Source organism: Carassius auratus, unplaced genomic scaffold, assembly GCF_003368295.1.
Source record: "Carassius auratus strain Wakin unplaced genomic scaffold, ASM336829v1 scaf_tig00216461, whole genome shotgun sequence".
NCBI lineage: Eukaryota > Metazoa > Chordata > Actinopteri > Cypriniformes > Cyprinidae > Carassius > Carassius auratus.
Genome location: NW_020528584.1, coordinates 131,442 through 256,419, shown reverse-complemented (window position 1 = coordinate 256,419; position 124,978 = coordinate 131,442). Strand labels below are relative to the sequence as shown.

At 38.6% G+C, this 124,978-nt stretch overlaps 3 protein-coding genes across 3 annotated transcripts; 2 read left to right on the top strand and 1 right to left on the bottom strand.

Moving 5' to 3' along the window:
* The first annotated feature begins 3,774 nt into the window (after window positions 1-3,774).
* Window positions 3,775-42,605, top strand: LOC113098262 (microtubule-associated tumor suppressor candidate 2 homolog). The gene is made up of 13 exons (XM_026263279.1): window positions 3,775-5,867; window positions 6,039-6,249; window positions 18,277-18,417; window positions 19,703-19,801; window positions 20,901-21,100; window positions 33,925-33,991; window positions 34,481-34,695; window positions 35,544-35,649; window positions 37,720-37,793; window positions 37,908-38,006; window positions 38,342-38,461; window positions 41,237-41,334; window positions 41,679-42,605. Exons 1-13 carry the CDS (start codon window positions 3,993-3,995, stop codon window positions 41,884-41,886), a joined length of 3,513 nt encoding a protein of 1,170 aa, XP_026119064.1. The 5' UTR covers window positions 3,775-3,992; the 3' UTR covers window positions 41,887-42,605.
* Window positions 42,606-46,756: 4,151 nt separating this feature from the next.
* On the bottom strand, window positions 46,757-52,506 carry stoml3a (stomatin (EPB72)-like 3a). Its single transcript, XM_026263285.1, has 7 exons — window positions 52,446-52,506; window positions 51,485-51,588; window positions 51,309-51,381; window positions 49,529-49,611; window positions 48,823-49,026; window positions 48,149-48,283; window positions 46,757-47,403 (listed from the first exon to the last, which is right to left on the bottom strand). Exons 1-7 carry the CDS (start codon window positions 52,504-52,506, stop codon window positions 47,206-47,208), a joined length of 858 nt encoding a protein of 285 aa, XP_026119070.1. The 3' UTR covers window positions 46,757-47,205.
* Window positions 52,507-59,068: 6,562 nt separating this feature from the next.
* On the top strand, window positions 59,069-107,222 carry LOC113098257 (forkhead box protein O1-A-like). Its single transcript, XM_026263271.1, has 3 exons — window positions 59,069-59,944; window positions 104,417-104,608; window positions 104,715-107,222. Exons 1-3 carry the CDS (start codon window positions 59,402-59,404, stop codon window positions 105,930-105,932), a joined length of 1,953 nt encoding a protein of 650 aa, XP_026119056.1. The 5' UTR covers window positions 59,069-59,401; the 3' UTR covers window positions 105,933-107,222.
* Window positions 107,223-124,978: the final 17,756 nt, after the last annotated feature.

The following is a 124,978-nucleotide window of genomic DNA, read 5'->3' as shown; positions in this document are numbered from 1 at the left end:
GACCATCTGCTCTGGATATGGACTGGATTTGGGTGGATACAGTGACCACAGAATTAGAATAAAACAAACTAATGTGAGCACATACCATTCTTGTTACGATGTAACAAGTACATTGGGTGTTTTTATGGGCAGTGTTCCCGGTTCTGGTTGACCTAATTAATGCAGCTTAACAATCTTAAATCTTAAATGGTTCTGCATTATAGTGTAAAGTAAAAGTAAAAGTAATAGTGTGTTATGTGTATGCCAGGTTGAAGAGATGGGTCTATAATCTAGATTTAAATTGACAGAGTGTGTCTGCCTCCCGAACAATGCTAGGTAGATTTTTCCAGAGTTTGGGTGCTGAATAGGAAAAGGATCTGCTGCCTGCAGATATTCTAGGTATTATCAAATTCCCAGAATTTTGAGAATGCAGCGGACATGTAGAACTATAATGCCATAAGATCTTGCTCAGTTACTGAGGAGCTAAACCATTCAGGGCTTTATGAGTAATTAGCAAGATTTTAAAATATATACAGTTTTTAATGGGGAGCCAGTGTTGACACAACTCGGCTAATAGGGGCATACTTCCTGTTTCTAGTAAGAAATCTATCTGCTGAATTTTGGGCCAGCTGCAGTTTGTTTATTAAGCGCACAGAGCAACCACCTGTCGCATATCTTTTCCTCCCGCTCTCCACCAGAGATCACCTTTTCACCCTGTACTCCATTTCAAATAACCCTCTGCCCTAGAAATTATTATGAACACACATTCATTCCCATTAGGAGGATTAAGTTGCACACACACACACACACACACACACTTGGCTGAATATTGTTGTTCTGTAGCTACATTCCTAGCCTTTCTGTGTCTCTGTTTTTTTTTTTTGGTTCCTTAGTTTTGCCTTGCCTGTGTTTTACTCTGGACCGTTTCCCTGGTTTGCGATCATTTGATGCCTGAGATCCCAGATCATCGCTTGTTGTTTGGATTACTCTTTTGTATGCCCTAGCCTAGGACATAGTTGTTAGCTGGTGTTTTGGCCCTGCCTGTCTTGACTACGCTCTCTAATAAAGCTTGCATTTGGATCCCCTACTCCATTTTCATGCTGTCACGCAATAAAGCATTACAATTATCTTAGGGTGCTTATATGAGCCACGCGTCCTTGCCAAGATTTCTATATTGCCTAAAACATCCAAAGTAGTTTGACCAATAACATGCAGGTATGGTACATAATCAACCAGTCGTGGTGTGTGAGAAGGTGAGATCTACAGAGAACGATCAAAGCAATGCAAATACATGTACATGTTAGGTGTTTGTTTGTTCACTCAACTTGAAGCTTCGCAGCACACCGATCATTGTATGACACCAAGAGAGTGATTTTAATGCATAAGGAGCCATCTGCTCTGCTCTCTATAGCTCTTATGAATGTCATACAATGATAGATCTGCACAGCAAAAACAGCCAAAATCTGGGTTATTTTAGGCAATATAACATATGACAATAAGAGCATAGGTTGCAATTTAAATATACTTTTAAGATGGAAAAATGCAGTTTTAAAAAGGCTAGAAACATTGACATTCAAAGGAAGGGTTGCTATGAAATAGAACACCTAGGTTCCTTAATTTAAATTAAATTTATGCATTTAGCAGACGCTTTTATCCACAGTGCTAGGACAGTACAGTATCATCAGCTGAGTTGCGCTGAGTATCATCAGCATAACAGTGAAAGATAATACCATGTTTCCTGATGATATCTCCAAAGGGATTCATATAAAGCTTGAAAAGCAATGGTCCAAGTACTGAGAATTGTGGTATTATGTGCAGAACCTGATTTTACCAAGTGAGACATTTTCCTGGGACAACATCTTTGTCGACCCTCGAACAACATTGTGATTAACCAATCAGATTTGAAGAACAAGTTTATAGATTTTGTGAAGTTTACGCTTACAATCACTGTTAGGTGCTTGTACATCAGTGTCACTCATCCATAATTTCCTCTGATTTTAAAGATCACACATGGTTAAGGTTAGGTTTAGGTGTAGGGATATGGTCAAGACAAAATTTTTTGAGTAAAATGTTGTTCCAGGGTCAACAAAATATATTGACCTAGGAACACATCTAACTCCGCAATGTCAGGACATGCAGTATCACATACTGCACTTGTGAACGATATGATACTATTTCATTCATTGATGCAAATTGATTACTATCAGATATGTATGATTTGAGCTATGCCAATGCAACTCCACTAATGTCAACTTAATTTTTTAGTCCAGTGGTTCCCATCCTTTTTTAACTCGCGGCCCACACAACCACACACATATGTTTACATGGCCCACTGCAAAAAAATGAACTGACCCTGCTATTGTTGGGTTAATAAACTAGATTGTTAATAAGCTTATTGTTAACTGTATTTACTAGGGCGGTAAAAAAAAACAAAAAAAACTATCGCGATTTCTTTGACCAATTTTTCGATTTCAGTTTTAATCACAATTTTGACACAGATATGCTTTACAGTCATAAATGCATTCAGGATGAATGTGAAACATATTTCCCAATTAGAGCTTTATCAAAAAGTTGTAATGTCTCTAGAACAGATATAAGTCAAAATAATCACTATTTTAAAAGTTTAACAAAATTTCTAGACTTTTGGCAAAAAAATAAAATATAAATTTGTTATATATTATCTAGGTTCACAAGTAGGCCTACTCCGTTTGCAGTGCATATATAGTATATGTACGCAGTGCAGAAGCAGATAATTGTATATATTGTATATATAGATTTAGATAATGGATTGTTTTTTGTTAACAGCATTTATTCTGTTTCAAGTTTTTGGTAAAGTGTATAATGTGTATTAGTGTCAAATTTTTAATTGTATAATAACATCATGTTAATTAGCCTTCTTGTTGAATAATAGTCTTTCTTCAGCATTAGGATAATTGAATAATTTAGGTACTTCATAAGCTCATCTATTATTTATCTATAACAAAATTAATTATTGCACCTTTTCCTGGAAAATATGTTCCTATTGAGAACATTTGTCTGCCGTTACCTCAGGGAATGACCTCCTACAGTTGACGTTCTGGATGTAGGTGCTGTTCTTGTTGCTAGTGTACTTTCTCACTGAACGGAGAACTGTCAGTGTGTTTACAATTGTGTATGAAAGAATGTCATGATCTGGATAAAATATTACACTAAATCCCATTTTAATTAAGCATTAAAATATGTATTATGCCATGGAGTCTTTTTATCCGTGAAATCATTTTAAGACATCCTGTTGTCATTTATGTGAAGAAAATGTCAGTGTTTGCACTTATCCATTGGAATTATCTGATAAGCAATGTTTATGTAGATTTTTCACGGAATTGTGCAATTCAAGTGCAAAAGGAATGCATACTTAAACATTAAACATGAAAGTTCTTAATGTTTTAGGATTTTTTATTTTATTTTACATTTTTCACAATTAGCACCACAACCATTTTCAAGTGAGCTAATAATTAGAAAGTTTTTCTGAGAACCAAATTTGAAGCTTATACTGCATTCTTCAGGATTATGTAAATTAAAATAGCTTAATTAACAGTCAATTACATCAACCAAATTATCACACACTATTCACTGACCATCAGACTATAAACTGCCCCTAATTTCCCCTTTAAGGGAAACATAAATAGATTCAGCACAAACGAGAGGCTTTGTGTATATCAAAACTTACTATCACCAAATATTTTTATGGGTATAAAATAAGAATATTGAATATTGAACACATCTGATTATATCTAGATTATTTCTTATTTGTATTTCTGTTACAGGTTTTATGTCAAGACTTTTCTAAATGTGTTGTTGTTTACCCACCTCGAAGACAACCCCTGATGTAATCTACTTAAAATCAGTATCTCAACTTATAGTGTGAAAGATGCCAATACTTAATTTAGCTTTAAATTTGAAATGGGATAGGGCTCCAGATCTCAAGGGAGGATCAACAAGACTCTACATGAAAGCTTGAGACCACATCAGGAAACATGAGTGTGAATGATAAATACAACAGACCCTTCGGGACCAGCATTGACGATGGCTTTAAGGAAATCAGGAACAACAACCACTATGCTGAAGATTCCCTGGATGGTGATGGCAATGCTAATGAAATCCAAAGAGGACATGGAGGAACAAGTTTCGAGGTAATTGAAACGCTGTCCTCTGTGGTATCTCGCACTGAAGAACGGGTGATTATCCAGGGCACAGATTCCCTATGTGATAACCCAGAGTTGGCTGAGTTTGAGATGCTGGAAAGTAAGGAACTAAAGAATGACGAAGAGAACAGTATTCTTGAAGGTGACATGAAGAGGGCTATATCCACTAATATGATACAGACTGAGGCAAAGTCTCTGAAGAATAGCAAAATGTTCTTCCAATTTATTTCAAATAAGCAAGAGTCTACTGTTTGTCCTCAGTCCACTAACAAAGTAATGGTGACCAGCATAGCCAGGACTGAGTTTAGCTCTGAAAATGATGTTTTTGTCTCTTGCCTTTCCACAATGTCTAGTCTTGGAGGAAGTCTTGCTAGTGCCCTGGACCACGCCGGTCGAACCCAAAGCCCTGATTCATGGCATGCTCTCTCAGGGGCATACCAAACTCTCTCTGAGGACCTTACCCTTGCCTCAGAGTCCGGTTTAACTATTTTGGATAAAAGCCAGAAGTCTGTACATACTGAGGGCATGCATCATCAGCAAGGAAAAAGTACAAGACACATCAGTGTTGATCTCAATCTTAACCCCACCCCCTTGCCTGAGGCACCCCTTTTAGAAGCACAAGATAACCAACCAGCTACATACTTTGTACCATATGACAGCTCAGGTCAACTGACAAATTGCATGAGTGAATGTAAAATTGCAAGGATCAAGAAAGTCCCTAATGAATCAGGAATTACCAGTCAGTACAATCTAGGAGAACCTGGAATTAATGTAAAAGAGTACCGTGGAACAGAAGTCAAGGCTTCAAATTTGAAAACAATATCAACTGAGAACAAACCTTGTCAACCTCTTGTCTCAGACATCACACACTCTGCTGCACATAACAGATGGTTCTCACATGATTCCACTGGTGATATAATTAATAAACTCAAATCCCAAAATGATGAATCTCCTAAAATTGCTCTTAAAACCTCAAAAATAACCTTAAAGGATACACCTGTGCACTCTGGTGTTTGTGAACACCAACCTTACAAGAAGCAAGCTTCTTTTGAAAAGACCCGAAGTTCTAGTGCATCGAGTTTGGAAAGGCGAAGACCTTGGGGTAGCCCGTCTCGCCCTGAGACCCCTCCATCCCCTAAAACCATCCGTTTACCTTGGAAACAGCCACCTTCATCACCAGCCAAGCCTATTAGCACAAGAGAAGCAAGTCAGGAACGTAATGAAACCTTACAGAGGGGAACCACTGGTTTGAGTCTACCAAGTAAAAGTTTTCTAAGTAGTAGTAGCAGTCTCCCAAAACCTGCCACTCCTCAGCAACCCACTAAAGCAGAATGTGAATCTAAGAAGTCTTCTTCACCTCAAAAGCCCAAAAATGTTCGACCAAAAATCATAACATATGTCCGCAAAAGCCCTCAAGTGAAACCAATGTCTGAAGTTTCCTATGAAGTATCGACGCTACCGCCAAGACTTTACAGTAGCTCACCAACCTCAAAAGATTCCAAGGCTGAGGGGTCAAGAGGTTCACCTGTGCTGAGCTCCTCTAATATCCTTTATGAAAAGTATAGTCAGGAAGTACAGAGGTCAGGGTACTACTCCCCTCCAGGACTGAAAGCATCTGGGATCAGGCCACTGAGCCACACTGTTCCTCATAAACTGGTGGGCAAATCAGAAAGTTTCCACGGGGAACTGCCGGATCAATATGTACAGGTGGGACTTGTGTAGTAGACATTCTCAGTTGCTAACATAGCACTACTGAACTCTATATGAATGTGTTGTTCTTGTGACAGCATGAGCAGTAAGCATAATTCATTAATTATCTCAACTGCTTTTTAAATTTGTGGTAGTAAAGACATCAATCGATGCTGCTTATGGTTTCAGGGTGGTAGAGTGGTTCGGCTAAATACCCATGATGCTGCTGCTGCTGTTTTTCGCTTTACCAGAGCCTTAAAGCCTCAGCTGGGCCTTAGAGCTGTTACCAGACACCCTGCTACTAAGAACAGGATAGTGTTAGCAGGTCAAAGGTCAGCGTCACCCTTCAGTTATATGGGTCCAGCTGTTCAGGAACCAAGTAGTCACCAGGAACTTGCAGGTCAGTAGGTGCTAAAATTCTCAAAGTCAAGTCCACAGTTATTTGAGCTTCTTCAGAACGTGCAATATTTAATTAAACAAACGAGACTAACCGAGACTTGTCACAGCACTTACATATTATTGCTCTTTTGTTGGTTTGATTTCTTCTATTTTTCTTATTTATAAGTCACTTTGGATAAAAGTGTCTGCTAAACGACTAAATGTAAGTAAAGCTAGACAAGAATTTAAATGATTATCTACACGGCTTTATACTACCAGTACCCAGAATCAGACTAATTTCATATGAAAATGGCCACTCACAGACATTACATCAGCTGATGTTATGCCCTCATTTTGGTTGTATGGAACTGTATTGATTCTTCCAGGTTTTCTGGGAGACTGCGGAGATACCTTGTCACATACTTATTGCCAGGGCTTGAATTGAGGGTGGATACAAGGGGATGGCAACCCACTCGTTGAAAAAAAAAAAAGACAAAAAGCATCCCCTCTGTAAACCAAAACTTTGATTATCGCTGTTGCCACCGCCACCATGTTGTAGAGAAATTGTTTTATTGTGAAAGCAAAAATATTTAGTTTGGCCTTCTAAAAGAGGACACAACTACAAACCCGATTCCAAAAAAGTTGGGACACTGTACAAATTGTGAGTAAAAAAGGAATGGAATAATTTTCAAATTTTACACATTTTATTCACAATAGAATATAGAAAAACAAATAAAATGTTGAAAGTGAGACATTTTGAAATGCCTTGCCAAATATGGATTTCATGAGAGCTACACATTCCAAAAAAGTTGGGACAGGTAGCAATAAGAGGCTGGAAAAGTTAAATGTACATATAAGGAACAGATGGAGGACCAATTTGCAACTTATAAGGTGAATTAGCAACATGATTGGGTATAAAAAGTGCCTTTCAGAGTGGCAGTGTCTCTCAGAAGTCAAGATGGGCAGAAGATCACCAATTCCCCCAATTGCTATGGCGAAAAATAGTGGATCAATATCAGAAAGTTTATAAGAGAAAAAATCACAAAGAGTTTGAAGTTATCATCATCTACAGTGCATAATATCATCCAAAGTCTCAGCGAATCTGGAAAAATCTCTGTGCGTATCAGACTCACTGATAGTGGTTTACCGATTTCTAGCACATACCACCTTACATGGTATATTAACAATGCCCTATTCCCGTAAACATTTGTAATTGCTGATGTATGCTCATGACAGAATTGACAGATGCATTTCCACTTACGATTTACTTGAGCTATTTTATTTATTTTTAATTACAATTTATTTACTTTAAATAAATTATAAAATAAAATTATAGGATTAAAATTAATTGTAGTTGCTCAACACCACAGGAACAGTTAAAAAAAAAAGAGTCTAAACTCACAACTCCAGAGGTTCATGGAACGAGAAGGGGGAGAAAGGATGGTGAACTTGTATGTTAGTAAAGGCAAGCGCATAAAAAAAAAAAAACAGTTTGAAACAGGACACACCTTCTCTTTTTTAATTGATGATGGCGGTGCCTCACTTTCTCAATTTTTCTAATTGGAAGGCATGCATCTAAAAGTTCCTTCCCAGTGTGTCTGGTATGCACGTGCGTGCACTGTAAAGACAACAACGAAAAAGTTGACAACAACCTAGTCACCAGTTCAACTGAGGGGTGGGTGTGGCAACAGTAGCATGCTGAACTGTCAAGTAATGTTCGTTTGGCTGTCTGGGGCTCGAGGATATAGACTAGAGCGACCAACTTTTTTTGGGCAAGCATTGATTATGTGTGATTCAGCACTTAGTTCCGAAGCTTGCATCTCTGATGGTATGGGGTTGCATGAGTGCTTGTGGCATGGGCAGCTTACACATCTGGAAAGGCACCATCAATGCTGAAAGGTATATCCAAGTTCTATAACAACATATGCTCCCATCCAGATGTTATCTCTTTCAGGGAAGACCTTGCATTTTCCAACATGACAATGCCAGACCTAATACTGCATCAGTTACAACATCATGGCTGTGTAGAAGAAGGATTTGGCACATCATTAAGAGGAATATGCATCAAAGAAGACCTAAGACAGTTGAGCAACTAGAAGCCTGTGTTAGACAAGAATGGGACAAGATTCCTATTCCTAAACTTGAGCAACTTGTCTTCTCAGTCCCCAGACGTTAACATGACCTTGTCCCAACTTTTTTGAGATGTGTTGATGCCATGAAATTTAAAATCAACTTATTTTCCCCTTAAAACGATACATTTTCTCAGTTTAAACATTTGATATGTCATCTATGTTGTATTCACAATAAAATATTTATATTTGAAATTTGAGGAAAGAGGAAGGAGAAACATATCGCCAATGAATGCAGTTTGAATTTGGATCTGTTCCTCACACCAGTTATCAAATGGATACAGGATTTAAATAAAAATAAAATACTGTAATGATCATTTTATTTAATGCTTGTTCATGACAGCATACTAATAAAAATGACTGTGGGTGTGGTGTTGATGCAGTGGATAAGACACATGCCTTTGGTGTGAGAGACCTGGGTTCGAATCCACTGTGAGACAGACACCAATTTGTCCCTGAGCAAGACACTTTACCCCTAGTTGCTCCAGAGGTGTGTGACCTCTGTGTGTGACGTGTATATATATAAATTCTAAGTTGCTTAGGATAAAAGCATGCGCTACTGTAAATGAATAAAATGATGTGCCCCCACTCTCTATTATAGATCAGTGTGTGTCCCATAGTAAACCTAATAAATTAAAACAATTTTGCACATACCGTACATTATGTACTATGCTCCTGTATGCCACACTTTTCTGAAATATGTCAGTTTTTACAAAGCTGAAGATGTTCTGAAAAGCATGTGAAGAAACTGTTATTCCCCTTACCAGGTTCAGGAAACTTTCCTCCATAAAATTTGCTGCAAACACTCAAATATTTGGGTTGTACTGTTCTGGAACAGTGTTGTAAATAAAACTTAACCACTTTTCTAGTGACATAGATAAGTGGGGGCATGTTTGAACAAGGCATTTTAGGAAGGCGTGGATGAGCATTCACTTTTTTGAGACTTTAATCTTTGCGACTTTATGGATCTTCTTTATGCACAAACAGCTTATAACACTCCAAAGACAAAGGAAAACATGAAATCACATCATATGACCCCTTTAAATTTTGAGGACCATTTAACATTTTACATTTTTTTAAATGTGTGTACAATTTATTTTTCTCCTCCTTATATGGTAGTGATTCCATTGTAATACTGTCATGATTTGAAAGGCAGATTAGGTCAAGATTGTTTAATTTATATATTTATTATGGATTGTAGAAAGTAATCCCAAGCCATTGCTATCTGTAAATTATTTTATGAGATTTGTTTGAGGGAATACTAAGATTTGTTTCCTGCTTTACAGTGGATCAGAAGAGACTAGGGGTGTAACGATACGCGTATTCGTATTGAACCGTTCGGTACGACGCTTTCGGTTCGGTACGCGGTACGCATTATGTATACCGAACGGTTCGTTGGAGTATTTAATTATATTTGAAAAAAAAAAAAAAAAGAGAGAGAGAAATATAATGATATGCGTTCAACAAGGTAGCCCAATAACCCAAACAACGTAACAGGCAACGCCCCTGACACTCCCGAAGAAGAAAAAAACACCATCTTATATGTTTATGTTAGGCTACTCAGCAGGCGCTCGCTCACTCAGTACGCGCTGAAGGCTCGTTGCAAAATAGCCAATGCGTTTAACAGACTAGAAATGAGAAGATCCTCCAATAACCAACAGGTCTGGTGTTTGGGTGCACTTTGGATTCCCTTTAAGCTATAATGGTGATGGCAAGAGAGTGGTGGATAAAAAAACAACGGTATGTCGCATCTGCAACATGACAGGGTACACCAGCGGGAATACAAAAAAAAAAAAAAAAACACCAGCGGGAATATCTGGGATATATGCGTCAGTACTATCTGGGAAAAGACGAAAAAAAAGGAGAAACATGCACGCAGCAAACTATCCCTGCAGCATTTAGACACTATAGCTTACAGGGAATCCAACCCAAACACCAGACCTGTTGGTTATTTTAGGATCTTATATTTCTGGTCTGTTAAACGCATTCGACATTTTGCAACGAGCCTTCAGCGCGTGCTGAGTGAGCGAGCGCCTTAGGGGCCGTTCACATATCGTGCCTAAAAACGCATGGAAAACGCTAAGCGAGTCTTTCTCCTCCTTTCCAAAGCGCTCGGGCAGAAGCGCTCATGAGGCGTCTGTCTTTGCTAAGCAACAATGACGTGCTCTCTCCATGAGACGCGGAAATTTCAGCGAAGGATAAATGGATTTTTACAGCTCTAAAAATCGCTTGCAGTAGCTCTGCTACTAAATTTATTTCAAAATTGCAATCCATATACAACTATGATCAGCTGATCCTTCATCTTGGCTGAGCTCTCAACGTTGTTACGGGAAAGGATGAAGCTGATTGGTTGGTTCTTGTCACATGACCCGCGGTGCGCTTGCGGCATTCTGAAAAGTTGAGATGTTTTTACATTTTGCTGTATCTAAAACGTATCGAACCGAACCGAACCGAACCGTGACATCAGTGTATCGTATCGAACCGAACCGTGAATTTTGTGAACCGTTACACCCCTAGAAGAGACTATCATTGGGTGTGGCCCCCAAATTTATGCTTCCCAAACCGGGTCATTCTGGACTGCGTCCTCCCGGCTTCTGCCATCTGCCTCCTGCTCGACTTGCCACCTTTGGCTTTGTCCGCAGTGCTAGTGTGTCTTCTGTGTCTAGCATCCAGTCGAATGACAGCATACACAGTGACCCCTGCCAATCCAGCCGTGAGTGTTACAATTCATCATAAAACTTTTGTCAGCCACATGCAAAACACCCTTTGCATGCTGAGGTACACAAATGTCTGACTGGGACACCTGAGTTTAACAGCTCTGGGTTCCACAGATTTCTTAGCTTCTGCTAGTTGTGATGTTTATTGTACTGTTTATTCATTTAAGCTCTTATATGAATGATGTTCTATTTGCAAATGCTTTGCGTGTCAATCTAAATTTTTAGAAAAGTGTAAGGAATTACCAAAGCAACCAATTCTCAGACCACATGCTCTAGTACTGGAATTGTGTCAGGATTTGTTTAGGCCTTGTGGATTATCCAACTCTTCCTGTCATAAGCCTTCTGCCTAGTAGAAAATACATTAGTGTTGTATTGTAAGTATTGGCTGCCCACTGTTTCCGGGTGTGTGTTCACGGTGTGTGTGCATGCAAGTTTGTTCACAACTTACTACTGTGTGTGTGTGCACTTGGTTTAATGCAGAGCACAAATTTCAAGAATGGGACATGTCATGGTGTCATGTCACAACCTTTCCTTTCTTTTCCTTTACTCCCTCCTCCCCAAAAGTGCAACCTTGCACCAAAGTAAGTCAAACTGGGGAGTGGAAGGAATAGGAAGAAGCCAGGACAAAATGAGCCAAAACAGAATCTATAGCAGTCAGTCCATGATGCAGGGCAGAGTAGAAAACTACGAAGGTTGAGCTGACAGAGCAGGAGATCCTCACGGTGGAGCTGAAGACCACCACAGCAGAGCAGAAGAAACTAACCCCAAGTTGATTGGTTGGCTTGAGACTATTGGGATGATCAGCTGGCTTGATAGCTTTTGGGGGGCTGGCTGAGCAGGAGATCTCCACAGTAGAGCTGGAGACCACCACAGCAGAGGGCTGAGTGTTGGCTGAGAGACAGATGTTTGGCATTTCAGCTGACCAACAGATGTCTGGCATGTCTACTGACCTGTAGACTGAAGGGCTGAATTAATATTACAATCAGCTAATCTGTTCATCAAGCAAAGATTCAGTGTAACTTCATATCAACTCGAAGAAAGGGCATTTTCTTGGCCACAGAAAATAACTTTCTTATAGTATCAATGCATTAAAACATGTAGCCATAGATCAGGTCGTAAAATGGACATTATTCACAAGTGATGATAGAGCAAGTATCTCATGTTTACATGGATGAATGAAAGCCGTTAGAGAAACCATAGAATACAGTTATGGAAAATGAGTCAGTTAACCACCTGAGTGAAACAATCAGCACCGTTTTAGAATGGGATCTACAGCTTATACTAAACTCTTGTTTCGTTTAGTTAAATGTATGATACTTGCATTGCCTTGGCCTTAAACAAGTCTCTGGATGCAGTCTCGGATGAAAGTCTTGATGGTTTGGAGGTTTGGTAGTGTTGAAATCATGATCACTTTCTACTGGTTTTGAAGGGTGAACTCCAAAGAGATGTTTTTAAAAGTGACGAGAGAAGAGTGCAGGGCTAGAGAGACATCAGCTGAGATCTGAGGATCTTTTGTGAATGGAAAAACAAGGCCACAGCCTCGCACTAACTTAGGGGTCATTCGAAGATGTCTAACTCATCATCATCTTCTCAGAATCTAAAAGAACCTAGACTAGAGGGGGGTCACTGATGTTAGGCCTTATAAATTCGATAGGCCATACCTCTGGATTGCATATGTAATAGGATTGGGTGGTGATATACAAACTATTTAAGATTGTTAGAACACTAATATGTTGCATAAGTATCAACATATAATATACACTCCCATTTAGGTCATCAGAATAAGAATTCATAGAGACCAAACATGGTATAAGTGAGGTGATATTAAAGGGTTAGTTCGCCCAAAAATGAAATCAGTGAACTGAATGATTAGTTCGCGAAACTGATATCCTGCTTTGATTTGAACTCTCTCTCACAACAGACACGGAAGAGAAGACAATGCTGAATAAAGTCGTCGTTTTTGCTATTTTTTGACCAAAGTGAATTTTCGATGCTTCAAAAAATTCTAAATGACCCTCTGATGTCACATGGACTACTTTGATGATGTTTTTCTTACCTTTCTGGACATGGACAGTATACCGTACACACAGTTTCAATGGAGGGACTGAGAGCTCTCGGACTGAATCTAAAATATCTTAAACTATGTTCTGAAGATAAAAGGAGGTCTTACATGTTTGGAACAGCATAAGGGTGAGTTATTAATGACATAATTTTCATTTTTGGGTGAACTTACCCTTTAACTAGTGATCTATCATAAGTATGCATAAAACAGTATTTAATACACAAGACCATATACAAGAATGTAATAATCATACACAATGACTTGGGGACATGCATGATAGGAAGGTCATAGAAAAACTGTCTATGAATTAATGAAAAAAGTAATTTCTTACAGCAGTCTGTGTCTGTTTTAGAGAGAATTAAGTGTTTTTCCATTTTGAGGTGTTAGTTGTATTTCGGGGGGAAGGGTACAAAGTCCCTCATAGTTGGCTTGTTGGTTGGGTGAGAGTTGGTTATGGATCATTTGTTGAATATTACAAATAATTGGGTGTCTGAATGGTCCACATGCTACACTTCCATTATAGCGAGAAACTCTAAAATGGACTCTGGTCTGAGCTCTGGGGCTGTAGCCTTCACTAGACTGAGCTCAGGAGCTTGAGCCATTACTGGACTCTGGTCAGGGGCTGGAGCATCACTGGACTGTGGTCAGGTGCTTGAGCCAACACTCCACTGGGCTCAGGGGCTGGAGAAAATTTATGAAAGTTTGATTTATTTTTCTTTAGCCTCTTCCTTTGTGCTGGTAATATGGTGCTGTTCAACCAGGAAGAAGATTCAGGAAGATGCTCAACCATATATATATATATATATGTGTGTGTGTGTGTGTGTGTGTGTAATATATTAAATATATATATCGTGTCATATGACATAATTTAAAGGGGACATTGGATGTTAAATTCTCTTACATGGTGTTTGCATGTAAATGTACCTAAGCAGTGTGTGGACACAACCACCCTCCAACCACCCACCAACCATCCTCCTAGTTAAACAGGACATTGAGGCGGGAAATATTTAAGGGCTTGTACTTACATTCAAGGCTTGAGTGTCCTTCATATATTTATAGAATCACATCACTGCAGTCATTCCCCTTAAGACTGCAGATAAATGCTGAGTCTAGCAAACAGTGTCACTAAACTGCTGAGTGTAATATATGTTTTCTCACAGTTCATAGACTGTGATACTCTCTCTCTCTCTCTCTCTCTCTCTCTCTCTCTCTCTCTCTCTCTCTCAAGTATTAATACTCTCTCTTTATTTCTGTACTTTAAGTGCAGTGTGTTTGGAAACTTTTCCCTTGTTTAGCATCCCGTTATGACATCAGCAGATGTCCTGATATGTCTGATGCTATAGTGGGGACACATTTGTCTCTTGGCTTGGACAGCTGAGGGGTCAACAGTGGCGCCTTCCTGTCCCAATTTTATGTCCCCTCTTAAAAACCCAAATATTCCTGGCTTGTTATTTAAATCCAGAGATGTGCATGTGGCATTTTTGTTCGATGCTGTCCTCTGTAAATAAAACAGCTGTTGACCCTACCCAAGTTTGTCCACAACTAGGCCTGTTTCACCACTTTCACTCTTATTTCCTCTATGGAAAAGTGGAGGTATTCAAGAGCAGTTGGGCTTCTACTATTTGTAGCACGGGTTTTAAGTTAAAGTTTAGTGATCTTTAAGATTCGTTGTTTGTCTGGAGCTTTTTTGACGACTCAGTGGAGTTTTAATATCAGATTAACTTTATGAAAGCAGATGATGTTTATTGTCATCTCAAGTCTGGATCCTGGATGTGTATCCTCTACTAACAGACAAATTGGCAACACAAATGGTTTCATTACTGGGGTATTTTGTACCTCTTTTCACTTTTGTTTTAAAAAGGGGAAATTGGAAAGCAAGACCTGGACCCATGTAAGTGTTGTTTGTGATTTATTTGTGTCACATAGATTTTTAGGAGTTCAAGCACAAAGTGCCAACTAGTTTTCTAGGTGTGTGAAAAAAAGTTCCATTTGCAGTTTAAGGATAAGTCTGCTATCTTCAACCAGATTTGTATTGTTGTCAGAAGTATATGTAAATGAACATTGTATACTCTTTCTCCATGTTGCCTGCACTGAGACCTACTTGTTCAGTGAGATACATTTCATTGTTTTCAGTCACATGACTGGCTTGAAGACCTAGCGGGCAAAACATCCATAAAGCTGCAACACAAGCCCGTCAATTTCTATCCGTTCCAATCCAAATATTTTTAGATCACCTCTTAAAAGAATAAAACAAAGATGTGTGAACAAAATGCAAGTTTTGGACATTAGCAATCCATATAAAGCACCCACTGCAATATTTAAATCACATTCTAAAACGTTTAATGAGAAAGCACAAAGTGAACAGTGCAACAGATCAAATTCAGTACACACCTTGTTGATGATGCATGCTTTACACAGGCAAGCAAATGAGTTTGGAATATAAATGCTATGAACTAAATGGTTAAGTTTTTTCTTTATAATTGTTTTCTATGAGAAAACATTTAGTGTGAAACTTTGCGCATTGCATTTATATTCTGGGTTCATCTCCTTGCCTCTACAAAGTATGCATCATCAATAAGGTGTTTACTTAAAAAGTCTTCATATATTACTACTTTAAAAAAGTATCATCAAAATAAATGGCCATCAGTGGAGGAAAGCCTTGTTTTGCCCTCCATGTGTGCATTCCTGTAAGGGTGTGACATCACAGGAGAGCTATGAAATGTATTGTTCACAGAGTGGCTTGTGCCAAAATCAAAAGTAGATCATGAGTATTAATTATTATTATTATTTTTATTTTTATTTTTTTCAAGAGTGTATGCCACAGCCCATTTCTCTGTTTTCTCTGGTCATGTTGCACAAATAATTTTTTCCCTACATTTCTACTGACTAGGCGGTCATATATATATATATATATATATATATATATATATATATATATATATATATATATATATATATATATATATATATATATATATATATAAATTATTCCTGTAAAAACTTTATAGCACTTTGATTATGTAGGTGTCCATTTTTAATGCATGAGATGCCATTTTTCTGACACAAATTACCTTAAAGTGCAACCATACAGTGCATTTTAGTGGTCAAAAAGGATTTCCAAAAATTTACAAAATTACTTTTAGATTGATCCTTTTTTTACAACTCAGTGATACTGTTTATGTATATATATATATATATATATATATATATATATATATATATATATATATATACACAGTGGGGCTCGAAATTTTGGGCACCACTTGCAGAATCTGTGAAAATATGAGTAATTTTCAAAAAATAAGAGAGATCATACTAAATGCATGTTATTTTTTATTTAGTACTGTCCTGAGTAAGATATTGTACATAAAATATATTAACATTTAGTCCACAAGACAAAAAAATTGCTGAAATTATTAAAATAACCCCATTCAAAAGTTTGGGAACCCTTGGTTCTTAATACTGTGTGCTGTTACCTGATGATCCTCAACTGTCTTTCTGTTTTGTGATGGTTGTGCATGAGTCCCTTGTTTGTTCTGAACAGTTAAACTGAGCAGCGTTCTTCAGAAAAATCTTTAAGGTCCGGCAGATTCTTCAGTTTTCCAGCATCTTTGCATATTTGAACCCTTTCCAGCAGTGACTTTATAATTTTGAGATGCATCTTTTCACACTGAGGACATTTGAGGGACTCAAACACAACTATTTAAAAAGATTCAAACGTTCACTGATGCTCCAGAAGGAAACAAGATGCATTAAGAGCTGGGGGGTGAAAACTTTTTTAATTTGAAGTTCAAGGTAAATTGTACTTAATTTGTGTACCGGGAAACATACAAGTATCTTCTGTTGCTTACGAAGGGCAGAACTAAATGGAAAAAAAAAAAATATTTCAACAAAATAAGACAAATTTGGCCATCTTCATCGTGTTCAAAAGTTTAGACCCCCCAGCTCTTAGAACCAAGGGTTCCCAAACTTTTGAGTGGGGTTATTTTAATAACTTCAGCATTTTTTTTTTTTTCTTGTGGACTAAATGTTAATATCTTTTATGTATAATATCTTACTCAGGACAGCTCTAAATAAAAAATAACATGCATTTAGTATGATCTCTCTTATTTTTTGAAAATGACTCACATTTTCACAGATTCTGCAAGGGGTGCCCAAACTTTCGAGCCCCACTGTATATATATATATATATATATATATATATATATATATATATATATATATATATATATATATATAAAAATCTTATTATTATTATTATTTATCTTCTGCTTGGGTGTTGTAAGTTGCACTAAGTAAATACAGCTGGATAAAACAAAAACAATGTGTCCGTCTTCATCTCAGGCTACAAAGCAACAAAATGTGATTCTTTTACAGAGGGGTGATTCTTTTCTCTACCACTCTACATTTTATAAGTTGATATTACTCTTGGCTAGCTCTGATTTCTTAGAGAGGACAACGTCTCAACATTTCTGATATGCCATCATGCCGTTCTCATTTTATTCATAAGGTTTACACTCACTTGCACCCACTTCACACTCATAGTAATTTCAGATATAAATGTATAATATTGTGCTTTTTTGCTCAGTTAATTTCTGTACAACTTTACAGCTGACAGATCACAATCTGAGTTTCCCATTAATCATGTCACATTTATCTCACCTTGAATCTACTTTGCATTTACTTTTTTGGGCTGTAGGATGTGTGAACTTGAAGGAGGATGTGTAACATTTTCAAGACCTTTTGTTGAATCAGGATACCTGGCTAGAAATCCGTTATAAATCTGAAATGAACAGGCTATATGGGAAGGTGGAGACAACTCGTCTGCACCATCCGCAGAGCAATATATATATATTGCTCAATGAGCAACGCAGCTCTAACAGAGCTGTTATTGTTTTGTTTTTAAATGTTCATTTAAGATATTATTTATCCAAAGTGAGCTGTAAATGAAAATAATATGAGTATAAGTGATTAATTAAAGGGAGAAAACAATGCAAGTGCTGATAGCATAGAAATGTTTAATTGTATTGTAAGTTTAAATATAAACTAAATTGTATTTAATTGTATAATAGGATATAGGACAGCTGAGAAGGATTTTCCCCCCTAAAAGCTTTACAAGCTTCTTATTTCTCTCTGCACAGGTCCACACAGCAGCAGTGATGAAACTCTCCTCTCGCGCTCTCCTCTCCCTTCTGCCGAGAGCAGAAGGAGTCACAACCGCAGCAGCCCCCCGCCCCCAGCCCGCCGATCTCTGCACCCGTCCCCTCGTGCCTCACCCGTGGGTAAGTCACGCTACTGCCAGCTCATTTATTATATGACCAATGTTGTGTCTCGCAGAAGTCACATGACAGAAGTCACGTGAGGAAGTGTGACAGAGCATGCGGCTGTCACCATGACAACATCATTCATACTTTACACACATTTACACCTTTGTGTAAAAAAAAAGAAAAAAGAACATGAATTGTATTTTTGCAAAAATTCTGTAAATATTGTCTGTACGTATTCTCACCTTACTGATATCTGTTTATTATGGGATATCAGAATTGTAAATACAGTTATCTATAATTAGTTGCTCTAAACATATGTACATTATTCTGTAGTCTATATGGTTTAAAAATTACTAAAGTAGAAGCTTGATGATAGTTGAAGACATTAGAATGATAACAGAATAACATTCTCACTCTGTAGACTGTTCCAGAAGATTGAGCAAACCTTGCAATTACGGACAAAAACAATTCATGGCTTATCCAGAGGGAGATTGATACTTTTTTCATTTATTTTATTTTCTTCAATTTTTAAATGTCTTCTTTCTTTTTTTTGCCCCTTACGATTTTAATACCAATAAGCTAACATTTCAATGAGTGTTATATACTAATTAAGCTAAATGTTACGCTGAATTTAACTTGTTTGATAAAAATACAGTGAAAACAAAAATAATGTGAAATAATATTATAAATTTAAACGAACTGCATTCCATTTGAATATATTTTACATTTTAATTTATTTCTGTGATGCAAAGCTATATTTTCAGCAGCCATTGCTCGAAGTCTTCAGTGTTACATGATCTTTCATAAATTATTCTAAAAAGCTGATTTGTTGCTCAAGAAACATTTCTGAAAATAGTTTTAATATTTTTGTTGAAACGTAATACATTTTTTCATTACTATTTGATGAATAGAAAGTTCAGTATAAACATGTTTCCAAGTGGTGATGTAGAAAAAAAATATTTTATAAAAAATATTCTTGAAGAGTAGCTATCTTTAGTGTCTGCTATTTCATATCATATATCATATATCATATCATCATAGCTGTTCATGCTCACTTGACACTGCAGTCACAGTGTAGGAAAGAGAACATGAGTGAGCCAAGGGCTCCAGCTAGTGGACACCTTAAGTGTTTACTTTATTATTATTATTATTTTAAGCTACCATCTTTTGGATTGAAATTATTATCATGTTCAAATCAAATAATATTTTTTGAATTATAGTTATGTGTTTATAGGTATAGGAATTAAAACTAGTTCTCATTCACAATAGTGACACATATAAATATCTGTATATCGTTCAGCCTCTAGAAAGGAGTTTCAAAGGGATGGAGAAATCACCCGACCCATTGTGTCATCCCCGAAGAGGTTTGCAGTGCTCTCTCCCAAGCCTCAGTCCCCTGGTGAGTGTGTGATGTCTTTTTATTCTGCCATTGTCATTTACCATCCCTCATTAACTGGCTACTAGTGGTTGTCATAGCAACACTGTAAAGACTAAAGACTTCCATTAAGAAACAGGCTAGTAATTCCCTCGCTAATGCTTCTTGACTAATGCAAGTTAAACTGACACCCTATAGGTGTTAAAATAAGTATAATAATTTAATTGAATCTTCTATATATTTAGCTTTTTTTTTGTTGCCTCAATAATTCATTTGAAATATACAGTAAATTTAAATACCTACTGTATATATATAATGTTAGATAAACAGTTACAAATGATATATAAGCATATTTATAAAATAAAATAAAAAAGTTTCCTAAAGTCTTATTGGATGATCCACCTTTACTCTTCAAAAGTTTGGTTTCGTTAAGATTTTTTAAATGTTTTTCAAAGAAGTCTCTTATGGTCACCTAGGCTGAATTTATTTGATCAAAAACACAATAAAACAGTAATACTGAGAAATATTTGTACAATTTAAAATAACTGTTTTATATTTTTAAATACTTTCAATTGTAATTTATTTTTGGGATGCAAAGCTTATTTCAGGAACAATTGCTTTATCCTTCAGTGGAAACCATGAAACATTTTTTTAGTATTCTTTTTTTTTTTAAATGTACAGAAAAAAATAATAATAATAGCTTTGTTTAAATGAGAAAAATCTCCAAAATAAAGTATTTTCACTTGTGGGCATCACTACATATATTACATATATTTAATACATAGCCTATTAGAAGCAAGCCAGCAGTTACTGCTGAATGTTGACCTGAACACAGTTTTTATGATCACATTAATGTATGGTCCTTATACATTTTATGAAACAATATTGACTTAAGTGACACATGTATGACAACTAAAATCCAATGAATTGCAGTCACATTTTAAACATACTTATTGTTTAAAAATAAACTGAGAGAATCTCACAAATCCTGTCACAAACATAAGGACATATTTGAAGCCAAATGTAAATGATAATAATAATTTTCAGAAAATAATCTCATCCTCATATTAATACGCTTCATTATCTTTATGCACTTTTTTCATATTTTTTGTTAATCCTTCAGTGCGTCAGAAGTCATGTGTGGCCCGTCTGGGTTGGCGTGCAGAAGGTGTGGATGCTGAGTGGGAGCAGTTGATGGTACAGAAACTGAAAGAGAGATGTGAAGATCAGGCTCGTCAGCTGATCACCCTGCAGGATAAGCTCAGGAAGTCCTCACAATGCCTGGATGTGTTCACCATAACCACACAGCACTTCTGCCAGAAGGTAACACACTGTCAAAGCTGTAAATGCTACAGTGCTGGCAACTTCATAGTTAAGACCCACATGGGTTGCAACCTGGAACAATCCTGATAGGGATGACCCAGAATTTAAATTTAAAGTTGTAAATGGCATAACAATAAATTGCTGAATAATTGTTTTGAAATGAACCTGACTTCCCATAACTATTACATAAGCAGAGCTTTTGATCCCCTGCTTGATGTAATCATCAGATCATGTGATGCTGGTTGGAGGGTCCCTGTTTAATATTCACATTATTCTCACATTAGGGACAAGGTTACTTGTAATTTAAGCTCCTACATCTTATCTACAATTTGTAGAATACTTATTTAAAAGAAGGCCATTTTGGGGCAATGCAATTTTGGTTCAAGGTTATTAATTCTGCTTTGAATGCACCACCGACTGTTGCAATTGATGCTTGTGTGGAAGTGAGGCAGTGTGTGAAAACTTTCTCCATTTCTTCATTGATAAATTTTCTGCCAGAGCACTTATTTCACCCCCTGGTTTCGATCCTTCAGTGTTTGTCCCCTGCTCTGCTGTTCTAGACACTTTTGAGCCTGTGACTCTGTTAGTAACTTGCTTCACTTGCATTTGCCCATCACTACCTAACAGTAAAGCAGCATGCAATAATCAATCTGAACATTTATCATTCACACAGTAGAAAAAAACAAAGCAATCACCCAGAATAACCTAGTGCAGAGGTTCTCAACTCTGGCCAGTTGTTTCAAGTTACATGCATGAATAAAAGGCTAACAGTTTATGTTTGTTAGTTTAAGTCGAATTTCTGTATCTGATAAATTAATTTACCTGTTCAACTGTGCAATATAATACCAATTATGACTATCAATACGATGTAATAGAAGAATAACGTACACATCTGAATTGCATATGACAAATATTTAATTTTCCTGAAATAAATGTAGGCTGTACTTCATATAAAAAAAATGTAATTAAATATTTCCAAATTAAAACTTATTTGTAAAGTAAGATCTGGGGGATCAAACATTTTGACACGCAAAGTGAATCGCGCACGTGACTGGACATAAAATGTGTGTTCAGTTTGATGCAGCGAAAAACAACTCCACTGCGATCACTTCCCTTTTCCAATGTTTAGAGAAGGTTAACTTATGGCAAGCCCAAAATTTCCTCTTCTTAAACGAGGACAAGGCAGAGGTAATTGTTTTCTGTCCAAATGAGAACTCTCAGTGTACAAGCCCTAAGCTAGAAAGTTTATCCGTTTTTAGATCCTCACGGGTGCAGAACCTAGGTATTATTATTGACCAACATTTAAAATTTGATATACAAATCTCCTATGATATTGGAACCAGTTTCTATCAGCTTCGTTTACTGTTTAAAATTAAACACTTTCTCTCTCCAAAATCTCTAGAAATAGCTGTTCATGCATTTGTTACATTGAGTCTAGATTACTGCAATTCTTTATATTACGATATTTCTAAATCTCAAATTGCGCAACTTCAACTTTTCCAAAATGCTGCACCCAGACTGAATCAGAATCAGAATCAGAATGAGCTTTATTGCCATGTATGTTACACATACGAGGAATTCGTTTTCGTGATAGAAGCTCCGCAGTGCAACAGAATGACAGCGACAGAACAAAAAACACATAATAAAAGAAAAAATATATATACAAAAAATACAAATAAGTAGGACAGGAATGACAATATACAAATTGACAATTGTAAGGCAGGTATGTTACAAAAAGCAGTTATGTATGTACAGGCATATTATGTGCAAAATTTAAGTGTAAACTTCTCTAACACAGTATGTGTGTTAGATAAATAAGTATATGTGTATATAAATATAAATATAAATAGTGTAGTGTGTTCCACAGTCATTATCAATTGTTCATTAGATGGATTTCTTGAGGGAAGAAACTGTTCCTGTGTCTGGTCGTTCTGGTGTTCAGTGCTCTGTAGCGTCGACCAGATGGCAACAGTTCAAAGAGGGAGTGTGCTGGATGTGAGGGCTCCAGAATGATTTGACTGACCCTTTTGCTCAGTCTGGATAAGTACAGTCCTTGAATAGAAGGGAGGGTTGTACCAATGATTCCCTCAGCAGTTCGGACTACCCTCTGTAGTCTTCTGATGTCAGATTTAGAAGCTGAGCTGAACCAGACAGTTACTGAAGTGCAGAGGATGGATTCGATGATGGTGGAGTAGAACTGTATCAGCAGCTCCTGTGGCAGGTTAAACTTCCGCAGCTGGCGAAGGAAGTACAACCTGTACTGGGTCTTATTAACAATAGAGTCTATGTGAATGTCCCACTTCAGGTCCTGAGTGATAGTGGTGCCCAGGAACCTGAATGACTCCACTGCAGTCACAGTGCTGTTCATGATAGTGAGTGGGGGGAGAGCAGGGGAGTTTCTCCTGAAGTCCACTATCAGCTGTTTTTTGAGTTTGTTAAGCTCCAGGTCATTGAGAGTGCACCAGACAGCCAGCTCTTTACCTTCCTGTCTGTAAGCTGACTCGTCACTGTCCTGAATGAGGCAGATGAGTGTTGTGTCGTCTGCAAACTTCAGGAGCTTGACAGAGGGGTCCTTAGACGTGCAATCATTAGAGTACAGGGAGAAGAGCAGTGGGGCTAGAACGCAGCCCTGGGGAGCTCCGGGGTTGATTGTACAGGTGTGTGTTTTTCCCCATCTTCACTAGCTGCTGTCTGTCTGTCAGGAAGCTGTTGAACCACTGACCGACGGAGGTGGGCACGGAGACCTGAGTTAGTTTGGGCAGGAGGAGGTTTGGGATTGATCGTGTTAAAGGCCGAGCTGAAGTCCACAAACAGGATCCTCACATAAGTCCCTGGTCTGTCTAGGTGTTGCAGAACATAATGCAGTCCAATGTTTACTGCATCGTCCACAGACCTGTTTGCTCTGTAGGCAAACTGAAGAGGATCCAGTAAGGGGCCAGTGATGTCCTTCAGGTGGGCCAGAACCAGTTTTTCAAATGACTTAATGACTACAGATGTTAAAGCCACAGGCCTTAATCCTTTTTTGCTCAGTTAAATTCTGTACAACTTTACAGCTGACTTTACTGATCACAATCTGAGTTTCCCATTAATCATGTCACATTTATCTCACCTTGAATCTACTTTGCATTTACTTTTTTGGGCTGTAGGATGTGTTAACTTGAAGGAGGATGTGTAAACATTTTCAAGACCTTTTGTTGAATCAGGATACCTGGCTAGAAATCCGTTATAAATCCACAGTCCTGTAATTTTGGATTTCTTTGGGATGGGAATGATGGAGGAGCTTTTGAAGCATGAAGGGACATCACACAGCTCCAGTGATCTCTTGAAGATCTGTGTGAAGATGGGGCCAGCTGGTCAGCACAGAATTTAAGACAGGCTGGTGTAACACAATCTGGGCCTGGTGCTTTTTTTCCTTTTCTGCTTCCGGAAGATCTGGCGCGCAGCTTCAAAAACACTCCAAACAGTGAGGTCAAAACAAGATTGTAAATCCTGCTCTCCTTAATTAGTCCATCTTTTTACAGTCCTTAATACGGGTTTAGCTGAGTTTCTGCCTGTAGGTTGGTATAAGATGAACCAGACAGTGATCAGAACGTCCCAAAGCTGCTCGTGGAACAGAGTGATATGCTTCCTTTATTGTGGCGTAACAGTGTTCCAATATATTACTCTCTTGTGGGACATGTGATGTGCCATCCATTTTTAAATGGATGCTTTTTGAAAGTAAAATTGAAATTGAAATTAAATTTCAACAAACAACAACTAAAATGAAAACCCTAGAAGCTTGAACAGTTTTGTAGCATTTTAAAATGCTAGTTTAATGTAGTAAGCAATGTGCTAAAATATATGCAAATGAGGCCAGAATATTAATGCAACTTGTTTAATTACACCTTAAAGGGGTCATATATTTTTTTAAAGATCATTATTTTGTGTATTTAATGTAACAGAATATGTTGACATGCTTTAATTATTTTTTAAATACTCTACATTGTTGTATGGCCTCTATGCCCCGCTTTTCTCAGACATATTGTTTTTTTACAAAGGTCCTCCTTCCGACAAGGACAGTCTGCTCTGACTGGCCAACTGATTCAGTGCATTGAGACTGGCCAGACACCACAAGCACTCATCAGAAATGTAATGCCCCTTTCCATAATCATGAGCTTTTAAAATAAATGTAAAGACACTTTATAATGTCCTTAGTTTTACCATCAGTTCAAGCCCGAAAGGTGAACAGAGTGGCATGGCAGACACAGTGATGACGCTCGTATGTGTTTGCAGAACACTCGTGAAGGTGATGTTAATTGTCAAACGAAACCAAATCTAACCTTTCAACTTATCAATATGATTACTTTATTGAGTGACATGCAGTGAGTTTAATCGGTGACATTATTAATAAATTCACTATCTGCGTCTTCTAGTCATTTCCGCAACCTGCTTCCCTTGGGGTTTTTAGACATAGAAAAGGCACAAAAAAACCTCTCAGAAGGAAGATCAGATTTACTATTGCAATTCTCAATGCAGCATGAATGATAAACAATGGAGAAATTTTCCACAATCAAGACAGAAAATCTAATTACTGCCATGAATAGCGGAGAGGCAGCGTGGTCCTCTCAGTATGGTGGATAAACAAAGCAGCTTCCCAGAACTCAATGTGGTGTGACGTTTCACATTCTGTAAAAGTGCAAATGTCAAGATCATAATCAAGTCAATTAACAAGTGTTTTGTGTTACAACTGTAATATAGAACAAATTCTTAATCCTATTTCGTCTGGAATTATTTATTTCATCTGATTGGAAGCTTATTAAAATGCATGTTCATTCCTAGTAGACTTTGGTGTCAGACAATGCACACGTGTTATTTTGTTCTTTATTGATCTCATCCTCCTTGATCTCTTCATCATTTACCCCTCCTCCTCCCAACATCCTTGAGTGTGTGTGTGTGTATGTGTATGTGAGGGAGAGAGGGAGAGACGCTTGGGGGTTGTCTGAAGAACATATGTAGAATTGCAGACTCACGGTACTCGTTGTTGCACTAGTCAGGCTGTTAAACACAGGATGAGGTAAGGCTGGTTGTTGAGCAATTTTTCTTTTTCTTTTTCGCTCACATTCTCCCTCACTCTGCCTGTTCGTCTTTCCTCCACTCCCTCCCTTTCTCTTCATTTCTCTCATCTCATGTGGTGTGCGTATGGTATTCCCCAGACAGGTTTTTATGAAGCTACCCTAGCATGAACCTGAGTTGCTGTAATCTTTCTCTGTATCTCCTCCCTACATGCTGTTTGGATACTACGGTAAAACAATAGCAGGAATAGTGTGTGAATGTGTGTGATGTTGCTTTCTTGCTCTGTGACTTGTTTGCTAAAGTAGAATCAGTGATACTTTTTTTGAACAAAATGTAAGTATATATAAAAATATATACTTTGTGATGATGGTTGTGTGTGTGTGTGTGTGTGTGTGTGTGTGTGTGTGTGTGTATGTGTGTGTGTGTGTGTTTGTGTGTGACACCTGCTCGTATATTGAGGGAAACACCCCACTATGACCACTGTTACTTTGCGATCTCGTAATTCTGATATTTTATTGCACTTTTTAAATTTTTTTATTGACCTGTTAAATAAAAACATATTGTATTTGATATTAGATGACATTAATAACATTGCTAATTGGAAATAAAAACATTTGAAGGTGTTATTGTTGCTTTTGCAAAATGTGCTATGACAATGTTAGTGGCTGGATTCTATTTGGTTTCTAAGGTGTTGTGGGTTGTTTTTTGCAGGTTATTGTGTGACCTCTTATTATTTAGGGCGGTTGCTAGGGTGTTGCTAGTTTCTGTTTGAGTGGTTGTTAGTGCTAGAATTTTCTGGGTAGTTGTTTTTTTACATGTTGCTGTGTGATCACTAGACTGTTTAAGGTGGTTTACATGATGTTTCCATGCTGTTGTTAAGGTGTTGTGAGTGCTTGTTTGCATATTGCCATGTGGTTGGCAGGACGTTACTAAGGTGTTGTGAGAGGTTATTTACATTTTTCTATGCAGTCACTGAGTGTTCTGAGAGATTTCTAATGGATTGCTGTTTGATTGTTAGCATTTTGCTATGTGCTCACTAGACTGTTTTGAGTGGTTGCTAGAGAGTCCTAACCAAATACCATTGTTCTTAATGGTATTTAAAACATGTTGTTATGCAGTCTCTCTCTCTATATTTTTTTTTTATTTGATGTAAATATATTAGAACAGAATATCATAGAAATGTAGGGTTAACCTCTCCTCAACAAGATACGGTGTGAAGTGTCATGTTGTCTGTTGGCCTACAAACAGTGTTACAGAACCTCTGGGCTACTGGTTTATTTAAATCCCTCATCCTTAAGATGAACAGTAGTAATAGCAATGCTTAGTAGACAGCACTAATAAAAAAAAAGTCCATATGCGTTTTTAAAATATAATTTGTGTCTTTTGTATCTTTTTTGTTCTATTCTAACTTCTATTAAATCAATTTTAAGAGGGAGAGGACGCTGGCGCTGTGTGTTCGCCGCTTCTCCACTCTGCTCGCCCGTGATTTTTAAACTGTGTTTTTAAACTATGCTTATAACTGCAAGGAGCACCTACCTACTACTATTTTTGCTGCTGTGCTGGTGTTGTCTGCCAACTAGCGCTGTCTGGCTGACATTCTCGGTCAGAATGGCACTCCGCTATTCCAGCTCGCAACTTCGTGGACTACATCTCGCAACCACACCTGGATTTAATATCCCCATCATTAAAGAACTTGGACTCCTTCGCCGTCCGCGGTATATTCATAGAGGATCTGGTCGAAAATTCATCTTCCATAACCATCCAAACAGGATGGTTCAACAAGCATTCCTTCTCTCTGGTCATCCGTCGCATGCTTGACGCGTCATCAGAATGCCGCCGCTCCAGTCACTATCAACAATTGAAATATCGCCTGCAAATATTCCAGCCTGCGAGGAGTGGATTTTAATGTTTTGTGTCCAGTTCAGAGATTCACCCCTCAGTCATTGGTTAAATTCGAACTCTTTAACACTCAATCCATCAATAATAAATCTGTACTGATTGAAGAACACATTAGGGAGAAAAGACTTGACTTCATGTGTTTAACAGAAACATGGCATCAGCCAGAGGTGTTCTCTGCCCTAAATGAAGCCTGTTCCCCTGGATACAGTTACTTGGAGGCAGCTCGCAGCACCGGCCGTGGTGGTGGCCTAGCTGTCATTCACCGACAGGACCTGGAGTTGTCCCGCATTACGCTGCCTGCGACATCTTCATGCGAGTGTCTAGCATTTAAATGCAAGCCTCCTTTTCCAATGACTGTTCTCCTTATTTATCGGCCCCCTAAGCAAAATTCTGTGTTTATCCCGGAAATATCTGATCTCCTCACTACTCTTTGTACTACCTCGGCCAATACTATTATCATGGGAGATATAAATATTCATGTTGACACCCCCTCATGTCATCTTGCTGCTGATTTTGTTCAGCTGCTAGACTCCCTCAACCTACAACAACATGTTGATGTCCCCACACATTCCAAGGGACACATACTTGATTTAATCATTACAAACTCAGCTCTCATCAGTAACCTACAGGTTTATGATCTTGGAGTTTCAGATCACAAGGTTGTGGCAATGGAGTTGCCCCTTCCTTTCTCTCACATCAAACCAAAGAGACAGATCTACTACAGAAAGTTGAAAAACATCAATGCGGATGTCCTGGTCCAGGACCTTCAACATATCTCCTCTCTCTCCATTGGCCTTTCTGACTTGGTTTCCGTTGCTGACTCGGTGGATTTTTATAACCAGTCCCTGAGCAGTCTCCTGGACCTCCATGCCCCTCTGATATCGAGGACCATCTCATTCACACGATCAGCACCTTGGTACACCTGCGAGCTGCGAAAGATGAAAGTGGCTGGGCGTGTCCTTGAGCGGCGGTTCAAGGCCTCTGGACTGACTGTTCACAAACAGGCATATAGGGAACAAAAGAGGGCTTATGCAGAAGCTCTGAGAGACGCGCGGTCACGGTATTATTCCACTATCATCAATAACAATCCTGGAAACTCAAAACAACTTTTTTCAACAATAAACCACCTTCTCAAACCCCCCGTACTCTCCCACTCTGAGACCACTGAGGAGAGGTGTAATATGTTTATTACCTTTTTCAAACAAAAAGTAAATAATATCCCGTCTAAACTCACTACCACTGCTGCTCTGCCTTCTCCAACGTTAGATCCAGCATTGAAGATTGTCCAGCCCTTCAGCTCTTTCACTGATGTCACACAGGAAGAAGTGGAGGATGTTATCAGAAAGATGAAGCCGGCCACCTGTGCCCTGGATCCCTTCCCTTCCACTCTGCTGAAGGCCAACCTCTCTGTTGTCTCTCCATTCATCACCAAGATAATAAACAACTCCCTTCTGGTTGGTCATATCCCATCCACATTAAAAACCGCTGTCATCAACCCTCTACTTAAAAAACCAACTATGGACCCTGAAGTTCTCTGCAACTATAGGCCCATTTCAAACCTACCATTTCTATCAAAGGTTTTGGAAAAAACAGTTGCAGTACAACTTCATACTCACCTTAAAAAAAAATAACCTGTTTGAAAAATTTCAGTCGGGTTTCCGCCCTGGTCATAGCACTGAAACAGCCTTGGTCAGGATCACCAATGACCTTCTGATGGCAGCAGATTCTGGTTCCCCATCACTACTTATCCTGCTAGATCTAACAGCTGCTTTTGACACAGTAGACCACAACATTCTCTTACACCACCTGAAATACACCATTGGACTTTCAGAAAATGTTTATGACTGGTTCATTTCATATCTGACTGGCAGAACTGAGTACGTTGCCCTGGGCAAAGCCAAATCACTCACTCATAATGTCACCTGTGGGGTTCCTCAGGGGCCTGTGCTGGGTCCCACACTTTTCTCCATTTACATGCTCCCCCTCGGTAAAATCATTAGTAGACATGGTATATCATTCCATTGTTATGCTGATGATACACAGCTGTATTTAAGTACAACCTCCACTTTCTCTGCTCCCCTACCAACATCCACACTGACCACCTGCCTGGAGGAGATAGAGATGTGGATGAAGCTCAATTTCCTTCAGTTAAATTGCTCTAAAACTGATGCCATCTTAATTGGTACACCACATCAACTTCGCACTTCAACCATCACCAGCATCACTTTTTCCGGCCAAAATATCTCCCTTTCCACATCGGTCAGTAATTTAGGTGTCAAAATGGATCCTCATCTCACCTTTGACACCCACATTAAACACCTATGCAAGACCTCATTCTTCCATCTCAAGAACATTGCCAAACTCCGTCCAACACTCAGCATGGAGGATGCAGAGAAGCTCGTCCATGCCTTTGTTTCTTCCAGGCTGGACTACTGTAATGCACTCCTCATCGGGATCTCTGGCAAAAGCATCCAGAGACTTCAATACATCCAAAATAGCGCTGCCAGAATCCTGATGAGGGTGCGCAAGCATGAACACATCACCCCCATCCTGAAATCTCTTCACTGGCTCCCTGTCACACTGAGAATTGAGTATAACGTTTCCCTCCTCACCCATCAGTGTATTCACGGACATGCCCCCCTCTACCTGCAGGAACTTCTCACCCACCCGACCTTTTCACACTCTGCACGCGCTCTTCGTTCTGCAAACTCAAACATCCTCCAAATTCCCAGAACAAAACTTTGCAGCATGGGTGATAGGGCCTTTTCATCGGCTGCTCCGAGGCTGTGGAATTCCCTCCCGGACTACCTAAGGGCCCCACAGACTACTGATGCTTTTAAACGCAACCTAAAAACATTTATTTTTATAAAAGCTTTTCAATGAACGTTTTTATAGTTTTATGTTGTTCTGTTTTCTTTTTATATTGAATTACTTTGATTTTTAGATCCTCTGTAGCACTTTGAGATTGTCCAAATGTAAAGTGCATTACAAATAAAATTTATTATTATTATTATTATTATTAATTTGATTTGTAAAAAGCAGACAATAGTTGCTATGTTAGCCATTCCATTTAATGCACAAATTACAAACTTTATTTTAAATATATATATATAAATATATATATATGGGGCGTACCATGCTACCTTTTTTTTTTTTTTTTTTTTTTTTTTTACATGTACCATGGTATACTTTTGAAGTACTTTGTGAATACAGTGGAACATAGATTTCAGTACAATAGAAGTAGTATGGTACTACCATAGTACTTTTCACAGGGGCATTCACTGTCTGTATAGGTGTTTTAAAACAGCAGATCATGCTGTGGGATCTCAGCTGGCATTTGGAGCTGAATTAGTGTAGGATGTCAAAATGATGACTCATGCTGTATCATTTGCTAACATTGATTCAAGTATGGATCATAAACATTTAATTGTGTTGTGGCATCATTAAACATGCCCGGTATAGATATGGTTGTTTATGTCACTGTGGAGTAAATTTGTGTTACTTACAGATATGGCTGCTCCAATAAGTGCTGATTAAGGCCTGTGCCATGGTTTATTTTAAGGCTTGAGGAACAAATGGTATAGTATTTGATAATGTTTGATGCAAGTATACTGCAGGGGGCTTGCAGTCCTTATAAGCTGTGAATTGGAAGGTAGTATTTGCCAATTGAGGGAATGAGTTTGGGGACTGGCAAAATATTAAGAATACTATAAATTCCCTTCTAACATAACTGTACCATATCTGTACTGTAACTGTCTGTTAATTACTTATTTACCAAACATTTTTGTAAAAATCTTCTTTGCCAGCTACAGAGTGATTTTGGTTGAGTGGCTCCACCACTGCCTGATTTCATGGACAATAAAAACTGCAAATTGCCTATGCAGTCTAAAAAATGTTTATCGAATACATAGAATCACATTGTGTTGTTCCATTTATTTTCCCCATACTTGTCAAATCTTGCATAATGCATTTGTGATGTGTATATAAGAATTCTGTATGTCTCTTTGGAAGGCTGTTCCTAGCCAGAGGTGGGCAGCATTTTAATTAAAATACTGTATTTAATTTTGAAATACTGTATTTAATAATATGTATTTAATTACTTTTGAGTATTTTCTCATTTGCTGGACAAAAAAATAATAATAAATCGGATGTCTTTTGTAGACAATTACTTTGTATTAAAAATGCTTAAAATACTCAATTAGGTCATTTTATTCTCAGATAATAGAGTAACTTTCTTTACCTGTGTTGAACTATAGCCTATCACAGTTTTTGGCTGGATGCAAGTGAATCAAATGACATCCTTTTGGATCCATAGATGGAGACTTAATTCGCTCATGGTTGAATCCAACTGAAAAAAAAAAATACAAAAAAAAAATAAAACAATGAAAGAAACTGGTTCTGGGTTCTGGTTTAGTATGTACTAAAATATATATGATCAGATATTAGCTTTCATAAATGTAATGGTCCTCATCTGTTGACATGGCCAAAACAGTGAGTAAACATGACTCACTGACATCATCACTCGCTTGCATGACTATGGAGTGTGTGCACGAGCACAAGCAGTAAGTTGCTGGCTGCAGTTCATTTAATGGCCACTGGCCACTCGCTAATAACAAGAGTTTCTGAATTCTACATAGAGCCCCTTTAACAGCCAAATATCCACATTTTTAGGTGCTAATCTTCATTGTTGACTGTGAAAACACTTGAGCCGTCCTCTTGCACTGGATTGTTCCACAGGACTGTTAAAGTTTTGACAAGTTGATGCGATAAAAAAAAGGCAGTGAAATAATAAAGGGTAGATATGCTTTATGGTATACACACAAACACAGTCAGTTGTGTCTTAAGTAAACATAAAAAAGATAATTATGTATCAATATGTTGGATCCATGTATGCATTTCGAAGTGACAGTAGCTTAACATACCTACTGCTGTTTATATCCTTAATTGTAATCTAACGATAAGACAAAGAGAAAACTCACTGCTCTTGACTGAATTACTTAAGCAGCTTTAACAATTATCTAATTTAATTCATAGTGTAGAGACTGCAGTTTTATTTTACATTTAATCAATATTTTATTTCTTACTGAAATGCTGTTAGACTACTGTACATGAATAACATTAAGGATGTTTATAATAATCTTTTTTCATAAAATATAAAATTTCATCTATACCTTTCTTAAATTGCATTAGTCCTATATTATTGTTTATTTGCATTGGTGTGATTATTTTTGAATAATAAAGATCAAATAAATTAAAAATAGCTCTATTTTGATATACATCATTGCAATAAATAAAAAAATTGGCCATGCTGCCCACCTCTTGAGGATAAATATAGCATTTTTTTCTGTCTGTAGAAGGTCAGTTTTGTGCATCTTCTTAAATTAAAAGTTTTACAATATGAAGAATAGATTATTATGCTGAAGTAAATGGCTCATGCATCCTGGCTAATGCACAATAATTTTTTTGTGTTAGGGTAAAAGAAAATGTTGTTTACAGGTTGTTCAAGGAGAGGAAAGCGCTTCTCTCTCTTATGTGTGTGTCAAACACTTTTACTAAATGTGTTTTATCTTACTCTACTATAATTTAATTGTCTCTTGCAGTTTAAATGATTGCTTGCAAATAATGTTTTTTAATTTTATTTTAAAATGATACATTACTTGTATTTTTTATTAAAAATTGTATCCATAAACAGGCATGCACAAGATCTGTTTTCCTCAGATTCATTCATTCATACATGTCAATTTATTACTAAATTGTTCATTATTACTAGATAACTAATTAGACAATGCTTTGAGCACATCTTTAAATCCATTCCTCTCCGTAATTGTCCCTTACACTCATGTGAGCTTGCAGGTTCTGTGTGTATTTTTCAGAGTGAGAATGCTGCCGTGAAGGAGAGAGAATTGTCCCTGCAGTTAGCCAGGATCAGAGATGATGTGGGTAAGTCTGCTCTGGCTCTGAGGTAAAAAAAAAAAAAAGAAAACTGTAATTAATGGGAAATGTTAGTTTATCAAACCAGTATTTGGTGTTATAATTGGCAACCTAAGTGATAGATTTATATATGCTAAATCTGAATCTATTTTCCTTTTTCTTTTTCTGTTCCTTTTTTTTTTTTTTTTTTTTTTTTTGATTAAGTGACATTTTGATTATCATTTATTATTTTTTTTGCTATAAAATAAAAAATCACACAAATCAGATTTCTGAATGCTAAGATAAAAAAATGAAGATGTGTTTTAAAGTGCAAATTTGCTATTTACAAACCCCGTATTTAATGAATAGAAAATAAAACGGCTCATGTTTTATTTAATTTGTTCACCAGAATAATTACCAAGATTAAAAGTGACAGGGTTGCAAATTTATCAACATCATCATTTTTTGAAGGTTAAACAGGAACTTTCACTGACTTTAGCAAATTATTTGTATCTCTAGTGGTCAGTGTTCAGCGGTGGGAGTGTCTGCAGGGTGAGAAGGCCCAACTGGAGCAGAGTTTTGAGCGGGAGCTGAAAGGACTACAAGAGGAGCAACAGCAGGAGCTCAAGGCCCTACAGCAGAGACTGGTAGAGGATTGCACCTCTGAGATACAGCGACTCCAGCAACAGCAGAACAGCCACCTGGTGCAGCTGCGTTCCCAGCACCAGGAACAGGTGAGATGAGGAAATAACAGGGTATAAAGGCCAAGATTATCATTGACACACCTTGGAAGAGTCATTTATTTTAGCACTGTAAACAAAGGACTTTAAGGTATGAAGGCGTATGAGGGTTAAGAAAGCCCAGAAGGTGGTTACATGTCTTTGTAGTCTGATGATGCACTAATCATTCTCCCCTTAAGCCCAAAATATACTTCGGTTTGACACAAATGCTCAGAGTATGTGTACAGACAAACACACTTTATTAAGTTAGCATCATGTGCACTGTATGCATACTCTAGTGTATGCATAAAAAGTATAGCATATTTTGTCGCCATTGCTTGATTAAATTTTGCAACCAAAATCCATTGTCATGCAAATGTCATTTTAATGGGAATCATAAAAATGAAAAATTTCACCTGAACAATTTCCAGTGGGAAGAAAAAGAAAAGAAAGAAAATTCCCTATTCAAGTTCTGTGAACTTTGACACACAAATAACACCAGCCAATCAACCATCTTTGTTCACCAGTGGCATCTGTGTGAGTGTAGATTTGTAACTTAGTAGAAAAGCTTCTAAGTTCACCGAGGAAGATCACAAAGAAAATTCAAATTGTCCACAATTCTCAAATGAAACATAGTGCTAATCTAAATTGGTTTGGTATTAATAAAGAGAGAGCCAACAGAGTGATATAAGATTAAAACAATGTATTACAGTATTTTTTTATAGACAACAGTCAAATATAAATTGTAAAATGTTTCAAATGACCAGTCAGAATAAAGAGTCAATATTCCCGAGTGCCTTGTAAAAAAAAATATATATATATACATATTTTTAAATGACAACCATTTTTGTTTTTCATATAAGATCGAGGAAATGAGTGAAAAACATGAGAGGGCCGTGATGGAGATGGAAGCGACACATGGTGCCACATTGGTCACTTTACAGGAAGAACACACCAGAACTGTCAAGAGTGAGTCCTGCTGACAGACATATCTATCACACTCCCAGAAATTGAAGCAACTGTGTCTAAAGACATAGAGAGCTGCCTACTTATGCCGCGTTTCCACCGAAATTAACCAGAACATTTGTACCAGTAACTTTTCCCCCCACACTAAAGTCTAAAGTACCGGGAAAATAGTCTGGTGATGTAGGTCTGTGCGCGTTTCTCAATACAAAGGCTGATTTTGGACTTGCATCCTCGGTAGTTCAGGCAAATCCGGTAATTCTGCAAACAGCAGCGTCTTGATAACATCAGTCAGCTCGTCTTGGCTACTGCAATTTTCTGCTCTGCACATTTACAATAAAATGAAATAGGATATCAAATACCACTGCCTCATTTCGTTTTCATTTAAACATAATAATAGCAGCAGAAATGTACTTACCTCAAATAAAAGCTGGGGCATTTATTTACCTGAACTGCAGAAGGTAACAGGCTTTTATTTGAAGCACACTTTTATTAGATGCAGGCCTTTATTTCTAATTCCATCTGTTTAATAAGTAATTGTTTTGAATAACCCGTTTTAAATTAAAAGCGATAGCATTTCAGTGGACAGAGATCATAACATTAGCACAGAATCAGTTCACAATCAATCACCAAAAGAATCAGTTCGGTTCAGATGCTCTGTGTGTCAGTCTGCTTCACGCTGAATCACGCATGTGCAGTATCATCAGCTCCACGGTTCACGAATCGGAAGCGTCTGACAGAAACGGTTCTCGGTTCAGTGTACTGGTGATCCGAAAACCGATGCAACTGGTTCTTGACTCGAGAACGAGAAACGCTCCGGCAGTGGGCGTGTACGTTCGTTATCTGGCTCTTCTGCACAAATTTTCCCTGGCCTTTATTTAAAACCGGCCTTTATTTGTGGCCCGGTGTTTATTTGACTACCGGTTTTTATTTGAGGAATTACGGTATTCAGGGAATTGTATATATATGCCACCATTACAATAAAACGAAATATTATATCAATTTGCCTTTTTTATTTTCAGTTGAACATATAGATACATTTAATACAGAACCTTTTTAATACAGATTACCTGTTAGATTTACCCAAAACAAATTATATTTTATGTTGTACCACAAAAGAGACATCAGAGCCAGCGGCACATATCAGATGGTTTAGCCGAGGTGAGGCTGCTCTCAGTGGATACATGAAAACTAAGCTCCCGCTGATTGCGTGGAGCTGACCATCTCGAAATCAGCGAGAAACATTTTTAAATAGGCGCTGTTTTAAACATCTACATTCTCGCCTGAAATACTTTTAAAATTACATTTCATGACACAATAACAGTAATATTTTGACAATGATCTGAATAAATGGTGGTTGAAATCACAATGCTGCGTGAACTCAACCAATCAGGATGTTTAGCGCCCAAGTCCCACCTTCGAAAGTTCCGGAACTTTGAAAAAGTACTACCTCACCAGCAGGGACTTTCTGAGGGGCATTTTTATTACTTTACCTGGAACTTTATTTAGTTCCCGGTTCTTGCGGTGGAAAACCCACCTAGTACCAGGCCAAAGTCCCTAGTTCCTGGGTAAAGTTCCTGTTGTGGAAACAAGGCTCTAAACATCATTATTAGGGCTTCCTAGCCTAAAAGCTATATAATACCATATAGGTTTAGCTCTCATTTACCACTATGAGAGCTCTATTGATATCTGGTGGAAGTCCCTGCTAACAGCATAACTACAGACAGCTGAAAAAAAAACCCTGTCTGTTAAATGTTAATTATATTTAGTGCTGTCAAACGATTAATCACGATTAATCACATCCAAGAGAATTAAAATGTTGTTTACATATTCTAAGTATATATTCTATTCTATTATTATATATTTTAATTATATGACCAGCACCTGTGTGTATATATATATATATATATATATATGTATATATGTATGTATTTTGTGTATTTAATAATAAATATACACAGTACACACACATATTTTGTAAACAAAAACTAACTTTTATTTTGTATTTGATTAATTGTTTGACAGCACAAATTTTCATCAGTGCGGTACTAACATGAACTGGTTATTTGTTTTTAGACCTGAAGACGGCACATGAGCAGCAAAAGAAGTCAATGGAAGAGGAATTTGAGAATCTCAGGCTCTCACTGCAGGTACTGTGTGTCCTCACTTTTAATGCCATCATGCATTGTACATTGTTTTGACCCTTTTATGTATAATGGCATGTGTAAGGGTGTGTGTTTCTGTTCTGTTTCTGCTGTGTTTAGGATCAGGTGGACACCTTGACATTTCAGAACCGTGCTCTACGAGACCGGGCCAAACGCTTTGAAGAAGCACTGCGCAGAAGCACGGATGAGCAAATAGTGGTACTCTTCTTGATATTATTTTGTGAGTGTGTGTATGGCCAGTGGTATTAAAAGAAAAATCATTGTATTATCTGTGTCCACAAAAGAAAGAGATTTATACGTATCTGGAGTGATGGTGGGTGAATAACCAGCTCTGTACTGTATACCCTGGACATCCTGGTATGCTTTTAAACAATACAGAAACATGCTGGACACTTGTTTACTGCTTTGTAGTTCATTTTAGTTTTAGTTTTAATTATAATCAAATGTATATTCAGTTAATTATATGGATAGTTGTATATATAGGATGTATATATGTAGTAGTTTGCATCGTTTTTTTGTTTGCGTGTGTACAGGATGCTCTTGCTCCGTATCAGCATATTGAGGAGGACCTGAAGAGTCTTAAAGAGGTTCTGGAGATGAAGAATCAGCAGATTCATCAACAGGAGCTAAAAATTTCAGAGCTGGAAAAAATGGTAAATAAAATTGAGAGACATAAATAAAATGTTAAAGATAGCTTTAAATATTAAAGATGCGATGAAGATTCCGTTCCTGTACTCATAAACAAAATTCACTTTATCAGATATACACATTTATACTTCGAGCTGTTGAAGCGTTCTGTTTGGTTAACGAACATTGTGAGATGTGCAATTATTTTCAGGGAAATGCACAGCTGAAGTAGTTCCATGTTGATATCCCTTTGCCAAATGATTTGTTACTCCAAAAGTCTGTACAGTCTACAGTAGCAAAATAACAAAACCCACGATGGCACTGACCGTGCAAACAACAAGAAGATAAAAAGACAAATTATTTCCATGTTTTTATCACAAAATTATGTTTTATTTGTCCTGTTCTCTCCCACTCAAACATGCACACATACAGTATGACATACATTCACACGGAAACATGCACACACACAGAAATGTGGTGTCACCGCTGCTCTAACAATTTTATCAGAAAAATAAATTATCAACTTAAAATGTGTTTTTTCTCAAAAGCGAGGTACTAATGGCATTTTTGAATGAGATGAGCTTACAGTTTCGCTATTAGTAGAGACGTTGCTGCTAAACATGGTTGAGAGATGCACAGACTCCGGTAATTCACACACTTTTCATCTCTCTCTCATACCTGCATTACTATTGTAGTAAATTAGCTCAAAAGGGAAATGTATATAAATAATTACAGTTATGATTATTTAAAATTATCTGTGAGCTTCCAGTAGTAATATTAGCAGAATTAAATTACCATAAAGCCTTTAGAGAAATGAGAGAATGCATTAATGGAAAGAGTCAGTTATCCACCTGGGTAAAACCATAATTGCCGTTTATAACGGGGTCCATAGCTTATACTAAACCTCTGTTTCATTTAGTTAAATGTACGATACTTGCATTGCCTTGGTCGTTAACGAGTGTCCGGATGCAGTCTTGGAAGAAAGTCTTGATGGTTTCAAGGTTTTGGACTTGTGATAACTTTCTTCCGAGTTTGAAGAGTGATGAATCCAAAGATGTTCTGATTCGATGTTTATTGGGAGTTTCTTCCCAGTGGAAAGTGAAAAAGAGCTAAGAGAAACATCAACTGAGATCCTAGGATCTTTGGTGAATGGAATGTCAAGGCTGAGTCCTGGCAGGAACTTAGGGTGCTCTTAGAAAACTAGCTCAGCATCCCCATTTTCTCAGAATCTAAGAGAACCACTGACTGAAGGCAGGTCACTGATGTGGGCCTTTAAGGTCTGAGAAGATTCATGCCTCTCAGGATGGGCTTGACCAATGAGAAAGGCTGAAATTCCAAGTGGGAGGATGGAAATACTTGAGAGTTTTAGGGCCCTTTGTCTGAGAGCATGGTAATTTTACAAAAAATTACTAAAGATTCTTAGAACACTAATATATTGCCTATGTACCAACATATGATATACAATCTCGTTTAGATCATCAGAAGACGAATTCATAGATACTAAACATGTTAAGATTACATATAGGTACGTAACATGAATGAGTGGTTCTATCATAAGCATGCATAAAACAGTAAACAATTCATGGGCATTATATGTCTCTACATACTTTTAGGTAGTAAAAGTTTATCTGACTTGACTGAGGGGTAGTGGTTGCCATCGTAACCAGGGGCCTGGTGTTGTTCGCAGACATCCTGGAACACAGTTCCAGGTTTATTGGGTGAGGGGTCTGTGACTATTTGTTAATCTAAGGAATAATTGATTTGTTTAACCTAATGAAAAATTGTCTGATCTGATTGGTCCAAATGCTACACTATCAATGGCTCAAACCTCCGTAACTAGGTCTAAAATCTCATTTTGGAATTAGCAACGGAAGTGGTGGATGAGATGACCAAGAAATTTATCCTACGCATGAGCTTTTTAAGGACAAAAAATAATTGTGAAAATTCACAAAAGTGAAATAATTGACTCCTTTATTAGAAATTAAGCATGCCTGAGGTAAACCACCAATGCATCACCACCTCGGGTGTTCATTATTTTCTTAAAATTCAACGGCCCATCATCAATTATTCCTTACTTAAAATGTATGTGTGGGCCAAATTTTTTTATGACTAAAGGTGCTCAGGTACACAGATTTTTGACAAGTCAAATGCTCTAGAATGACAATATCCCTCCCCCTGCCAAACAGCACATAGCCAAGCGTGGTTCATGGTGTAACTAAAACTTATTTTCAAAAATAAAATAAAAGACCACTCCTACCATCTGTCTCACTCAGACTCCCTGTCTCAAAAGGGAATTTGTCTACATGGCACAGATTTCATGAGCTCTTTAAAGGTTTACTCAGAAAGGCAGAAACCCCACAGCCAAGCGTATCTATTACATAATTGTCATGGACCAACAGTAGTTCAAACTTGAAGGTGTTTACCAGCACGAGCAATCTTTACCAGAAACTGTTTTGAGCTTCATTTTGGCCTGATTTTGTTTAACATGACATCAAACGAGTTCATTCTTTGATTGAACTTGAAGTATATGTAGGACTTTGGCACCTGTGTTTGAATGTATTATCAAAAAAAAGTTTTTCAGTTACTTGTGCCATTGGAAATTAAAAATGTCCCATATGCAGACTGCAGTTGTATTTGTCAACCATAAAAAGTATCCAGTAACAACAAAGAGTTACAAAGACACAATTTTTGGCCACCAGTCAACTTGCGTGCAATATAAATCACAATTTTAGGCACCTTTGAAATTAGAATTATGTTGAGTTTTTCAGTTATTTTAGTGTGTCTGTAATGTTTTTACACAGGCCCAAAAGAATGTTATGTTGGAGGAGCGTATTCAGGTGTTACAGCAGCAAAATGAAGACCTGAAGGACAGGATTGACCGCAACCTTGCCATGTCCAGGTCTTTATAAAACATTTGTAGTTTTATAACATTAAAGACACATCAGTTTGGCAGGATTTTGATAACCCATTTTTAAGAGTGTAGTATTTATTTACACTTATGGTTCCAGGAAGAACTTTTAACATTCATAGAACCTTTCCTTTCCACAAAAGGTTCTTTATAGTGGAATAAAGTTTAGATTATTAAAATGTTCTCCACACTAAATGTTCTTTGAAGAACTGTTTACTTGAAGGTTATTTGGCATCGCTGTGAAAACTGCCTTATAAAACCTTTAGTTTTAAGAGTGTATGACCCCTTTAAAGCTACAAAAGAATGCTCAGTCGTTGTTTCCTCTATTCTACTAGGCAACTATCAGAGGAAAATGCCAACCTCCAGGTGTATGTTGAGAAAGAGAGCAACGAGAAGAAACGGCTGAGTCGCACCAATGAAGAGCTGATGTGGCGTCTTCAAACGGGCGAGTTGAGTCCTCGAATGTCTCCCACCCAGTCGCCCCTTCATAGATCAGCCTCTAGTCCAGCTTCACCCTCCCGACAACAGCCTTTCCCTAGATGAGTGTCTCTCACACCCTATTTTTTCTCATGTTTCTCATCGTGGATTCTGATTGGGTGGAACAGAGGGTGCTCTCACACCTCTGATATCAGAGATATGGTCATAGGTTTTTCAGTTTCATGCCAAATGTCAATGTGACTGTATTAGTTAGTTGATACAGTGGTCAGGATTTGAGTTGGATATACGTAATTATATAAATAGTTCACCCAAAAATGTAACATTCTATCATAATTTACTGAACCTGCATGACTGACTTATGTGGAGCATAAATTGAGAAATTATTAATTTATGATTGCTTTTTCACGCAATTACAAAGAATTGCGACAGAAGCTTTTAAGTTTTAAATAGTTCATTGTAATACTCCGCCTATAGTGTGACTGGATAGTTGAATCAGTCAGTTTATCTCGAGAACTAAGTCAGTCTCATTCATGAAGAATCAGTCAGGTTCAAGAATCAATCAGCATTCTAAGCCAATTATGGTTGAAAATTCCATCTTTATCCACATAGTTCAATGATTCACCATTTGTATTTGAAACTGCAGTTCTTACAAATGTTTGCAAACCACATCTTAAAGTTGTTTGATTGGAACTACAGCCTTCAACCCTTGATTAGGATTGTGATTATGGGTGGTGTTGGCGCAGTGGATTAGACACATGCCCTTGGTGTGAGAGACCCGGGTTCGAATTCATTGTGAGACACCAATGTGTCCCTGAGCAAGACACTTAACCCCTAGTTGCTCCAGAGGCGTGCGACCTCTGACATATATAGCAATTGTAAATCGCTTTGGATAAAAGCGTCAGACAAATGTAAATGTGATTAATTATTATTATTATTATTGCATGATAGCTCATGCTCTTGAGAAAAAACTAAACAAGCTAACATGCAGTACATTCCATCTTTTATTCTTATTATATATGTATATGTTTACAGACACACACACACACTCACACACACACATACATACACTGTAGTCTTCAGATGACATGTTTGTTATTTAAACCAATAATCTTAAATTATTTTGATCTTCAACTGATTAATTAGCAGAAGTTAGGGTCACACTTTATTTTAGGGTCCAATTCTCACTAACCATTAACTATGACTTTGCCTCAATTAACTCCTTATTTGCTGCTTATTAATAGTTTATAAGGTAATTGTTAAGTTTAGGGTATTGGGTAGGATTAGGGATGTCATGCGTTATATATATACTTTATAAGCACTTATTGTTGAACTAACGGTCTGAGCAAAAGATTAAAAAGTTAATGTGCTTTTAGGCAATAAATAGCTCTTGAATTAGTTAATGAATTGGACATAACTGCTTTTCTCGTTAACAATCCAAAAACCAAGGAGATAGACACGTAGTGTATAACAACAAATGAGATTCTGATCACTTCTTATAGTCTTTTGACTTACAATGTAGCACATGAGTTTCATAGATCACTTATTACACTTTTGTGGTGGTTTGAAAGCATCAATCTTCATTAGATGTAATTACATGGAAAATATAAACCAGCAAATACTTCAACATTTCCTCATTTGTGTTCCACAGAGGAAAGTCAGTCAAATGAGTTTGGAGCTTCAGTGAGAAATACTGGGAAAATTACATAATTTTGAAATAAGTTTAAAATACATAAGTTTAAATTGTTAAATTTTTACATCATCCTGCACTAGAGAGAACTGAAAAGGAGCATTATTCTACTTTAAGACTGTATGTGTCCGTCCCAATGTTGTGCATGATGTCACAGGCCATGATTTGGCTCTTGGGCTTTACAGCTTTTGTTCTTCAACCTTTGCCTATGGTCTCAAGCTTTCCAAAGACTGATCTGGACATAAATTTTACTAGGAATTTGCCTTAAGAAGGAAAAACTTCCACCAGCAACCTTCTGTGCAACCCCAGGCATTACCTCACTCACCGAACAGGAAAACACAGAAAGATCTTTACAGGCTAGTTTAGGATGGACAGCTTCCATTCAGATGAGGTAAATACTTTGTCAAAACATAATGTCAACTAATAGTTATTTAGTCTAGGGTCTTAAATGTTGACACAAATGTGAGTTAAAGATGTACAGTACTTTTTAAGGTGGTTCCTTCACGTTTTGTGACCTACATACAAGGATGCTAATAATAGCATGGACTGACAGTGAAATTGTGTTAACAACCTGCTGTCTTTACCTTCATCTCTTTTTTTGTAAGGGTAAACAATCCTCATGCCTTCATCTCAACTGTTCATGTTTACAGAAAATGCATTAAGCCGTAAAGAACTGCCTGTGAATTTGACAAACAAGTTATCAGTCATGGCTGTTTATGTCCCTCTTCTCTGCAGAGTATGTATCATAAGTTTTCCGGTTACTCTGACTCAGATAATGTGCTTAAACTGCATTCATGTGGACACTATGAGGGCTTTTGTCCCATTTCATAGAGAATGTCCTGCATCATATTTAACCCAAAGGTTTTTGAGAAAGTAATACAAAACATTACATTAGCATGTTAATTTAGCAACATGCAGGTTATCATGAGTACCTCAGTTCTTGAAATGAAAATGCAGGCTACTACAGAGACTTATCATTTATTGCAATACATGCAGGGTTTACTGCGTCAAAGCCATGGTCTCAGGACAGGAAGTTGTTTAGTCGTGAATAATAACCATAAATCATTTAATGTACACCTGCGTTTTTCTTCCCTGAATGGCCTACAACAACTGTCCTGTGTATTAAGTGTATCAAAGTGTATATGTACTTGTATTCTTGCTGACACTGTGGTAAAAGTCTGGATTCAGTCTTTGAGAACTTTAGAAATGAGTTAGGAAGTCATCGTGTTTATGAATGTTTTGTTACTTATTGTCCCGATGGGGACAATAAGTAACTTCCCTTTTTTAGGGAAGTCGTGGCCTAATGGTTAGAGGGTTGGACTCCCAATCGAAGGGTTGTGAGATCTAGTCTCGGGCCGGACGGAATTGTGGGTGGGGGTAGTGCATGAACAGTTCTCTCTCCACCTTCAATACCACGACTTAGGTGCCCTTGAGCAAGGCATCGAAACCCCAATTGCTCCCCGGGCGCCGCAGCATAAATGGCTGCCCACTGCTCCGGGTGTGTGCTCACAGTGTGTGTGTGTGTGTACACTGCTCTGTGTGTGTGCATTTCGGATGGGTTAATGCAGAGCACAAATTCTGAGTATGGGTCACCATACTTGGCTGAATGTCACTTCACTTCACTTCACAATACATGTTTTATTTTTTGTCCAAGTGTACTTAGTAATGCAGCTGTTAGTGATAAATTTTTTTTTTATTAGCATACATTACCATGATTGTTTTTTGTTTGTTTGTTTGTTTTTTATAGGAACCTAAAATCATTAGTTAAGATTCTTCAGCCTTAACATTTGTACAAACACAGAAAGTGCAAATAGCCACTGCCGTTTAGAAACACTTGAACTAAGATGATGGCTTATTTTATACCATTGTACTGGTGAATTTTGTTTATTTATTCCTGCTCATTCTCCTGCACCACCTCCCATCTCAGTCAGAGAACTAGCTCAGGTTAGGAAGGTACATTACAAATGTAATTAACAATTAGACTCTATACATTGTAAGACATCTTAATGTTGTGTCAACAGTACAGAATGTAAACTATACATTTGAAGGTTGGCATCAATGTAATATCACACTTGTGTTTAAATGTATTTTACTCATATAGCAATTAAATCGAAAGCTCTGAATGAAATAATGAAATATGAAAATCAACTACCTGTCTGCTAAGAACATATCTACCGTTACAGTTCCTTGGGTCTCTGCTTGGATTATCTCTGATTTTGAAATATAAATGAAATGAAATCTTCAATCGATCAGATTGTGAAACACACTTTTTAATTTATTTTTTCCTATGTGTGTCCCATGGACATGATTATGGAGTTTCTGAATGCTTCTTCCATTCTTTAAAGGGGTCATCGGATACGACATGCATTTTTACAAGTAGTTGGAACATAAATGTGTGTTGGCAGTGTGTGTGTAAACAACCACCCTATTATTATAAAAATCTACTCAATCTTTACCCCTTCCAGCACATACTAAAATCTTTAACCCTTTCTCAAATCAAATCTTTACCCCTTTCCCTGTCCTCAGCTTCTTTTCTGTGTGACGTCACACAGACAAGCCCCTCCTACGATAGCTGATTTACACTACCGCCTTACCTTAGTGAGTGAGCTGTCATCAGTCCACCATTGTTTTGATCCCTGAGCAGTAGTAGACAAGAATGGCTCCTAAGTGATTAAGGTGTTTTGTTGTTGGGTGTAATAATGAACAAAGCAGTCATCATTTATTCCCAACATCTGAGCCACTGAAGACGCAGTGGATTATGTTTGTTTTTGAAGGGAATGCGCCCCTGATCTACATGGATTTGTCTATGTTTGCGTGAATCATTCATGATTAAGCCTCACTTACAGAAGATTTGAGTAAAAAGTTTTTTTTTTTTTTTTTTTTTTTTTTACAAATCTTTGCAAATTGCCTTTGCTAATAAGGGGCTAATTAGCAAGTTTCACGATGGCCTGTAACATGGATTGTGTTAATGAAATGCTCTGATTGTTTTTTTTTGTTTGTTTTTTGTTTTTCTCTCTCTTCTCATAATTTGTGTTGTACAGCTTGTATGAGCTTTATATATGCTTTATGTTACAACACTTTAATGGAAACGCATGTCTTAAAGCTGTGATATAATTTGTTTCGTTCAAACCTTGTTAGTGTATCTAATCACTGTTGTGATGCATTCAAAAACTCTTTTGGATGATTATGTTGCACTTTATTGCACTTTAGGTTTAAATATTAAAAGACATACTTTTGTTTCTTAGCTGACTTTCAACTCATTTAAAAAGAAGTACAACTTTCGGGGGAAGACCGTTTTCAAGAGTCTAGAAAAACAATATTAACTGATGTATTATTATTGATTATATATTATTATATTAGTATGAACTAATCATCTGAAGTCATTTGAAGTTAAAAAACCTTGGATTAACACCTTGGATGTTAATTGATGGACCGGAGTTGTGTGGATTGCTGTTGATTATTGTGATGTCGGTCACCCTTTATTAACTAAACTGTTAATGTGATGTTGTTATCAACTGTTTTGACTCATTCTGATGGCGCCCACTCACAACGGAGGATGCTAACTCATCTTGGATGGCCTGAGGACAAGATAATTTTCAGCATATTTTCATTTTTGGGTGAATTATTCCTTCAAAGGCAGCATTATTTCTCACTGAATTCGGTTTCACAGAAAAAGGAAGAAAAAAAACATCACATTATAGCTTTTTGAAAATACTAGAATCATGGAAATCTGGAAATCATTCATTCTTTTTTGATGTGAAATGCTGAATGAGATCAATAGGCACGGGGAAGATAATGGTGGAGTTTCTTTCTGCTGCTATGGCGTTTAGAGTCTGGAGGTATCGCAGCTGCAGAGCTGACGGTGACTCAGAGATCACCAGAGACGCTTCCTTCAGTGCCCGCGAGGCATTCATCTCACCCTCAGCTGCAATCACCTAAACAGAGATATAATAATACACTTGAGTCGCTTTTGTCATATGTTGTGCCTGATATTTATTTTCTTCTGCATAATGTATTCCTCTGTATTTGACTCAATATTAAACCGTAGGGCTGTAATCACTGATTTTCACCAAATAATTCTAGAAGGCCCGTAGAGTAATTTTTTTTTTTGTGAAGAATTCTCAATCCAGATGAAACAGATTACTTAAGGGACAAGTGTAACATTTTTAATATAAAATTCCCATATAAAAATATCCCAGTTTATAAGGGGGTATGACAACAATGTATATAATAATAACAATAATAATGCAATGATTAAAACCTATGTCATAATGGGTAAAAGGGTTGCAAATGTGCTTATTGTATCACTCAACGGTAGTTGATTAGATTTTGGTTTATAGACACTGATAAACTTTATTTTCCACATGAATCCAGAAAAAAAAAGATCGTTCTACAGTTTTTACAGTTACAGTTAAAATCAGATACATATAAGGATCAGTTGCCATTGTGTTCAGTGTATATTATATTTATTTGCTTAGACAATACACTGCAACAACAGAGGTCTTCTGAATACACTGGCGTTGTTGAAACTAAATATTCAATTTGAGTGTACTATTTTGTGCCCGTGTTATTTATGCACCCTAAATGCAATGTTGGGTCCATTATTTGGGCAGTATTGACTTTCATAATTAAATATTTGTACATGAATGGCTGCAAGAGAGTTTGTTGTGGTGGTCTCACCTTTGCACGTGCTTCTCGAGCAGCTTCAGCTTCTGCTGCCATGGCTCTCTGAAGCTGGATGGGCAGTTTAACATCCTTTATCTCCACTCGCTCCACTTTAATGCCCCACACGCTAGTGGCCTCATCCAAGGCCGTCTGTCATCAAGATGATAAAAAGCTGTCAGGATCTAGGAATATGATATACCTTTCTTGTGGGTAGATCTCTGGGTTTAGCTTCATAAATCTGATTGACTACTTTGTGATATGTTTAGCGTCTTTTTGTCCCTTTGGAAGTTAACAGATGTGGTCATTGTATTGGAAAGCAGCTACATCTATGGAGGGCCAAACTTGCAGAAATTAAAAACATCCAAATAAATAAACAAACAAACAAATAAATAAATGTATTAATAAGCAAATATCAAATAAAAAAAATGAAAATATAAAAATAATAATTATATAAAATAATAAATTAACAAAAAAAATAAAAATAAATAAAGTTTTTTAAATGTAAATGTGTTTTTGGAATACATATTTTTTTTCTTGTATTACTTCAGTTATTTTCATACTGTTACATTAATATTTATTTATTTATTTATTCCCCCATTGGGCACCCTTTCTGGTCAGGGCCACTGAAATTGTCCTAAGCTCCCCACAGTAACGGTGCCCCTGTACTGCTGCTCTGAGAGTTCATATACCTGCATGTTGTATGAGATGCCCTCTCTGTCAGACAGCAGCTCTGACAGGCTCTTTGTGCCCAGAACATTTCGCAGGGTGGTCTGTGCCAACAGCCGTGTTGCATGGTCTGCATTCGACACGTTGGCCACGGAACAGATCGGGTCAAAGACACGAAAGTACACCACACCATCCACACTTACGGTCACAGAGTCCTTTGTCAGAAACTGTTCTCACATAAAAACATGTAGATACTCATCTTTTCATATAATGATCCAAAACTTCACATTATACATTTAGGTTTAGCTTGCCAAATCTTCAGATTCAGATCTTCAGATTATTTCAGATTCTATTGGTATGCCTGTTTAATTTGGCAAACTTTGTATTGTCATAAGGGCTCTAATTCAGTAATAATGTTCTCTGTAACTAAACCTGTTGACTAAAACTATGAAAAAGTTTTTTTTTTTTTTTTTTACTTTTTTTTCATTAATGCTGAAATAAAATGTAAATATTAGATGAAATTTTAAATAATTAAAATATTCATTATATATATATATATATATATATATATATATATATATATATATATATATATAAACATTTTAAGTTGCAGTTAAAAATGGTAAAACCACTTTTTAAACAAATGAAAGTGAAAGCTATATAATGAAAGCTTTTAAAAATCCTATAATATTATGTACATTACATAATTAATAATATAATAATGCGTACCTCTTGAGCAGGAATATCAAATGTCACCGTTCTCAAGTCCACCTTCCTGAATGTATCAGTACATGGCAGCACAAAGAAAATTCCTATAATATGTATAAATAATATACAAATGTAGACAGTTATATATTTATATAAATTAAATCAAGGAATGCTCTTTATTAATAACATTAAATTATAACAAATTTATACTGTTTATACATACAATATCTCACATTTCAGCAACCATTTTAGTATATCTTCTCAAGGGACAATACTTTAGAAATAAACATGGTTGTATTTTAGAGTAGTCAATGTGCTGCTTTTGTAGCAGTATAGATTTAATATCCTCTGAAAATAACTTAACATACAGCCATTGTTGTCAAGATAGCTGGCAACAAAAGTGAGTACACCCTAAGTGACAACAAAGCCGCATGTCCTATTCATCATCTTTATGTTTTTGTTTGCTTGACAGAACCATACAAATTTGTGTATCTTGTTTTAGAGTAGTTAATATTTAGTGCTTTGAGCACAATTTTCTCACATGGACCACTGAATGCTCAACATGGCACCTCATGGCTAAGGAATCTCTGGGGGATTTAGAATTAGAATTGTTGCTCTCTACCCTGAAACTGAGTTAGATGGGTTCCACTTGGAACTGACCTTGCAAGGGTTGATCAAAGAAGTCGAGTCCTCATCTTATGCATCAGGTGCAGAAGCTGGCTTAAAAAAAACAGACGCACGATTGCTTCCAGCATGACTTTAAAGGTTGCAGAAGTGGAAGGTTAGCTTGCCTGTGCTCTGCCATAGGCCACACACTGCAGCAAGTCAGTTTGCACGTCTGTCATCCCAGAAGGAAGCCTCTTCTGAAGCTAGCTCACAAGAAAGCCCACAAACAGTTTACTGAAGACATCCTGTCCAAGAGCAAGAATTACTGGAACCATTTCCTTTGGTCTGAAGAGCATATAATCTCATTTGGCTCAGATGGTGTCCAGCATTTGTGGCGACACCCTGGTAAGGAGTACCAAGAAAATTTTGTCTTGCCTACAGTCAAACATGGTGTTGGTAGCATCATGGTCTAGGGCTGCGTGCGGTTGGTGCTGGTGAGCTGCGCTTCATTGAGGGAAACATAGATTCCAACATGTACTGTGACATTCTGAAGCAGAACATGATGCCCTCCCTTCAGAAACTGGGTAGAATTGCAGTTTTCCAACATGGTTAAGACCCCAAACACACTGCCAAGATGACAACTGCCTTGCTGAGGAAGTTGAAGATAAAGGTGATGGCGTGGTCAATTAGATCTCCAGACCTGAACCCTATTGAGTGGAAGGTGGAGAAGCACCATGTGTCTAACATCCAGTAGCTCTGTGATGTCACTATGGAGGAGTGGAAGAGGATCCCAGCAACAACTTGTGTAGCTCTGGTGAATTCCATGCCCATGAGGATTAAGGCAGTGCTGGATAACAATTGTGCTCACACAAAATATTGACACTTTGGGTGTACTCACTTTTGTTGCCAGCTATATTGACAATTATGGCTGTATGTTAAGTTATTTAAGAGGAAAGTTAATCTATACTGCTATACAAGCAGCACACTGACTACTCTAAAATATATCCAAGTTTCATTTCTACAGTATTGTCCCTTGAGACGATATACCAGTATGGTAGCTGAAAATGTGAGGGGTCTACTCACTTTTGTGAGATATTGTATGTATGGATGAGTATGTATATATAAACATACTGAATATGTATATGTAAACATACTAAATATAAACATATCATATAAATGATAAACTTTGTCATACCAGGTCCTTTTGGTTTCTTGTCCACAATACGACCTAATCGAAAGATCACAGCCCTTTCATACTCCTTCACAATCTAAGAGTGAGCCAGTGGAGTACATTGTACATACAGTCATCATTTACATAGATGATATTTTTTTTGTATTGAACAATACATTTATTGTCTATGGAAAATCTACCTTGATGCACATAAACATGGTAACAGGAAGCAACCCTATGGTGATAATGATGGCGATAAAGATAATGAACCAGCCAAAGCATCCCAGTGAGGGAGGTTTATCATCTGAAAGACATGGAGCCAACATGAATTATCCTTGAATATGGTACACTTTGTTGTTCAGTTAGTGTTTTTAAAAACATGAGGCACAAATACCACATTCCTTAAGAACTGTTAGATATCACCTCAGCTGCATTAATATTGAACCAAACCATAATATTTATTTGTCTGCTATATCTACTATCTTGTAACATTTTACAATCATGTTACTTACTACTTTTCCCCTTCAGTCTCATTTTTGAAATTATGGAAATAAAAGTATCAATTTTCAAAATTACATTTTCATATTGCAGTTAGTCAGATCAGCCTTCATTCCTTACTCAACCTTACCTTTCTGCACCTCCTTTTTGTGTCACAAAATTTAATGTACAACATTCTAACATTATTAAAGAAGCCTTTTGAAATCTTACCTGTGAAGGTATAATACATGCAAACCAGACATTATGATGATGCCCTGATATTGTTTAATCAGTGGGGTATTACATTTCTTTTTAACTGTAGACTGAATGTCAGGTAAACATATCAAATACCACTGAGACACTCCTACTGACTTACCACGTGTTAACGTTCATGCTTAACCATGTTTCACTCTGCTTATGAACTTGTCATAAAAAAAAAACTGAAACAAGGGTAAAACTGCTGCCATGGAGCGTTGTTATCATACAATATATACATATACTTAATTTTTTATCATCACAGTTACAGTATGTATGTATATATATATATATATATATATATATATATATATATATATATATATATATATATATATATATATATATATATATATATAAAACATATTAACAGTCAATTTGAATAGTTTTAAGATTATGTTTAAGATATAGAAATGTTCAAAGGGATACCTTGTGTTGTATGTGTGCTGCTCCCAGTCTCCTGGTTTTGTACCCTAATTACGGTGGTCATTTTGAAGAGTGATACCAAACTTGAGATGTGTTGCTGCAGGCAGCAGGTAACAGGAGCTTGCAATATGTGCTCACCTTCCCATAAGGGTGTGTCCTGCTTCCCATTAGACATGGTGCATGCAGAGCAAAACTGGAGGAGACTCATTATATATCAGATGCGAATACCATGAACCTGAATATTATGAGGAGCAAAATAAATTATTTAAAAATATATATTTAGTTTTGCAGTTTGTTATAGCTGTAGTGGGACATTTATAAATCCTAGATTACTGGATGTATTACATGGCAGAGGAAATATGAGTTGTTAAATCACATGACAAATGATGATACATGACTAGATATAACCTGTGTGTTGTGTTCTCCAAACTGGAATTCCAGTATCATATTATTGCTGTAGCTATTGGTTGAAGCTAGACCATATAACGTTTAGCCCCTTTTGGCAGAGGTTCATCTATGTGGATGACTGTGGAAAATAGTGTATGTATGCAATTTGGTATGCAGACATGGTTTGTATTTTTATTTTTGGCATGTTGGGGCATGCTGTCACACATATTTTATATATACACTATTTTGATTGAAATTTCAGTTTGTTAAAACCACGGTTTGATTATTTATTGTAATATCACATTTACATTTTCCTTTATAAAGTTTGTACAGTAGGTATACCTTTTGATAGATTGTATATTTTATTATCTCTAGTTAAAAAATAAATAATAATAATTATCTAATTAATAAAATACAGATATGTGTATACCAAGACCTCATTAAAGGTAACTGTGAAGAGCTTTGGGTCTCCAGAGACACATGCAATCTAGAAAACCTCACCATAGAGATAAGCTGTTTGTAAACATTAGATCAACTCAATGAACACTGCCTATATATAAATAAAAAACTTTCCTTGGCATTATGACATTATGCGTTGTCACTTTTACTGCATAATGTATTCAAGAGTATTGCTGACTATGATATCACACAATCCAGCATGCCCTCTAGCTAATAGAACTGTTATTTTATTTATATATTTAATAGAATTATTTAATGTGAGTAATGCAAAATGAATTGTAAAATCTTTATAGCGCTACTTCCTGGAAGAATGAAGATTTTACTAAATACTGTAAATTGCTTTCCATGTTTGCTAACATGTGACCAGCAGATATGGATGATAGGTAATAAAAAAAAAAAAAAAAAAGTCTTTCAGAGAATCTTGCAGACTGGAATCATTGTTAAAAAAAGTTGCATCATTTCTTGCGGCTGACTTCATATGCTAAAAAGAGTGCTCCATTGGCAGGAAATGTTCGGATCATAGTTGGGGTCTGAATACAGAGGTGCCACTCCTGAAAACAAAATGTCAGAATATTACACTTTATTATTTGTTATCATATGATGCAGTTTTTGATCTGATCCAGTTTTAAAAAAGAAAAATAATTTCTCAGGGAACAGTGCCAATGCCCATTATGTGTCATATATAGGTGTCCTCATGTCATACTATACTGATACTATTAAAACTGTATCATTCGAATTTTAAAATGAAATGGTAACTTAAATGTTTTTATTTTGATTATAAGTCCAAGAAAATATGTAGATTTTTTTTTTTAAAAGAAATTAAATAAAATACTTTTTTCTTTTCTTTTTTTTACTAGTTATTAATGCACTGTTATTCAACATGCACTGTTTTGTGACATGTCCCCCTTTAAAACAATTAATAAGCCTGTCTGATACAGACAGAATCTGAGCATTTAATGCCTTTAAATGATCAACATAATAAAAATGTGCTAAATTGTGCTGTACAAAGTCAACTGCATTGTCTGATCAATAGTTTATTCTTTTTGTAGCAAGTAAAAAGGATTTCAGCATAATTCTACAAACATCCCTCTTCAAGTTGTGGTAAATGTGTCTTTATGAGTTCACAATTTTATACTGTTAGTAAAATTTCAAGATGAAAGCTTACTGGAATGACAAAATTTTGAGCATCAAATATGATGCATCAGACTTTTAAGTTTGTTTGTTCTCTGAATTATCATTGAATTGCATTTACAATACATTTTTTGACCCCACAGTAAAAACTGAGCTCATAAAACTAAGCATTTAAATATTATCTTACTAAGGCATATTATTGAGAGATATAGAGTGATAACTGATATATGTAATTATCAATGAAGATTCGGGAGGAGCGCGTCAGATACTTAGCCTAATCATCACAGGTGGACCACAATCAAGTAATCAGTCCCACAGTATAAATATCGCTGACTTACCTCTATCCATTGACGGTTTATCAGCATCCCTCCTCCACCCCATCTCCTCACTTCAAGTTCACTTTACAATATACGAGGAAGGGGGGGGTACTCTAGGTTCGGGCAATTCCCGAGCTCGGAGCCCTTCCCCGGACAGCACGCCAAATACGCATACCATACCTCAGCTAATTATATGTGAGCGTGAACTAGTGAAACTGTATGTAAATAGTATGCTATACCGTTAGGAAGAACTCCTTGATTTACATTACAAAATTGCATGCTTCGATTAATATAAAGTGCAAATGCATATGCCAAGTTTCTTTCTGTTTCTAAATAAATTTGGTTCATTAAACTGTTCAATTAAAAAAGAGAGAGATTATTTTCTGACTATTATTTCATATGTCAGGTTTAACAGGGGTTAAAAGTGTCAGACACCATACAAATTATACATTTTTCTGGCACAAGTGGCAAAATCTCTTGAGAATAACTGATTTGAAAACATTTCCAAAACAATAATTTTGTAACTGCAATGATAAAGGAACTTTATCAATTATCAATAATCAAACATACAAATATTTATTGTTTGTCTTTTCAAAGCTGCATTCAAAATTCTGTTGTATCAGAAATCTGAGGAGGTACAGTTTGCACCCCTCGGTTTGAAAGGGCATGATGCCTCTGATCATAATTACAGTTCACAATAAATATTTCATTCAATAATTAAAAGATAGTAGTAAATTCATTATTTTACTCACTTTTTGTGTACTGTGCAGTTTTAGGCTTATTAGTGTACCACACTATTATACTATGTAATGACAAAGTGTATTAAACAATACGCTGAGTTTCATCACTTATGAGGTTTCATGACAAACAGGGTGTTGCATACAGTATGCATCACTTGGTTTTGAAACAAAGATAAATACTGAAATCTCACCCTCATTTCGTAAAATCCCTATAAGAGTCTTGAGGAAGCCTTTCTGTTTCCCGGCTAAAGACAGAACCTGGATTTGAGACTTCACACAGTCTATGGGGTACACAACCAAACACAGACAGGCACTGCTAAAACCACCCCTGAACATCAATGGCAAAACACCTGTCAGAAACACATGGATACTGAGCAGAATTTCCTGTTTATAGAGAAGAATCATCCAAGCTGTTCTTTTCCACAGCACAATGAAATTAACGAAAAGGCAGCTTGGACATACTTTAAAATATCTTCCAAAAATGTTATATGGGTTTGCAACGACATGAAGGTGAGTATATGGTGACAAGACATTTTAAGTGGCCTTCCCATGGACTGACCTATGTGCTCTTTGTCTCTGCCCATCTGAGTTGATATCCTCCAAAGAAACAGAAGTATCTAGATGGTGCATCGGCACCTAGAAAGGACCTCTACATCCCTGAAATACAGCAGTCAACTATAGCCCCTGATACAGATCCTCTGTAAAGTCCTGGTCTCAGATGACCACCAGGACAAGACCACAGGAAACAGATGATTCTTCTGCACAATCTGACTTTGCTGGAATTGAATTGCAATTGGAATTGAACTGCTGGTTTCGTCTGGTCAGAGGAGAACTGGCCCCCCAACTGAGCCAGGTTTCTCACAAGGTTTTTCTCTCCATTCTGTCACCGATGGAGTTTTGGTTCCTTGCCGTCGTTGCCTCTGGCTTGCTTAGTTGGGGTCACTTCATCTACAGCGATATCACTGACTTGATGGCAAATAAATGCACAGACACTACTTAAACACTTAAAGATGACATCACTGAATTCAATAATGAATTGCATTAAACTGACATTTTGCATTATTGATACACTGTTTTCCTAATGAATGTTGTTCAGTTCCTTTGACGCAATGTATTTTGTTTAAAGCGCTATATAAATAAAGGTGACTTGACTTGACTTGGGTACTTGAAGCTGTGTACTATGTCTGCCTCTGGTTAAATAGTACAATGACATATTGTATTTCTGGGAGTTTACTTTAATGGTACCTCACCTGAGATTTGTGCCTTTGTCCAATCCCGAAACAAAGCGGATAACACATATAGATAGATAGATATATATATACACACATATAGATAGATAGATAGACACAAGAAATGAATGATGCAAGGCTGTTACCACATGCTCCAGCTGACAGATCAATGATGTCTTGGGTGACAAGGATGTGGAGACATGGTTAAATTTTTGTATTATGCACCGCTTTCTGTAAAGTGCAGGACAAAAGGTTTGCTCAGATTAACCCATATGTACTATAGTATGCAGAACTGATGACAGTGATTTGAACTTTTGCAAATGTATAACTTTTTGAGGTAACAGGTTTACAAACAGGTTTTGAAATACATCTACAAATGTTCACAATTCAGTCCACAATTTTAAGTCAAAAACTTAATCAGAGTTCACACACACACTGAATAGTTTGCAGTTGCCTTTCACAATGTAACAGGATACTTTAGAAGGCAGCAAACAACAAGGAAAAATAGTTCATCATCACACAGAACATTTGCAGAGAAAGCATTGCCAATGTTTTCCTATGTAAACATGTGACAGATTGATGTCTTTTACTATACACAATAACTTTTAGCATCTTTTGTAAACACACATAAAACAGGTCTAGGATCTCCAACCCTGCTCCTGGTAAACTATGGTCCTACAGATTACAGCTCCAACCCCAATAAAACACACATGAACCAGCTAATCAAGGTGTTCAGGGTTACTTGAGTATCAACATAACTTTTTAAAATATATTTTTGATGGGGGCCCTGTGCCCAGCACACTGGGAAGCATTGGTGTATAAATAATTTGTACTTAGACACATAATTTTCACAATTTCTTACAAAGTAATGGCAAGCAAAAAATGCTGAATTAAACATTATTTTATTTTTTATTTTTATTAGAAACACTATTTTCTATTTAGACTATTTTCTATTTCTTGTTAAACATAATCCTACAATGAGTTTTATGCACAACTTTGAAAAATAATTTTCATGGTGTACTGGATGAAGGCTAGACATGCTCCTGCAAGGTACTTCCAAAGAAATATAGGACTAGTGCAAATACCATGATACATACAAAAAAAAAGAATAAGGTAAAACAGGTATACCCTGGTCCCACACATCCAAAAGTGCATATTGTGGCATACAGTAACACATTTATGTGTAGAGAGAAAAAAATAAAAACCCTTAACATAACCCGTCACAGAACATTAAATAGGTTTAGTGCCTATGTAAGAAGAGGGTATTTCTGACCTGTGAGCTCTCTATTAATAGTCTTAATCTTTAAACCAGATTTAAAGGGAATCCTCTGGGAGGGGTAAAGAGTACCTTTGAGCCCAACACTGACCATCTGAACCATCTTATGTGCCAACATTCACATGCCAAGATCAGAATGCCTTAGCAACATTAAACTCATATGTTCATAGGTTCTGTGTGATCACACAGAGCAGGTATTCTCACACTTACCCACCCCTTCTTCTGGATCGCTGACTGTCCTGGCAGCACACACTTCTACAGACTATATCCAATCATGCACTTGGTTCAAGGGCCTCGAAACAAAGTCAAGGCAGGGGTGTGTATATGGTTCGTCACGCAGAGGCTTTCTGGAACCATGAGCCCTGAAAATAAGAGAAGGTCGCTGTCCTATCCTGCAGAAGCTGTTGAATCAACACCAAGATTGTTACACAAGGTCACTTCATCAAACGCGATATTTGAGCACAACAAATACCATGGGCACTAAGGTATTTTAACCACTAGATGGCAGAATAGTTTTCAGTATAATGCCAGATACCTAACCTAAGCATCAAAACGATGTACAGATTACAGTATCGGTCGTGAATTCTTGAAAACATTTTATGTAGGTACAATTTGATTTATTGATATTAATTTAATAATAAAATTAACCTTGCACACGTAGTTTAGTTTTTTTTTATGTAAAAACCATTCAACTCAATATATATATATACTGTTTATGATATGAGTCCATATATCCAATATATCCAGTTGTATTAGCATTAAAGAGATCTTTATTCGTAAAGACTCGTAATTTTTCGTCTGTGATCAGCGAAAACATATTTGTTGGAAAGTTAAGCGTCGAGACAGATTATGTTATTTTTGGTTCCTCTTGATTTCGATTAATATTTTGTTACAACGTAATCAAACAAACAAAACCAACTGTGTGTATTCACAAGCAATATAACATAGCTAGAAGCCATGCGGTCCAAATAGCAATTAAGTGTTTTCATAACATCCAAACTCTGTGAAAGTTTGTTTACTAATTTTTACGGGACGAAAACACCGCTTGTTTCGATTTCAAAAGAGCGCCTGCGATTGGCTGTCGGCATTGCCGTCAATCATGTACGTGGGCGGTGTCAGGTGACATAAGATAGTGAGTTCCAGTAAAGAGCACTTATAGTTTTAGTACACACACAGACATTTAACAAGCGACAGCAACAGGACTATCAAATAATACTGGACTGGATTACAAAACTTTATAACAGCTTCAATATGATGCCTTTCTAACAACATTGTGACTTTTAAGTCGTGACCAATGTAATTAATTCGGTTTAAAGTAACTGTATTTTCTTTTTGTTTGTTCTTTCGCGTTTCACGTCATATTTTCTTTTTACAATCATATGTGAAATTTTAGACAAAATAGTAGGCTATTGCTCGTACCATGGCTGACGCAGCCCAAAACCAGATGGTCGAGATCGACCCGGACTTCGAGCCGCTCTCCAGACCCCGCTCCTGTACTTGGCCGCTGCCTCGGCCGGAGTTTCCCATCCCCGCCGCCCCCGACTCCAACACATCGTCCCCAGCTCCGTCAGACAAGCAAGAGTCCTCAAGCAACAGGGACTTTATCAACAACCTCAGTTTGCTGGAAGAGAATGAGGACTTCCCTGATCATAAGCCTCTCATGCTGTGCAGAGATTTCCAGTGCCAGGAGAACTGCATCCACCTGCAGCAGATCCCGAATCTCCAGCAACAGGTGCCCGTAATCTCTTCTCCAGTGGCCGCTGCCGCTGAAGCCGCTCAGCGCAAGAGCAGCTCGTCCAGACGCAACGCCTGGGGGAATATGTCATATGCGGACCTGATTACCAAAGCCATCGAGAGCTCCCCCGATAATCGTCTCACCTTGTCTCAGATCTACGACTGGATGGTGAAAAGCGTCCCTTATTTTAAAGACAAGGGGGATAGTAACAGCTCTGCTGGTTGGAAGGTATTTATGTTTTCAGTCTTGGCCTGTCATGCGTCAAGTTGCGCCTTGTGTTTTGGGCTTTAACGCAAACCAGTTCAGCTTCTTTAAACGCTTTTGGTTACCATGGTTCCCATTCATTTCTGCTCCCACCCAGCTGTAATGAAAACAAAAACAAGTCTTGTGTGAACGCCCCCATGACATGGGAACTTGTGGGCTATCTCCATTCAAGATGATTGCTTCTCATTACAAGCAGCACATGGCAAGGTAGTGCAGTGCAGTCAATAGTTCAAGTGCTGACACGTCACATGACATAACCTGCTGACACAAATACTTGAGGTTCTTTCCACATTCCCAGGTAGAACTTGTTGTATTGGAAGTTAGGACAAGACAAAAATTTGGACCCATTCCCAATACCAGACCCACTAAGTGCCAGATCACTGGTCACATTAGCAATTTTTTTTAATTTTTTTATTGTCAATAATGTAGTAAAGTCTGAAGTACAAGCTCAGACAGATGTAACTGTATGTTGGCTAACACATCAAATCCATGCAACTAACTTTAACCCTGTATTTCTCCAGCAATAATTTGCATAACAATGGTAAATATGACAACACCTTGAAACCCTTAAAACTCAGACCATAACATGTCCTTTTAAAGTAAGATGCAGACCAAGACAAGGCCTCTCAAGGCTCAGAGTCAGACCTAGAGTATTACTGGGAAAATGCAGCATTTATCCAACACATTCAAGAAAATTTTGAACCTTAAGTAATTTTGCCAAATTGGTGGCTAGTATTAATTTGTATGAATCTCATTTGTACTTTTACTATCTGCCCACTGACGGATAGATTTAGAGTTGGACCTTCATACTTTTTTCTAAAATCTGTACATTTTCATCACATTGTACAAATTCAAGCAAAATTGCCACCTCATAACTAAAATAGTTGTTTTCTTAACAGATCGGGTTGAATTTATTATATTCTTTAATCAAGAGAATCAGAATTCAACTTATTTAAATTTTTTCCAAAAACAGAAATTATAATATTCCAAACAAATTTTATTATAATTTGTTTTGATTAACTAAATAAGTATTGTCAATAAAAAAAGCTTAAATGGAGTAAATAAAGTTTTTGAGGTCATGAAAAGAGACCACACAGACTTGAGGTTGAGTTTGTTTGTTGTTTTTTTCTGAGGTTGAGTCTTCATTGACTCGAAGTTCAACATAATTGTGATCCATAAGACTGAGCTTTGATCATGTTTATGTGTTATGAAGATTGACTTCAAACACTAGCAGAAGATACGTGGATCCCAATAAATCAGTTCGGGTGACACATTGTCTTACGTTGTTGTACCACCAGTATGAACCACCCTGCAACCGGGGAAACAGGAAAACAGTGCTTTTATATCCATGGAAACCTCTTCATTAAGTGGGTCCAAAGTTGTGTTGTAAGGTGTAGTGTATCATCACACTCCACGCTGTAAATATCCACAGGAATAACCGTCAATACTCCTCTGATGTTTGCAAAGTATGCAAGCATTGCAGTGTACGCATACAAGGAAAGATCCACTCCACAATCTGATTTATTGTGTGTCTGTGTGCCAGCATTCCACAGTTGTCATGCTTTTGAGGATCCATTGGTGAGGCATTGATGACTAAATGCATTTGGAAAAGGGAGCGTTCTTACCTCTGACGACACAAAATTCTTAGTAGCACAGGCATTTCCAACTCTTATCGGAAACACATCTGATAAGCCCAATGTCAAATCTGTGTGTGTTTGTGTCGAGGTTGTAAACCTGAAATTATCTGTGCAGGGATTGGATGCTCAGTATGTGTGACACATGATGGGGAAATGTTTTTGAGAGTTTTATTCTGATCCCATAAACAATATTGTTCTGGTAATGATCAGTTAAAGGGTCCCTTGGGGACACAGCTTCTATTGCTCCAAACCAATATGCTGAAAGAAAGTAGAGATTTTCAGTTGTTGAAAATTGTTGATTTCTAGTTGTTTTAAGTAGTGGTCGACTGATATTGTTTTTTTTTTTTGTTTTTTTTTGATAGCCAATGCCGATACCTTGGAAAGCAGGGGTGCTGATAGCCAATATATATATATATATATATATATATATATATATATATATATATATATATATATATATATATATATATATATATATATACATATATATATTATATATAAATAATAATTCATTCATATTTAATACATTTTACATTTGTCTGCGGTCTTGGGTGACGGGATGGGGAGCTGATGATATTAGACTTCGTAGCCTATAATAAAAGATAATGAATTTCAAACCTTAACAAAACACATTTTTATTAAAAGATCAACTGTCTGTCATTACTCTTTATTTTTGCCACAAGAAACAACAACATTAAAATCATGAACCGGCTGTATGTCACGATCATGAAAAATAGATAATTTTGACCCATACAATGTTTTTTTTGGCTATTGCTAAAAATTTTCCCTAGCGACGTACGTTTTGTGGTCCAGGGTCAACCCCCGCACACACACACACATACACACATATATAAATGATATGTTAGAATATGTATGTTTTCACTTAATACACTTAATACTAATCTGAATAATAATATGAGTAAATACAATTTATTAAATATTAATAAATATAATTCAATACAGTAATGTATTTGGCATCATACATTCTATTTAGAATTCTCACTAAAATAGCTATTTTAATATTGTCACATTTAATATTGTCACATTTAGACAAAGCATTAAGAAATTTAGCATTTTCTTTCCAGATTTTCATGAATTATAAATGACCTCTATTAATAGGAAATGGAACCTAGTGAGTCAGCCATATCTGAGCAACTTGACATGATAGCTCATCTTTTTTCCACAGAGAATATCCATTGCACATCATTTACCATCAAGGGAATTTTCAGACCAGATCATTGCTGTTTTATTTATTTCATAATGTTTACTCCTCTGTTATGAATAAGCATGTGCACTAACTACTAATCCACAGGTTCAGTCTAGTTTGAGTTTTCAATTCAGAATTTGTACAGGCTCAAACTATGGAAATGCACATGAGTCTTATTCTTTCTGTAGACAGGCTGTGTTTTCCTGTGGTGTTTATCTGTGTGTATGGTAAACTATAGTTGCTCTTGCATGTGTTAGTTTTGAAAAGTCAAACGTGTCATGAGGTCTCTTTGAGTGTTTCTAAACAAACATGCCTAGACAGTTCGGTTTGATCTGTGCTGTGTTGTTTTTACATTTGCTCTTGCTATATCTATGAAACATACGTCACTCTTGCAGTGTAAATATTTGCTGCAGGTCTCTGTCGCCAATAACTTGAGCGCTCTTTGATGTCCACAATCGATTTTCCTGTCCTGTGCTACATCACACTTTGCTCCTGTGATAACCCATCCTCCAATCAACACATGGTACTTTTTGAAAACAGTTTTCAAAACAAAGACCTCAGTTCATCCCAGTCCCCGTCCATCATAGAAAACAGCTGGGATCAGAAATATTGTAAAAGATTTGTGTGGATGTCATATTTTAATCGTCCCTTGTATGTATGTAGCATGTAGTTAACCATAGGTTTTTCAGTTCTGAGTGGTGATATGTTAACTAAAGATTAGAATATCTATGTAATGTAGTTATGGTATAAAAGTAACTATAATAATAATAATAATAATAATAACAATAATAATAATAATAATAATAATAATAATGTTCACTAAAATGATAAAGTTACAGAAATGTTAAGCTATATTTATTTGACAAGTCTAACAGGTCTAGATATTTTTATTAATTTGAATTATTATTATTATTATAATTATAGACATTTAATGATATCTATAATGGCTAAACACTGGGGTGATATAAATTTATAACTATTAATTCAATTTGATGTGCAGATCTTCGTCCAATGGAGAAAATCTGGAAGAAAATTGGCAGATTCCACATGACCCTGTATAGTGTTTATATAATCGATGCAGCAAAATTATTTTTTTACTGAAACCAAAGTTAAAGTTTATTAATGAATCAAATTTGTTTAATAACCAACACTCAAATGAGTTGTAAATAAACATTTACATGCACATTAGGAAAATTACATAAATACTGCATTTTAATTTTATCATGAGTATTTATTTATTTAGTTTATTTATGCCATTTTTGGGGCACCTGTGGCCTAATGATTAGAGAGCTGGACTTGTAACCTGAAGGTTGCAGGTTTGAGTCTCGGTGCTGGCAGGAGTTGTAGGTGGGAGAGAGTAACATAACTGCTCCCTGTGATGTTTTCACATTGTCTGCCACTCTATTACTGTGAGAAAGAGCAGTTAATTCTTTGAAAAGCTGGGAACATTAGATGTAACATCATTCCAAGAATCACATATTTTGGCCGAAGGAAATCTGTGTCTTGCTTGTGAAGCTGGGACAGTGCAGTCAGCCCTTGTACTTGAGTACTGTATGAAGGATACATTCATTCGTCCAAAAGCACTGACCTCACCACCTCCGTACTCACCTCAATCACATACTTAACAAACTGACATACAAGAGCTGGTGGACATGTAATTTTGGAACATATTCTATTCCAGGCCTTTAGTCTTGCAATAAACCTCTTTTAACCTTTCTTGGGCTGCTAAAGCAAAGCTCTACCACTTGAGCCACGGGAACACACAGGTATCACTATCATTTCTTTCAGTTTACACCCTGTTATGGTGAATGTTTTATGTGCTGAATCCCTAATCCCGGCATGCGAGTAGTAGCCACATGTGTGTATGCAAGTGCATACATCTGTGAAGGTGTATGAAAAAACAGTGTCATACAGTTGTATGGAACAGAAAAGTAATGTTTAATCTTAAAGGCTTTTTTGCTTTACTTCAGACTTTTTAAAGCAGGGGTATTCAATCCTTCTACTGCAGAGCCAATGTTCTGCAAAGTTTAACTTCCGCCTGCCCCAACACATAGTTTCTAGTAATCCTGAAGACCCCGATTATCTGGTTCAGATGTGTTTAATTAGGTTTGGCGCTAAACTCTGCAGGATAGTGGCCCTCCAGGAGTAGGATCTGGACACCCCTGCTTTAAAAGAGTTCTCCCAGAAATGTTATCAATGTCATTATTTACTAAGCCTAATGTTGTTCCAATTGACATATATTTGTTCCTGTATGACTGGTCACTCTTATCCATAATGTAGAGGTGAATGGGGGCACATTATGTTCCTTTTTCCTTTTGTCAACTTGACAGCCCCAGCCCCATTCAGTTACATTATATGGAAAAAAGCAAGGATATCACCTTTTGTGAAAGCCTACAGATTTGTAATGATGTGAGGGAATAAATGGGAATAAGAAAAGAATAAAACATCCAATCCTGCTCCTGGAGGGATGATGCCCTGTTGAGTTTAGGTCCCACCTAATAATAATAATAATAATAATAATTCCTTACATTTATATAGCCTACCCCAACACACCTGGCTTGAAGTTCCTAGTAATCCTGAAGACCTTGATTAGCTGAATCGGGTTTGTTTAATTAGGATCTGAACTAATCTCTGCTGGATAGTGGCCCTCTAGGAGCAGGATTGGACATCCCTGCTTTAATGTCATGATAACAAAACAAAAAATTACTTGGCTTGGCACATATAAATGCATGGAAGTCAAGATGACAATCCTAGCCCTTTTATTTATTCAATACTCTGTTTACTTTTTTGACCTCTGAGAATGCAGAAGAACCAGCGACAAGAAGAGATTTATGTTGCACCCTTCTCCAGGCTAAACATATCACTTACAGAGAAAAAGGAATTAACAAGAGCAATGTTTGTTAATCTTCAAGTACTGTTGGATTCAAGGGACACATTTGCTAGCACTGTATATATGTTTTGCAAATTTCTGCTCTCCCGCAAGTGTTTGGTGGTACAGTGTCCAAAGAAATCAGACTCAAGCAATTCATCGCAATTACAGTATTTGTTAAGGGAGAGACCTTTGTGTGAAATTGTTAAAGCCTGAACTCGTTTTAGAGTTTATTAACAGTTGTTCTCATGTTGTTTTAACAATAAGCTTAGGCAAGGCAGTGTATTTTGAGCCGCATTACATAGGGATCTGAGTTCCCTCACCTATGATGTAAGAGTGCACTCTGGTAAACCCTTCCAAGTAGGATATTTCTGCCAAGTCTGTAGCAGACCTTTAAAACCATCTGCTGCATCTAAACTGCATCTAAAGGTGAAGGGGGAAGTATTTGGGGGCTCGACAGAGCCAACAGGGCTTAGCATGACTCTCACCACACCTTCCTGTGCCCATCTGCCTGTCTGGCCAGGCTGGCATAACAGCCCTTGCTGTTGTCAGAACATGCTGATATCTCGGCGGACCGCTGGCCACAGCCCAGGGACAGGACATCACATCCTAATGATTGATTTTAAAAGGGTCGGTTATGTAGCATGAGGTAACAGGCCACAGAGCTGCATGTTGGCAGGATTGCCGTTTGGGTTGCTACATACTGCCCCAGCTCCATAACATATAAATAAAGATGGCAGAAGGAAGTTAGATGGCAAATATTGGACATACATGTAGGACAGTTTCACCACTGATTATATGTTTCAGCAGTGATGTAGACATTTGGAGCCCTGGGCTATTATAAGGTGACCAGATTTCTGAAATGAAAACCGGGGGCATTTCTTGTCCAGCGGTCAAAATTCCTATTTTATTATACTAATTAAATAAAAAGTGTTGTTTGTCTGTGGTAAATGATATACAGTTTCATCTTTGTCTGCTACCACACAAATAATTTTAGGCGTCCCAGTCAGAAGTTATTTAGGTAGGAACTGACTTAAGGTTTATTGCAGTTACAACATGGTTGTGTGACTTCAATCACACAATATTAACTCACAGGTCAGAGATATTCTGGAAATTTGGTACAGCAAAATCCAACTGAAGGAATTTGCACCAACTGGTTTGTTTTTCCTCCTCTTTGCTAGATTTAAGAGCCCATCTGATGGTGAGGGTAGACATATTGGACCATTTCAAACCAAATAGTCATGGATAGTAAGTCAGCGTGAGTCACAAAGTAGTATGGTATGATGGCAGTAGGTGAGTACAGCACTAGTGTCAAAAACTCATCTATTCCATCGTCACTGTAAATCAAATATACCATTAAAGGGCCCATCATGTGATGGAAAACAAGATTTTCTTTGAGACGTAAAATACATACTATAGATAATTATCATTATGAAAACATCAAAAATCTCATGGGGGTGATAAGAATTTTGATTACCAGGTCATTTTGAACTAAATGCAATTATCTGTCTGTCTTTCTGTCCATCTTCATTCAGTAACACTGTGTGTTGTTCTGAAAGGCACAATAGTTTTGGCTTTATTTAGAACTATTTTTGTCTGTGAAGATTCCAAAACTTTATTGTCTATCATGCAGTGATAGAAATGTTTTGTATAGGTATTGCTCACATATACACAATACAAAAACACAAAACACAATTAGTCCAAGAACACACCTTTAAGGATACATACAAGACTAAAATACAATTTACTAATATAACTATTTGGGCTTGTTTAAAATAGAAATGGCTGTCAGATAAAATGATTACTGTAAGCTTTCCTTCTGGCCAAGGGAGCTATAAACCAACAACCTGATGGAAGTAACGGAAATACAAAGAGATATAGAGGATGAGATCATTAACAATGGAAACTTCTTTCCTCTTCACAGCACAATTATAGAGATCTAAATCTGCCCAGGGACCATATTATTTTAGATGCCTGCCTGATTACTCAAGATCATTTTTTCTTGTTTTCAGCTGAAAGGAAGTTAAACAACAATTAAGGTTATGACTGATTCAATAAGTGACAGAAACATTGCTGCAATAGCGATAACTAGGTTGTACCACACTGGCCAATAACTGATTAATAAACCGTTTTTAGAATGAATACTGAATGAAAACTAAAAAAGTGCTGAACTTTCTGATGAACAAAGTGGCATCGAAGAGTTTGAAGTTCTTTGTTTGAACAGAAAGAGAAAATGGAAAAAGAAAACGTGATCTATATTATAACTGTTTAGAAGCATACATACTTTATCAAAGCCACAGAAAGAAAAACTTTTTGTTGAAAAATGCACAATACACAGTTTGTACCAGCTATTGTGTACATTAGCAATGATTTGGGACAAATATAATAATTAATTTAATGGAAAACTATGTGAATGGCCCTCTGTGATGCGGCAGGATTTCTGTCAGCTGCATGAACATATCAACGAGCTCTCTCACGTCACTAGCTTTAAATATGCAACATTTCTGGATATCAAATGCATAAAAGTGACCAGCTGGATATAAACTAATGCAAATAGATTGTAATAGTCTGGACATTAAACATTTGGGTCAGACTTGCATGTGTTTAGGCCACATTATTTAAACTGCTTGAGGCTAATGTTTGCATCCTCTCAACCTTGACAGCATGTTACTGCTGTCCTTTCTCCACTAATGCAGCATCTAGTCAACAAATTAATTACTTTATAATGATACGAAAACATGTCCTATAGTATACATTATACACCAGGGCAGGGATCCTCAAATCTGGCCCATGAGATCCACTTTCCTGCTGAGTTTAGCTCTAACCCTAATCAAACACACCTGATCATGCTAATCAGTGTCTTCAGGATCATAAGAAAATCACAGGTAGGTGAGTTTGATCAGGGTTGGAGTTAACTTTGCAGTGCATTGGCCCTCCAGGGCAAGATTTGAGGAACCCTGCACTATAGGTTGAATGACTTCTGATATTTAAAGTTGACTTTTACGTGATGGAAGTCGAGTCGGAGTCGACTAATCACCGATGACGTCATTAATGGAAAAAACAAGTCTGGAGCTTGCACACCTTGTGCACAGCTATGACATATGACACAGCGCTGCCCACATGGCTATTGCTCCTATAACAGCAAATTTTTAGCAGTTCCTTTGTCTTTGGGACATTATAATAGATTTCTCCTTGTTCTAAATCAGATACAGATAAAGTAGCACAGTAAGGATTAAAACATTCATATTTAGATTTACATTTAGTCATTTAGCAGATGCTTCTATCCAAAGCGACTTACAAATGAGAACAATAGAAGCAATCGGACCAACAAGAGAACAACAATAGTATACAAGTGCCATGACAAGTCTCAGTTAGTGTAGCGCGATACACATAGCTATGGTGTTTTTTTCCCATTTTTTAAAAAAAGAATAGAATATAATAGAATAAGTAAGTGGTAGTATTAGCTGGGTAAGAGTTGGATTAGAACGGTGATTCATTTCCCCGTATAATAAGCTGTTTAAAACGTGCATTCTACTGTTCAATATTGAGCATCCAGTAATATAATCACACATGTATTGTGGAGCCTTTCAGAGTATGCATTTATTTGTAATTTTAATTGTTTGGAAACAAAGCATTAAAAGAAAAGTGACATGACATACAGCCAAGTATGGTGATTTCATGCTCTCCATTTAACCCATCCAAAGTGCACACACATAGCAGTGAACACGCACACACTGTGAACACACACCCAGTGCCAGTCATTTATGCTGTGGCACCCGGGAAGTAGTTGGGGGTTCAGTGCCTTGCTCAAGGGCACCACAGTCGTGGTATTGCCAGCCCGAGACTCAAACCAACAACCTTATGGTTAGGAGTCAAACTCTCTAACCATTAGGCCACAACTTCCCATACAATATTTATTATGCTGTTGTACTCTCTATAGGACCAGTGACTACTCGACGTCAAGCTTAATGCTTCATGGCAGATGACTGACGTCGACTAGTTGATCAGTCAGTGCAACCACTACAGTAGTATTAACACCATTTTGTCAAAAATGCTGTTTTAATTGTGCATTTGAAGTATGCTCTGTGCAGCACGCAGGCTCACATTTCAAAACAAACAGAATGTGGCATTAGTAATTATGCCTCTAGAGGCTGCTCTTGCTTTCGTAATGTATAGTGACAGTGGACCTTCACAGCCGCTCCAGCAATGGACACAACCTGGACAAAATATCCGCATGGAAATTTGCAATAGCTGATAGTTCAAGCAATTGACTATGGGTGCCGATTAATAGGCAAAACCGATCAATTGGTCAACCTGTATTTATGTGTATGTACAGTAGGTCAGTACAATATAATGGAAATATAATTAGTGTATAGGTGTGGAGAGCCAATTCCTGATGAAAAGAAAATCACTTTGTGCACTTTGCCAGCAGAAATAGTTTGTCATTAGGCAGCACTCATTTGGAAGAAGATTGAGCTGTCACATCACATTTCTTGTTAGAAAGAAGAGGTTCATCTGCTGCTGAGTGACAAATGAGGGAGTCAGACCGATAAGAGTGACGGATGGGACCACCCAGACTGATCACAGGGGCAACCACTCAACAAGTTACACTTTGCCCCTTGTTGGGTGATTTTTGTGCATGGAAGTAAGAGAGAGAGAGAGAAATATGCATCTTCATGCCAGTATTTGTTTGCGAGTATATTGTAGACGTCACTTTTAAGAAGCTGCCAGCTGCCGATGCCCCAAACTGCAGGCATTACACTCTCCACTGTTGTGCAACTCCTGCCCTAAAGCGATTATACGTGGTGCCTGTAAGACTGGCCCACTATTATGACACATAGACACAGAGTGACTGGTTCATGCTCACACATACATACTCTTACACACATAGGGTCTCATTCATGAAACACGAGCAGAACAAATTTTTGTGTAAATCGCGTGTAAAGTGGTTTTGGCATAAATTTTCGGATTCATTAAAACGTTCGTATTTTCCAAATGTTAGTTGGTACGAATGAAATCTACACCTGCTCCCAGCTACGCGTAAATAGTGCGTTTAACGTCTGAACGTTTTGCTCATTAATACGGCTGCATTTTAATTAACCTTAATCGGGTACATATTTACACATCATTTTGAAAAAATATTATATATATTAATTACATACGGTTTTTCTTTTAACTTTAATTATGAGAGCCAGTAATAGGATCTGTAAAATGCTGCCAAACTTCCTTTTTTAGGACCTGATACGCCACTATGTACGCTTGAAAATTAAATGGCGTTTTGAATGAACTTCTGATAATAAAACTTCAATTTCTGCAGTTGAGAAATGTTTGTTTTTCAGTCGCTTTTGAGAAGACATGTTGAAATACTTCGTTTGGTGTCATAATATGATGCTCATATATAGTTGTCAGTCAGATTTAATGGGAGGGATTTATGGTAATTGAGAGTGAGTGTAGGATTCATATTTTGGAATGTAATGGAACTATACAAGATTGTGAAATTGTCAAGTGTATGTAAAAATACAAAAACACTGCTATTTAAATGATATCAATAATAATAATGGACCCACTTTATATTAAGTGGCCTAACTACTATGTACTTACATTTTAATTAATAATTTAGTACAATGTACTTATTGTGTACATACATGTTTTTACATTGTACTTATATTTAGAAAAAAACTACATGTAATTACATCTGTATTTAATTTCTGTAATTACATTTATAATTACACTGTTGACCCATACTTTACACCTTAACCCACCCTTAAACTTAACCATACCTCCAACCCTCTCCCTAACCTTACCCCTAACCCACCTCAATAGCAGCAAAAGTGTTTTACAATACAATATGAACACAATAAGTACATTGTACTTATTTTTTTATGTAAGTACATAGCAGTTAAGGCCACCTAATATAAAGTGGGACCATAATAATAATTCAGACAAGGCAGAATTCCTGAAAAGGTATTATTAAATATGCTTTTTAACTTATTATCTAAACCATTCAAATGAAACCTAGACAGGAATATTGGGAAATAAAACAGTTTGGGTAAAAAACTAAACAAAACAAAAACTAAAAAAGCTGTTCAACTGTGTAAGTTTTATGATGTCAAGTAATTGGACATGCTTTTTGAGTACTACAAATTAATTTAACCATTAAAACAGAAGTAGGAAAAATGTAAACATAAAAAAAAAAAATTGGGGGGAAAACATTTAATCAAATTTGGGAAAAAAATTTAACTGATTTCATAGGCCCTACCTGTGACAGTAAGCTGTTTTCACTGGTTCTTTTGAGCTCTGTGTGTGTGGCGGCTGTTTTTGTTATAGTGAATTCTTGGGTGGAAGCCGAGCCATTTGGGCAGATTAAACGTGTGCCCACATGTGCACTCTGCACAAAACTTGGAGTGAAAAGCTGGATCGACCTCTCAGTGTGTCTGTAGTGTGGATGTTCAAATTATAGTGACTGTAATTTGAATTGAATGTTGAATACAATCCAAAATACAGTTCCAAAATTACAAAACAATTTCAAACTGCTTCCTGATAATATGCTAAATAGTTATGTACATATATATTAAAAGTCTCTGTAATATAATTAAAAGAGTAAGAGTCAAAGACACAAAAGTCTAAGACCTCTATAGTGAAAAAATTACATATATTTTTTAAACATATATTTTATTCACAATAGAATTATAGATAACATATCAAATGTTGAAAGACATTTTGAAATGTCATGCCCAATATTGGCTCATTTTGGATTTCATGAGAGCTACACATTCCCAAAAAGTTGGGACAGGTAGCAATAAGAGGGCGGAAAAGTTAAATGTACATATAAGGAACAGCTGGAGGACCAATCTGCAACTTATTAGGTCAATTGGCAACATGATTGGGTATAAAAAGTCAAGATGGGCAGAGTATCACCAATTCCCCCAATGCTACGGTGAAAAATAGTGGAGCAATATCACAAAGGAGTTTCTCAGAAAAATTGCAAAGAGTTTAAAGTTATCATCACGCCATGTCATCCAGACTAAAAGGGGCAAGGACAACCCAAACTAACCCAATCTGTCTGATTTCGGGGTAAAATATAACTCGACTAATATTCTGTGACATATACTTTGATAGGGATTTCTTAAGTCGAGAATATGCCTATGAATATTTCACTTACTTTGTATTGTCCATAAAAAAGTAATAATATACAAAGAATTGCAAACCTGCATCCTTGATTTGACCACTTGCTGTTGCTTAAAATAAGCATTCTCTTCACTCAGTATGCTTTCTGTGCCCTCAGTTTGGTAAATATTTCACATTCTTTCACCATAAATGCTTCATTACATACTCATATAACTGTCGGTTTGCTCCGAGTGTGTGTTCACTGCTGTGTGTGTGCTGTAGATGGATTAAATGCAGAGCACAAATTCTGAGAATGGGTCACCATACTTAGCTGTATGTCACGTTACTTCACTTCCCTACACTTCATATACTTATCGGTTTGGATGTGGCCCATAAGCGCTGACAGATCCAGTCTTACACAAGGCATCTGGTATGATTTCTCAAAGCAGATGGACAAATTGAATACAAACCAAGCATTGAGTAATTAGTTACAGTATTTTTCCCCCTCTTACACATATACTGTATTTTTCGGACTATAAGTCGCACCTGAGTGTAAGCCGCATCAGTCCAAAAATACGTTATGATGAGGAAAAAAACATATAGAAGTCGCACTGGACTATAAGTCGCATTTATTTAGAACCAAGAACCAAGAGAAAACATTACGGTCTACAGCCGCGAGAGGGCGCTCTCGCGGCTGTAGATGGTAATGTTTTCTATTTTTTCATTTCTCTCGGTTCATGTCAAATTAATTTTGAAAAATAAGTCACACCTGACTATAAGTCGCAGGACCAGCCAAACTATGAAAAAAAGTGTGACTTATAGTCCGGAAAATACGGTAGTGGCATAACAGACTTAAGCAACACATTGTTTTTTTTTTTGTGCAACAACGCATTCATTTAACCTATTATCATCAGTTGTCTATTATATAGTACCAACATCCTTTATATCGCACCTCTAAAGAGATGTGCATTGTTGTCAATTTTAATTGATTGTACTGAAATAATTAAAGATGAAGCAGAGATAGGCAGCAACATTATATTTGTAACATGAGTTGAATATCTTACAGACCTCACATTTAGAAATGTGCTTCATCTAAAACCCTGCAGGCCAACCACCCACAGTTCAAACTTGCATGACCCCAAATTAAATTAAAGAATCGTTAACTCACATTCAAAGTGAATGCATGTCAGAGATCATCACTCTTGATACAATTAGAATTTTCCTCAGCAAGATCATAGTACTCACTTCCAGCATGGATGGACAGTGTTGCCATATTTGACGAATTGGTTAAATAGCTATTAGCACTCCCATGACAGTTAGCTTCTACGGTGCCCAGATTAGGTCTCTTTCAGCCTGGATGTAATAACACCCTAAAGGCAGACATCTGTCAGGCTACATTCGTCCACTGTACCATAGCATCTTTATGCAAGCACAGAAAAAGATACTTTCTCCTGAGCACACTCGAAAATATCTCCCACCTTGACTGCCACAAATGTGGCTTTGTCCATTCACAGTGCCATTCTGTACAACCTTTGGTTATATGGATACTAATTTGGGTGTAGAAGCAGTACACATGGCAGTGTTAAGGGACTTGTAGTCCAGTGTACTTATAAGTAGGAGAAATATAAGATATAGGGTGGGGGGGTAATAGCTGTATAGTTACTGTATAATCAAGAAATCATAAAAAAAACTTAAATACAATTTAAATTACCAATTATTTTGCATTCTAGCATAATACTTGTAATACTATTTCTGCAATAGTAAAGGGCTAGGTCACACAAAAGATTAAATGCTCACCCAGTGTCATACAAACCCAAATGATCTTCATTCATTTTCAAAATGTATATAAAGATATTTTTTAATGTAACTTCCATAGGGTCCATTTACCCAAACTGAATCTTCAAGAAGTTCATAAAGATATCTTAAAAAAATAATCCATATGCATAGGAACTGATTTTATGGGCTCTAATTCACATATAAACACTTACCAACAAACATACAGTAGCCTACATAAATCAAATCAAATAGGGGAATTGGAATCTCAACCATATATTTTTATTACAACCATATATAATTATTATTATTTTTTTTTTTTTTTGACAAGCAAGAACAAACCTTATTGGTAGGGCTGCACAATTTGGGGGAAAAAAATCGAATTGTGATTTCTCTGGTTAAAATTTACAATTTGAGATTTACGATTAAAATTATAATGATAATATAATAATATAATAACAATAATAATTTTATTTTACAGAAAACTATTGTTTTACAGAAAACTGCAGGGTACTTTTTTAACATATTGGCCTATAACTGTACATCATATGATAATGTTATGAAAAAAACAATTTTTTTCAGGAGGTATGTAAAATCAAAAATGGACTCCATGTCTTTAATATGAAATATGAGCCTTTTATACATCCACTGTAAAAAAAAAAAAAAAAAAAAAAGAAAAAAAAAAAAAACGCGAAAAAACCTGTTGATTTATTACTGAATATTAAAGGAGCTATGTGGAGGTTTTAACTTAAAAAAATCTTTAAGATAGAGTTTTCATTTGTACATGTATGAGCCAACCATGATGTAAAAAAAAGAATGACACCTCGACTGTCCACCACGGTTGCCTCTATCAGCCTGTAGGCTCAATTGTGTGTGGAGGAGTCGGGCCCGAAATGTGACGTCATGCGCGTTCTCATTTACTTGGGCTTACAACCGTACGGCATGCCAGCCATTATAGTAAACAGCGGCAATAGTGTTTTCAGATGGACTCTGTGGATGGAAAGAAGCGACCAGCTTCCGGCAGCACAATTCAGACACCCATGGACACTCCTCGTTAGTAAAAAAAACAAAAAACTTATCTAGTGTGGCAAAAAGAGAGAGCGACCAGCGTCTGTGGTTGCTATGGCAACCCTGGTTGATGTGGTCGTGCTCGTACGAGCTTCCGCACTGAGAACGAGCATGAGACTGGCTGCAGTTCCTCTAACGGTTAGAAATTTCCGAACCTATGCAATGCTCCTTTAAGGGTCCCAAACTAAGCAAGCCAATAGGTGACAGTCCAAAAGGCAGCATAAATGTAAAAAAAAAAAAAAGAAAAAACTTGGGAGATGCCAAGCTTAGTCAGGTGGGCTGTTCTCCTCTGGCCAGACAAACATTGTGTGGTTTAATTCCCAAGTTTGCATCTCAAGTCATAATTGTAGATTGGTAATAGAACATTTCATTCAGTTCCTTCTGCTAGAAGACTGTGGTACAGTTTATGGGGTTGAAGCTGGCCATAGAGGTCTTGCAGTCTTCGCTAAGTAGTCGTAGAGCATGAGCCACAGTGACTTGTGATAGATTTAGGGTCAGTTCCCCGTTTATATTTTTATTCTCAGTCTTTCCATTTAAAAATAAGCAAGGAAACCTATGTTAGATCAGAAAATACAAGGGCTGGTGCAGTTGGTGCAGGGACTTCACCGAAAGGTCACGTTGATGCACTTCGTGCCAATGAGGAAGCATTCACAACCTGCAAAATGTGTGAGAAAATAAGCGTCAGAGGTGCTATATCTGTTTCCTTCTGAGTCCGCCCACCATAGCTCTGGCAGCTCTCTTGGTTTGATTCATCACCTGCATTTGCTGACGTTAGCCTGATTCACTGGGTAGTCTAGCTTGCTTGACACCTTGTGGTCAAACCACAGTTTTCCACCAGTTAACTGCAAACATAAATAAAATATAGAATTCTTTTCTTACATGAAGAGGTTGTGTTGTTTGTTGTGTGTTGCAAAGGTCACTTGGATTAGCAATTTTCTTGATGTTAAGGTGAGTCTTTTGAGACCAAAACATGGCCTTTATTTATAACATTAGCATGTTTTCTGAAGAAAAAGCTGTACAAATGCTCAAAGGAAATGGCCTCCAGAATGATGCCATATTTTCTTAAAATGGGTGTATTATAGTCATGGACGTTCATTGTTAGCAGTGCTGTTTGTATCTCAATGTAGGCCTACGCTTTTAATAATCATCATCGTATGTTACCCTGAGTTACCCTGTGCTTTCTTCCTCCCTTTCTCCCTTCTTTTCTGCTATCGATCGGCTGTGTTTTGTTTAGGAAGCATTAGCTCTTAAACCTGTCCTCTTCAGGGCAGCATATGCTACTGTCCCTTGTGAGGTAGACTGTTGCTTGAGTGTTTTTGTGCAGAATGGTCATATTAGCTGGATGCATATCATTGCTATCCAGTACTTCCTGCTCCAATACAATGGAGACAAAGTCAATTAATAATGCTAAACTCACACTTTGCTTTGCTCTTGAAACCCTGTTAACCTTCTTTCCATCATTTTGTATGCCATGACAGGGCCATTGGAGGCAAAAAATAGACAGTTATATAGACAGGGAACTACACTGCGACCAAAATGGTCGCATATGCGACCTTTTGAAATAACATTGCGACCCTCATTTTTATGAAGTCCCAAATATATCACTGATTATTTTTGTACCTACCTTATGTTTTAGGCAATATGCTATGATTTACTATGATCATTTATTAAAACAGAAATTTGTATTTCAAAAATATGTTTAATAACATGCTCTAAGCATTCAACATATCTAGTTGGCTTTAGCCCTGCGATGCGGGAAAGCTGAACTGAGTAGCTGGTTACTTGCTGGTTACTTGGTGTTTGGTGTGCACGAGAGAGCTGCGTCTCATGAACAGCAACACTGAACCGAGCTCTCCTTCAGGACGTTCGCGTCCTCCTGCTCCTGAACGAACAAATACAAATTGCAGTTTAAACACAGAAAAGGATGCGAAAGAGCTTAATTCACTACCGCGGTGTTCTGGTGTTCAAGGCGCAAAGTCTGTGGTTATGTCTTTAATGAAAGTAAAGAGTTGGAAAGAAATCAGATTTGTATCATTATAATGGAAGCACTGTCTCTTAAAGTGACAGCGCCTAATTTACTAGCTCTTACTTTTACTGTCTTTAATGTTAATCCAAGAAAATGAAAGTAAATCACTCTCTGCTCTTGACTGAATTACTTTGTAGTTTTGACAAGAAATTATCCACAGTCAAACTAAAAATCAGATATAATTGATTAAATTGTTTTACTGGTGGGTGCAGGACACTAGTTCATTTATGTAAGTGAGTATAGCAAAATACAGTGAACTGTGAAATATTATACCCAAAAATTCTTCATTCTTCTTTCTTTAATTGCTAATGCAACCTTTTCACACCAGAGACTGAACAAAATTAAGCATTGCTTGCTTAGTAATTGTTCAACGAAGTATTGATAGTTGTATAAATATTATCATACTAACAATTATCTGAAGTTTTGGTTGATTCCATTACATATCTTTCTATCAAAGCTATCTGACATTATAAAGAGTTCTTTGTCATATTTTATTACCAATTTCTAAACTATAGCAAATAAACTGTGATAATGTGAGAAATGTTGAAGGTGCCTGAATACATTTTGGTTTGACTGTGTAGTTTATTTTACAGTGAAGACTATGCAGTGCTATTTTAAATTAGTTTCTGGACACCTCCAAAAAAATAAAAAAAAATAAAAGTTAACATTGTGTAAATAGTACAAATAAATAAATAGAACAAACATACAGTAAATATTAAACATTTCAGACAGGGCCCACTGTACAACATTAACACAAGCTGCGTCCCTGGGTTGATGTACCAAGACGGAGCAATGCACTGTGTGTACTGTAAGAAATAAAACAAGAAGACGTGGTTTAAAAGATGGCAAGTAAAATAAAAAGCACATCTGTGTGCAATACAGTTTCATTATTATCCAGAGCGGCTTACGCCAGTAACTGAAAAAGTTAGTCGCGCAAGTGCCACCAGAGGAAAAAGTTAGTGTAGTTCCCTGTGACTTCTTTCAGCAAATAATTATTTGATTCGTGTAGTAGATTAGTTGATTAGCTTCAACCCTTGTTAGCAGTTATTAGAAAAGTTATTATAGTTAAAATTTATATTAAATACTTTAGAGTGATTTTTTTTTTTAACCCATTTAAATAGGACTTTATTACATCTTTAAATTGCTATAATTATCTTCTATGCCAGGGGTGTCCAAACTTGGTCCTGAAGGGCCACTAGCTATGTTTTCATCTACTTGTTTTTATGCGCATTTTGCATTATAGCATAAAAACTGCTGGATGGTATGGCTAACCGGTTCATTGCATTTGCGATAATATCGCAATATGAAAAAAATGCGATTTTTTTTAATCACAGAGGCTGCGATTAAACTCGGTCACGTGACATGCGAAAGCAAAGAGGTGTGTTCGACTGGACTTAAAGATCGATTGGTGTATGACAGTGGTTCCCAACCTTTTTCACCTCGTGGCCCACAAAACCACACACATGGTTTGCGCGGCCCACTTCAAAAAAATTAACTGACCCCGTTATTGTAATAACTCAGTACTCAGAAACTAGATTGTTAACTGTATTTATTGAATGGACTAAGGGTGGGCAATATGAAAAAAAAAAAAAACCTATCGCGATTTCTTTGATCAATTTTGCGATTGTGATACACACCGATATGCTTTTACAGTCACAAATGCATTCAGGATTAATTTTAAACATCCAAAAGAAAACCAATATGAGCTTTATCAAAAAGTTGTAACGTCTCTAGAACAGACATAAGTCACATTTATCACTATAGTAAAGATTTAACAAAATGTATATACTTATGGCAAAAACAGGGACCGTGTACCAGGACTTTTTTTTTTTTTTTTTTTGCCATGCATTGTTCATAGAGCTCTTTAATTGTAGCGGTGCTTCAAGTGTTTGCAGTGTGTATACAGTGTATGCGGTCAGCAGCGAGAGCGCATAAATATAACACGAAAGCACATTAAAATAATGCACGAGCGCGAATCTCTCTATTCGCACTAAGATTTCTTTGCTCTGTCAAAAAAAACAGACGAGCTTGCTCAGATACACGCTGCTCTGCGCGGAGAGAGTGCGTACTTAAAACGTGTTTCCTCTCACTTAAACTGCGTCCTGTGCACTCACAATTCTCTCTATGCTCATGTGTTAGATATTAATTATTTCCGCACATTTTTATTTCTAGCCTTTTACCGCGTGCAATGTGAACGCTCTGATCCGTTAAGATGGGCTCAGAAAAAAGTGTGTGAACCTGGAGTTAGGCATATGCCCAGTCTGTTCTGATCTCGCGCTAGGCGCAATGCATTCTGATTGGATCGGATAGCATACTACGGGAGGTCAGGGCCACAGAAAATCATGCTATAAAGCGATTTAGAAATCGCGCATGCTCAAATCGTGATTTTATGACGATTTCTATTAATCGCACAGTCCTAGAATGGACTGGAAATTAACAGAAAATAATTGGCGGCCCACCTGCAATACCACAGGTTGAAAACCACTGGTGTATGACATCAAACTACGGCAAGAGAAAGCAAAAGGAGACATATGCTGTCTTATCCACCTTTCTCCCTGGTGTAAAAATGGGCGCCACCATTTGTAAATTTTAATTCAATGGTTCTCAAAGTGTGGGGATCACAGGCCATCAGCAGAAAAAGAAAAGAAATAAAACGATAAACAGCACAAGGACGTAACTTAGAATTTTAGATGGATCGGTGTGTGAAATGCCATAAATAATGTCGCACAGACCCAGGCAGATGCTGGTCATTCAAAAGCTAAAAGTTGAAAATATGACGAGTCATATCTTGCCCTCGGTTTCACTCACTGGGTCTATACCGGACGCTACACTAGTCACATCACACCGCAGCAGCTCTACTGTACACTGGAGGCGACAAAGCGACCATTGGAAACCATTTAACTTTGTGTCAGTATGCCATAAATAGAACAATGCATCAGTTTAATTTCGGGTTTTGTCGTGCTGTGCCACATCCAGTGTAGACAGCGTCACCGATTATAATGTGTTCTACTATGTTTGCCGCTCACGTCCGGTCCGGTGTAGATACAGTGTTTAATGTCGCTGGTGAGGAGGAAAGCCTGTGTTTGTCCTATGCCTTAGCAGACAGCATGACACCTACAATAAATACATAAATAACAGAGAGAATATTAATAATAACAGTTATTCTCTCTATGCTATTGTTCAATGTTTCAAGTGATGGAGGTGTTTTTTCCCTGTAGGATTTCTTTAATTAAAAAAGCATTAATTGTTCACAATATTTAGTGAAATTATTTGGCACGACCAAAAAAGTTTGAGAACCACTGGTCTAAAGTTAACAGACAGTGTTTAAAAAGTGCAGTCCACATGTGTATGTTTATTACAGGGATTTTGAATTACATAGAGTAGTGTGATAAAGCAACATATTTGTTTTTATATTTCTGCAATCTTCTTCAATTTGTGTGATTTGTATATTAATGTTCCAGGCTTATCTGTCAGTACTTTATGCTGTCATAATTATCACATGCTTAGAAGATTGAAAGTTAAACAAATCAGTCAATATACTATTGTGATTATAGGCTAGTTGTTTAATACAAATTTCATTCATATCAATTCATGCATCACCTAATTTCATTGTAAAAGGTCTGGCCTACAGAAAAGGACATTTATGTTTAATCTATCTAATATTGTGTTGGTCATACTATACAAAGATGTTTAGCTTGTCATTGCTGAATAATACAGAACATAAAGAGCTTTAAATATAATCACATATTAAATTGCAATATTGGTAAAAGAACCCCCCCCCCCCAAAAAAAAAACAAAAACAAATTCGCAATTCGATTATTTACCAAAATCCTTCAGCCCTACTGGATGGAAACGCAAAGATGTGCATACATTAAAAATTGTGCATAATTTTTTTTGCGCACAACTGAGTAGGAAAAACATTTTATCCAATAAGAAAAGATGTGCATTAACTACGATGGAATATATCTACCAAATAAATTCCATCATGTGCGTTGAAAAAGTCATGTGACTTTGCGCTATGAGACGGGATAACTTAACTAATTAGTGGACCAATCTCGTTCTCAGCATCTGTATGTTGTTTTGGTCATTCTGATGCCTGAGGAAAGTCTGTCATCAAAGTATTTCTGTCTTTCATGACTGCATTCCCAAACAGCAGAATCCACCTCTATGTGTTACGTCTGCTCTCTCTGAAGCAATGATATTTTAGTATCATTACTCCTAGTTTTTCAGAAGTAATTTATTACATGTGAAAATTATTATATTCAGTGACTTCTAGTTTTCTTAGATATATTTAGTATTTTTCTCTTTGACTCGATGGATTGATATGGTGCTATATTTACAAATGTTATATGCAATATTCTAGTTTTGCGCATAAGAAACATAGCTATTGTCATGCAGAGTTTAGCTCCCACCCCAATTAAACACACCTGAACCAGCTATAGTAATAAAGGTCTTACTAGGCATATTAGAAACTTCCAAGCAGGTGTAGTGAAGCAAGTTCGAGGTAAACTCTGCTGGACAGTGGCTCTCCAGGACTAGGTTTGGACACTGCTGCTGTATGCAAAACTAAAATATACTTTATGGTTATTTCATTTGAAATCTGTGTGTCTTGTGTTTAAATGTATTAAAATTAGGGATGCACCGAAATGAAATTCTTGGCCGAAGCCGAAGCCGAATAATAATGAAATGCTTAGCCGAAGGCCGAATACCGAACGCAGTGTTTCGCATTTTTTCCATTTATTTTGCCAATCTGTCACCTTTTTCAGTCCTTCTGAGTTTGCAGGTATGGACATGAGATGCAGCACTAAACAGTATCTCACTGTTGGTGCGTGTGCATGGAGCAGACAAGTACCTGCAGAATAGTTGGAAATTTTATTGCAGTTTTCTGACAGTTGCTCATTTCAAAACGAACAATGTCTTCAAGATAATGAAATGGTTGAAACCCAGTGTAGGCCTACTATTTTACTACACTGAAAATAATAAAATTTTCACAAAATACATATAAAATATAGGTAGTAACACTTTACAATGTTTGTTAACATTATTGCAACTAACAATGAGCAATACATTTGTTATGGTATTTTTTAATCTTCGTTAATGTAAGATAATAAAAAAATATTTAGTTCATGTTAGTATAAGTGCATTAACAATTTTAACAAATAGGCCTACCACTTTTGATACTTTTTAATTCAGAAATTACAAATGTGATGCTTTATTTTAATACTGTATTAGTAAATGTTAACATTAAGATTAATAAATGCTTTTAATAAGGGTTTTTCATTGTTAATGTTAAAAATAGAAACTACTTATAAAGTGTTACCATAATCCAAAATATAAATAAAATCTTAAATTAATTTCCCATACAAGGAACCTACCTGCGTGCCATCTGCACCAGGTCGGGAAAGCGGCCTTGATTGGTCCTCCAAAATTCGAGAGGGTTATTGCTCGTTGGGATTGGGACTTCTGAGAGATACCCATCTACAGTGTTGAGAAAGTTCACTTTCTACATGAACTAGTTCAAAGTTCAATTCACAAATTTTAATATGAACTAGTTCAGTTCATAGTTCAAACTACAAAATTAAGTTCATAGTTCTTTTTTTCCATATGTTGCTGCAAGCTATTATTTTTTCACAATTATTGCCACAGCCCATATAGAAACACAGACAGCAATTATTTTATCAGTTTTAACAATGAAGCTATGCGTCAGATTTCATCTTCATGTCATATCCAATTTTGAATCCTTATCCAACCAGGGTTTACATTAGCATTGAGGGGACAGCACTTCCCCCTTGTTGCTTTAATGTTTTGTCTCCCATTCTCACCGACCTTGTCATAAACATCATAAAATTCTTTTAAATGATCATACGCCTTCTTGCTACATGCTGCTGTCGCCTTTTTTTTCTTTTCTTTTTTTTTTTTTTTTGATGACGCATCACGCATGCGGCGGACGGCGGTGCGACACTAGTGGCTGGTGTTGCCAGATTGGGTGTTTTTTCGCTACATATTAAGACCCGTTTACGGTGTGTTTTAGCTGGGTTTTCGCCTGGAAAGCTTTATAGAAATCTGGCACCCTATTGAACGAAGTTAACCTGAGAGAGCGTGCCGTTCACAGACACCAGAATGAACAAGTTGACAGTAACGTTCATCAGGCATTAATACAGCACGTTCAGTTCACATTCGCCCAAAATATGAACGAGTTCATTCATGAACTATGTGTATGTGTATGCGTATGTGAACAGTAGGCAAACTAAAACTGCACTTTTTATCTGCTGATTAATGATCGAGATTTACATGCTTGGCTAACAGACACTAAATATATTTTCATTCGAGAAGACTGTATTTGTTCACTACATTCAACAAATCACATGCTCCGTCACATCTTTCTTGAGCAACTCTTTGACAGGAAACAGTTCACAGAGTGGTTCACAAGCTGCCGAGCTCACGGGCTTCACTAAAGGGAGGAACTCCAGTGAACGAGAAATATGAGTCAGTGGATTCGGTGAACGAGAATGATTCATTCACCTAAAATATTCACGTACGAACCATCACTAGTGTAATTCCCTATAGCCTATATTAAATAATTGGAATATATATATTGATATTTTGTTAGGTTCTTTGATAAGGTTACAATAGGAAGGTAAGTAGCAACGTAACTTCTGTGATGTCCCCGTTGCGCGGGGCGGGCTGGGGCGGGCTGGGGCGGGCCAAATCATTTCAGAAAAGTGGGACCAGCGGGTTGAAAAAAAAAAAGCCGACCCACGCATCACTAGTGTGTACCCACAATCTTTTTTGTAGATGTTAGAAAAGAAAATTGGCAGCAACCCTTCAGTCATGGCAGACCGTCTTTTCACACAACGTATCAAATCTCTGCCTCCGACATCACTTGAGCGAGAACACATTATCAAGCTAAATGCTATAGCACAGTCAAGGAAGAGATCCAATCTTCATGCATTCTGCTTTTCATATTATATAAAGTATGGAATTATGTGGTTTGGGACACAGAGATGGAGTTCTAAAGGGAAACATATATAAGTGTCCTCAATAAACTCCTGATGATATTTTTTCCAATTAGGTAAAAGATGAGAAGATCTTTAATTAGAATCACTCATGTTGTTCAAATCAGTGAGGGTCATACTGTCATAGAGTTCAAAGTAATCATGAATTTACTGACTCTGTATGTTAATTTTCCATGAGAATGTTGGTCATTTAGTAGAAAGAGGGGTATTTCATGGATTCCAGCAAAAACTAGGTTTCTTCCAGGAACCCCCCACACATAAGAGAAAACTGGATTGAGGAGTCGCACACTGGGAGCTCTGTCTGGTAGGCCTCTTCTTGGCCAAAATTAAATTGGTAGGAGCCAACGTAATCGTCTGCAGGCTTGGGAGGGTTACTTTAAAAATGTATTCCGTTACAGTTACTAATTACTTCATAAAAAAAGTATTCAGTAACATAATCCAAGTACCACAATATAAAAGTAATGTAACTGATTGAAGGGATTCCTCTTGAACGGTCACGTGTCCTTAGCTGCCTTTCCTTGGCAACACATTGCAGTTGCCAGGTATGTGAGAATTGAAAAGACGATTGTCATTTCCACCCCTTTTGATGGTTTTTAATGAAAGCAGTTGTAAATACAACAGGATGCCAGGTGTGTCACATTTCCCCATCCAGCTCTTTCCCGCAGGCTTTTTCAAGAGCTGCTCTATTGACTTTCAAAAGTAGGCCAGTATGTATTACCATGATTGTGCCGTTTGCTAAGATATCATCAAAGTGCAAACACAAGCTAGGAAATCAACATAGGCTTGAGGAGACTGTCTAATGTGCAAATTAACGCTGGAATAGATATTAAGATTTATATATATATTTTTCCTTATGAGCAGCTTGAGTTGACTACATCACTAGGCCAAAGTGTAGCGGTAAACAAGGGGGGGGTCTCTGTATATAAATTCAGAATGCTTTGAAGGCCAACCATAGGAATAGTTTGTATTTAAAAGCACACAAAAAAGATTACAGGATTACAGAGCATGATATTTTTTTGGAAGGAAAATGATCCCACACTAAAGTTCCACTATTGACTGGATGTATTGAGTTCAGCTGGAGTCCGATATTTCATTTCCCTGAAGTGGAATCCGAATCAGAGAGACAGACTAGAGGTCTGGTGAGACCTCAGATGGAGCTGGTTCTAATTTGGGAAACATTCTGATCCTGTGAGTCAGGCGGTCCCACAGATACACATTCAGGCCAGTCATGAAGGGCTTCGCAGCTATCACTCCAAGCCGGTTTAGTGTCCTATTCTGAAAGGCTTTAAAAATGTCACCCTTTTCTGAAAAACAGCGGCTATTTTTAGTGGAATACTAAAGATAATTTTTTAGAGCTTTACTTAAAAGGACAATTCAGCTCTTTACTATGTAAATAAACATTTTACTGTAGAATTCATAAAAAAAATAATTTTGCTTATGCAAAAGCAGATCAATTTTAGTGGTTGGAGGTTTCCACGAGTAATGAATTTCCTGTTTTACTATGTCATAAAACCATACTATAGAAGTTACATTGAGCAGGGATTTTTGCCGCCAAGACCCCCATAAATGACGATGTCTGGAGTCCAATTAAAAAAAAAAAAGCTGCTTTATTTTGATGCTCATTTATATTGAATAATTTACATTTACTTATTTGAAAGACATGTTTGAGTAGGTTACTGCATGTTTATTGTTCCGATTTACAAGAAAACTGTTGCAGTCTAATAGATAGGTTCAGAACAGACATTGTTGCAACCATGATATCTAGTGAATTTTGAATAATTCCAATGATAATTCATTGCTAAATGCCATTGATAATCTTCATTTGTTTGATTAATTGTACAGTCATACTATGCCTAACCTGATTTTACCAAGTGAGACATGTTCCTGGGACAACATCGTTGTTGACCCTGGAACAGCATTGTGATTAACCAATCAGATTTGAAGAACCAGTTTATAGATTTTGTGAAGTTTATGCTTAAAATCAGTGTTTGGTGCTTGTACATCAGTGTCATTTATCTATCATTTCCTCTGATTTAAGGGATTACTCATGGTTAAGGTTAGGTTTAGGTGTATGGATATGGTTAAGAATATATTTTTGGAGTAAAATGTTGTTCCAGGAACACATCGAACTTGGCAAAATCAGGACGTGCGTCATACTATATAGTGAGGAAGCTGGTGATATGCATCCCACCTGCTTGAGACTTTGAGTTTCACGTGTGAATTTTTATAAATTTTTTATTCTTCTTCAGCATGCCACTGACGGAATTTACAGGAAGTGCACAACAGGAAGTGGTCAACACAGTATGCCTGCATAGTGCAAATCTAAGAGAAGATTGTTATTTTTTTTGTTATTATTATATTGTGATCCTTATTAGTCCTGAACACCTGACTCTCTGACTGACCTGACTTGGCATGCTAGAAATCATCTGCACCTGTGTGTCTGGGCATAAGGATAGAGAAAGCAAAAGTTGAATTCCTTCTGAATATCTGTGATAGGATAAATAGTTTGTGTGTTTACTTTTATTTGGCAATGAATCAAAGTCTCTTGTCTGCTGAGTACACTTTTTTTTTTTTCTCTCCATTCTGTCACCGATGGAGTTTCGGATCCTTGTCGTTGTCGCCTCTGCCTTGCCTTGTCAGGCCCACTTCATCTACAGCGATATCGTTGATTTGATGGCAAATAAATACACAGACAATATTTAAACTGAACAGAGATCGCATCACTGAATTCAATGATGAACTGCCTTTAACTGTCATTCTGCATTATTCACACACTTTTCCTAATGAATGTTGTTCAGTTGCTTTGACGCAATATATTTAGTTTAAAGCGCTATAAAAATAAAGGTGACTTGACTTGACTTGTGTCTTACCTGTCCCTGTCTCTTTATGATCTCTATGCGACCGCATAGTCCTGCTGTTCAAAGGCAAACCCTGTGCCTTTCAACCGATAATATGAACTATTGATACAATTGATTTGCAAGTTTGTCTGGGGGGGGGGGAGCTAAATATAAATCTAAACAGCTGAACAATAATTTTAAAATGGACAGAACTTGGCACAGGTATTATTTTTGAGTTTCCAGTCTTGTTGCCTGCTCAAGGAACTCCCTGATATGCTGCCTAATGAAATGTGTTTGCATAATAAACAGAACTGTCAACTGATTAAACATTTTGATCAAGTTAATTACATGATATGGTGAATATTTATAACACATTATAACAACTATATCAATATTTGCTATAAAACAATTATTTAAATACTCTACCATTCAAACGTTTGGGGTCTGTAAGACTCTTATACTCAAAAGGTTGTATTTATTGATTAAAAAATACTGTTGAACAGAAATATTTTTACAAATGAACAATAACCATTTCCTATGTCAATATATTTAAAAATTTGATTTTGTTTTGTTTTGACAAAGCTGGATTTATTTATCACATTATCCTTCAGAAATTGTTATAATATGCTGATTTTCAGTTTAAGAAACAATTCTTATTATTGTGGAAAACTGTGATTATTTGCATAGAAACTTAAAAAACATATTTTGCAACATTAGAAATGTCTTTACTGTCATTTTGAGTAATGTATCCTTGCTAAGTAATCTAATATAATACAATATAATATAATGTACTGTAATGTAAAAACTTTTGAGCAAGGCACTTAACTCCCAGCTGCCCCCTGGGTGCCACAACAAAAATGGCAGCCCACTGCTCCGGGTGTGTGTGTGTGTGTGTGTGTGTGTGTGTTCACTACAAACTGCTGTGTGTGCACTTGGATGGGTTAAATGCAGAGCACAAATTCCGAATATGGGACACCACTTTGCTACATGCCACGTCACATAATATAGTATAATACAATAGAACAGTTAATTTGTGTCTGTCAGGGCTGTTATGACAAAGAAAAAAAAAAAAAAAAACAGAGATTGATGTTTAATGCTTTTATTACAAATCAGCACAATGCAATGCATACTCAAGAACTGAGCTCTTAAAACATGACAAAAAGTCATCGAATAGTGTCATGTCTAGTTGGGGACAACTAGTTGTGTGCCACAAAAAAGTTACAGTAATTGTGAAGGCATAACACATTATACCGTATTAGTGGTCATGGTAAACGTGACACCTCCTGAAAGGCATGAGCAGATTTTTGTAATGGTACTGTTGTTTTCAAGTCAAATGAGATTATCTTCTATTTGTAAAGTATTTAATTTTTTTAGATTATCCAAAATTATGCCTTAGCAAGTGAGTAATAATAATAGAAATAATTTTCTTCCATGGAATTTCCCTCAAAATTAATTTTATTTATTGTGCTGTAACAATACTTGATACCGTCATTTTAAGATTTTGTTCAAAATGCTAAACTTATAGTTCTCCGGGGCTAATACTTTGGAGCATTTGGGTTCATTTATACCTGACTGCTTCACTTCTGTGGCTTGGGTTAATCTAAGTATGTGTGAGACCTGCTGAGCTAGTGATGAGCTAATGACAAGTCTAGGCGCACTCTCTGTCTCCTGCTAACCACACTCACACATTCTTGATGTCTGTCAGAAGAAGGCAGCACTGTCTACACCAGACATGACCTAACACAAGGCTAACACTCAGAATGGATGCATAATTAGACCCTCGTTTTATTCAGGACTTTGTCTTTTGAATGAGATTTGACCGTCACGAGGAGCATAACTGTATTTGTTATAACCTTTTGCTGCCTCTGCTTTCCTCCTGCACCGGTGTCATGGCATTCACTCTCCTATGGCTGCATAAAGCTTTTAAGTCCTCTAGGAATGAGGTTATGTCATCAAACATTGGTGTTATCTGTTTTTAGTCTTTTTGACGTCTGATTTTAAAGAGCAGGCTGGAAATAGTTTTTTGTGTATTTTAACTAGTCACGGGGGCGGGAGCCCCGAATAACCCAAACGGAAGGGTGACAAATTGGTGCAACCCAAACGGCATGGTGAAGGCTGTTTTTTCTTTGGATAATGGCGACAAGGGGATCTGCCAATACCCTTTTGTTAAATCCAGTGTCGAATAAAAGCGAGCCGAACCTAACCGATCAAGCAGCTCATCAACTCGGGGCATTGGATAAGCGTCGAATCAACACAGAAACGGACCGAGCCGTCTGTTTTAGGGACTAAAACTATCAGGCTCGCCCAGTCGCTATGCGATTCTTCTATTACTCCCAACTCTAGCATGGTCGTTAATTCATCTTGAACCACCTTTTTTTTGTGTTCCGGTAAACGATAGGGGCGGCTGCGCGCCACTTCCCCGGGGACCGTTTCGATATGGTGCTGTATGAGATTCGTGCGACCCGGCAGGGGTGAAAACACGTCCGCAAAATCTGCTTGCAACCTGGCTACCTCGGCAAGCTGCCGTGGCGAGAGGTGATCTCCCCCTGGGACCAGAGCGAGCGGGTTGGTTTTGACAGCTGCTTCTGATCCGAGATCATCCTCTGCTGAAATTGTCACGGCTAACTCAACCGAGGTCACCTCATTCCACCGTTTTAGAAGGTTGAGATGATAAATTTGACGGGAATTCCCTCTATCCGAACGCACCACCTCACAATCGAGATCACCCACTCGCCGTGTAACCACAAACAGTCCTTGCCACTTCGCGAGTAATTTAGAACTGGATGTTGGAAGTAACACAAGCACTTTCTCTCCCGGTGTAAATTGACGCGCTCGCATACCCCTGTTGTACAGCCGACTCTGTTTGTCTTGAGCCTGGAGCAAATTCTCCATAGACAGCCGCCCCAGAGTGTGAAGTTTTGCTGTGTGAAGGTCCATGACATACTGAATTTCACTATGGCTGTTTGAAGGTCCCTCCTCCCAAGCCTCTCTAATGACGTCAAGCACCCCGCGGGGCTGACGACCATAGAGAAGCTCGAATGGGGAAAACCCTGTGGAGGCTTGTGGAACCTCCCGCACTGCGAACAACAGGGGCTCGAGCCATTTATCCCAATTTTTGGCGTCCTCCTTAACGAACTTACGAACCATGGATTTCAATGTGCGATTAAATCGTTCCACCAAGCCATCTGTTTGTGGGTGATAGACGCTGGTGCGAATCGATTTAATGCCCAGTAGTTCGTATAGCTCGCTAACCGTACGTGACATAAACGCCGTGCCCTGGGCTGTGAGGATCTCTTTGGGGATCCCCACTCGGGAGATCACCCGAAACAGTGCGTCCGCCACACTCTTTGCGGAGATTGTGCGCAGCGGCACTGCTTCTGGGTATCGTGTTGCATAGTCCACGAGAACTAATGCAAAACGATGCCCGCGTGCTGAGCGTTCTAATGGCCTGATGAGGTCCATACCCATTCTCTCGAAGGGGACCTCCATCAGTGGTAGGGGACGCAATGGCGCTTTAGAAGTGGGCGGTGGATTTACCGGCTGACATTCCCGACACCCCTCACACCACCGGCGGATGTGCTCGTGAATGCCCGGCCAAAAAAAACGGGCCATGAGCCGTTTACGTGTCTTTGCTTCCCCCAAGTGGCCTGCCATGGGACTACAGTGAGCCGCCTGGAAAAGCATTTCCCGACGGCTTTTTGGGACTAATAATTGGGTTATATTCCTTTTTGACAGGTTGTATTGGGTGACCTAAGATACCCAATCTTTTATTATGGAAAAATAAGGAAAAGAGAGCGGCTGATCAGACTGGAGAAGCCGTCCGTCGATGGTGCAGACCCGGTCATACGCGTTTTTAAGCGTCTCATCATGAGACTGCTCCAGTGGAAAGTCATCTTGCTCAGGGGACATGAAGTCCGCCCTCGCTCTCGTTTCCTCCGAGTCAGCCTGTGAAGGTCCCGCAACTGCATCGCCAGCCTGCGCCACCGCTTCTCCGTTTCTCTGCCCTGTCTCCCAAGGAGCATCCGCACACAAAACCCCCAATAATTGTGTAAAATCTGGCCAATCTGTCCCCAAAATCAGTGGATGCCTAAGGTGGGAATTAACCGCCACCTTCATTCTATGCATTTTCCCCCGAAACTGAATACTAATCGTCACTAGAGGGTAGTCCACCACATCCCCGTGCACACACCTCACTTTAACCTTGCGGCTTGTGTCCAATGCCCTCTGTTGCATCAGGCTTTGATGAATGGAGGTTTGGTTACAGCCCGAATCCACCAAAGCCTGATATGTACCCCCCTCAATACTCACAGGTATTTGGTACAGTCCAGCTTGATCGGGGGCAGCCGCTGGGGAGTCGGGAACCCGGATCAATGCTCCCACTTCCATCATTGGACACCGGTCCAGAAAATGCCCGGGGTCCCCGCATCTCCAGTAGGCCGGCCCAGGCCTTCCCGCCACCCCAGCGGCAGAAGGATGGCCAAAAGATTGGTGGAGAGAGGAGAAAGGGGCGGAGGGACCAGTAGCCCCTGCGCCTTCCCGTGCCCCTCTGTTCCCCTGGAAGGCCCCACTCCGCTGTGGGACACGAGGGGGCACGTTACTCCGTGACCTGGGAACAGGAATAGGCGAGAGGGAGAGGGATGGGAAGGAGAAGAGAGAGAGAGAGAGAGAGAGAGAGGTTAAAAAGGGGCTCGCCACCCCCCGGGCACACCCCCAGATGGTCTTCAGCCAGCTGGATAGCCTGCGTCAGCGATGACGGGCGGTGGCACCGGACCCACTCGGCCATCCCCCGAGGAAGCCGAGCGATGAACTGTTCCAGTACCACCAGGTCGACCACTCCCTCCACATCGCGATCCTCCGCCAGCAACCACCTGCTGCGAGCATCCCAGAGCTGTTGGGCCATCACGAAAGGCCGGCCGCTGTCCCCCAGCTCCCTTGACCGGAAGCGTGCCGATGTTGCTCGGGGGTATGGCCGACTCGCTGAAGGACGGCCTGCTTCAGGTCGTCATAGGCCAGGAGGTTCGCTACAGGCAGCTGTTGGGCCCCCACCTGTGCCTCCCCAGTCAGCAGCGAGATGAGGCGCACCGGCTATTGGGTGCGCTCCCAGCCACACGCCTCCGCTGTTCTCTCAAAGAGATCCACAAACGCCTCCGGATTGTCTTGTGGACCCATCTTCATCAGCGGGACGTGCGCTAAGGAGGAGACCGCTGCTGGGGCGCCCTCCCGGCCCAGAAAGCTCCGAAGGACTCGCCGGTCTTCATCCTGGGCTTGGACCAACAGCCGGAAGCGATCCTCCTGCTCCAACTTGAGGTCCATCAGCGCCTGATGTTGGGTTTGGTGAAGACCGGCAAGTGACTTCACCAGCTCCGCAAGTGGCGTTGCTGTCGCTGGCTGCATGACGGCGTGCCGGCTTCCTTGTCCCGGGTTTCGGCACCAGTGTAGAATAGTTAGTTAGATAATGGACAAGGAAGACAGGGGTGGCGAAAAATGCTCTTTATTAAATCAAAATAAAGCAGGATAAACAAAAGTAAACTGCGGCTCGGCTCTCTGCCTTTAAACATCTATATCCGCACAAACACACACTGCTCAGCTCTGCTTTAAATAGTGTATGTGCATTTATTTGCAATCAAGTCAACGATATCACTGTAGATGAAGTGACCCCAACTAAGCAAGCCAGAGGTGACAGCGGCAAGGAACCAAAACTCCATCGGTAACAGAATGGAGAAAAAAACACTGGGAGAAACTAGGCTCAGTTGGGGGGCCAGTTCTCCTCTGACCAGACGAATCCAGTAGTTCAAAGTCAGATTGTGCAGAAGAATCATCCATTTCCTGTAGTCTTGTCCTGGTGGTCCTCTGAGACAAGGTCTTTACAGGGGATCTGAATCTAGGGCTCTAGTTGTCCTGGACTCCTCTGACTTGGCTCGACACACAAATGCCTTTTTTTAAACAGGCAATTTTGTATCTGTCGGTGTGAAAGCAAGAAGAGGCAAATTCAGTGTTCATGCACTTTGAGACGCATCTCTCTGCATGCAACATGTAGGCACAGAACACCGCAGGTGCTGAATTTGTCTCTTTCACATCAGCTCAGTTCAGTGTTGCTGTCCATGAGATGCAAGTCTCTGCGTGCGCACCAAACACAAGTGCGCGGGTACACAGTTTAGTTTTTCCACGTCTTGTGTTTGAATGCTTTAAACTCTTTTGAATGTTTAAATTGGCAAGGCTTTCGTGACGATGAGCAGCAGCAGTGGCAACCAGTCGGTTAAGATCGCCAGTGGGCCCCCCTCAGCCGTGGGCCCCTATGATCATCACCACCTTTCAACCCACTTGCTACGGCTCTGCGCAAGACACATCTAAACCCCAAACCAGCCAAGTTATACAAGTTTCTGAGTTAAGGCTGACTTGTTGTCTTTCAGGTAGACCACCATGTATTAGTACTGAATTTTCATTGTTTTGATGTTGTTTTTTCTCATCTGTTATTCTGATAAGGAACTGGGTTTTGATTCCCAATGATGATGTCTTCAGTAAATCTTGGATCCACAGAGATGGAATGAGAGGGGGAAGGAGGGGTCACAGTCACAGTACAGTGTGGCCTTTCATGCTCCTTGGATGAAGGGGCTGAAGTAAGGAGGGAGAGAAATAGAAAAGGAACTCGGAGTTCTTGGCTTATGGACTGCCCGAACACATGACCTCCATCTGCCTATGCAGTTTACACTGACATGCACACTCACTCAAATACACACACTAGTGTATGTTAGTGTCGCGTACGATCACTAACATTTTAGTGTATAATCAAATTTACATATACAGCCATATTTTATACATATTATTAACTGCTGACACACAGAAATGACATTCATTGTCTGGTACAGTACAAATATTTTGAGTGTCCCTTATTTACCTATAAAGTACCTATAAAAATCACTATTGTCCCTTATTTTCACTTTCTGAAGTTGGCAACTAGTCTACACTTAACACATAAAAGCGAAAGTTCAAAATCTATTTGTACTGTTGTCGAAAGTATGGCAAGCACATGGATTACATCAGAAATTTAATATGGCACCAGTTTACTGTTGGCGTCTCATTGGGCCTTCACTAATTATAATGGGTTATCTGCAATTGTGTCCCATTGCACTGCTCACGTCCACTGTAGACACAGTGTTTATATAGTGAAATGTTATAATACCATTTTTTTTTTTTACATTGTTTACATGTGCATCTCTGCACTGAGCGATTCTAAAATGTTATAGTGATGTTACACTCAAATAAAGATACAGATTATACAAATAATAATACACTTTTTTTTTTTACTTAATTATTTTAATCAATTATAATGTTTTTGGGGTGTGACATCACCTGATATCTGGGTAGTTATATTACTGTAACATTTCTGAGTTTGTGTAAATCATAAGTCATTGTATATATGAAGACATTATATAAAGCCCACAATATTGCCACTTGTGGCAAAACTGAGAATGCATTGTTCATTTGCGCAGGATTATAAACGTAAAAATTATTTGTAAACGTAATGACACATAAAATCAAATCATTTGAGTTCACATACTTGTGTAGAGTATGCATACTGAAATATCCTATATTTAAGTTATTTTCACCCTAATTTCACCCTTATGTTTCACATGGGTGACATGATATCTGGTGCTACAGATGCAGTACCTACATTACACGTTCCTTTAAAGCTGGTCTTTGTAAGATTTACAGTATACTTTTCTGTCGTGACCAGTTGGGCCGTGTTTTACAGAGACATTATAAAGCATATCTAACGTCATGAAGTGAGCTCTGCTTTGGCTGTAGTTGAGCTCTTGGGTTTGAATCTGTGGTCTATAGGTCTGTTTATTCTCTTTGGAGTGAGAATGACTACGGCTGGATCTGGTGCCAAACAGAAGTCTGCCAGAGGAGGAGTGCAGTAGTAGGGCAGCTCTCTCTCTACCCCAGCTTGGCTCTGTGGCCTGGCATTCCAGTCCATTCCACACACACAAACTCAAAGGCTCAAATACACAACCACTGCTTCCTGAAAGACAGGAAGTGAGGCCGGTTTTCTCTGACAGTCTTCTTTCATGTGGTCACTTCCTGGTGTTATGCTCTTGCTGTTGACTTTCTTCATTGTTGCTGTAGCAGGGGCTTCAAATTTGTATGTGAATGTTTGTGAAAACACTTGGAATGTGTAATAGTGGTAAATGTGAGGGTATGTTGACACATTTTGGACAACATAGAAATATCAGGGAATTTAAATGGAGAAATGTGAATGTGTCAATTCTGCTAACATTTTAGTACATTTTATTTAGAAAAGACATGCAACTAAATAATACATCCAATTTTTATTTTTAAGGGGTAAGTTCAAAATATACTTTGCTCAGAAAATGTATATGAAATTTATTTCATACAATTCTAGAAGGTTTTAAAATATTCCTGCAGTAGCCAGTATGCTCCATGTAAATGAAAATGAGAATTTACAACAAAAAAGGGAAAAGTACAACAGTATGCCATTTGAAGTCAGACTTCCAGATGTATGAGCTCAAGTGAACATTGCAGCACCGGCAGAAATGTACACAGTTAAATTCAATTCATTTGAAAACATAATAAATGCACGTTGAAACATAGAGGCATTTTATATGATCATAAAAACTACAACTACAGTTAGAACTACAGTTTTATTATTATTTATAATGTGGACACCATAAAATAATTTCTTCTACATTATTTTACTTTTTTTTTTTTTTTTTCATTCATTCATTGAATTTATTAATGTATAAATCTACAGTTGTTGTATTAAAGGTATATTGAATAAACATATTTAACAATATGAAATACTGAAATGTGGAACAGCACATTATACCACATTTTCACTGTAGGTCAGTATCATGACATGATTCAGTTGCATAGATGACACATTGTGACACATTGTGTTCTTACTTGATCATAACATTATATAATGTCATCTCATTGTGTGTACTGTTTTGGTATTTGTGGAATGGCACTATCATTGCAAACCCAAGATTATAGGATCTTCACACAATGAAAGTGATGGTTGGGGTTTAGTATCCACAGACAGGAATGTGTATTGGGACACTGTAGTTGCAGAAGAGATAGGGAATTAGCGGGCTAGCTGTGATTATGCTTAAACTTTGAACACAGTGATTAGCTGGAATGTCAAAGTTCTGAAGTCATGTTCTACCGCCACTAATACATCAACTAGTGTCAGTCAGGAAAGAAACTGCAGACCTACACACAGGATGAGTGTGCATTGATATATATATATATATATATTTTTTTTTTTTTTTTTTTTTTTTTTTTGCCTATTTCTTCTAATAGTTTTATGGACAAAGTTCCACTACTTGCTTGTGCTATTTAGAGGACACAACAGTCAGTGCGGGTATATAAGGAGAGTGCATGCAGTCGCACATTCAGCTTTTCGCTTTGGAGCCGAGCCTTTCACTTTGATGCAACTTTGCCCTCAAAGCACTGCTTGCCTCCGGGGTTATCCTCCCATCCAGGTCCTGTAAATTCTTATCTGCTCTGACGGCCAAGGCTTACAGAGCTTCTGGACAAACCGCCTCCTGCAGGTCTACCAGGCCAAGGCCCTAAAGCAGCTGCACGAGGGTTGTTCTGACCCGGGTGTGATGCAGGAGCTGCACACTGCAACGGATCTTGCCCTACAGGTGACGAATGTGACGACGCGGTCCCTGGGTCAGACGATGTCTGCTTTGGTGGTCCAGGAATGCCACCTTTGGCTTACCCTGGCTGATATGAGAGAGACCGACAAGCACCTCTTCTTGGAATCAGCACCTCTGCCTGCTCATCGCAGAGGGAAAGCAGCGCAGCCTGTCATCACCTCAGCCCGGGCTGTAAAGCACCATGGCAAGCTGCATCCCTGAGATGGATAACCTGGAGACTCTGGATCCTGCTTTTCTTGTGTACCATAAAAGATTACGAGAACCATCAGACATGGCTATGTGCTTCAGTTCGCCCAGCGTCCTGACAAGTTCAGGGGCATCCGTTTCACATCTGTGCTGGACAAATATGCTCCCGTCTTGCGAGCAGAAATCGCAGTCCTGGTGGAGAAGGATACGACAGAGCTGGTCCCTCCAGCCAATACTTTATTGTACCCAAGAAAACCAGTGGTGTATGATCAATCCTGGACCTGCGTGTTCTGAACTAGGCCCTTCACAAGCTTCCGTTCAGGATGTTGATGCAGAAACTTATCTTTTGATGCATTCATCCACAAGATTGGTATGATTGGAATAGATTGGAAACAACTTGATCCGATGTGGATTATAATCACTAAACAAAGCAGAAATATGTATAAGCGATGTAAAAGACTATGCACGCTAAACATTAACGTTACCATAGTAAACATGGTAAATATGACTGCTTGGAGAAATCAGACGTCAGCTTCTTATTCTCTATCACAATTTTGTATTTATTAAGTAACATTGTATCTGTCGTCTCGTTTCGTGAGTTTAGCTTCACGTTGCATATCATCAAAATATAATAATGATTTTTGTTCGGGAGCTTTTATAAAAATAGCGAGTCTGCTCAAAACTCTCTTTCAGTCAGCAGCGAGTGTTTGAAATAACTTGATCCAATGTGGATTATAATCACCATACAAGGCAGAAATATTTATAAGCGATGAAAAATATATGCACGCTAAACATGTTACCATAGTAAACATGGTAAAATATGACCGCTTGAAGAAATCAGACGTCAGCTTCTTATTCTCTATCACAATTGTGTATTTATCAAGTAACTTATATAATCTTTCTCGAGAGTTTATCTCACGTTGCCTATCATAACAGAATATAGCCTAATAATGTTTTTTGTTCGGGAGCTTTCATAAAAATAGAGATATTATCATTCATTCTAAATATGACGGCTACTGTGGCTAATAAACAGAAACAGACTGGACTGAATAAGCAGGCTATTTTCATTAGCGTTAAAAATAAATAAATAAAATAGATATAAGTGTATTTATGTGTGATTAATTTTGAGTCCTGATAAATTAAATCAATTCTATAGTTAAAACATCGATGCTTTTGAATTTGAATATAGCTTTAAAAAAGCGTGCAAACAAAGGGCCGTTTTTATCATGTTTGTTTTATGATCGCGGATGTTCCAGTGACTTATTACTTAGTTTTCTGATAACTTCTCTTTGTTTGTGAAATGATGAGGTTGCATGACGTTGTTCTGAGAAGCGTGTAAAGGGCGTGTTTTAGTGACGTGCAGCGGTGCCTCAAGCTCCACTGTGGAAACCCTGCGCTATTCTGGCCTCTGTGCTACTGGCCCGAGGCTATGAGCCCCGCCCGGCCCTGCTTTAAGCCCTGGCTCGCACTGGCCCGACAGTGGAAATGCGGCTACTGGGTCTTAGTTACCCCGTCCTGCTGCCAGACTTTCAGCCCATGGTCAGACCTTGCTTTTCTATGGACAGGGGTTCCCTTAATGCAAGTGTCTAGGCCATAGGCTGGGGACCCATGTGCAATGGGCATGCAGCATCAGGCACCTGGTCAAGGCCACATCTGCAGTGGCATATCAGTTGCCTCGAGTTGCTAGCAGTATGACTTGCTCTGCTTCAAATCGCTGCTACACGACAAGCACGTACTGATCCGGACTGACAATACTGTGACCGTTGTGTACATCAACCGTCTATGTTTCTGTCGCATGTCGCAACTATCCCATCATCTCCTCCTTTGAAGTCAGAAGCATATGAGGTCTCATGTTAAGGAGGTAGACCCAGCCATTGCTCTGCTCTGTCCCGTTCGTGCTTTATGCATTTATGTGGACCACACGCAGAGCTATAGTCTTAGCATATCAGGCCCAATGTTTACCGTGTCCCCCTCAGAGTGAAAGCACATTCTATGAGAGGTGTGGCTTCTTCCTGGGCATTGGCACGGGGGGCCTTGATAGCAGACATCTGTAGATCTGCCGGCTGGGCGCCAGATGCCAGCTCCAGCACTCGTGTGTATGCCCAAGGTCAGCCCTTGTGCTGGGCTAGGTGCCCGTGTGTAGTGATTACCCTTTCGGGTGATCCCACATGTGTATTCTTCCACGGTACAATTTTCCTCATGGTAAGCCAGTGTCTTTCCCTGGCAGAGTCCTTCTGCTGTGCATTGACCTCACACCAGGTGGACTAAGTCTGCCGCAGGGACTTCCATATTTAGTACTGCCCTATAGCCATTCCACGCAGAATGTGGCTTCCACAGCTTTCCACTACTTGGGTATGTTTTCCCAGTGTTATCCAATATCCTACTGTATGGAACAGCAGTGGTGAATTTCCTCTTCCTAAGTCCTGTCCTATTTTCCACCCTATCTGGTGTGGGAGGACTTGCTGGTTTTCACAGGGCACTGGGGGGGGGTCAGCAATACTGACACTTTCCATACGGATCCCAGATTCTTAAGTCACTGATGTAACATCGAACGTGACTGACTGAAAGTGAGTTGCGTTCCATCACCACAGTTGCTGTACCACTGCTGTATGGCCGAGGCACACTGTCTTTGCTCTTCAGTGAAAAACTGAATGTGCGACTTGCACGCACTTTCCTTATATACCCACACTGTGGGACAATGCAAATCTTGCACGCCAACATTCATTGGCTTGTTTTGTTAACACTCTAAGGCGATTCATTTCTCTAGTGAGATCCCCCAATTCGTCAGTCACTGTTCCCTTTTTTCGATTTTTAAGACATAAGTGTTCATTGAATCGATTGTAAAATCGATTTTCCATGTCTAAAAAAAGACGTTTCCTTTTTCAATGTCAAATAACAGATGAACGTAAAGAGAGCGCTGGAAAAACGCACAAGTCAGCAATATTTCGTATTTATTGGCATTAAGTTTTGTGCAGAATACCAAACAGCAACAGGAGTGCAACATTCTCCAAAAAATATATATGCAGAGAGGACGGCTGCCATAACAAAAGAAAAACATCACTGCAGGCTTTTTTAAAATAATGATCAATCCATTTCAAACAACTGTTCAAAAAGAACAGGCCATGTGTGTTTTTTTTATTTTTTATTATTGAATGTAACCGACACTTAGTCTAGGCGGCACTAGGCAGGCATGCGCAAAAAGGCTAGGGCCATTACAAATTTATTGGACAGAAAAAAAAGTCGATCAACTTTTTCAGGGTCCTGAGCATGGCGTTTTTTATTCACTGTATGTCCAGCTGTTGTGAAGACTCGCTCCCACCGCACTGATGTCCCAGGGACACTGCCAATTTACTGCCAATTTTCCACCACAAAAACCGGTCGCTGTCAGCTTTCAATGGTCCTTTTCATAACTCAAAATCTCCTGTAACTAGATGCGCGAATGAGGCAAATTCGCGTCTACCCACACTGCGAGACCTCCAGATGCGCATAAACGTGTCTTTACATTTACTTAACATTGAAATCATTCACGCCAGACGCTCTATTCATTATTGGTGTGAACGCAGCATAAGAGGTCGCCTTCGACGTCACTGGGTCTTATATAGATTGTATTTTCTGTCTAGCTTTCGCAAGGCATACTGCACTTTCGGAATTCTTTATTTTCTTTTTCTGCTTGTTTGTGAATTTTGTTAAATGTACAGTATTGTTCAAAATAATAGCAGTACAATGTGACTAACCAGAATAATCAAGGTTTTTCGTATATTTTTTTATTGCTACGTGGCAAACAAGTTACCAGTAGGTTCAGTAGATTCTCAGAAAACAAATGAGACCCAGCATTCATGATATGCACGCTCTTAAGGCTGTGCAATTGGGCAATTAGTTGAATTAGTTGAAAGGGGTGTGTTCAAAAAAATAGCAGTGTGGCATTCAATCACTGAGGTCATCAATTTTGTGAAGAAACAGGTGTGAATCAGGTGGCCCCTATTTAAGGATGAAGCCAACACTTGTTGAACATGCATTTGAAAGCTGAGGAAAATGGGTCGTTCAAGACATTGTTCAGAAGAACAGCGTACTTTGATTAAAAAGTTGATTAGAGAGGGGAAAACCTATAAAGAGGTGCAAAAATGATAAGCTGTTCAGCTAAAATTATCTCCAATGCCTTAAAATGGAGAGCAAAACCAGAGAGACGTGGAAGAAAACGGAAGACAACCATCAAAATGGATAGAAGAATAACCAGAATGGCAAAGGCTCAGCCAATGATCACCTCCAGGATGATCAAAGACAGTCTGGAGTTACCTGTAAGTACTGTGACAGTTAGAAGACGTCTGTGTGAAGCTAATCTATTTTCAAGAATCCCCCGCAAAGTCCCTCTGTTAAAAAAAAGGCATGTGCAGAAGAGGTTACAATTTGCCAAAGAACACATCAACTGGCCTAAAGAGAAATGGAGGAACATTTTGTGGACTGATGAGAGTAAAATTGTTCTTTTTGGGTCCAAGGGCCACAGGCAGTTTGTGAGACAACCCCCAAACTCTGAATTCAAGCCACAGTGAAGACAGTGAAGCATGGAGGTGCAAGCATCATGATATGGGCATGTTTCTCCTACTATGGTGTTGGGCCTATTTATCGCATACCAGGGATCATGGATCAGTTTGCATATGTTAAAATACTTGAAGAGGTCATGTTGTCCTATGCTGAAGAGGACATGCCCTTGAAATGGTTGTTTCAACAAGACAATGACCCAAAACACACTAGTAAACGGGCAAAGTCTTGGTTCCAAACCAACAAAATTAATGTTATGGAGTGGCCAGCCCAATCTCCAGACCTTAATCCAATTGAGAACTTGTGGGGTGATATCAAAAATGCTGTTTCTGAAGCAAAACCAAGAAATGTGAATGAATTGTGGAATGTTGTTAAAGAATCATGGAGTGGAATAACAGCTGAGAGGTGCCACAAGTTGGTTGACTCCATGCCACACAGATGTCAAGCAGTTTTAAAAAACTGTGGTCATACAACTAAATATTAGTTTAGTGATTCACAGGATTGCTAAATCCCAGAAAAAAAAAAAATGTTTGTACAAAATAGTTTTGAGTTTGTACAGTCAAAGGTAGACACTGCTATTTTTTTGAACACACCCCTTTCAACTAATTGCCCAATTGCACAGCCTTAAGAGCGTGCATATCATGAATGCTGGGTCTTGTTTGTTTTCTGACAATCTACTGAACCTACTGGTAACTTGTTTGCCACGTAGCAATAAAAAATATACTAAAAACCTTGATTATTCTGGTTAGTCACATTGTACTGCTATTATTTTGAACAATACTGTATATTTTTTAATTGTTTAATTATTTTAAAATTAATAGTGTACATATTTGGTTAAAATCGATTCCTTATTTTCATTTTCGAAACTTTTTTTGGTTGGTCCGATCGATTGTGCAATCAATTTTCTAACTAAAATGACAGCCCTACTTTTGACTATACATTTTGTAAAAACATCAAAATATGCATCTTTTTAAAAATGTACTGACACTTGCATTTTTATTTCCGTTTTAGTTTTATTATAGCACATCAAGTTAAATGAAAATGAGAAATCTTGCCTTAGCAATCTGAAATAAAATGTTTAATAAAAAATTTTTTTTAAAACATTTCAATATTATATTTGTGCTGTGAGCAAGAGGTGGAAACTTTAATGACTTACTAGACTGTCTCATTCAAGAGTTTAATGCTGAGGAGGACTCCGAGAAAGACCAGACTATATGCAGCCTCACTAGGATGCAGCCTTACAATTTATACATTTTATTAAAAAAAAATTTATTCAGAGTTAGAAAGACATTGAAAACATATAGGTTATATGAATTACATGAATTACATTTGATCTTAAAATTTTTAAATGTGTTGCTGCATGTGCTTCATGAAGCCTTTTATTTCACAAACAACTGCAAAGACTATCTTAAGCTGCCATCACATCCTGTAACTATCCATTAACAACTCTAAACTAGACACAGGAGGCAATAGGCCAGCATTTAAAAAATTCCCCATTTTCCACCTCTCTTAAAAAAGATTGTCTTAATGATTGAGATCACCATGACAAAACAAGCAATTTGTCTATGCCAGGTTAATTATTTAGCTGTGTTTGGCAGACATTATGGGATGTGAGCTCATCAGAGTGAAAGAAACTACATAATTTTTACTACCCTAAATTTTCCCTAGTACCACAACTATTCATTGGCAGCAATAGAATAACAAGCACCGAAATGGCTGTTTTGGGCATTAAGACAGGTTGCTGTTTAAGTGAGATGTTGCTAATTAATTCAGAGCATGTGGCAAGTACATTTATTAATTTTATTTTGTGCACCAATAAAGAAATTAATGTTATTGGTTGAGGGCAGAAACTGACAGGCCAACCCACTCAAACAAACAAAGCAATGTTCTGAAAATGACACAGTGCTATGCTCTTTTAGTGAATCAACTGACTTACACATATGTTAAATGGCTTACACATATTTGCATCTGCACATAAAATTGAGAGGGTACGTCATCTGTAATACCTTCAAACCAGTTCATCCACTTTTGAAGGAAAAGGTTCTTCAGGATGGACATATCATTAATAGACTTGGAGCTCTAAATCTGAGGATTACACTTAAAATAGGAATACCTGTCACTAAAAATAGAATTATGTTTTCATGATTCACACCAAAACATAGTAAACAAAAAGTTCAAAGGAACTCTCTCATTCTGTTCGAATGGACCACCGAGACCAATCTGTAAATGTTTACAAGAATATGTTTATAAGAATGGCCAGTGGTCAAATAATTTATCCTCAAGTCTTCTTTGAATGTCCGAAAATTATGCATTTGGGTGAGGAAATGGTGAGTGGACGAAAGTGGAGGTGAAGAGAAAAAAAAGGCTTTAATATAACAGCTGCTGTGAGGATTTGCACTTTGCTGATTTACCATCAGAGGGGAATTTAAGGGGAACAAGGCAAACTGCTGGCATTACACTCAAAAATGTTTCTCGCTCTCTTCCACAGAACTCAATCAGACACAACCTGTCCCTACATAGTAGGTTTATCCGAGTGCAGAATGAAGGGACAGGTAAGAGCTCTTGGTGGATGCTCAATCCTGAAGGCGGCAAAAGCGGCAAGAGGCCTAGACCCCGGGCTGTCTCCATGGACAGCAACAGCAAGTTTGCCAAGAGTAGAGGACGAGCAGCAAAGAAAAAGGTAAAAGCTGCACAGCAGTTCTGCTGTAATCTTTCACAAACAGTACACACTATATATTTGTGTATACATTTATGTTTCTTACAAATTGTTACATTTAACTTTATAGCTTGATCTTCAGGGAGGGGCTGAGGGGGGCGGAGACAGCCCAGGCTCTCAGTACAGCAAATGGCCTGGCAGTCCAAACTCCCACAGCAACGATGACTTTGATGCCTGGACGGCTTTCCGTCCACGCACCAGCTCCAATGCCAGCACACTGAGTGGCCGTCTCTCGCCCTTTATTGATGATGAACTTGGTGACTCTGATGTCCACATGGTCTACCCGGGCCCTGGGTCAGGTGCCAAAATGACCTCCACTCTCCCCAGCTTGTCTGAAATGGCTGGTTTTCTCAGTCACAGGGGCTCTGAAAATGTGATGGAGAACCTTCTGGATAACTTCAACTTGCTCTCACCTAAGAACCCATCAGTGGGTTCCACAGGAGGGCCTGGGTCAGGATCCAACCAGTCCTCACCCTCATCGCTCATGCAGCCCAGCCCTGGTTACTCCCCCTACAGTTCCCCAGATCTGGCTGCAGTCAACCAGCAGACCCAACAAGACTATCGTAAGTGTCTCTACAGTCAGGCAGGAATGGGCAGCATGTCCCCCATGACGATGCAGCCTCTGCCAGAAAGTAAGCCCTGTTTTGTTTCGGACCCAGGAAAAATGGGCCAGTTTAACTGCACAGCAGGGCTGCTAAAAGAGCTCCTTACATCTAATGGAGATCCTGTAAATCTCATGCCCTCAGTGGACACAGTTGTCTCCCAGTCAGCTGGAGGCAGCGGATGTATGTTGCCTCCCTACAGCAGTGGGCGGAATGAACTTATGGGAGGTGGAGCATCTCACAGCCATACTCTCTCTCATCCACACAATATGGACAGACAAGACACATCTCTGGTACTGAATGGGCGACCGGTGCAACCTCTGACCGGCATCGGTCACAGCGGTGCTGGTGGATGCTTGGGGAACATCAAGTCAGCCATGCAGATGCAATATGAAGGATCCAGTCACCTTGGAGGTGGGCTTCCTCCTTACTGCAGTGTCAACAGCAACAGATATGGGTGCAGCCCAGGAATGATGCCCCACCAGCAACAGCAACACCTGGGGAAACTGCCCAGTGATCTGGATGGGATGCCTCTGGAGCGATTTGAATGTGATGTTGAGTCTATCTTGCATGATACGCTCATGGATGGAGAATCGCTGGACTTCAGCTTTGACCCTATGGCCACCCAACAGGGGTTCCCAACTCACAGTGTAAAGACCACCACTCACGGCTGGGTGTCTGGATAGGAGCTACTTTTATTAAACTTATAAAATGTAACAACTCAACAGTATCTGAAGTCATAAAACAGGACCTTCAAAATTACTTCTTAAGTAGTTTTGTAAAACACATATTTAAAAACTCTGTAGATAACTAGATGATATGTAAAGTGGCCTGTTGGGCAGTCATTGAATTTGATTCTTTTGATTTTTACAGGTAAAAAAAGAACTATAGAACAGCAGTGCTGAGTGGCTGCCCAAACGCATTCAAACACCTTGTCAGGGAATGTAACCTCCATTTTTCTTTCACTTTCTTCACGTTCAAAATTTAAAAAGTGCCAGACCCAGGTGCCTATGCTGCACAGCCAAATTGACAAGCTTTATTTTGCTGCCTTCTTACTGTAGAGAATCAGTTGTCAAATCAGGGCAATGAAAACCTGAGGCCATTACATCTGCTGAAACATAAACTTACCAGTGTCCACATTTCAGTAATGACACCTCAAGTTCATTTGATACACTTTAGAAATGACTTCCAATGGTAACACATTCATGCTGTGCTTCATGGAGACTCCATCATTGGCCTTAATAGGAAGAAAAACTGGGACAACAGTAGTCAGGAATGACTGTAAATATATTAATTAAGAAATAGTTCTGCAAAAACATGACCTTGAAAACATTAGGTAAATTGTTGCAGACTAGCTCAGCATAATGTCAAATTCAGCATATCATTACACTTTCATTTCTGTCTTGTTACACTTTCATTCTGTCTAAGCATATTTGACGCATGGCAGATGTACTACATTTCTAATGAGTGTGTCACTAATGATTTAATGACAACAGATTTAATGTTGTTTTGTATATCTGAGAGAAACTGGACTTGACATTTTACATATTGGTAGGCTTACTATTTCTCATCTGAATTATATACATATTTCCACATTTTTAATAAATTCTTGAAATTTTAAAAACATAAAGTAGAACTATGAGAAGGCTATTTATATACATACATACATACATATACATATTATCACAATTCTAATTGCTGTATATTATTGCCTTCAGTTTGAAGAAGAAACAGCTCACCCAATAATAAAAAATGCATAATTTAATGTTTTCCAAACCAATATTTATTTCTTCTGTGAAATACAAAGTTTACATTTTGAACAATATCCTGGCTGCTCTTTGCCGTGTAATGAAAATGAATGGGGACTAAGTCTCTCAAGTCTTTTGGTTTGTTTTGCAGGATTTCTGTGAAAGATTAAAAATTTCAATTGACTCATTCCTTATATATATGTATATATACATACATACACACACATATATATGTGTGTGTGTGTGTGTGTGTGTATATATATATATATATATATATATATATATATATATATATATACACGCATACATATGTATATGTATATATATATATATATATATATATGTGTGTGTGTGTGTGTGTGTGTGTGTGTGTGTGTGTGTGTGTGTGTGTGTGTGTGTGTGTGTGTGTGTGTGTGTATATATGTGTGTGTGTGTGTGTATATATATATATATTTTTTTTTTTTTTCATTATATGAGAACGAGCAGCCAAAACATTCATAAACATAATTATTTTGTGTGTCATTGAAAAAAAGTCACAGGTTTGGAACAACATGAGGGCAAACAAATGATCCCAGAATTTGACATTACTTTTAGATTTGGGGTCTTTAAAAAATAAATCCAGAGTTTCACCACCAATGGCTTTTTTTCAGTGGTTAATGTAGTTTAGAGCTACAGTGCTAGGTGACTCCAATTTAATATGTTGCTGTAGTAAAGCTACAGATTGTATTACATTTCTATTATAATTCACATCTCTCTCAAACTGCAGGTCCTATGATATATATATTCTTCAAGTTTGTGGTGGTTTTTCCAAGTCTGTGGTGCCTCAACTTTTGTTTTTCTTTTCCACTTCTTTTTAGTTTCTTATTCCCTTTACCATTAATAAAAAAAAAAAAATCACCCATATTCACTTCTAGACTTTAACATTTTGTCCTGCAAAAATTGCAGATATTAATTGACAAGTATTAATTAAAGACTTGAAAATACTTGAAAAAACGTTTTTCAAGAAACATGGTTTTAAAGAGTGTTATAAAAAAAAGTTGCAGACATTTAGTACTTTGTAAAAAACTAAGATATGTAATATATGTTTGGTTTTCATTACTGGCAAATTTTAAAATATAATTTGCTTAATTTTATTAGAGGTGTTCAAGGAAGCTAACACTGTTTTCTAACCAGGTGTAATGTGATAGATCACCAAGCCACTCATGTTACTCTTTGGTATTTTGGATTCTGTTCCTGTGGCTTCGTACTGTGTACCACCCACTGTGAAATGTCATTGGTCCAAAATCCCACTCTTCATAACTCAGTATATAAAATAAAATATTGGCTGTTCCATAATTTTTTTACTTTCAGTATGGACAGAAAAATTCATTGTTGCACCTGGTTGGGACACAGTGAGGTAGACTCATGAAAAGAATGTCAGACGTTTGTTAACTTAAACAGTTAACATTATTAAAATGTTATTATTAACCTCTGACTCACACTGCCTCACTCAGCACAAGAAGAAAACCAGATTGCTTTGTGCCCAACATCATGAACATCCATTTTCTTTGTGAATTTAGCAGGTGACCACACCTATGCACATCCATGTACTTTAATGTCTTTATTACAACGAGGAGATATTTGATATTTCATGTTTGATAGAGCTGTGGAGTCATGTTAATGTCACAGATGTTAGTTAATAATTCTGAAGAATATGAAGTATATTTAGAGAGTAGAAGATAATTTACATGCACAGCTTTTTGTAGACTGTTATTGTGTTTAGCAGCAGTTTGTAAAAAACATGGACACCTAAAAAAAGAAGAAGAAAAAAGCTAATATTAATTGAAAGAGAAAGATAATTTTTTCAGTTTTTCTTCAGATTTTGGAGTTAGGACCAATATTTAATTAAAAAAAAAAAAAAATTAAAAAAATAAATAAATAAATATATATATATATATAAATATATATATATATATATATATATATATATATATATATATATATATATACACACACACACACACACACACATATATATATATATATATATATATATATATATATAAATTAAAATTTGCACTTTGTCTGTAGATGTTACGAGTTCTCATAGAGATGAAAAAGTGAAGATTAACTATTTTGAAATAAACTGTTATATTTCTTAACTTATGTACATAAACTATTTGATTAGCAATCAAAAGATGATAAAGTTGCAGTTTGTTTATGTAGTGGAGAAAGTAATAATCTGTGAGCAAACAGTTTGTGAAATGTGAGGCCATAGCGCTCTGATTATGTTCTTTATGCTGATGTTGTACTTGTTTTCCTGTACAAGAAACATGCTACAGTTGTAAAAAGCCACATGCATATAAGTGATGTTATATAAAGAAGAATACAGTGTACAAATTCATTCAAATGGAACCTTTGGAAGTGTTGATGGCTTATGAGAAATAAGCAATCAACAATAAACAATAAAGGTATGTGACAAACCTGGAATAAAATTATTTTGATCATAAACATTTTTAAACATACACATTTAAAGGGTTAGTTCTAAGGCTCTAAGCTACCTTCATGTTATTCAAACAAGCTTCTTAAAACAAAGTGTAAGATTACGGCAGTGAAGATAGCCGCATGAGACCTGTCTGTAAACATTCCAGAAATGTTTTCCGGACCACTTTTCTGAAAATTAGATATAACCTACTGTATAGGACGAGCCGGATCTGCACCGTAGCTAAAAACACTGTGAAATAAACGGGTCCAACGCCAAATGACGAGAATAAAAGCTGATTCATATTTAAAATAAATGTAATTTTAGCTAAACAACTAAAAACGCTTTGAACCACGTTTGAGATGGAGTTAGATACGATGATCAGCTGCGTAGACCACTTATCTATTCAAGATCATATTAAGAATAACATGATTAAAATAAGACACTAAGTTAAAATATAAACAAGAACCGCCGGACAACAGATGTAAAAGGAGACTGTTTATTTAAACTTTAAAGTAATATCGCTCAGTCGTGAGAGATGTAGTGCATTTAAAATGCTTTGTAGATTTATCCTCTTTATCTTTCACAGCGGACCGAAAGGAAATGACAGGAGCATGCGTACACACGGGCGGAGAGAGAGAGAGAGATAGAAATAGAGGGCTCGCGATACTGATTTAGTTTAAACACGACAACATGTTGTGAACCTCATTGAGGAATCGTAGCGCTTGCACGCGGGAGACTTTCAAAATAATGTATGGGGAATTTATATATTTATTGGTTTATTCGCAGTTTATTAATAAGTTTAGAATCGTTTTATAACCATCATATTAAATGCATACACACACAAATACACACACACTGATAAGAAGGAATTTATTGTATTTATTCTTCACGTTGCTTTTATCACAGCTCAAACACACACACACACACACACACATAGAGTGATAGAGCACTCGAGCATTACAGGCTGCAACCTGATGCTGCAGTCGCGTAACACACATACGCGTCCAGAGGAGTCAGAATATGGAAACGATCCATATAATCTTCAAACAAAATCTTCAGGGGAACTCATTCATCACTTGGTCGCTGAACAAACAACATCACCTCCCGGAACTCAAAGCATGATGGATCAATTTCATGCATGCCGGAGGGTCGCATCTGGACATAATTCATAGGTCAAAGGGCACATCTGGACATAATTCATAGGTCAAAGGTCTCATCAATCATAATACTTGAAGGTTGCTGGCATGTAATATCTACTTGCGTGGATCAGGAAGACTTTGCCAGCAGGAGATGTTTTAAAGCATAGACATAAAGCGCGAGAAATAGAGGTTTCCCCAGTAAGAGCTGGTACGCTCACACGCTGCTTTATCAGGCATATAACATGCAAGTCTTCCTTCAGAAATACAGCAAAATAAAAACACCTGTGCCTCGTTTTAATATTTAAACATATAAGGAATTATTATCATTAAACGTGCAGTATGTAACGTTACTCATGTTTCTTCAATTACACCATTTTGGTGGTGGTGGGGTTGGGGGCGACTTGGAATAGTAAACTACGTTTTTTTTTTAAGACCATGCCACTGATATAAATCTATTGGAGTTTGGTTCAGGAATCGGTTAAAGAATGCTATTGAGTGGCCTGTTCTGTCTTAAAAATATTTGGTGCAATTTGAAGAAAGCAGTAGCAAGATGAAAAACGAAGATCATCAGTGAGCTTGAAGATTTTGCACTTGAGGAATGTGGCAACGTTTAATGGAGGTTATAAAGAATAAAATATTCTCTGCCAATTTTTACTTTTGGGGGCTTGAATAATTTTGTACATGAATGTTTAGAGCCAATTTGATCTCAGAATCAGAATCAGAAAGAGCTTTATTTCCAAGTATGCAGTTCTGGAAAGGTAGGCAGGGGAGCACCAATAATCCTTTCAGCTGTCCAAACAGTTCTCTGTAGTCTTCTGATGTCTGATTTTGTAGCTGAACCAAACCAGACAGTTATTGAAGTGCACAGTACAGACTCAATGATGGCAGAGTTGAACTGTTTCAGCAGCACCTGTGGCAGGTTAAACTTCCTCAGCTGGCGAAGGAAGTAAAACCTTTGACCTTTTTCGCAATGGAGTCAATGTGATTGTCCCAATCCCAGATGGTGGTTCCCAGGAATCTGAATGTCTCCACTGCAGCCACAGTGCTGTTCATGATGGTGAGTGGGGGGAGTGCAGGGGGGTTTCCTAAAGTCCACAATCATCTCCACTCTTTTTAGCGTGTTCAGTTCCAGGTTGTTAAGACTAAATCAGACAGCCAGCTGCTCAACCAATTGTCTGTAAGCAGACTCGTCACCGTCCTGGATGAGGCCCATGACTGTAGTGTCGTTTGCAAACTTCAGGAGCTTGACAGAGGGGTCTTTAGAGGTGCAGTCGTTGGTGTACCGGGAGAAGAGCAGTGGGGAGAGAACACATCCCTGAGGGGCACCAGTGTTGATGGAGCAGCTGTTTGACATGAATTTGCCCAGTCTCACTAACTGTTGCTTATCAGTCAGAAAGCTGGTGATTCACTGACAGATAGAGCTAGGAACAGAGAGCTGGTTCAGTTTGGTCTGGAGGGCTGTTGGGATGATGGTGTTGAAAGCCCAACTAAAGTCCACAAACAGAATCCTCACATAAGTCCCTGTTTTATCCAGATGTTGCAGGAAGAAGTGCAATCCCATGTTGATTGCATTATCCACGGACCGGTTTGCTCGGTAAGCAAACTGCAGGGGGTCCAGTAAGGGTCCAGTGATGTCCTTCAGATAAGCCAGAACCACTTTTTCAAATGACTTCATGATGACAGATGATAAAGCCACAGGTCTGTAGTCGTTAGGTCCTGTTATCTTGGGTTTCTTTGGAATGGGGATTATAGTGGAGCGTTTGAAGCAGGAAGGCACTTCACACAACTCCAGGGATCTGTTGAAGATCTGTGAAAAGATGGGGGCCAGCTGGTCAGCACAGGTTTTCAGATAGGCTGGTGTAATGCCATCTGGGGCTGGTGCTTTTCTTCTTTTGTTCTTCTTGAAGACCTGGCGCACATCATCTTCACGGATTTGAAGAGCAGGAGGTGTGGAGAGGGGGATTGCAGGAGGTGGTAATGGATGTGTAGGGAGATGGTCAGAATGGTGGTTTTCAAATCTACAATAAAACTCATTAAGGCCCTTAGCAAGTCGTTGATTAGCCTCAGTGCAGGGGGATGATGTCTTGTAGTTTGTGATGGGTCTCAGCCCTCTCCACACTTGAGTCGTTGGAAGTAAACTGGTCTTCCAACTTTTTAGCGTAGATCTTTTTAACTGCTCTTATCTCTTTGTTCAGTGTGTTCCTGGCCTGATTATACAAGACTCTGTCCCCATTTCTGTAGGCATCCTCTTTGGCCTGATGAAGATGTCTGAGTTTTGCAGTAAACCATGGCTTGTCATTGTTGAATGTTAAAAAGGGCCTGGTAGGAATGCATAAAGCCTCACAAAAACTAATGTAGGATGTTACAGTCTCTGTGAGTTCATCCAGATCGGTGGTAGCAGCTTCAAAAACACTCCAATCAGTTAGTTCAAAACAAGATTGTAAATCCTGCTCTGTTTCGCTGGTCCATCTCTTCACCGTCTTTACTGCTGTTTAGCAGATTTAAGTTTTTGCTTGTAGATGGGTATAAGATGAACCAGACAGTAATCAGAATGTCCCAAAGCTGCTCGTGAAACAAAGTGATATGCATCCTTTATTGTGGTGTAACAGTTATCCAATATATTACTATCTCTGGTGGGACATGTAACATGCTGTCTGTATTTTGGCAGGAGACACTGGCTTTATTAAAGTCCCCAAGAATGATTAAAACAGAGTCAGGGTGTTGTTGTTCTGTCTCTGTGATCTGATCAGCGAGTTTCTGTAAAGCTGAGCTCACGTGCGCTTGTGGAGGGATGTAAACACTCACCAGAATGAAACTCCCACGGCTAATAAAATGGCTTGCAGCTGACAAACTGCATTTCTAGATCTGGACAGGACATCTTCTGTAACACAGTTACATCTGTACACCACCGTTCATTGATGTAAAAGCATGTCCCACCGCCACGCAATTTCCCCGTTGATTCTGCGTCGCGGTCCGCTCTAAACAGCTGAAAGTCCGGCAGATGGAGCACGCATCATTCAGACAGGTTTCCTTTAAACACAGAACAGCAGAGTGTGAGAAATCCTTATTTGTCAGAGAGACCAGAAGGAGTTCGTCTGTTTTGTTAGGTAGAGAGTGGAGGTTTGCCAGATGGATACTAGGCAATGGCGTTCGAAATCCGCCCTTCCTGAGTCTGACGAGCGTTCCCGCTCGCTTTCCCTGTTTGCGTGTCCGGAAGCATTTGATCAGCGCCGCTGCTCCTCTGATAACAACGTTCAGTATAACATCTGAATAATTTACATTTTAAATTTACATTTTGAATTTTATGTTTGTTAAACAAAAAACAGGAAAAAGAACAAAAACAGTACAAACACTGGAGAGCCAAGCACTGAAGCAGCCATGTGCGGCACCATCGAGTGACCATCTTTGGAGGATCTTGGAGGATATTTTTCCTTTTTCATCAGCCTTATGTTCTTAGATATACTCTAAAATAGTTTACAGATGCCTTGTTTCCATAATTGTTTTCATAAATTTTTTCCACAGGAGCAGAATGTCTTGCAGGCCAAGGGGGTTGAATAATTGTGATTGCATCTATATATACATATATGTGTGTGTGTGTGTGTGTGTGTGTACATTCTTACCGTGTGTGTGTTCTGAACACAGGGCGTGTGACGCGTCAGTGCAGCAGTGTTGGAGTAGTAGTGCTTGTAGGTCTTGTAGTTCTGCTGGCCACTTTCTGCTTTCAGCTGCTGTCACCGGATAGCCCCTTGTTTTTTCAGGGGCGAAAAGAGGAGCCGAGTGTGTAAGCCTCCTCAGCCGGTACATAGCCTCTCCACTGCCAAGATCTCGTTCACGCCTCCTCGTGGCACACATGGTAACTGGTCCCTTGCGGTTCCAGGCTAAGCTGTACGGGATCTCGGAGCAGCAGTGGGCCCCAGAGACGTGGCATGCAGGCCCATCAGTGAATGGAAATGCCCTGCTGCCCGTCAACCACTGTCCCAGCTATGGGTAAATAGTCCCAACTATGGGCAAATAGCAAAGACCCCAACGGAGGTCCATCTGGCAGGAGTGAAGATGGTGGGAGTTAGGTCTGCGCACCCTCACCCTCACCTTAATCCTCACCTATGCGCAAGCTTCTTGCCCCCCCCCCCATAAAAGTCCTGTGGCGATGTGGAATGGTGGTGGGCACAGGCCAAGGATGTGGCTGGGAGTGTCTAGCCAAACTATGCACACAGGCGGCAATGGAGTGGTGGTCGCTAGGACTGTGGGATGGACTAGTGAGTCTTTTCGGCAGCTTCCACTGCGACTGAGCAGCCCCACACTGCTCACCCCTGTGATGGGGAAGGACCTGGAAAAGGTGGTCCAAAAATTGTCTGGTCCCCACACTCCGGATGGTAAACCACAACCGTTGGAGCATCCCCCCCTCGCGGTCGAAAAATGTAAGTGAAAAAAAATAAGCTAAGCATTGCTTCGTTGAACGTTCGTACACTGCTGGACCTGGTCGAAACCTCGGACAGGCCCCACCGCAGGACAGCACTGGTGGCCCTGGAGCTTGCAAGATATAATATCGACATTGCAGCTCTCAGCGAGACCAGACTACATGGGGAGGACTCCTTGACAGAGGTTGGTGCTGGGTACATCTTCTTCTGGAAGGGGGTCCCCGAAGTCATTCGTCGTAATCATGGAGTTGGCTTTGCTGTGAAGTCTAAACTGCTGCAGCGCATTCCGGAAACCCCTATCGGCATCAATGAAAGATTGATGACTTGGCGCAGTCCCTTGGCAAAGGAACGCTTCGCCACTCTCATCAGTGCATATGCTCCAACTCTTGATGCCGAGTACAACATCAAAGAGGATTTCTATAGAGCTCTTGATGCCATCCTACAGAAAACCCCAGCTACAGACAGAATCATACTCATGGGAGACTTCAATGCTAGAGTTGGTACGGAGCATATGGTATGGAGTAAAGTCATCGGCCAGCATGGTGTGGGGAAAATGAACCGCAACGGGCTCAGACTCCTCTCTCTCTGTGCAGAGCACCAGCTGGTCATCACTAACACCATCTTCCAGATGAAGAACAGGCTCAAGACCACCTGGCAGCACCCCCGCTCTAAACACTGGCATCTCCTGGATTACGTGATTGTCCGTCAAAAGGATAGACGAGATGTCCTTACCACTCATGTTATGCGCAGGGAGCTGAGTGCTGGACTGGCCACCTCATGGTCAGATCCAAATTACTCATGAGTATTCAACCTCGTGTTCCGAGGCGAGCCCCAAACAAGAAACTAAACTGCACAGCGTTGAACAACCTCACCATCAAAGACAACCTCCGACGGCTCCTTGCTGAAAACCTCAACATGATCCCGGAGGAATCAGCTGATTGGCCAGCTCTAAGGCAGGCTATTCATAACGCTGCTTCAGAGGCGCTTGGCCAATCAAGGAAACATCACCAGGACTGGTTTGACTGCAACTCAGCTGAGATACAGTCACTTCTTAAAACCAAGCATGAAGCCCATAAAGCTCTCCTGTCCTGCCCTGGATCTCCTACCCATAAAGCCACCTTCACTGCTGTAAGAGCAGAAACCCAGCGAGCCCTTCGGACTATGGAGAACATCTGGTGGGTGAAAAAGGCGCACGAAATCCAAAACCTGGCAGACTGCAATAACACTCAAGGCTTTTACGATGCCATAAAAGCATTGTACGGCCCCAGGAAGCGGGTGATTGCTCCAGTCCGATCAGCTGAGGGGTCTACGCTCTTCAAGGACCGCCACGAGATTCTTGCCCGTTGGGTAAATCATTTTGAGAATCTCTTCAACCACACCAACCCTGTTGACCAACACATCCTGGATAATCTGCCAGACTTGCCACCAACCATGCACCTGGATACTCCACCACTTTTCTCAGAACTCCGGCAAGCTATTTCAGGGCTGAAAAACAACAAAAGCGCTGGACCCGATGGAATCCCTGCAGAGGTTTTCAAACATGGAGGATACACCCTCACGCATCGCCTGCACCTCCTGATTCAAAACATCTGGGAACATGGGACCCTCCCACAGGACTGGAAGGATGCTAACATTGTTGTCATATACAAGCAGAAAGGAGACAGAGCAGTCTGTGGCAATAGCCTTGGGATATCTCTCCTCTCCATCGCAGGGAAAGTACTGGCCAAGATCATGCTCAGCAGACTGGTTGAGCACATCTCGGAAGCTGTGCTTCCGGAAATGCAGTGTGGCTTCCGGAAGACCAGATCCACAACAGACATGGTTTTTGTCTTGAGGCAGCTGCTGGAGAAGAGTCGAGAGCATCACAAAGACCTTTACGTAGCCTTCATCGATCTCAGCAAAGCCTTTGACACCATCAACCGTGAGCTGCTCTGGAAACACCTATCCAAAATTGGGGTACCACCCAAGTTTCTCAGCATCCAACAGCAGCTGCATGACGGGATGCAAGCCAGAGTCCTCATGGGAGAACTCCAATCAGAATATTTCGGGGTAAACGTTGGGGTGAAGCAAGGCTGTGTCCTGGCTCCGATGCTCTTTAACATCCTCCTCTCTGCCATCACCTGCCTTTTCCACCGTGTCCTGGGACATGAAGACGGTGTCCATGTGGAATATCGACTTGACGGAAGCCTCTTCAACATTCGTCGGCTTCAAGCTCACACAAAGACAAAGACCCGCCAGATCTGTGAGCTTCAGTATGCTGATGACTGTGCAGTCTTAGCCCACAGCCCAGACTCTATGCACTACGCCCTTAACACAATATCCAGTCTGTACCAATCTTTCGGCCTACAGGTTAACACTCAAAAAACCGAGGTCATGTTCCATCTCACCACCCCCGTTCCCACACCCCCCAGTTTTCACATAAATGGTGTTCCACTTAAATCAGTGGACCACTTCACCTACCTCAGCTCCACTCTGTCCTCAAGCAGCTCCCTTGACACCGATATACACACTCGGATAAATAAAGCCTCATCATCTTTTGGACGCCTACGCAGCAGGGTTTTTGAAAATCTTAACCTGAAGGTCAGTACCAAGGTTGCTGTTTACAATGCGGTATGTCTCTCCACTCTTCTTTATGGGGCAGAGTCATGGACCTCATACCGTCAGCACATCATCCACCTAGAGGCCTTCCATATTCGCTGCTTACAAAAAATCCTCAGCTTGTCCTGGAAAGATCGAATCCCCCATACAGTCATCCTCAGCAACACCGACTCAATCTGTATGGAAGCTGCTGTGGCCAGAAAACATCTGCGTTGGATAGGGCACACCATACGCATGCCTGAACATCGCCTGCCCCGCCAAGTCCTTTACAGTCAACTAGTGGGTGCTAAACGTTCCGCTGGAGGGCAAAAGCGTCGCTTTAAGGACTATACCAGGGACCTCCTAAAGCGGGAAAACATCCCCCTCACGAAGCTAGAATCTCTGGCACTTGACCGATCAGCCAGGCAGGCCACCTGTGCCGCTGCGGTCTCTCAAATACACCAAACCAACCAAGACCAACGATCCATGAGGCGAATCAAGAGACACCAACGGGCGGCTGGTACCCCCCTGGTATCTGGTTTCCCCTGCTCCATCTGCGGTCGAGTGTGCGGATCAAGGATCGGACTTTACGCCCATGAGAAGTGGCACCAGCGGCAAGGTTGCTGAACCCCCACCCCCCATCCCTATCCCTGGAGCAAGCGTTATCATCGAACACGATGGACAGCTAAGAGAGACATTCTTACCTTATAACAACCCATACAATTCTCTACAGTCTTCAAGAAATAAGAATTAAAGCAAATAAATAACAATGAAGATAAGCAGAGTACATGTATGCAACAGAACATGGGCCACCAGGGCACCATACAGACTTTATTAAAGAGTTTGCTGATTTTACATCCGAGTTAGTTCTGGCTGCAGATAAACTTTTAATAGTTGGTGATTTAAATATCCATGTTGATAATGAAAAAGATGCATTGGGATCAGCATTTATAGGCATTCTGAACTCTATTGGGGTTAGACAACACGTTTCAGGACCTACTCATTGTCGAAATCATACACTAGATTTAATACTGTCACATGGAATTGATGTTGATAGTGTTGAAATTATGCAGCCAAGTGATGATATCTCAGATCATTATTTAGTTTTGTGATAACTTCATATAGCCAAAATTGTAAATTCTAGTTCTTGTTACATGTATGGTAGAACTATCACTTCTACCATTCAGAACCATCACTCCTACCACAAAAGATTGATGACAAGATGGCGCCACCGAGTTCGGTCACCGTCCAGATCACTCCGCTTAGATTATGTTTTCGTTTACTTTTTTACCTACTTTTGCTTTCTCTTTTTACACACATTACCTCTGCACTGATCATATACGAAAAGGAAACACTTTTGGATATTGGACACCGCTTCACTGACCTGTTTCAGGACACTTTATCCTCCAACCCATCATGGCCATCTGAGATTCTCCGGAACGCCGAGATGAACAATGGCCACCTGAATAACCACCCGAGGCGACGGAACAAGAAACACCGCGGGAAACGTGCTGGGATTCGCAACAGACTGAGGAAAAGAGCACACAGCCCTCCTTTACCGAGCATTTTGCTCGCCAATGCCCAGTCTCTGGAGAATAAGATGGACGATCTTAGAGCCAGGATAAGTTTCCAACGGGACATTAGGGACTGTAACATCCTTTGTTTGTCTGAAACGTGGCTCACGCCCTGGGTCCCGGATGCTGCTGTAACACCGTCTGAAAACTTCTCTGTTTTACGGATGGACAGGACAGCCGAGGCCGGCAAATCCAAAGGCGGAGGAGTTTGTTTCATGATTAACAAGAAATGGTGTGACCCCAGGAATATCTCCACTCTGTCGCGCTCCTGCTCGCCTCATCTGGAACATTTATCCATTATTTGCCGCCCATTCTATCTGCCTCGGAGTTTTCATCGATCATCATAACTGCTGTTTACATCCCTCCATAAGCAGACACTGGCTTGGCTTTGTCTGAGCTTCACGATGCGCTCAGCGGCAACATCAACAAACATCCTGACGCTGCTATTATCATTGCTGGGGACTTTAACAAAGCCAAACTCAGGCAAGTCATGCCTAATTTTTATCAACATGTATCCTGTCCAACCAGAGGACCGAATACACTGGATCATTGCTACACTCAGTTTAAGAATGCCTACAAAGCACGCTCACTACCGGCTTTCGGCAAATCGGACCATGCCGCCATTTTCCTCACACCGGAATATAAACAACGGCTCGTTCAAGATCCCCCGGTGCAGAGGGTGGTGACGCGATGGTCCGACCAATCAGAAGCAACGTTACAGGCAGCTCTTGATGACGTAGACTGGGACATGTTTCGCGCAAGTTCATCTGACGTCAGCGAGTTCACTGATGTAGCGTTAAGCTTTGTAAACACGCTAGCCAAACAAGCTACAGATACAATAACTATAAGGACATTCTCAAATCAGAAACCATGGGTGGACAGATCAATCCGTGCAGCAGTAAACAAACGCACTGCTGCTTACAACGCCGGTCTTCTATTGGGAAACATGAGCGAGTACAAAGCATCGTGCTATGCTCTCCGGCGCGCAGTAAGAGCCGCCAAACACAGACACAGGGAACGCATAGAGTCACATTTCCAGCTAAATGACTCCCGACGCATGTGGCAAGGACTAAGGTCCATCTGTGACTTTGGAAATAAATCCTCTGCAGAGGTGAGAGCAGATCCGTCGCTGGCTGACGAGCTAAACACTTTCTACGGCCGCTTTGAAAGCAATCGAAGCAGTGCGAGTCTGCCGATCAGCGCGTCAGGAAGCAGCAGTCAGAGCAGCGATCATCATGTAATCACCGTGTCAGAGGACGAGGTTCGAAGGGCACTAAAGCGAGTGAATGTGAGGAAAGCAGCTGGACCTGATGGGATTTCTGGCCGTGTTCTGTGGTCCTGCGCTGATCAGCTCACTGGTTTGTTTACATCCATTTTTAACGAGTCTCTTGCTACATCGGTGGTTCCCACATCATTCAAAAAATCGGTCATCATCCCTGTGCCTAAAAACAATAAACCCTCTTGTCTGAATGACTATCGTCCAGTTGCCCTCACATCAATAGTCATGAAGGTCTTTGAGGGACTGGTTAAAAACGTCATCTGCTCCTCCATCCCGGATACTTTGGACCCTCTTCAGTTTGCTTATCGCCCAAACAGATCCACAGATGATGCCATCTCTCACATCCTGCACTCTTCTCTCACACACATCGACAGCAATAACAGGAACTACTGTATGTAAGGCTGCTATTTATTGACTATAGCTCAGCTTTTAATACTATAGTCCCCATAAAGCTAGCTTCCAAACTCATTGACCTCGGACTGAATTCTTCACTCTGCGACTGGATCCTTGATTTCCTCACCGGCAGACCTCAAGTGGTGAAACTAGGCCAGTACACCTCCAGCTCCATCACCCTGAACGTAGGAGCCCCGCAGGGCTGTGTCCTGAGTCCCCTGCTCTACTCTCTCTACACACATGACTGCGTGTCTTCGCACAGCTCCACATCCGTTATCAAATTTGCTGATGATACTGTGGTTCTGGGCCTCATTCACAACAATAATGAGACCGCATACTTGGATGAGATAGAGAAATTGACATCAGGGTGCCAGGACAACTGTCTCTCTCTGAATGTGGGCAAAACTAAAGAACTGATTGTGGACTTCAGGAAGAGACAGCAGCAGCCCTATACTCCTCTTATGATCAACGGGACCCCTGTGGAGAGGGTGAGCAGCTTCAAGTACCTTGGTGTAAACATCTCGGAGGACCTCACTTGGACTACTCACATTCAAACACAGGTCAATAAAGCCAGGCAAAGACTGTACCATCTGCAACAGCTGAGGAAATTCAGGGTCTCACCAGCAATCCTGAAAACTTTCTATTCTGGGGCTATAGAAAGTGTATTGACTGATAAGTGTATCTCAGTGTGGTATGGGAACAGCTCCAGACTGCAAAGAGTTGTGCACTTAGCAGAGCGCATTTCAGGGTCTGCTCTCCCCTCTCTGCAGGACATCTACCTCAAACGCTGCAGAAGTAGAGCTGCAAAAATCATCAAAGACTCCACCCACCCCAGTAATCATATTTTCACTTTGCTGCCATCTGGTAAGCGCTTCCGTAGCCTGATGGCAAAAACTGAGAGACTCAGGAGGAGTTTCTTCCCCCAGGCCATCAGGCTCTTAAACTCTAAACCAGCTTCTTAACATCCTCATGCCTCCACTTAATGTTCACTTTATTTTTTTTTACTATATTCACTACCTCTCATAGACATACTGACAGTGTCGCCCTGTTTTGCACATTTGCTTCTTGTACATTCCTGGGTATCTTAAATATTTAAGACTACAATAAAATGCATATATGCACATTGTACATCCCTGTACATCTTAATATTTAAGACTACAGTTTTCACTCATGCACATTATTTTGCGTTCTATATTTAATTCTACAATATACATTTTTTATATTTTATTCTTATATTTTTATTGTTTACTTTTATTTCATTCTTACATAGCTTTATTTATGTATATTTTCATCTGTGTTGTTTTCTTTAATAATTGCACTGTCCATGGAGCGGACCTGACTCACATTTCACTGCTGGTTATATATGCTATATATAATTTTGTATGTGACGAATAAAAAATCTTGAATCTTGAATCTTGAAAAGACTGCTTTTTAATTTATCTTCCAGATGTATCCAAATTCCTTAGCATATCAAAAACCTCAGAACGACTTGATGATGTAACAGAAACTATGGACTCTCTCTTTTCTAGCATTTTAAATACAGTTGCTCGTTTACGCTTAAAGGAAGGTTAAGGAAACCAGTCTGACACCATGATATAATGAGCATACTCGCACCCTAAAGAGAGCAGCCCTAAAAATAGAGCGCAGCTGGAGGAAAACAAAACTAGTGGTATTTCTTATTGCTTGGCAGGAAAGTAACCCATCCTACAGAAAAGCATTAAAAACTGCTAGATCTGATTGCTTTTCTTCTCTTTTAGAAGAAAACAAACATAACCCATGGTATTTATTCAATAGAGTGGCTAAATTGATGAAAAATAAAGCCTAAACAAGTGTCGACATTTCACAGCAGTAATGACTTTACATGAACTACTTTACTTCTAAAATCGATACTATTAGTGATAAAATTGCAACCATTCAGCTGTCAGCTACAGTATCACTATATCTTCTATAGGAGAGGAAGAATTGTATAAACTTGTTAAATCATCTAAACCAACAACATGTATGTTAGACCCTATACCATCTAAGCTTCTAAAAGAGGTGCTTCCAGAAGTCATAGATCCTCTTCTGACTGTTATTAATTCCTCATTGTCATGTCATTAGGATATGTCCCCAAAACCTTCAAACTGGCTGTAATTAAGACTCTCATCAAAAACCCACAACTTGACTCCAAATAACTAGTTAATAATAGACCAATCTCGAATCTCCCTTTTCTGTCCGAGATACTAGAAAAGGTGGTATACTTACAATTATATTCCTTCTTAGAGAAAAATGGTATATTTGAGGATTTCCAGTCAGGATCTAGACCGTATCATAGTACTGAGACTGCTCTCCTTGGAGTTACAAATGACCTGCTCTTATCATCTGATCATGGTTGTATCTTTCTATTAGTTCTTTTGGATCTTAGTGCTGCGTTTGACACAATTGACCACACCATTCTTTTGCATAGACTTGAACACTTTGGAAGTAATGGAAGTGCATTAGCATGGTTTAAATCGTACTTATATTACCACCATCAATTCGTAGTAGTGAATGAAGAGGTATCATAATTGCAGTATGGAGTATCTCAAGGCTCAGTTCTAGGGCTGCTACTCTTCATGCTTTATATGTTACCCTTGGGAGATATCATCAGTAAACATGGTGTCAGATTTCGCTATAATGCTGATGATACTGTCTATTGCTCTATATTTCTCTATATTTCTTCACAGCCCAGTGAAACACACCAGTTTGAAAAACTAATGGAATGCATAGTCAATATAAAAAACTGGATCACGAGTAATTTCTTACTGCTAAATTCTGAAAAAACAGAGGTGTTAATTAAAGGACCTAAAAACTCTGCATGTAATAACCTAGAACACTGTCTAAGACTTGATGGCTGCTCTCTCAATTCTTTGTCATCAGTTAGGAACATCGAAGGGTTGTGGGTTCTAGTCTCGGGCTGGACGGAATTGTGGGTGGGGGGAGTGCATGTACAGTTCTCTCTCCACCTTCAATACCACGACTTAGGTCCCCTTGAGCAAGGCATCGAACCCCCAACTGCTCCCCGGGCGCCGCAGCATAAATGGCTGCCCACTGCTCCGGGTGTATGCTCACAGTGTGTGTGTGTGTTCACTGCTCTGTGTGTGTGCATTTCGGATGGGTTAAATGCAGAGCCCAAATTCTGAGTATGGGTCACCATACTTGGCTGAATGTCACTTCACTTTCACTTCACTTGTAAAACTGCATTTTTCCATCTCAGAAATATATCTTAATTACGGCCGATGCTCTCAATGTCAAATGCAGAAATGTAAAATCCATGCATTTATGACCTCAAGGTTAGATTATTGTAATGCTTTATTGGGTGGTTGTTCTGCACGCTTACCTAACTACCAGGAAGTGTACAGGAAGCATGTGACACAATGTGTCAGTATCCGGTTATGACTCTCTAAAGATTTACAATGCAAAGGACCAATCAGAGTCTGTCTGACACACAGCATGAGCACCGAGGAGCAAACACTCAGAGACAGCACTGGGCTGAGGCTGTTTATCATCAGATCGCATAAATCAGTGGAAAATGAATATAAATGACAATTCTGTCTTAAGAAATATGAAGTAAACATCAGTTAATATATCCATATATCTCCGCAGATATGCATCTTTGGTCTATAAATCCTTATTGACGCTGTTCAGTGAGTCTATGTGAACACAAATGAACCGCTGCTGATGTGAATAATTATGAATGAGCGGTGAATTACTATTCAAAATGTGGCATAATACGGATTTATTATTTTGCACTCCTGACATAAATTACTAAATAACTGTGACTGCAACAATGTTTTATCAAAACATTGGTCAAATATCAAAGCTAGAGTCTTTAAATTTTCAATTGATGCACAGTTTGTCCAGATCAAATAAGAGAGTGATGTTTAACATGCTGTAAAAGTGAAACAATAATAAACTAGGGCTGTCGGCGATGCTTAAAAGCAAAAGGGTCAAAAAACCCATCTCTTTAACCTGGCTTACACATAACATACTAAGATGCTTTTAATATCCAATTTTTAGGATTTTTAGGCTGCATTAATTAGGTAAACTGGAACCAGGAACACTTCCCATAACACCTGATGTTTTTGCTACATCATTAGAAGAATGGCATCTACGGTAATA

Excerpts from the sequence above, each read along its gene's own strand:
- LOC113098262 (XM_026263279.1), top strand. The coding sequence starts at position 3,993 with ATGAGTGTGAATGATAAATACAACAGACCCTTCGGGACCAGCATTGAC. Across the intron at positions 6,250-18,276 it reads TAGTCACCAGGAACTTGCAG|GTCCACACAGCAGCAGTGAT; the intron begins GTCAGTAGGTGC and ends CTCTCTGCACAG. Across the intron at positions 41,335-41,678 it reads CGCAACCTTGCCATGTCCAG|GCAACTATCAGAGGAAAATG; the intron begins GTCTTTATAAAA and ends CTATTCTACTAG.
- stoml3a (XM_026263285.1), bottom strand. The coding sequence starts at position 52,506 with ATGACCACCGTAATTAGGGTACAAAACCAGGAGACTGGGAGCAGCACA. Across the intron at positions 51,382-51,484 it reads CCATGTTTATGTGCATCAAG|ATTGTGAAGGAGTATGAAAG; the intron begins GTAGATTTTCCA and ends GCTCACTCTTAG. Across the intron at positions 49,027-49,528 it reads TTGATATTCCTGCTCAAGAG|TTTCTGACAAAGGACTCTGT; the intron begins GTACGCATTATT and ends ATGTGAGAACAG.
- LOC113098257 (XM_026263271.1), top strand. The coding sequence starts at position 59,402 with ATGGCTGACGCAGCCCAAAACCAGATGGTCGAGATCGACCCGGACTTC. Across the intron at positions 59,945-104,416 it reads ACAGCTCTGCTGGTTGGAAG|AACTCAATCAGACACAACCT; the intron begins GTATTTATGTTT and ends TCTCTTCCACAG. Across the intron at positions 104,609-104,714 it reads GACGAGCAGCAAAGAAAAAG|CTTGATCTTCAGGGAGGGGC; the intron begins GTAAAAGCTGCA and ends TTAACTTTATAG.